Here is a 144,179-nt window from a genome sequence, read left to right on the forward strand (position 1 = left end):
GGAAGCTATGAGTTCTAGTCCCACCTTAGCTGTGGTGGGTTTTGAAATTTTTTGGAAACCTCTTCTGTAGTTGTGGCCTGCTTTCTGGGTCCACTGGTGGAACCTCTTCTAACCGGTTCGGTAGATTTGACGAACCGGTTCTACCAAACCGCTGCGAACCGGTAGGAACCCACCTCTGCACCTTAGCCATGAAAGTCAGCTGGGTGACTTTGGTCCAGTCACTTTCTCGCAGCCCAACTCACCTCACAGGATTGTTGTGAGGGAAATAGAAGGAGGAAGGTGTTTTGGAGATGTTCACCGCCTTGAATTATTTGTGAAAATAATAAAGGATGGATATAAACACATAAAATAAAATGACTTTGTTACTACAGGTATAGATTGGTGATGAAATAAGATGATTCTTTAGGGTTTCTTTATGCAATATTTTTTTTTATTCAGGAGGGTGCCAGATTTGTAATATATCCCCCATTGCAAAAATCTTTAAATGTCCCAGTAAGTTACCTTAAAATCAGTTGGGAAGATGCCACAAACCATAATTGAATGTGTTTGGTTTTGGCTGAGTGCAGGAGTTTTACAATACTTTAACTCCCTAAACTAGTAAATCAATACTCCCAGGAATAGAACAAAGGATTTCTTTGAAATTAGTGTTGGGCAAGAAATCAATATACTTCTTTTAATCATTAATTGCTATACATCAAGCAAACAATGAATAAATCTTAAAACTTCATAAAATAAGACCATTTTATTGGAAATAGGCAAACGTATATATGTATGTCAAATGTATATACATGTGTTAAAGAGAGTAAACTTTCTTACTTTTGTCTAAATTTTATAATTATTTTTGTTCCATATTTATTTTTGATTAATATTTGCTTTTCAGAACAGCAATTCTGGGATAATTCTTATTTGATAGATTGATTGATTCAATATGTGCTGTCAAGTCATTGTCAACTTTTAGCAATCACATAGATTTTCTCCATTATGACCTATCAGCCCTAACTTGGTCTTTTGGGTTTTCCAGAAGTATTAACACAAATAAAACGTTAGCAATGAAATTTGCAATAATCTTAAATTCATAATGAGACCATGATAGGAATTTTCAAAGAGATCTCAGAAGTTTGATCAATGATTCTTTTTTACTTGTATTAATGAGTATACAGCTATAGCAATAGCAGTTAGACTTATATACCACTTCATAGGGCTTTCAGCCCTCTCTAAGCAGTTTACAGAGTCAGCATATCGCCCCCACAGTCTGGGTCCTCATTTTACCCACCTCGGAAGGATGGAAGGCTGAGTCAACCTTGAGCCGGTGAGATTTGAACCACTGAACTGCAGATAACAGTCAGCTGAAGTGGCCTGCAGTACTGCACCCTAACCATGCGCCACCTCGGCTCTGAACAACTAAAATAATAGATAAGAATACAGAACTTCATTAACACATAAACCTCTTTAGTCTATGGATTTACAATCATGCACCAGAGACACATGGATATTTCTGAGAGAAACTGAACCTTGTTATTGATGGTCAATATCAATGGGTTTCCAATGTCTGATAATAGCTGGTCACATGTGAGATGTCAATTGTTTCCAACTACAGAAACGAAAGTTTTGCCATTATACTTACATTAGAAATCCCATTCCATGAAATATTTACAAGTAGTCCTTCTTTAACATCCACACATTTAGTGACCATGAAAAAGTTATGACATTGTTGAATGATAATTAGTTATGTGTTCTGAGCCCCTCCTCCGTCCAGTAACGAATGCCGAGACAAGCTTAACTGGAATGTACTTTAATAGCAAGACACCAAAATCTCGGTGGCTGAAAGCCAAGCAGAACAAACAGATAAGGACCTTGGCAGCAACTCAGACAAACTCAGGCAGCAATAAACACAGATAAGGCTTGGCAGCAATCCAGTCTGCCAAACTTACAGTACTGTCCTCCGACATTCAATCCTGCATTGACTTCTACAAAGAGGGCCGTGTGCACAAGTAGCTATTATAGTCTGGAGAGGAGCCTAATGACCACCAGCTGAGTACAATCACTTCCTGTAATTGCGTAATTGTTCGTGATGCCTAGTAGCTCTTTGAGGGCGTCCATCCAGGAACAACTCACTACTGGCCTCCGGCTCACTCTCCCTTGTCTCCTCACCACTGGTCCAAGGCTCAGATGCCTCCTGGTGGCCAACCAGCCTCTCTGTGCCCTGCTTGGAGTCGGAACCCTGTCCAGGGTCCTCCACATCCTCCAGAGCTGACTCATAGGGCCCCTCGCTGTCGGAGTCTGGTGGCAGTTCCAATGGCTCCTGCTGGGACACAACAGTTATGATAGGTCTTCGTAATTGCAATGCCCCCATGGTCATGGATCACAGTTTGGGCACTTGGCAACCAATTCATAATTACAATATTCCCAGTGTCCTGCAGTCACATGATCACTATCCGCAATCTTCAATGCTGGCTTCTGGCACATAAAGACAATGGGGAAACTGGGAGGAGGTTGCAAATGGTAATCATGTGACTGCAGGATTCTTCAGAGAATCCTACAGAGCCGAGGTGGCGCAGTGGTTAAATGCAGCACTGCAGGCTACTTCAGCTGACTGCAGTTCTGCAGTTCGGCTGTTCAAATCTCACCGGCTCAGGGTTGACTCAGCCTTCTATCCTTCCGAGGTGGGTAAAATGAGAACTCGGATTGTTGTTGGGGGCAATATGCTGACTCTGTAAACCGCTTAGAGAGGGCTGAAAGCCCTATGAAGCGGTATATAAGTCTAACTGCTATTGCTATTGCTATCGCAATCATATGGGTTTCACCAACTGATGGGAATTGGGACTACTGCAGCTGCCATTGTTAGTTGACATGGGCATGTGATGTTGTGCCATATGACTGATTTCTTAGTGATGGAGTTCTCGGTTGTAATTATCCTTAGTAAGTGAGGACTACCATTGTGTGGTAATCAAAGCAAACTATTAGTTTTTGGTGTAAAGACATGTTTTAAACAAATTAAAACTTAGCAAACCAACAGATCATTGAACAAATCAACACAAAGTTGTCCCTTGAGGTACAAATAAGCAGGCTAAAATTATGATACTTTGGCACCTTATGCAAAGACTCTCAGGAAAAGGGTCTACTACTAGGAACGGTGAAGGAAATAGAAAAGGATGAATAACAGCTAAGTGGATGGTCAATTACTATGATCATACATACACATCTAACCTGAAAGGTTAGGGGAAGATAGTCTTGGAAAAAATATATGTGGTTGTTATCTTTTCTTGTCCCCTCAGTCTCTCTTTCCTTGTGATTATGGAGATGTGAAATTATTTCATTCTCTTCATCCCTCTTTTTCTTTGCCACATCCTGACTACATTTGGTGTTAACCATGATGCCCTCCCCTCTTTCTCCACAAAACATAATTACGCTGTTACTTTAATTGTTTCACCATTACTATCCGTATTGTTAATTTTATTTGGCATCCATCCCACGGTTCTAGGCAACTCTTGAGTTCCATACAGCACACCATAATGTTGCATGTTGCTGTTGTCACCTCAGAACAGATTAGAATCCCTCCTAAACTCTCCACTGAGTTGTAGGAAGTTGTCAGAGACTGTTTTAAAACAAGGTCACATGACCTCCTAAGGGCTGGAGTAGGATTGGCCTAACCTAATTTCCAATGGCTGAAGGAGGGGGCAGTCTATACTCAACTTCAGAGTAGGCAACAACTGAAAATAAAACAGGATGGGCAAGGACTAAGGTATCATGGACAATGTATTTGACTGACACCAGAGAGATCCAGTTTCTACTCCATCTTCAGGGCGGGGGATTTTTGGTGGATGAGGGTGTGTTTGGGGACTGTCATATGTGTTGGGTGTTCTGTGAATTTCTTTGTATGGGTATACTAAGTATATACCAGTGGTGGGATTCAGCCGGTTCACACCTATTCGTGTATATACCAGGTTCACACCTATTCGTGTATATACTGTGTATATACCAGTGGTGGGATTCAGCCGGTTCGCACCTATTCGGGAGAACCGGTTGTTAACTTTCTAAGTAGTTCAGAGAACCAGTTGTTGGAAGAAATCTCCTTTTGTTTTGTTTTTTTCCACTTTACAGGGTTAATCCTGTAAGGAAGGCAGGAAGGAAACATTCTGGTGTTGTTTCTAGCCTAATCTTTATTGACCTGCTTACCGAAACTGCCTCTCTGGTTAACCCTTATTACATTGTCACAGCTAAGGTGAAGCTCCCATCAATGTTAGTGATGTTGAGTTGGCCATGCCCAAGAGTCACCTGACCACCGAGCCCCGCCTACCCAGCTGTTCATTAGGGCAGAGAACCGGTTGTTAAATTATTTGAACCCCACCACTGGTATATACGTACAATGAGAATAAAGTATTTCTCTTCCCTTTCTAAGTTTGGACTTCCAGTAGCTTCATGGACACATGCATGTCGTTTTCTTGGAGAAAATATGAAAGTGATTAGCCATTGCCTTCTTCTGGATTATTGTTACAACAGAATTTCCTTGCGGTATTAACAGGGCCAGGCCTCGCTTCTTTTTCGTCAGGTAGACCAGCTTTTAATCATTTAATAAAATGATTCAACGATTTAACAAATGCAGAAAGAAATTGTGAGTTTTATAAGTTTAGCCTATTGAAGAGGACTGATTTGGATGAAGAGGCTGTCTCTTTTCAAGAATTTTATTTGGAGATTTTTTTTTTAATAAGAGGGGTTTTTTCCCCTAAGAAAGGAGAAAGTAATGTTTAGATTGGCTCCCTAGCAGCATCCCAGAAAACTTCTCGTACAATTGAAACCTCGCACATAGAACAGGTATAATATAGAAGGTTTCAAGCAATTGAGCCATGAGGCACCCAGCAGAAAGCAATAAATGCTATTTTTATAGCATGCTAATGAGAATTCCGTGGGGCTAAATATTACTGCTTAATTGGCTTAATTTCATTTCATTTCATTTGCAGTCTCTTGTATGCTGAAGGTCAGTCATCTACTAAGTCTTCTAAAAAGTTCCCAAGCCCAGAGATCAGGCCAGAAGGCACAATTGCTATAGAAAAGAAAGTATGATATTATATCGACACTTATCAAGGCTTCTGGAAGAGAAATACAGCAACTTTCTCTTCCAGGGCAGCAATATCCTGCATGGAGGATATTGAATGAATGACTCATGTTCTGCTGAGCTGCCCATTGATCCATTCATGATACCCTGAATTATTATCCTTACATATCTGTTCTGACCCCCCCCCCCCCTCGTCCCACACCAACACACACTCTGAGCCAAAGATAAGTTACGGCATTTAATTTACAGACAGACAGGTCCTTGGCAGCAAACCGGCACAGATAAGGCTTGGCAGCAATCCAGCCTGCCAAGCTCACAATAATGTTCTCCGACATTAGTTCCTGCGTTGACTTCTGCAAGAGGAGTGTGTCCACAAGCAGTCCTTTTATAGTCTGGAGAGGAGGCTAATGACCACCAGCTGAGTGCAATTACCTCCTGTAACTGCTCAACTGTCCCTGACGGCTATTAGCTCTTTGGTGCTGGGCATCCAGGAACAACTCACTGCTGACCTCAGCTCACACTCCCTTGTCTCCTCCCCACTGGTCCAAGGCTCAGGCAGCTCCTGGTGGCCAACCAGCCTCTCTGAGCCCTGCTCGGAGTCGGAACCCTGTCCAGGGTCCTCCACATCCTCCAGAGCCGACTCCAGGCCCCTCACTGTCTTGTGGCAGCTCCAACGGCTCCTGCTGGGCCACAACACATATCACTATAACTGTTCTATTGAAAACAAGAGATTCACCTGCCATAGAACGGAAGGTATGAAGCACATGAAATCATGGCTCCTATTCTGTTCTGGAAGCTGTACTCCCTTCTCCATTATACAGTTGCCCACAAGTTACCAAAGGGAATACATTAAGAAGCTGTTGCCCCTTAGTAGCTCACATAGCAACCTAGTACACGGAGTTAACCTATAAATGGAAGCTTAATGTCATAGTACATGGAACTAACCCATGATGAGTTTCTACATTAATTCTCTTTTCTCTAATTCTCCTGCACCAGGTTTACGAAGTGTGAAATTTTATGCCACTTAGTATTTCTGTGTCATATGATTTTGCTTATGTTTAGGCTTTCTGACTTCCTTGCTACTCAGCCTTCTTCAACCTGTGGCCCTCTGTATATGTTGATTATCTATTCTAGCAAAAGATAAAGAATGTCCTGGCTTGGAAATGATAGATTAAGTCCAAGACATCTGGAAGGCCCTGGATGGGGGAAACTAGAGGCTGCATTACTGTCTCTTTTTCACGGTGTCTATTCTAGTGCTTAAAAGATTTATGATAGTTGAAAATGTATGATCATAGCAGTGTTTATTAAATATCTTGAAAATGTAATGGATTGGCTTTTAAGAAACCACAGTATTTTACTTCTGCGGAGAAGTGGAATGCCTACCACTGAATTTATGAGTCTGACTCCATGATAAAATGCCTCAATTGAAATAAATAAATTTCATTTATTGCTGGGGAAAGAATAACATCAGAATGCTGCGTTTGAAAGTTTATTCTCTCTTCATGGCCAAAGCTCAAAAGTTAAGAGGTGATAGATGCAAGTCATATGCTTAATTCTGCTGGATTCCCCCCCCCTTATAAAGCAGAATGTGTTGTAGTAAAAATAAAACAGTGTCTTGTCCAAAATAAATAGAAAACTGGCAATAGCTTGAATTTTTAATAAATGATTTTGACAGAAGAGTCAGCATCTCTCAAGCAGATATACAGCGTATTAGTTTCTGCAGAGAAATTATGTCTTCTGGACAATGTTATTTCAACCAGTTGTAGAATTTCGAGGTTGATGCTCAGTTGTCCCCTATAGAAAAACCATATTGACTTTTTCTTCAGTCCTTCTAAGCCAACCTTAGCAACTTTAAGATTTATAAACTTCAGCTCCCAGAATTTCCTAGCCAGCCATGATCAGAATTGACCCCAAAATTTCTGCTGCTAAGCAAGACAGTTGTTAAGTGAATCTTGCCCCATTTTATGACCTTTCATAAAACAAAGTTAAAGTTGTTAAGTTTATACTTGATGCAGGGGAAAGTCATTTCCTTATTTTCTGTAACCCTGAAGATATGTCTTGTTTAAGATCGTTGGAAGTAGAAAAATAACTGGGTTGAATTTATTTTTATAATAATGTATGTTGTGAATTTATGTGGATTTTTCTAGTCAATCGAGAAACACATCAAGAAGGCAAAATAATGCTTATAAAGAAGTCCTGATAATTCAGTAATCCATATTAAAGAGGTTTTTCATCCATTCAGGCTTGGTGTCCATTCTAATTCTCCTTGATTTTATATTGCAGCATTTATAGATCACATCTTAATGATCTAAATAAATGTCACACAATATTAAGGATCCAGACAAGTATGTTGCTTCAAACAAAACTGATCAATTAATACCTGTTTTTTCAAATGTTGAAGAGTAATCTACCTTAAAGCCTGCCTGTCTGCCTGCCTGCCTGCCTCCTTCCTTCCTTCCTTCCTTCCTTCCTTCCTTCCTTCCTTCCTTCCTTCCTTCCTTCCTTCCTTCCTATCTCCTGCCAAAAAGTTTGGGGTAATATTGAAAGTGAAAACAGCATGGGAGATGAATTATAATATTTGAATTTCATTTTGAACCTGGCATCTCTTATAATCCCTTACTGTTATAAACCTAAATCTACAAATATGAAAGAATATAAATCAAATGATTTATTAATGATGTTAAAATCTGATGATTTTTTTAGTCGTAGTAACTGTGCTGGCATGAAATGTGGTGAACTAATGAATTAAAGCACTGAAGCATTATTTATATTCAATAGAGGTAATGATGAAGGGGCATGCAGGGATATGTCAGGTTCATGTAAGCAGCAGCCATAAGGATTGCAGAACTGGAAATAGGGTATGAATCTTGCAATTAGGAATCAGACAGAGTGAATGTGGCACACTTCACAGCAATAACCGAAAAACTGGCAGCGCCATTCAATTATTCAAAATCTCAAAGAAACAGCACACGGTACTTGTTTCATGTAATGAAATAAAAATGTATTAGTACATTTGATGGGATAATTTTTTGGAAACATGCCTGAAATGTTCCTAGATTTGCTCTAAGATAGCTTTTAATGAACTGCAGGGATAAATGAATATATGAAGTATAAAATTACCGGCATACAATAACTTTGATGTCTCTATTGTTCTAATGACCCGTTATGTTTGAGATTATGGAAGTTAGAAGAAAGCAAATCAAAATAAGAACTGTGAAGGAGTAAACATTGTTCCATGTAATTATTTTTAAATGAACACAAGATGAAATAATTACAGATATGGGGAGGAGGGCGGCCCCTGTGTCTGTTACTATTGTTCAAGAGAAGCTATTTCAATTCCTGCCCCTTTGCTGATAATATACATTTGCAGAGATCATAATTTTGTACAGATATTAAATCCCCAAATCCCATGTTCTCCTTGTTGCATGATCTCCAACTCTTTACACAGTTGTTCTCCAAAAACTGGCAACAACACTAGGTAGGAGAGTAAGGTATTCTACTCAACGTCAATAATATAAGATGGGATATTGTAAAGCATCAAATCGATAGTCTGTCTATCCATCTATGTCTATCATTTATTTATTTATTGTTGTTTTTAGGATTTAGCCATGTCTAACTGTGGGCAATTCCTATAGTATCTTCCAGCCCCTCTGCCTCTTCCCTCTTCCTGGATTCAGTCAGACGTTTTTTAAAAGCCACAGCCTGTGCACATGTACCCACTCTTCCAGCAGCCTCTCTCCTTTTTCCCTCTTCTCCCACATCCTCCCCCCGCCATCCCAGCCAGTCACCAGTTCTTTCTTCTTCTGGTTCCTCTTCTGAAAACTTTTTGGTAGCATGGTGCAGATGGACGGGGGGAGTGAAAGAGTGAATGAGGGGAGGGAGCGTTCCGGTATGGGGCCTCCTGACCAATGGATACAGAAAGACACTCTAAATTTCACCATCCGGTACGGACGTACCGGTCCGTACCGGTCTGTACTGGTCCGTACCGGTTGAAACCCACCCCCGAGACACACACACACACACACACACACACACACACACACACACACACACAGAGACACACACACACACACACACCACATATGCACTACGTTGGTACAGCACAACAAGGATCATACATCCAAAATGGAGAAGGCCAAAATCCATCTTGAGGATATGGGATAAATTTGGAGATGATAGTGATGTCTAAACCAGGGGTCCTCAAACTTTTTAAACGGGGGGGCAATTCACGGTCCCTCAGATTGTTGGGGGCTGGACCGGCTGGGTGGGTGTGGCTAGGTGGTCATGTGACTGGGTGGGCATGGCTAGGTCATGTGTCTAGTTGGGTATGGCCAATTTAAAAGTCCATTAAACAATACACACAAATTAAACTTTAATTTGTTTTGCTCCTGAGGGTGTTTTATTTGCTTTTGTTGCATGTTGCTCTTTTGGTTGACTTTCCTTTTTCCTAGATTGTTTTTTCAGTTGTTTAAGAGTCTAGCAGTCCACAGCAGCAATTCTTCTCAGCCCCAAGGAGCTTACAATCAATAAGTCTCTCCCTCCCTCCCTCCCTCCCTCATTCACTCACTCTCTATCTATCTATCTCTATCCCTATCTCTCTATCTCTCTATCTCTAACTCTATCTCTATCTCTACATCTACATATCTATATCTATATATCTATATTTATATCATCTCTATCTCTATCTTTATCTCTCTCTATAGCTATCTTTCTCTCTCTCTCTCTCTATCTATCTATCTATCTATCTATCTATCTATCTATCTATCTATCTATCTATCTATCTATCTATCTATCATATATCTATCCCTCTCCATCTATCTATCTATCTATCTATCTATCTATCTATCTATCTATCTATCTATCTATCTATCTATCTATCTCTATCTCTCTATCTCTATCTCTATCTCTGTCTCTATATCATCACTATATCTATCTATCTATTTATCTGTCTTATCTTATCTTATCTATCTATCTATCTATCTATCTATCTATAATCTATCTATCTATCTATCTATCTATCTATCTATCTATCTATCTATCTATCTATCTATCTATCTATCATCTATCTATCTGTCTATATCTCGCTCCCTCCCTCCTTCTCTCCCTCTTTATCTTCTGGAGGTGGGGGAGGTGAAAATTTGGCCCATTTTCTGGCCTCCTGAGGCATCTGTGCACCCCATTCTTGACCTCCCCTGCCTCTAAGAAGCATTGTGCAGGCAAAGACCGCGCGAAAACGGGCCATCTTCACTCATGTTTTGGCCTCCTAGGGCTGAAGGGTGGGCGGGGCAATGTGGGCAGGGTAGCTTCGTGGTTCTGTGTGGCCTGGATTAATGGCTTCGGCAGGCTACATGTGGCCCCCGGGCCACAGTTTGCGGACCCATGGTCTGAAGTTTCAGCAAAGCTCAAGCTTCTCATCCCTTTATTTATCCCCAAATGTCCCATTTTCTGACTGCATTGCCCCGTGAGGCTCTGGGGCTGCCAAAATGATTCAGGCAGGGAGCAGCTCTTCCTAGCAGGCTGAGTTCTGCTGTTTAGCTCCAGGTCATAAAAGCTGATTCTTCCACAGCACGTTCTTTTCTTGTCCTCCTTCTTTTTCTCTATCTTGTTTCGCAAGAATCCATCTGCAATGATCATCTAGGCCAGTATATGTGTGTGTGTGTGTGTGTGTGTGTGTGTGTGTGTGTGAGAGAGAGAGAGAGAGAGAGAGAGAGAGAGAGAGAGAGAGAGAGAGAGAGAGAGAGAGAGAGAGAGAGAGAAGCTTATTAAACAGGCCTTGCCCTTAGGCTGCACTTTTTGCTACTCTGAACCAATGCTTGATACTTTGCTGAACTATTAAGGTAACTGATTCTAATGTCACTTCTCTACGTTGTCCCTAGTGGTGTTGGTTGAAGAAAGTCTGCATGGAAGGGCTGTCTCTAATTCTAAAGGTTGCTAAAAGTTGCCTCTCTAACTGAGGAATAGTTCCTATGTGTGTCCTGACTACTGCAAAATATTTTTCTTTTTTTTCTTTTTTTGAATGAAAACAAAGTTTTAAATTGTTAGTAACAGATAGTTATCTCTGTGTTTGGAGGAAAAATGGAAAGATTTATACAGTGCAGAGAACGGGATGAGTAAATCTATGCTTTCCACTTTCCCCTCCTGACCTTAGCCATCATTTAGCTATTGCAGGATTCCAACATTTCCAACAGAATAACTAGGGACAGGACCTGAAATGACCACAAAATGATGAGAGCAGCAGAATTCCTCAATTACAGAAGGATATTGTCTGCCAAGTCCTGAAACCTGGGGGTGGATGAGTCAGATGTTTACATAGAAATGGATTCAGAAATGCAAGCTAGCTGGATTTCAGCTAGCTGGGGTTAAGTTGACTTTTTGTTCAGCCTGGACGTGGTAAATGCTGTCTAAGAATTTACTGCTGCTGCAACTGTCATTGCCTCTGAGTAGGCATTGTCCCTTGTCTCCCAAAGGACATGACGGGATGTAAATTCTGTTAAATTTGGCTTAAACGGTTTGCTCGAAAATCAACAGCAGGGAGCACGATGGTATAGAAATTATAAAAGGAAAAATGATTTCCTTTTAGCAATGTACATTCTTGGCAGTTTTTTTGGCAGTCTTGTAATTTCTCTGTAGCTACTGCCATTTTCCCTATAATGAATTTAAATCCATGATCACCAAGAGGAACTAATATTCATGAAGAGCTGGCTAGTAACCGATGGATTAATTTGGTGGAGGACAAAGTCATCATGGATTAAGTATAGTGTTGTGTCCCATCAGTGGTGGGATTCAAATAATTTAACAACCGGTTCTCTGCCATAATGACCAGCTGGGTAGGTGGGGCTCGGTTCTCATGTGACTGGGTGGGTGTGGCCAATTCAACGGCACTCACATCGATGGACGCTTCGCCTTAGCTGTTACAATGTAATAAGGATTAACCGGAGAGGCAGTTTCTGTAAGCAGGGCAATAAAGATCAGGCTAGAAACAACACTAGGATTGTTTCCTTCCCGCCTTCCTTACAGGATTAGCCCTGTAAAGTGGAAAAAAAAACAAAAGGAGATTTCTTCCAACAACCAGTTCTCCCAAATAGGTGCGAACTGGCTGAATCCCACCACTGTGTCCCATGGTACCGAGTGCACCGGATGAGATGCGAGGAGGGGTCCGAGCAATGTTGAACATTTCTGTCCCACACAAATTTAAAAAGCAGGCCCCTTTTTTGGGGGCTACTGGAGAGCTCCGTAAAATCATTGGCCTCAAAAAAACATTCAAAACGTGTGATGTACGAATCCCACGTTTCTACGGTGCCATTAAAAGCCTCAAAGGTATTCATCGAAGCCATTCCTGTCAGACTGTAGTGACTTAGCAAATGTGTCTGAGGAATTAGGCTTAAGTTTTGACTTCTCATGGTCAATCTTTCCTTGGGTGGATTTGCAGTTATTTTAGTGACTGGAGCCTTTTATTAGTGATCTGTTTACAGCTCTTAAGCCTCAGTCTAACATCCCATCTTCGTCACCAGTGTTCTATCCTCAGAACAGGAGGCTAAAGAACTGAGGCGAGCCAGGGCTAATGGCTAACAGCTTTATTTCTAACAAGGTTCTCAAACGTAGCAGCTAACAATGTGCTTGCTCAGCTAATGGCAACAGCTAAGGCCCTGTTTGACAACTCCTTTTTTAATTTTTTTTAATTATTATTATTAACAAACATGTAAAATACACACAGACACAAAATTAGACGTACATCACGTTTATACAATATGGAACAGGAACTTCCTGTTCTTTATAATAGCAATCATCAATCGATACTGCTCACCTTATATTATTTCCCCTTCTATTGTATTTCATTTGGATTTCACCATTCTTAACCCTCTTATTTTACTCATAACTATTATTTTTTGACTTTTGTTATATTCCTCCATTGATTCTTTTTACTTTCCTCCATCCACCTATACCATTTATCCCATATCTGGTAGAATTCTGATTCTTCTTTTCCCTGGATTTCTTTAGTTAGTTTGTCCATTTCGGCACAGCCCATAACCTTTCTTATTATTTCATCTTCGCTTGGGATTAATTTGTTTTTCCATTTCTGGGCAAAGGCAACCCTTGCCGCCGTAATTATATGTAGTATTAAATACTGGATTTCTTTTTTTGTATTTCGCAGACATAATTCCTAATTAAAAAAAACTTCAGGTTTCCATTCTATTTTAACCCCTGTTATTGCCTCCAGCCAATTTTTGATTTTTTCCCCAAAATTTTTTAGCCTCCTCATAGGTCCACCATAAATGGTAATATGTTCCGTGTATTGATTCGCATTTCCAACATTTTGGGGAGGTATTTGTTAAGATTTTAGCTAACCTTGTTGGTGCCAAGTGCCATCTGTAAGACAACTCCTTTTATACCGACTGTCAAACAGGCGACCAATCAGGGACAAGCATAGCACCCTCTAGGAAAAGCGGACCAGTGGGAAAACTTCAGACACAACATATAGTACTACTGCCGAAGGAGTAATATAAATATTGAACCAATACCTGCAAGCCAGCAAGGCCTCTGAATTCAAATTACCTTCTCTAATACCTTGCTCAGACAGTTACAGAGGTTAGCTCACGAGTTAGTTAGTTAGAGGTTAGCTCAAAATAGTACTGGATCAATTTTGGATGGTAAAACAGGAAGTAACTAAGCACAGGTGCGGACTCTTGCAGAGCTTTGCTTCACTAATTATATATTCTCATTGTAAGCATAAAATGTAACATATGCCATCAGAATTAAGATGATTGACATATCAACGTAATTACTACTCAGCATTATTTCTCTATATTGTGTGGGTGTCCATTGTCCAGTTCAATTAAGTTGGCTCAAACCAGAGGTGGGTTCCTACCAGTTCGCACCTATTCGGTAGAACCGGTTCGTCAAATCTACCAAACCGGTTAGAAGAGATTCCACCAGTGGACCCGGAAAGTAGGCCACACCTACAGAAGAGGTTCCAATTTTTTTTGAAACCCATCACTGACACACACACACACACACACACACACACACACACACACACACACACACACACAGACTCACAGAGAAAGAGAAAGAAAGGAAGAAAGAAAAAAAGAAAAAAAGAAAAAAAGAAAGAGAGAGATGAAAGAAAAAAAGGAAAAAGGGACAGAGAGACAAAAGGAAAGAGAGAGAGAGAGAGAGAGAGAGAGAGAGAGAGAGAGAGAGAGAGAGAGAGAGAGAGAGAACACATGGCCAGCAAGCCACTCCCAGCAGGTCACATGGCTGGCAAGCCACTCCCACAAAGGAGGCCACACCCACAGAGTAGGTTCCAAAAAATTTTGAAACCCACCACTGGCTCAAACAGATTGTGTGGTCTCCACTCATCAGTTGTCACAGGGAATTTTCCCCTTAACTATCTGTTGGGCATCGTTGGGCATCAGAGTTTCTTGACATTTCACTGGCAACTGAGGCTGGCATCTTCGGAAGCAAAGTTGATCTCCCTACCACAATCACCCCAGCAGGGCATGTCAGAACCTGAAGTGCATAAATGCAAATAAAATATTAGTTTACAGGCTAGTATGTATGTATCTGCATAAGTATGAGTGCCTGTGGTGTATATGTATGTGTATATGCATTGACACACATACGCAAATACCTACAGAATATCTTATATTTTAAAGAGAAGATGGATTTTTTAAGAGAGGGGGGAGAGGGAGAGAGACAGAGAGAAAGAGAGAGAGATGCTAACAATTTGCCCAGAGGTTCAGTGTATGTTCTTAGATGGCAAAAAGGAGATTGAGATCACATCTAGTCCATGAGCCACAGGAACGTAAAACAGGCAAGAATACTTTAGTTTCAATTTAGAGAAGCAACATTAAGACAGTGTCTTAACCCTTTTTCCAGATGCATGTAACCTTCTTCTAATATGCTACTGGATTCATACTATGGAAAAATTAAGAAATCTGGATACTGTTTGCAATGTTTATGCCAATGTGACTTAACAGTAACTTCAGGGTCCATGTCCATGGCTATGTGGCATAGTTTTGGAAAATCACTATCGCTGGAAAAGAATTAAGTGTTCTTTCCCACACTGCATTGTTTATTTAATAAAAAAAAATGAAACCCCCTTCTCATGGCAGGACAGCTGAGCAGGAATAAGGGATATTACATAATAGAGCTTCAGAAGTGTGAAATATTGAGCAGCAGAAAACTTCCAGGGAATGATGCTAGGAGACAGTTGCTAGGCAGAACAGAATGGACTGAGACAGGGAATTAGAACAGAGGACAGAGAAAAGAAAAGGAAAAACTTGGGGGGTGGGATATGGGACTCTTGACAAGGTCTCTATAATCTTTTGTTGAGATTATAAATATGATTATAAATTTGTCATGGCACAAAATGAGAAGACTGGGATGCCTCCTACAGGGAAAACCATAAGAGCATATAGCTGTATGCAAGGATCAGTTTCTACCACTCAGAAACTGAATTTTTACTGTATAGCAGTAAAAATTAAGAACGATAAAGAGAAGATATATCTGTTAAACAATGGGAAATGGGAACTTTGTTCTTAGCATCTTAAAAAAGATAAAGCTGTCTTTCCTGGGACACATATATTCACCTTTCCTGTTATAAAGCTGTTATATAAAAATATAAAATGGACTGGATCTCTTAGCCCCTGTGATAAATGCCCAGTTATATGAATGTTCCCATCTGCTACGGATCTTTACAATAAAAAATGGATTAAAAAAACATAATGTCAGCGTTCCAAGTATCATGTAGAATTAAATCAGAGTCCAAGGCAAAACGATCCTTAAAGTTCCAATTTAATAAATCAGACATTTTACCATATCTGTGTAAATCCCAATTCTGGAAATTACATCAGAATCCCACCCAGTTAAAAGTTCATGATCTTGTCCCCACACCCACAATCCATCACATGGTCCAATCTTCTTCCACGCTGGCATCCACACCCAGCTGCTTCCGGTCAGGTGTGAAAGTGCGGAGACAAAAGATGACCTAGAAAAGAATGACAACAATACATTCCACAATCCTACTCCTGTCTATTCCCCCCTCCCATTGACTATACTAATGAAACAGCATAATGAAATAAGAGAAAGTGTGGCAGGCCAAAATTCTAAAAGGAATATAATTGCAGGCCTGACATATTATTCCTTCACTGCTTCTGTTTTAGCCTGCCTATCAAACAAGAATTGCCTCTGAATCAATTTACAACAGCTTAATGACTATTCAACGTTACACTGAAAAAAGTGACTTATGACTGGTTTTCATACTTAACCTCCATTGCAGCAACCCCTTGGTTGTGTGATCAAAAATAGGATGTTTGGCAAATGGTTCATATTTATGCCAATTACCATGTCCCAGAGTCATATGATCTCTTTTTTTGCAACCTTCTGAGAACTAAGTCAGTGGGAAAGCGAGTTTCCTGAACAACTGTGTTACTAACTTAATAACTGCAGTGATTCGCTTAACTGTGGTAAGAAAAGTTGTAAAAGTCATAAAATGGGACAAAACTCACTTAACGAATGTCTCATTTAGCAACAGAAATTTTAGGCTCAATTGTGTAAGTCTGTAAAGCAAGAAAGGCACTATGATTGCTACTTAACAATTCAGATATACTATCAGACCAAATAACTATATCTGCAGAGATAACCTTGCTTGCATATGAAAATTACTGAATGTCTTATTATGCATTAGATTTTTATTAATTATGCTGGATTTCTGATCAATGTCTGAATTAAAGTTTTGATGGATGGGTGGATCCTTCCTGTATCTTCCATTGTTTAATAGATTTTCTGACACATTTCGCAGTGTATGTGCTATGGAAAGCCAATGTTGTTATATTTAGCTGAATGTGGCTTTAATATTTATAATTCTACTTATGACTTGTATATGAATTATGTATTCTCTATTTGTTAGATTCATCAGTTTTGTCTGCACTTTCTGCTGGCTTTTATATGATATATTCTAAGCGAAGTATACATTCCTGTCTGTGTCCAAAACCCAAGCCACATATTTGGTGTAATATGTAATAAGACTCGGGAGATAGATGGGCTTTAATATAGATTTTCACATACCTTTTTTAAATGCTTGGCAAACTTTCTCATATATAAGTGTATATGTATATATATAAGCACCTTGGTAATCCCACAATTTTGGCCATGTATTTGAGAGCTGGGCTGATTTATTTCCAGCTCAGTTAAAGTATATTTGAAACCAGAATAAAGCTAGAGTTAGATTTCCTAAGGCGGACCAGGTCTGTTTCTCCATTTGCTATAATTTCTAGCATGTCCTTTCAGTCCTGGACTTCAGGTCTTCCAAGTGGAAGGGTGGCCTGGGGTCTTTTCAGCTCTCTCACTCACAGGAAACACTAGGATTTTATTTATGGTTTAGCAAGACAAATTAACACAATTTGAAGTAATTATGTGGATGGGATGGGAAGCTACAATTTATTTTAGATCCCTTTTGTATGGGGTTCAGGGTAAGGGATATTTGTTAACATTTATCAGTTTGGGTGGGGACACACACACACACACTCACACAGAGAGAGAAAGAGAAAGACAGGAAGAAGGAAATAAAGAAAAAAAGGAAGAAAAAGGAAGAAAAAGTGAGAGCGAGATGAAAGAAAAAAAGGAAAAAGGGACAGAGAGACAAAAGGAAGGAAAGAGAGAGAGAGAGAGAAAGAGAGAGAGAGAGAGAGAGAGAGAGAAAACACATGGCTGGCAAGCCACTCCCACCAGATCACATGGCCAGCAAGCCACTCCCACAAAGGAGGCCACACCCACAGAGTAGGTTCGAAAAATTTTTGAAAGCCACCACTGGTGGACTGATATTTCTTTAAATGCAATGCACAGCATATAAAGCAAAATTATGGCAGATAATCTTCAAAACTCAAACTTTGAGGAATTGTGAGTAGAAACTGAACATTTCAGGAAGAAATATATTCATATGTACTTATTAAAGAAAATCGGTCTACATGAATTTAGATCTACACACATATACAGTTGCCATTAGGTAAATGATAAATCCTTCCCTATTTGCTCCATGATAATTACTGGGCAACAAGTTTCAATTTGCTTCTACGTTCTGGATTATTCTGCCATGGGTTCTAGAAGTGGGACTGTGTTATGTAAATATCTGATGGGATTTGATGTTCACAAATAATAAATGAGGCAAGAAAACGAATGCAATAATACAACCATAGTATCAGAAATAAAATGGTAAAATATATATTTCCAAATGAATCTTTCAATATGATCAATGAAATAATGAGATAATACAGAAACGTTTTTTTTAATTAAATATCAGGTAATATACATTTTCAAATTCCCATTTTCATTGGCAGCACCAAAAAGAAAAAAAAGTTTTTTTTTTAAAAAAAAAATCTGAGAACAGCACCAATAAATCTGGACAAAGAAAAGCACCAATAATTCTGGACAGAGAAAAGTTGATTTTGCTTATGTTATTCTAAGTTGTCCATATTTGTATTTAAAAAAAGTCTGTCAATAGTATTCAGCTTGTATTAATTTCTGTAATGGAGTTGGAAATTAAAGACACATTTTATTCAATTCCACCAACCATTGGGTGTCTGAGATTGTGCAAATGGATTGCACATGTGCATATGAATATTACTTTACAGTCATGAGGACCAGAAACTTGCTTTGTTTAGTGAAAACTAAACAACTCAGTGCTACAACTAGTGTTCTATGTGTTCACATTTTATTTCAAATTGCAAGACACCTGTTTTCTAACATTGAGGTTCTGTGTAATTCTAAATTTGCAAATAATTTCTGGTGATGTTGAACAGCCATTATAACAAGAAAAGAAGAGGGGGAAAATGAATGGATGTATTATGCTATTTTGGTGCTGAAATGTAACATGACAGTACCTTGTGTTTAAATACAAACAACATACTTTTGGTATAATCAGCCATTTCTGTAACACTGATAGCAGAACACTCTTTTTATACTTAAGAGTAAAGCATAAAATAAGGACATTTAAATATGATTGCTCACTTAACAGTGATGAATGTAAAAGATCTTATTATCCAACACACACTGAAAAACTGAATCTTTAGGCTCTGCCTGTTTTTCTCTGCATCCTGCATATTCAAGAAAAGCCCGAGTTAATTTTTATTTATTAGCAGTGGTGCCCCAAGTACGTTTCAATTGCTGCAATCTGTTACAGTATTTGTTCTTATAGGATCTTTGTAAGCAGATGAATCATGCATTCTAGTTCTAGTATCTCCTTCACAAGGTTCCAACAAAGTGGCTGGTACAAGGCCAATAATATTGGGGACTTTTGTGAGAGCCCCACTAATATGCTCCTCTACAACAATGTACTTGGAATAGCACTTGCTAATTTCCACAGGACTCGTGTCAGAAAAAAAACTGCTGGGGGATGTTTCCCAAAGTATTTATTTAGCAGGAGAAACTGAGGTATAAAGAAAACTCAACCCCCAGTCTCCACCAATAGTTCTGTTATTGTTCATAGATGTTCTCTCATCGGCTCCTCAAAAAAAAAATTGGTTATATTTTCAAAGGATCAGCTTCCTTCCTATAATATTCAGACTCGGGAGGAAATAAACCATGCCCTGTTTTATGTTGAAAAGCCCCTTCATTTGATTTATTTTAAGAACAAGGTATCCACTCGGGTCACATCGGAATACTGTAAAGGATGTGGGATGTGGCCTCACAAGCATGTAGTTGTTGGCTATGTGGGTTTTTTAAAAAAAATCTGGAGTCGTATTGTTTGCCGAGAAGGATGCTTCAGAGATTCAGTCGCTCTTGAGATTCTCTGGTTCATTCAGCTCAGATGCCAGTTAAGAAGTGAAGCTCATTCTGCATTCAGAGCTAAGCCTTATATTTTAGAGCCGATGCTCACAAATTAGAATTGATACAAGACCTGCAGCATTGCTTCCCATAGAAACTATGACCACAAACGCCATGTTGGGGAACCAAGTGGCACCAGTTAAAATAATCCTTGCAGAAGATATCTAGAAATATGAACAGAAAAGACATAGCAAATGTAGTCAAATTCGTTGAATGAAGAGTTAGCTTTCTGAGTATATTGAATAAATGTAAATGTAGCATTTTTTTTAAAAAAAGATTTGATTTACTTGAAGCTTGGATGATAGGACATTTTAATTTACTGACCAATGTTTTTATTTAAATGCGTTATGAAAGAAAACAAGGTGTGTATATGCCTATATGTACTAATACAACATTACATAAGTATAATAAAAATGTTGCTAAAGAATTGTTGAAAAACACAAAACTGAACACTTAGACAACCATATAATATCACTCAGCTTCAATACCTGTGATTTAGTTGAAGGCGAGTCATATGTAACTCATGACATACTATGTCAGTATTTGTGTTTGTGTGTGTGTGTCTGTGAATATATATGTACTGTATGAGTATCTGCACGTATGCCCCAGTTCTCATGATATATGTCCATCTCTTGTGTTCATACACATGCATTTTTCTCTCTCTTTCTCCCTGAATAATGTTTGAGTTGCTGTTTACTTTGTTCTGTGCAAAAGTTCATCCATTTGACAAGTGAAGTAACTTTAGACTGATCTTCACAGTTTGAAATATGTTCTTCATGGAGAATATCTCAGGTACTTTTTTCCTGTTGAGGAGCTCATCTCAAAATGGTTCCACCACAAAACCGCGGTAGACTAAAGCGCGCTCGACGAAAGCGCGTACCTGACATCATCACAGCGCGACAAAAACATCACCCTGTGAGCGGTAAAGTTAAGATTAACGCAAAAACCTTACCCTAACCCCCCCAAACTTAACCCTAAACCTAACCCTAACCCTAACCCTTAACCTAACCCTAAACCTAACCCTAAACCTAACCCTTAACCTAACCCTAAACCTAACCCTAAACCTAACCCTAACGCTTAACGTAACCCTAACCCTAACCCTTAACCTAATCCTAACCCTAAACCTAACCCTTACCTTTACGTGAATCGGCTTTCTTTAAAAGTGCTTTTTAAAGCGCCCTTTTTTCTCCGCGGTCGTATTTGTCGCGCTGCTGATGACGTCAGGTATGCGCTTTAATCGGGTGCGCTTTAGTGGACCGCGGTTTTGTCGTGCCACGCTCAAAATAACCTCCATCTTTCTTCAAATAATAGAGGTTTTCTCATTCCTTTTGCTTTAAACTAAATAGTTCTGCAACTAATTACGTACATAACCTACTCTTTCCATTTTTCCCCTATCTGAGATTCTTTTGGGTTTTGGACTTTGAAATTTGAAGATTATGATTGTATTTGAAGTCTCTGAATGCTCTTTGCCAAGCAGTCCTGGTGGAATACTCACAATACCTTTAATATTGGTTCAACTAGATCTCTAGAACCGAATTTTAAGCAGCCCTCCTCAATCTGACCCTTTTCATATGTGTTGGGATTGCACATCTCATGATTCCCAAGTCGCATTCAAAAGATAACATATGAGGATATAAAGACAAAATTGAGGTCTAGAGGAGAAAAAGTTTGACTCTACCTTTTGCTTCTGGAAGAGGACAGAAATTTACATTACAGGCTTGTGATGCAATGGGTTTCTGATGCAAGAGGCATCCGGTAGCTGATCTCCCATTTGCTAGGCACTGAACAGACCTCACTTGCATGCCACCTCCACAGGTCACTGTGCACTGCAGGGTAAAACAAAGTTAATCACTATGACTAACTACAACTGGACAGAAAGTCTTATGCAGATCTTCATATGGAAGTGGAACAACCAGTACAGGATCATAAAGAGCTGAGGTGGTGCAGTGGTTAGGGTGCAGCACTGCAGGCCACTTCAGCTAACTGTTATCTGCAGTTCAACGGTTCTAATCTCACCGGCTCAAGGTTGACTCAGCCTTCCATCCTTCCGAGGTGGGTGAAATGAGGACCCGGATTGTTGTTGGGGGCGATATGCTGACTCTGTAAACCGCTTAGAGAGGGCTGAAAGCCCTATGAAGCGGTATATAAGTCTAACTGCTATTGCTATTGCTATAAATCTCTGCTGAGCTCACCAATACATTTTCAGCAAGAGGTTCTGGACAGTATTCAACTACTTATTCACAATTTCATAAGAAGCTCAATCTATTATCTCACCGGCTCAGGGTTGACTCAGCCTTCCATCCTTCCGAGGTGGGTAAAATGAGGACCCGGATTGTTGTTGGGGGCAATATGCTGACTCTGTAAACCGCTTAGAGAGGGCTGAAAGCCCTATGAAGCGGTATATAAGTCTAACTGCTATTGCTATTGCTATTGCTATTGCTATTATGTATGTTATCACATAGATAGGCAGATAAGTCCTGTGTACACAAGTACTGCTTCGAGTGCCGGCTGTCTTCAAAAGTACCTGCCTGGTTCAATTTTCAGATATTAATATTTACAAACCTATCAAGCTAACACTTAATAAAACAAATATAGAACAACTAATCACATGGGTTTAAAAGAATTAAATCTCTACAAATTAGCACATGTCTAAAGGAATCCTTCTGAGGAAAAATAAATATTCACTGAAGGAAATGCATCCATCTGCCTTAGAAAAAAAAAAGATTTTTGTTGTGTTAAAAGAAAAAAGAGATGCCTTTTCCGGAATTTCTAACTTATTTAATTATTGACAACTGTTGCCTTGGTGTTTTTGCATGGGAATATATGACTAAACCTGGGACTTCCCTAGATTAAATTGGTTTTTCTTGATATTACTTAGTTAAAATAAGTAATAAGTTATCATGCCCTTCCAAACAGATAAATCATGAAGCCTCAAAACGTACACTGCAGGAATCCCTCCCCCCATTGAACCTCCTTTCTCCTGTGAAATCTGAGTGGTTGGAATTGAGAGAAACATTTATCCAGTTTTCCTGTATCCATTCTCCACCTAGACAATAACCACAAGCACAGTGCTCTGCTGCACGCAGGTGCTTCCTCTTCTTCTCGTACTACCAAGCCAGCTATTCCATATCCCTCTTCTGCTGTATCACAGTATTATTTTACAACACATACACACACACACACAAACACAAAATGTGGGTCACAATGGGAAAATGGGAAGGACAAAATGCTTAAGCTTTTTGAGAAATTTTGTAAATGAAACAGGAGAATCGCACAATATATGTCTAGTCTAAAATTACCATTAAGGGAATAAAGGTAATAAGGAAAGTGAAAGAAGGAAGACAGAAGTGTTATTAAATTATTATTAGTCAAGACACAGATGTTGCCCTTCCCAAACAGATACAAGCTGCCTTAAGTACTGCCACACCAGAACTTTCAGGACTGCTTAATTGCATTGGTTTTCTTTAATTAATGGAAATGAAATGAAAATTGAGAATCTGCATGGTATTTAATATAATGTTAAGTTAACCTGCATGATCTTCTACATGGCAAGAGTGTTCGAAGACTCCAATTAGTCCAGAATGCAGCCGCGCGAGCGATTGTGGGTGCACCAAGGTACACCCACGTTACACCTATCCTCCGCGAGCTGCACTGGCTACCTATTAGTCTCTGAATCCACTTCAAGGTGCTGGTCGCTACCTATAAAGCCCTACATGGCATGGGACCTGGGTACCTGAGAGACTGCCTCCTGCCGATTACCTGCGCGAGGTGGCGCAGTGGTTAAATGCAGCACTGCAGGCTACTTCAGCTGACTGCAGTTCTGCAGTTCGGCTGTTCAAATCTCACCGGCTCAGGGTTGACTCAGCCTTCCATCCTTCCGAGGTGGGTAAAATGAGGACCCGGATTGTTGTTGGGGGCAATATGCTGACTCTGTAAACCGCTTAGAGAGGGCTGAAAGCCCTATGAAGCGGTATATAAGTCTAACTGCTATTGCTAACTGCTATTGCTACCTCTCTCAGACCAATTAGATCGCACAGGTTGGGTCTCCTCCGGATTCCATCTGCCAGCCAATGTTGGCTGGCGATTCCCCAGGGGAGAGCCTTCTCTGTTGCAGCTCCGGCCCTCTGGAACGAGCTCCCTGTTGAGATCCAGATCCCTACTACCCTCCCGGCCTTCCGCAAAGCCACCAAGTCCTGGCTGTTCCAGCAGGCTGGGGGGAGCTGAGAAGCATCTACCTCCATAGAAATTGTGAATGTTGGTTTTGTTTTTAATATGTTGTCTGTGTCTCGTTCCCCCCTTTCCCTTGTCTTTTGTGAGCCGCCCGGAGTCCTCTGGGAGTGGGCGGCATACAAGACAAATAAATAATAATAATAATAATAATAATAATAATAATAATAATAATAATAATAATAATAAAAATCAGATGGTCAAGATCTTGTGGGATTTCCGTATACAAACCGACAAAATACTGGCGCATAATACACCAGACATCACACTGGTTGAGAAAAATAAGGTCACAATCATAGACATCGCAATACCAGGTGATAGCAGGGTCGCCGAGAAGGAACATGAAAAGATCACAAGATACCAGGACTTAAAAATCGAAATTCAACGACTATGGCACAAACCAGCAGTGGTAATTCCAGTGGTAATTGGCACACTGGGTGCTATTCCAAAAGCACTGGAATTACATTTAAAACAGTTAAAAATTGACAAAATCACCATCAGTCAAATGCAAAAAGCCGCACTGCTTGGATCTGCACGCATATTACGAAAATACGTTACGACGTCCTAGGCCCCTGGGTGGGGCCCGACTAGTAACCAATGCCAAATCCGGCGAAACAACTGGCCGCTGTGATACAATTGTACAACAACAACAACAATAATAATAATAAATATTTTGTAATGCTTGCTTGTGTAAATTTACTCCTGGGCAATAAAAGGGTAGCATTTGCAACCTCAGACAGAGTTACAGTTTTACTGATCAGATTTGCTGATCCAATCTAGAGGAAGAGTGATTTTTAGATCAAGTAACCTATTATTTCACAGAGAAGGGGAATTGTTTAATTTTCACTTTGCTCATTCTACAGCAACAACTTTCAAGAAAACATGCAGTAAAAGCATGAAGTACAACAATTCCTAGGAGCCCTGAATAACAAGATAAAAGTCAGAAGCTTTGAGCCAAACTTGTCATTGTGTGAGGTGAAGCTGAATCTCATATCAGCCCAAAGTCAAGAGGTGGGGGATGATTCAGTTCTTTAGAGAGCCATCTGTTGAGTTGATAAACAGCCAACTAAATTTTATTTTTTGAAAAACAAGTCTAAGATTGGGAAGTAAAGGAAGGGAAAAAAGATAGAATCAAATGACCGACAGTTCTGATTTTTTTAATAATGAAAAAATGTTCAACAGGGGCTGCCTAATTAGAGTCCTTCAAATGAATAAATTGCTAAAAAGAATGCTAAATGTATCTCATCTCCTCACATCTCACAATGAATGGACAAAACTCTTGGAAGATTTAGGAACCATGTTTAAGTCTCATCATAGATAAAACTAACATCCCCACAATTCTGCTACATCCTTTCAGTGATCTTAAGCAAGATGACTTGAGGAAAAATAACATTTGCCCTCTACATCCAGTAGCCTTCCAATAGAAGAGTTCAGAGATTATTGGTATAGTCCCTGTCATGGTCTGAGAAACATGTCTCCTCTCTGTAATCCATCAATATTTGCCCTATTTGGATCGGGAGGCACTTCAAACGGTTACTCATGCCCTTGTCACCTCTAGGCTGGATTACTGCAATGCGCTACCCTTGGGGCTACCCTTGAAAAGTGTTCGGAGACTGCAGCTAGTCCAGAATGCAGCCGCGCAAGCGAAATTGGGTGTACCGAGATACACCCACGTTATACCTGTCCTCCGCGAGCTGCACTGGCTACCAATTGTCTCCAGACGCAATTCAAGGTGTTGGTCATTACCTTTAAAGCCCTACATGGCTTAGGGCCAGTGTACCTTCGGGACCGCCTACTGCCACATACCTCCCTACGGCTGGTGAGATCCCACAGATTGGGCCTCCTTCAGATGCCGTCAGCCAGACAATGTCGGCTGGCGGCTCCCCGGAGGAGAGCCTTCTCTGTGGCTGCTCCGACCCTTTGGAACGAGCTACCCCCAGAGATCTGGACCTCGCCCACTCTCATGGCCTTCAGAAAAGCTGTTAAAACCTGGCTATTCCGGCAGGCCCCAGGCTGATGACCTCATTGTTGAGGTCCAGCCCCGATCAGATCGAATGCATGTTGTGATTTTAAATCTGTTGTTTTTTATCTTTTATTATTTCTTTTGTTCTTTTTTGTAAGCCGCCCGGAGTCCTTTGGGATTGGGCGGCCTATAAATTTTATAAATAAATAAATAAATAAAATAAATATTGCCCACTAACAGTAAGTAAGGAAATGGCAAGATTCTTATATCTGGAAATCTAGCTTCCTTTGCAGAATGTCTCCCCAATTTGTTTGCTCAAAATGTTAGAAGCTTGAATAGTACTGGAGCAACTCCAACTCCAAATAGTATATAATTCTGGTCAGAGTGAACAGTGGTGCAAGCATAAAGGGAAATAATAAAAATCTTACAGATAATCCTCAGTTTATGACTGTTTGCTCAATGATGATTCAAAATTACATGGCCACAGAAAAAGTATTTTATGGTTTGTACTTGCACTTACAACCATTGTACCAACCATGTGGTAATATGATTGTAATTTGAGTGCTTGGCGATTAAATTGCATTTCCAAATGGTTGCACAATCCTGTGATCATGCGATGGCAATTTGCAACCTTGAAAAATATCCAATGGGAAGCTAGATTTGCTTTATGGCCACATGAGTGCTTAACGGCTGAGATGATTTGCTTTGTGACTGCCATAAAAATAAACATAAAATCAAGTTTGGTCATGCGATGACTACACTTATGATTGTACCGAATTTTGGTTCCAATTGTGCTTGTAAATCAAGAACTACTTGTACAGTATAGTATAACCAGAACAGAATTTAAAAGAATCTGGTTTTAATATTGCTGCATCTGTTGCCTTGATACTGGACACTCTTTATCCTCCAAAATTGCCTATTGCTCCTATAAAGGAGACCCTATACTTTGACACCCCCCAAAAAAAACCTAATTTCTGGTGGTCTCAGTTTGCCTTTATTCACATGTTGACCTGGATTCAATCCTAAATTAAATTGGTTTGTTTTTTCCCCAAAGGGCAAATGAATCTCAAACTGAATCTTGGAATCAGAACTTACTCCTAAAAGCAAAGCTAATAATCACAAAACAAATAGATCTTCTATGTATTGTTCTTAATTCTTTTTAAAAAGAATACTGGAATAAGACTCAATATTCTCTAATACTTGGCAGATATCTTACAAATATGACTAGGTCCTTTATTGCAAACAAGCTATTTAAACTATTGGGACTATCAAGCCCCATGAAACACTTGACCTACTGAGGGAAAGTCAAGGTTGCTGTCTTCCTCTTGTATCTGACAGTAGTTTAAATGTAATTTGAGCATCCCATAGTAGTTTGAGCATTTGAATAGCCTTCCTATGAATGAAATGATTTTTTTTGCTTGATGCTTGGCACTTTTGAAGCCCAATAGTTTAAATAGCTGCCAATTCTAGCTTGAAAGTAAATAAAATTTACCTTAATTTGTAAATGCTAAACATCATAATGTTAAAAAAAATGATTTGAATCATTAGCTATAGAAACTATTCAAAGAAAAAAATATTCACTAGTCCCATAAATGAGATCCATGCAAAATTACTAAAATTGGTTGAACTGCCAAGAGGAAATGTTTCACTTAAAGGCATAGGATTCTCCAGAAGCCTTAACAGCATTTTGCCTACACCAAATAGGAAAGGGCTACTGTTGCATCTTATTCTATTCCATTTAAAAACTCCCGGAAGAAATGGTGAATGAAAGTGATGACAGTTCTGGGGAAAAGAACTTGATTTTGATTTGCACTCCAGCATTGAATATCTGTAACTCAACTATTAGAATGAGCTCCCTCCAGTGGATAAGAGCCATCACCAAGCTGCGCCTCCCTCTCAGTGCTAGCCTGCCCCTCAGGCAGCCTGAAGCTAAATTGAAGGGATCCAAGAGGGAAGTTAGAAAACACAATGCAGTCCTCTGTTCTGACCCCCCTCGTTCCACACCAAAGCACACTCCGAGCCAGAGATAAATTACGGCATTTAATTAACAGACAAACAGGTCCTTGGCAGCAACCCAGAACAGACAAGCTTGGGCAGCAATCCAGCACAGATAAGCCGTGGCAGCAATCCAGCCTGCCAAGCTCACAATAATGTTCTCCAACATTAGTTCCTGTGTTGACTTCTGCAAAAGGAGCATGTGCAAAAGCAATCCTTTTATAGTATGGAGAGGAGCCTAATGACCACCAGCTGAGTGCAATTACCTCCTGTAATTGCGTAATTGTTCCTGACGCCTATTAGCTCTTTGATGGCATGCATCCAGGAACAACTCACTACTGGCTTCCGGCTCACTCTCCCTTGTCTCCTCCCCACTGGTCCAAGGCTTAGGTGCCTCCTGGTGGCCAACCAGCCTCTCTGCGCCCTGCTCGGAGTTGGAACCCTGTCCAGGGTCCTCCACATCCTCCAGAGACAACTCATAGGGCCCCTCGCTGTCGGAGTCTGGTGGCAGCTCCAACAGTGCCTGCTGGGCCACAACAATCCTCTATGCAAACATTGGGATTCACAGGCAGGTCACAACCCCAACTGGTTTGTGAGAGGACTGCTCCTTCCATCTGCCCACAGGGCCATTTCTGTTTCGGCTTTTGGAAATACCAAAATCATCCCAGGAAACTACCCCACTCCTACTTTTAGGTCCAACTAGCAACATTATCCTGCTGGAATACTTGTGGCTATTTCTACCAATAATGTTTTTGATTAGTTTTTCTCCTCCAGTTTGCATGGGTTCAGGCAATCCTCTAGCTAGGATTCTGCCTGGTTTGGCGAACCCCCAAATGCTACCCTATCTGCCTCCCCCCTCCCCCCACGCCCCATGCCCACCCAGCAACGGGGCAGTGTACCCATTGCTGGAACTTTTAAAGTCCATCTCTGATGGTATCTTTGCAATGTTATTATTATAAGTTAGACTCCAATGCTTTATGTTTTAAATGGCTGTGGCAAAAGAAAGCAAAGAGAGTACCACTAGTGATAGGTTCCTTGGTTTCAATCCCAAAACATTTGGAGCACCACTTGAACACCATCCATGTTGACAAAATCACCAATCAATTGCAAAAGGCAGCTTTACTCGCTTACCTGCAATGTTATCTTAAACAGGCTCAAACAATATCTGCCTATCCCAGGTCCTTGATAAAGAATCTCCAGGTAGATGAAAATGCCAGATCTAGTCTAAACATGTGGCAAACTGTGTGACAAACTATAATAATAATATACATAATTTGAAGAAGCAATAGTCTTCCTCAAATACCGGTATTGCAGCAGCACAAAATTGCCTACAGGATCCAAAATAAAGGCCCATATCTTCCCTCTTCAACTATTTTTCTGCAGTGAGTTTAGGATGAATGCTAAAATCCAAGTTCCCTTGCAAGCAAATAGCAAGTAGTTAATTCAATTAAACTGCCAGTGTTGATTTTATGTGGAATTCTGTTTATATGATTGATACTTTACTGTTTGTTATTATATGCCCCCTTTCTCAGTAACCCGTATTATACAGGTTGATTCGGCTAAAAACTAAAATTCTAATGAAAAATTTCCCCATCAGTTTTCCCACATGCAAAACTACAGTACAAGATTTGTTCAGTTGTTACTTTTTCTTGAAATGGGCTGAAAGGAGAAATTCTTGGTAGAAGGGATAAGAAGTCTGCAGCCAGGCAATAAAGAATAAGTCCAAAGTTTTAGCCTGATGGGATAGCCTCCTATAAATACCTTAGAAGAATTGTTTCCAGTGAAATTTCAAGTCAATCCTTCTTGGTCTTTTTACTACTCACTTTGGTAATGTATGGAGTCATCAGCATTCCACCTGGAGCGCTGAAGTAGGCTTGCCACATTAGTTGTATTTACAGTCTTAACATATATTAAATGTCTGTTATTATTGTTGTTGTTGTTATCATCATCATCATCATCATCATCATCATCATCATCATCATTATTATTGGGTAATCTTTGGTGAGATTCACAACCTTTGGTTAATAGCTCAACAGCTCGAGTCCTAACCAAGGACCTAGGAACTGTTAAGGTAACATTGGAGGATATAAGCTATTCCAAGTAGGGTATTTTTTTGTAGAATCAGAATGTTCAAGTCCGGTAAATTTAGAATTTCCAAATAGTGAGGTAGCCCTTTGGGTATTGCTCCAAGGGCTCCAATTACAATCGGGACAACACATGATTTCATTTTCCATAGTTGCTCAACTTCAATTTGCAAGTCCCGGTACTTTGTGATTATTTTTCCTGCCTATCTTCAATTTGTGCATCACCAGGTATTGCAATGTCAATGAACCAAACTTTTTTTCTTTTCAACTATTGTTATATCAGGTGTGTTGCAGGCCAAGTGCCTGTCAGTCTGAATTCTGAAATCCCACAAGATCTGGATGTTTGATGGTGTTACAGATATTGTTGCAGGATGGAAACTGTTCCAAGTAAAGCCGCAATTGACTGATGGTGAATTTGTCAATGCCAATGGTGCGCCACTTGTTTTGGGATTGCACCCAAAACAATCTAGGACATTGGATTAATATTGGTACTACCCTTGCTTGCCTTTGCCACAGTCATTCTATTTCTATTTGTTATCTTCTCCAATTCTTTCTCTTCTATTCTGCTGTCTCCAGGCACTGCCACATCCACTATGCCAATATTTTGTTTTTCTTATCTACTATTGTTAGGTCTGCAGTGTTATGTTGCAGATGCATTATTGTCATCTTTATTGTTGTTATTTATATATCTTGAGTGAATTTGGAAATTATACATTATTGCCAATGGTTTTTTTAGTACACTGCTACTTCATGAATTGCGTGACCCGACAAATGTGCGCTGTCAAAACCGCGGCGATAAAACCGCAACGTCGACAGCACGCCCACAAAGGTGCGCCGACAAAAGAGCACAGACAGAAGCATGATTAGGGTTAAGGTGAGGGTTAGGGTAAGGGTTAGATTTAGGGTTAGGGTTAGGGTAGGGTTCAGGGTTAGGGTTAGGGTTAGGTTTAGAGCGCGCTGTTGTCGGCGCACTTCTGCGCTCATTCATCGGCGTCATTTCAAACTCACGGTTTTATTGCCACGATTTCGTCAGTGCGCTTTTGTCTAGCGCGCATTTGTCGGTGAACCCATGAATTGTGGATGTCGTGGACTTTTGCTTACTTCTGCCCATGCTCCATTTCATTTGAACTAAATGATTATGAAGGAACTATAGGTTTATGAAGAATATACTTGTGGTACAGATATGAATCTAGGACATTGGATCCATTGAAAGGAAAAAAATGATAAATGAGACATGGCATGAAGCTTAAAATATTTCAGAGTTACCTATGTCCTTTACCTGAGACCAAGAGGAGGTAAACCAACTGCCTTGATTTATTGATAAATATGCAGAGTGCTTGTAACAAGGACGTAGGATGCAAACTTTTTGCATCTCTATGTTTGGTTTCTGAAGATAGGAACATTTTTTAGGGGCAAGTTCTCGATATTTTCCAGTAAGATATTTTTCAGCACAGTTCAGTGTTCTCCTCTGTATTCCGTTTCCACATGTCACAGAGCACTGAAAAGAGAATTTAATAACAACAATTAGTGGAAAGGAAGGTAGTCCCTTGTTTCATTCCATGTGAAGCATTTCATCTTTTCAAGTCAATATAAACTTGATTTCATTTTGACTTTGGTCAGACATATGAATTGAATTTGAATTTACTTTATTTGTATGCCGCCCTTTTCCCTGAAAGGGACTCAGGGCGGCTCACAATTCAAGGGAGGGGGAAACAAACAAAGTTACAAAATATAAAGACCATACACAGTTAAAAAACACAACAATCATACCATTCGAAGTGGGGCTGCAAGTTTTTAGCCCCAGGCCTGTCGGAACAGCCACGTTTTAAGGGCTATGCGGAAGGCCTGGAGGGTGGTGAGGGTACGAATCTCCACGGGGAGTTCGTTCCACAGGGTCGGAGCAGCCACAGAGAAGGCCCTCCTCCAGGTAGTCGCCAGTCGACACTGGGCGGCTGATGGAATTCGGAGGAGGCCTAGTCTGTGGGATCTTATTGGTCTAGTGGAGGTAATTGGCAGTAGGCGGTCTCTCAAGTACCCAGATCCAATACCATGAAGGGCTTTGTAGGTGACAACTAGCACCTTGAAGCGAATCCGGAGACCAACAGGCAGCCAGTGCAGCTCGCGGAGGATAGGTGTTACGTGGGTGAATCGATATGGGCAACCTCAGAGTGATTACAAACTCAATAGGTTATATTTCAATTCACTTAACAGGGATTATGTGTTCCAAACATCACATCCTCTTCGAATATACTCCATTCCAGCTGTTCATCCATTTTTTCCCCTATTCTACAGCCATTATATATGTGTCATAATATCTGGCACTTTTTGTTTCTCAGTAGAGGTAAAACCAAGTTCCAAACACAGAAGGATAATAGGCGTACAAAAAAGATTACAGAGCAAGTTTCTTAAAACTTTGGATTGTATCATTTCCAAAGTTCAACTCTTTTTAGAGACAGAGTTGTGCTCCATATAATAGGAGGCTCAGCACTTTGCTCTAAACAATTTGACACAGTGATGGGTTGCCAATTTTTTTTTTACTACCAGTTCAGGTGCCTCCCGCTGCCGCTACTACCGGTTTGCGGCCCGATCTAGGCCGAACTGGGAGCAACCCACCTCTGGTTTAGCAGCAGCTGGAAGCAAACTGCTGTTATAACATCTGGTGAAATTTATTGTTGTATTTGAAGACTTCTGGGTTTGTACTGAAATGGTATATGCTTAATATCTTCCTACAGTGGGCAAAGTAGATTCCTAAGTACAGCTAGTCCTCAGTTTAAAAACAAGATCCATTCCCGAGGTCTGTCCATAAGTCAGATTTGTATATAAGAGGGAACAGTATTATGCCACAAGACTATGTAAGTATTGTGTAATCAACTTGAACCATTATGTATTTAACAATTTTGCTACAATAGGCTTAATTGGGTCATTCTGAACCAGGACAATCTTAACCTGGGGACATGCTATGTTTAAATAACATAGGCCAGCAGTGCCCAAGCTTTATGGCTTGGTGGCCCGATGGGGGTGGGGGAGAGATGGGAACGGCCCACCACTCATGCAAGTCCACAATTGCATTTACAAAATGTTGCAATAACAAGCAAGCTTCACTGAAAGTTAGTGAAAAGATTCAAGCAGTGTTGACACCTAGTGAGATGGAAATAGGAGTGTTGCTTAGCATTAATGGGTAAAACTCTTCCTTGGACAGGGTTTTCCGGATGTAAAAATTAAAACAAATATGAGACACAAAATACATTCCTGTTCTAATAGAAGAGAATATGCATACTTCAGGACTGAACTGTTACCTATTTGGATAATGAAATTTCTGCACGGAACAAACCAAGTTCAAGAGTACCAAGGACTTCATAGTTATCTTCTCGTGAATGGAAGAGATTGTATATTCATATATTTTTTTTAAAAAAAAGTTTTCTCACCTCTGTCCATGCGGACACAAACCATTGAAGTTTCTTATTTTTATAGCATCGTTTCAGGAGACAGGTTTCTTGCATCTTTGGTTTCAGTTCTGCGGCACAAGCAACATCTGACAGAATTTGATCCCAGCGAGAGGAAGAGAAGCTTTTGCACAGAACGGTTCTTTTCCTCCATCCTTTGCCACAGGTTCGAGAGCACTGGAAGTGTAGAATGGACAACGAACGTGATAGCAAAGTGTTTCTCAAAAGTAAGAGAAAAGAATTTGAAGCAAACAAAATATGTAGCAGTTTAGGGTGTCTTAATGTACTTTGCTTTTTCCAGAAGAATATTCTTACATTCTCAGCATATGTAGAAAAGAACTGAAGAAGAATCAAATGCCCATTTAGTCCAGCATCATATGAAAGGAATGTGGGCAAGCATGGCATAGGGACGATGAACCTTTCTGCGTTATTTCTAAATTTATATTACGGCACATAAATGTAAATGATACTAATTCTTATTTCTTAGTCTGATTTCTTTTAAACTGAAAAATGCTTACTTTAAATAAAAAATATTAAAAACTTACTGGAATTAAATCCACCCTACTGATCATAGCAGAATGTAGGGGCAGTTTTATCTCGTGGCATGACAAAACTGCGCTCGACTAAAGCGCGCCCGATTAAACCGCGTCGCTGATGTCATCAACAGGGTGACAACAGCGAGCGCGGAGAAAGAAGGGCGCTTTAAATAGGGCTTTGAAAGCAAGCCGATTCAAGTTAAGGTAAGGGTTAGGTTTAGGGTTAGGTTTAGGGTTAGGTTTAGGGTTAGGTTTAGGGTTAGGTTAAGGGTTAGGTTTAGGTTTAGGGTTAGGTTAAGGGTTAGGGTTAGGTTTAGGGTTAGGTTAAGGGTTAGGATTAGGTTTAGGGTTAGGTTAAGGGTTAGGTTTAGGGTTAGGTTTAGGGTTAGGTTAAGGGTTAGGTTTAGGGTTAGGTTTAGGATTAGGTTTAGGGGGGTTAGGTTTAGGTTTAGGGGTTAATTTTAGGTTTAGCGTTTACAGCATGCTTCTGTCTCCGCGCTGTTGTCGCCTTGTGATGACGTCAGCTACGCGGTTTCGTCGAGCGCGCTTTAGTCGAACGCGGTTTTGTGGTGGAACCGTTTTATCTAAAGCAGTGGTAGTCAACCTGGTCCCTATCGCCCACTAGTGGGCGTTCCAGCTTTCATGGTGGGCGGTAGGGGTTTGCTGTAACTCTGCTTTATAAATTTCATAAACTTCCCTGCTTTATAAATCACTGTTACTGTGGAACCGGTGGGTGGTTAGAAAATTTTACTACTAACAGAGATACAAAAGTGGGCAGTAGGTATAAAAAGGTTGACTACCCCTGATCTAAAGTGTATTATATTTTAATTGGTGTTAAAAGTTTCAGGTGACTTAGATGTGTGTAATATCTAATGACAAACTACATTTCCAGTAATTAATTCTCATATAACTTTCCCTGAACTCTCTCTCTTATACTGGTGGTGATGGTGGTGGGGGGAAGACCCCTCTTTGCCCACTTCCAGTAGACTGATATTCAACTCTACGAAAGTATGACTGGTAAAAATGAGTTTCAGAAGGTCTGTTACACATTCTATCCAAGAAAACAAAGTTACCCTGAAATACATGTAGTTATTTATTCATCTGTTGGATGTAATTCTGAAGTATACAAGTGTGAATTTAATGTACCTCAGACCACGGCCCGGTGCTCCACGTAGGTGGACATCTTTGAGTGTTACACAGCTCCCTGGTGACTGGGGCGGGGATATGACAAAGGGAGTCTGATACCCTTTCTGGTTCGTATTGAATTCTCTGCATGCAGTGAACATCCCGAAACCTCTCTCCTCCTCCACAAGACAAGCTGCACCCACTCCAGTTCCCAACAGACCAGCTAGAAGAGGGTTAAAAAAACACAGTTTGCACTTGCAGATAGCAATAGCAGTTAGACTTATATACCGCTTCATAGGGCTTTCAGCCCCTCTCTAAGCGGTTTACAGAGTCAGCATATCGCCCCCACAGTCTGGGTCCTCATTTCACCCACCTCGGAAGGATGGAAGGCTGAGTCAACCTTGAGCTGGTGAGATTAGAACCGCTGAACTGCAGATAACAGTCAGCTGAAGTGGCCTGTAGTACTGCACCCTAACCACTGCGCCACCTCGGCTCTTAGATGTGACTAGCTTGTCTAACCCAGTAGAAGGAGAATTTGATTTATTTGTAAGGATCACACTAAACCACAGCTTTCCTCCAAACATTTAAGAGCTCGATTTATGACCAGAATTGAGCCTAAAATTTCTCTTGCTAAGCAAGGGACTTGTTAAGTGAGTTTTGAACCTTCCTTGCCACAGTGACTCACTGCAGTTGTTAAATTAGTAATACTGTTGTTAAATGGATCTGGCTTTCCCATTGATTTTGTTGGTCAGAAGGTTATATTCCATAAGTATATTCCATAAGTTCATGAAACCGGAAACCTCAGGTGTTATTTCAGATTGTGTTTAAATTTCCATTGTTTCAATACTCACTCACATCATATAATTTGGAGAGTGTGGGAAAAGAAGAATGAAAAAGAAGAAAAGAATACAGCGGATAGAGATTATTACTCTTTAATGATGGAAATATGTCACTTTTCTAAACACAAATCTGACATTCTGAAATGCCTGTTGCAAATTAATGTATGGCAACGATTCTACAAAGGGAAATCAATGTGATTTGGTTTAAATCATTCATTTTGCCCCTACTGATTTTTTAATTTAGATTTTTTCGGCAAGCAGGAAATTTTTTGACAATAATTATAGTATAATAGCAATCACAATATGTTCAGAAACTTTAGCACAATGAATGACAATGTGTACGCAATTAAGAGCAAGATCTGAGAGCCTCATTGAGCCAGTTTTATATATGAACTCACTGGATGATTATACGCAGTGCAGTGATTGAAAGCATGTCTCAGCAGATGGCAGCAAATGGCTAACTTGGCCTACTCTAAAAGCTAAGCAGGGTTGAACCTGGTAAGTATGTGAGTGGAAGACTACCAGAAAACGCAAAGTTTATAGCTTAAGCTGGGAGTTTGAAAATACAATTCCAGAAAAGACAATAGAAAAACCCTTCTGTATTGTTTTCAATAAAACCAGAAGAACGTGTCCATGGAGCACTCCAGAGCTGGGCTTGACTTGAAGGAGATTGTACCTCCTAGCTGAAAAAAAAAACCCAAGGTATTTCTCTTCCACACAGCCATAATATTTCTTAAAATATGAAATATTGTTGCTTTTCTATTAGTGATTTCAAATACAAGATGATAGAAACAAAATATAGATTGCATTGTTTGTGCCTCATCCTAATCTTGCTACAGGACAAATACAGATAGTCATTATGACCTCAATGGAACCCAACATTTTTTTTTCTAATGAAGACATTTGTTAAGTCAGTTTTGTCCCATTTTATGACCATTCTTGCCACAATTATTAAGTGGATCACTGCAGTTGTTAAATTAGTAAAATTGTTAAGTGAATCTGGCTTCCCCATTTAGTTTGCTCATCAAAATGTTGCAAAGGGTGATCACATGACCCCGGGACACTGCAATCATCATAAATATGAGTCAGCTGCCAAGCATCCAAATTTTGATCACATGACCATGGGGACGCTGCAACGGTTGTAAGTGTGGAAAATGGTCATAAGTCACTTTTTTTCAGTGCTGTTGTAACTTTGAATGGTCAGTGTTCTGACCCCCTTCTCCGTCCAGTAACGAATGCCGAGACAAGCTTAACTGGAATGTCACAGCACTTTATTAGCAAGAAACCAAAACCTCAGTGGCTGAAAGCCAAACATAACAAACAGATAAGAACCTTGGCAGCAACTCAGACTTCGACAGATAACAGCTTCTCCAGAGTTAGGAATGGCATTGACTCCTGCAAGAGGGGCGTGTGCACAAGCATTCCTTTTATAGACTTGAGAGGAGCCTAATTACCACCAGCTGAGTGCAATTATCTCCTGTAACTGCGCAACTGTTCCTTATGCTTATTAGCTCTCTGGTGCCGGGCATCCAGGAACAACTCCCTTGGCTCCTCCCCACTGCTGACGTCCAGATCACACTCCCTTGTCTCCTCCCCACTGGTTCAAGGCTCAGGCACCTCCTGGTGGCTAACCGGCCTCTCTGCACTCTGCTCGGAATCGGAACCCTGTCCAGGGTCCTTCACATCCTCCAAAGCCGACTCACAGGGCCCCTCGCTGTCGGAGTCTGGTGGCAGCTCCAACGGCTCCTGCTGGGCCACAACAGGTCACTAAATGAACTGTTGTAAGTGGAGGACTAACTTATAATTCAGTGTTGATATCATATATTGGTAAGTTAATTTATCAGGGCACAGATTTATTTCACTATCTATAATAGTCCAATCCATATTCTGCTTTTGCTGCTGTGTAAAAGAATGAATATGCAATTGCAGGAAAAAAAATAGAAGATACACTTCCGTCACATTTCCCCCAGTTCTTCTGTTTGAACAGATGTTTAACTTACTGACCTTAGGGGCAGGTTTCAGAATCCCCCAGAATGCTCTTTTCTCTTTTCCCAAGTTACTGCCCGATATCAAACCTTGGCATGGAAAAGACTAGGGTTGATGACAGGTGATTGGCAAAGAGCATGGAAAGACAGACTCCTGGAACAGTAACCCAAGCCCTCAATTAGTGATCTAAAACATTCCCATCAAAATTCTGGATTCTTCACAGTTCCTTTTTAATTTTAACAGCTTGTGTCATTTGTACCCTATAATGGGTAGCTGCTTGTGCACTTGATAAAGCATGTGAAGGCTCTATTAGTCCCTATCAACATGCTGTATTTTGTGGGCTACAGTAATAAATTAAACCCTAGGATTGGAACTGTTAGTATTTATGTATATCGGACAGAAGAAACAAGCAAGCCTTCATTGCTCCCTCCCGTTGTTCGACTCATCCGTCTTTGATTACACTTTAAATATGTTTTTAAAATGATTATTGATGGGACATTCAAATGAGAATGAGGACTGACAGGCACAGCTTTATATGACTGCTGTTCATTCTGGACCCCTGAACCTCCCCCCCCCACCGTCCCCCCAACTTATAATAGTGGCTAGAAAATGTTGGGAAATGTTGAGATACACAAGAGAAAGCCATCATACAATTTATGAGGACAACATCAGGAATTCTTATAATGCAAACTTTGTCACCAATTAAATTATCTAAGTAGAGAAAGTAGTGTGCTTCTCTTTCAAGGCCTATACTTGACTTAATGCCAGAATAAAAACTAAATGCTATGCCATGATTACTTACTAGAATTAGAATTTAATAAATTTATATGCCGCCCAATCCCGTAGGACTCCGGGCGGCTTACAAAAACAAGATAAAAGATAAGAGTTAAAAATAGAAAAGAGAAACAAATTTAAAAGCAACATACCATACATTCAGTCTAGGTGGGGCTTGGACCTCGTTCATGAGGTCAACAGCCCCAGGCCTGCTGGAATAGCCAGGTTTTAGTGGCTTTTCGGAAGGCTGAGAGAGTGGGGAAGGGTCCGGATCTCTACGGGTAGATCGTTCCACAGGGCCGGAGCAGCTACAGAGAAGGCCCTCCCCCGAGGGGCCAGCAACCGGCATTGTCCGGTCGACGGCACCTGGAGAAGGCCCAGCCTGTGAGATCTTATCGGCACTAATTATGCATTGACTCTTTCCCCCTTTTCTAGAGTAGTAAAAGAGTTTGCTAAAAAAATGTGATGGGGGTCTCTGAGGATTCACAGCTTTGAGGGCTCCAAGCAGTCTTGCAACCTTAGTTTTCCACTCAGGCTGTAAATCAAAGAGGTCATTGGACTCATGTTGCTATAGAAAACCTCACAGAGTACAGGCAGACCTCGAATTACGACAGTTTGCTTAGTGGCCATTCAAAGCTGCAATGGCAGTGAAAAAAATGACTTATTACTGTTTTTCATATTTACGACCGTTGCAGCATCAAAATTCAAACCCTTGACAATTAATTCATATTTATGACAGGTACAGTGTTCCAGGGTCATGTGATCATCTTTTGTCACCTGACAAGCAAAGCCAATGGGGAAGCCAGATTCATAGAGCCGAGGTGGCGCAGTGGTTAGGGTGCAGTACTGCAGGCCACTTCAGCTGACTGCAGTTCTGCAGTTCAGCGGTTCAAATCTCACCGGCTCAAGGTTGACTCAGCCTTCCATCCTTCCAAGGTGGGTAAAATGAGGACCCAGACTGTGGGGGCGATATGCTGACTCTGTAAACCGCTTAGAGAGGGCTGAAAGCCCTATGAAGCAGTATATAAGTCTAACTGCTATTGCTATTGCTATTTAACAACTGTGTTACTAACTTAACCCCTGAAGTGATTGACTTATTACTGTTTTTCATATTTACGACCGTTGCAGCATCAAAATTCAAATCCTTGACAATGAATTCATATTTATGACAGTTACAGTGTTCCAGGGTCATGTGATCATCTTTTGTCACCTGACAAGCAAAGCCAATGGGGAAGCCCGACTCATTTAACAAGTGGGTTACTAACTTAACCCCTGCAGTGATTCACTTAGCACAGTGTTTCTCAACCTTGGCGACTTTAAGTCCTGTGGACTTCAACTCCCAGAAGTCCCCAGCCAGCTATGCTGGCTGGGGGATTCTGGAAGTTGAAGTCCATAGGACTTAAAGTCACCAAGGTTGAGAAACACTGACTTAGCAAGAAAGATCATAAATGGGGCGAAGATCACTTAACAAATAACTTAGCAACATACATTTTGGGCTCACTGGTAAGTCAAGGCTACCCAAATCATAGTTCTAGGCTCTTTGTTTCATTTCATTAATCTCAACATCTTTATCCTTTTTAAAAACAAGATTTGGGAATGCTAGTAAATTCTTCAATAGCGGGAAATTCAAACACAATGCTATGTTTTAAATAAACTGTATATGAATGTACTAACATCCAATCAGAATGTTGGCACCAATCTTCAGAAGCATTATAATAATGCTTTATAATAATGCTCACTTACAAGTTGCTATTCAAGCTATGAGACATCTGTGTGCTGAACATAGAGGAAAAGGGGTACTGTATTTAAGTGATTTTTAGGACCCATATTAATAAAGAGTTTCCAATTATTAGACTTTATGGTGATTCAAAACCCATATGCATATTTACTAAAAATAAGAAAACGAATTGAAATTAATAGGATCTACATGATTTTATTTGTTTTTTAATGAAATCCTAAGATTAGCCTTGAAATAGATTGACGTGGTGGAAGAAACATGGAGCAGTCAGAAAAAATGCACCATGCTCTATCTGGGCCTGGAGAATGCAATGGAATACTTGGATATTCCTTCCTTCTATGAAATCTATGGAGTATCAGTAAGTTAAAACATTATGCTTATTTTGGCTTAGAGCCAAACAACCTGATAAATTAGACATTTTTAGAAAAATTCTCTCTCTCTCTCCCTCTCTCTCTCTCTCTCTCTCTCTCTCTCTGTTTGTGTGTGTGTGTGTGTGTGTGTGTGTGTGTGTGTGTGATAGGTGGGTTCCTACCAGTTCGCACCTATTCGGTAGAACTGGTTCGTCAAACCTACCGAACCGGTTAGAAGAGGTTCCACTAGTGGACCCGGAAAGCAGGCCACACCTACAGAAGAGGTTCCAAAACTTTTTGAAACCCGCCACTGACACACACACACACACACACGCACGCACGCACACACGCAGGGAGACAGACAGACAGACAGACAGACTGACTGACACAGAGAGAGAGAGAAAGAGAAAGAGAAAGAGAAAGAAAGGAAGAAATAAATAAAGAAAAAAAGAAAAAAGAAAGAAAAAGAGAGAGAGTTGAAAGAAAAAAAGAAAAAAGGGACAGAGAGACAAAAGGAAGGAGAGAGAGAGAGAGAGAGAGAGAGAGAGAGAGAGAGAGAGAACACATGGCCAGCAAGCCACTCCCACCAGGTCACATGGTTGGCAAGCCACTCCCAAAAAGGAGGCCACACCCACAGAGTAGCTTCCAAATTTTTTTGAAACCCACCACTGGTGTGTGTGTGTGTGTGTTGAAAAACACAGTAATACATATTCAGCTAGTATACAATGAGAAAAATATCCAAGAAAGTCATCAGCTTCAAGGAACTTATTAGAGAAAAGCTTCTCCACAGTTGTACAAAAGAAATGCAAAGTTACAATAAAGGATGCAGAAAAAGAACTCTGAAATGTATAGGTTAATACCATTTGAAGATCAGGATTTTTTTTTAAAAAAAAATTCCCAATTAACAAAATTGCAGAATGAAGAAACTGGCTGAATTGCTGGATGATAAAAGAATTAAAGGATTATGACATTGAAAAGAAGCTGAGAAAATTATTTTCATCTTTTTTCCTAAATCAGATATGTTGATCATTGGTGCCCCCACCAGTGACTAGATTTAATGGTCTAAATTCAGACAATAAACTAATGCTGAATCCTTGTTGTCTGAATGAGAGATTCTTATATCTAAATTTGGACTTCAACCTATTCCAGATGGAGACGCACTTTCCCAGAATACCTTCACTTAGTTTTGCCATCTGAGACCTTAGTAAGTAGCCTTGGTGGCTGGGAATGACTTCCATCGGTCTAGCTTAGTTTGCTAAAGAAGTGATATAGTTTGACTCCAATTATTTATGTTCTCACACCATTCTAATTAGAGAAGCTGATGCGTGTCACATACCGTCATTGCCTTAAATAACTCGAGTCCCACATTTCTGAAGGAGCTCAGCTCTTTCAGCCTTTCTCAGATTTAAAATGATCAGGGAAAGCTTTTCTCCAAAGATCAGAGATAGTGAGGACAGTAGCTTAGACTACTGGGTATTCCAAACAGCCTAGAAGGCACAATGACAAACCACCCCCATCAAGAAATCAGAACAGGCATGTTTTTTTTTTAATGCTCACCCAACAGTACCCACCAGGGGTGGTAGGTAGGCAAAGGAAGAAAAATTGTGGTTGTGACATTATGATTAAGGCCTGCCACTTTGATACAAGATGTGATGCCAGTTCAGTGAAGCTTTGATTGGAAACTTTGGTTGCCATCTTGCCCTACCCACCATGCTGGGATACAACTAGCACTGACATTTGGAGGGAGGGAGTTCAACTTTGTTGCTTAAGCGTTTGAAAAGTTTTAATTATTACAGTATTCATATTTGCCTTTTACTGCTGCATCCTAATATGGATTTATTAAGTTCATTTTCACACATTTTAAAATTAATTTAATTCCCTTCTGCTGTTGAGATGAAGAGCAATATTAAAATACTTTCTACCAAATTAGCAATATATTCTAATGCACACATTCAGAACAAGGTTTTTTTTTCATCCTTTTCTATTACAATCCTTCATGTAATAGAAATGGAGGAGTTCCTCACTGAAGCCAGGTCCAGCTAGGAGAGAGTGATGTTCTGGTTCCTCTTCCTGTGATGGTCTCTATGGTGATAACTGTCAGTAAGAAAGAAAGGAGTTCTCAGGAAGAATTAAGACGTGATGAAATCGTGCCTCAATCGGGGCAGGAGAAAGTGGAACTTTTTAAATGAACATAGTTAAAATTAGGCTACAAAATATACACTGGGCAACACAGAAGTGACCCAAGAAAGTTCTGGAATGAATGCATGTTTTTGGAGCTGTCAATCATGCAGCAGAAGCAACAACAGCAGCAGCACTAATGGATTTAATTGGAAGTCTATCTTCAGCTTGTAATATTATATGAGAAGAACATAACATAAATGTTTATGGTAGACATTTTTGGGGGCATGCTAAACAACTAAATAACTGGCTTAAGCCTAGCTAGTGTAAATCTTAATATTTATAAATTTAATGTGTTAGCTCAGTTAGTTTAAATGCTCAAAACTGGGATAACAGCCAACTTTGGAACTTGTGGCCATGAATTCTAAAATATCTTATGCACAACATACAACATGATGTCTGGAGGTTCCAGACGATATAGCAATGTCTCTTTTAACTTGACAGACGACATATAAATGAGGTAACCCACTATATCTGCATAAGGAACCATAAAATAACTGCTTGTGTATTTCTGGAATGTGTTGCAACTAAATAGCTGTTTTACTATGATGATTCAGACTGAATGAAATTAGAAAGGTCTTCACAACTAGTCTGAATGCCTAAAAATTTAAAAAAAAAATTAAAACATTAAACAGAAATGTTAACAGCTCTTGAAAGGGATTGTTTATTTGTTATATATATATATATATATATATATATATATATATATATATATATGTATGTATGTATGTATGTATGTATGTATGTATGTATGTATTACAAATAAATTTGTTTGTAATACACACACACACACATAAATTCCTACTCAGAGCTGTTATACACACACACACATACAATAAAATAACAATAACAAGCAAGAATAAAATAGCAAGTCTTCTTACGCAGAAGAAGAAGAAAAACACTGTTAAACTACCAGAGGAAACAGACTTATGATACATCACCCCAAAGGTTAACCAAGTTTTAAGAGTTTTCTTTCATCCCAGTATTGATGGAGCCAAATTGTATCCCTCAGAAAATGCCACAGCAAAACACTTAATTCTGACTATGCAGTTTATTTTATAGGAGTTCAAATTATAGCTTGTCATATTTCTTATAAAGGAAAAGTCCCCTTAAAGGGGTGTTGCTTTTTTGCAAGTAGCTTTAAAATAGCTTGCCTTTACTTTCTTTCTGGATTATTTTGGTTTCAATTTCCCAATCTTATCCACATTCTTAGAATTTCTTGATAAAAACCACCATTCAAGGTTCAACAATACTTTTTTATTTTATTTTTTTGTGATCAGTGAAAACTGGTTAGGTGTTGCTACATGATGTGACTTTAAAAACATGAATGGAATTGTAACGTACATCAGCGAAACATGGACACTGGGTTTCAGCCGGCATTACTGCTGGTTTGCTCATGTGCGCAGTGGATGTGCGCTGCACATGCATGCGCATTTCAACGGAAATTGTTCTGTGCGTGTGCAGAACTAAAAAAAAACATGGCGGTGGCAAGGGCAACTGGGGAACCAGCTTGAGGGCGTGCCCATGGAAAGATTCATGCTCGGTATCAAGGCAAGGAAGAAAGGCCTGAACATGGATTCTCTCTCTCTCTCTCTCTCTCTCTCTCTCTCTCTCTCTCCCTCCCTCCCTCCCTCTCTCTCTCTCTCTCTCTCAGTCATCACCACTACCTACCACTGCCACTATCATCCTTGGATTGCCCCTAACCCTAACCCTAAGAACGGGAGGCTGTTAAGCATCAAAACTGGTGCCAGTCCTCATTACAATTACAATTCTAAGTATTATTTCCTTATTTTACATAGTACCTTGGAGAGAAGAATATAACTTGGGAACAATAACTTTAGAGATTCTCAACAAAATGACAAAATTAACATGAGTTTTGACCTGGTACTCCACAGATGTTAGTTCATTGGCTTGAATTCTATTATATTTTTTTGTTTTAAACACATAAACACATCAACAAAAACAAACACGTGACTTAAAACAACATAGGAACAAGAAGTTTCATCATATATCATACAGCAGTTCCGTATCGGTTTCTTTACAGTTAGTGTTTTCCCTTCTATACATTTCTATCTTGTATTCATGGTCCCCTTATTCGTTATCCATTTTTATGTACTATTCTATATTTATTTATACTTAGCTATTTATAACAAAATATTGTTTATTCTTTTTCTTTGCCATTCTTATACCTTTGTTATTCCATTTAACCCAAACTGTTATAATATACAGTTTGGGTTGCTTTGTTTACCATCCCTTCCACCTGTTGTAACACCACTTTATTTTCCCTTTCTTTTCTCCCTCCCTCCCTTCTGTACTTCCTTCCTTCCTCCTCTCCTTCCCCTTCCTTCTTCCCTTACCTCTCCCCTACTCCTACTCTCTCTCTTCCCCTTCCTACCCTCTCTCCTTCTCTTTCTCTCCCTTCCACCCTCCTCTCCTTCTCTTTCTCTCCCTTCCACCCACCTCGCCTTACCTCTTTCTTCTTCCCTTGCCTCTCCTTCACTCTTCCTCTTCCCTTCCTACTATCTCTCCTTCTCCTTCTTTCCCTTCCACCCTCCTCTCCTTTCCCTTCCTTCTTCCCTCCCTTCTCTACTTACTTCCTCCTCTCCTTCTCCTTCCATCTTCCCTTACCTCTTCCCTACTCCTGCTCTCTCTCTTTCCCTTCCTACCCTCTCTCCTTCTCTTTCTCTCCCTCCCACCCTCCTCTCCTTACCTCTTTCTTCTTCCCTTGCCTCTTCTCCACTCTTCCTCTTCCCTTCCTATTATCTCTCCTTCTCTTTCTCTCCCTTCCACCCTCCTCTCCTTTCCCTTCCTCCTTCGCTCCCTTCTCTACTTCCTTCCTCCTCTCCTTCTCCTTCCTGTTTCCCTTACCTCTCCCCTACTCTTCCTCTTCCCCTTCCTACCCTCTTCCTCTCCCTTCCACCCTCCTCTCCTTCTCTCTTCCTTCCTTCCTCTTCCTCTCCTCCTCCTCTATGACATTTCTTGATCTATATTGAGTTAATGAGGGAGACAATTCCATTAAGGGGATGCAGGTAAAACAATCTACATCCAGACTAGTTCATTACCAAAGAAAAGGAGAGATGTAAACCATCCCCTCTGGCAAAAAAGAAAGAAAGAAAGAAAAAAGAATGATGTCAAATCTATCAGACTGAATGGGCAGGAGAATTAAGCACGAGAAATTAATCTTTGATTTTACTGAAACCACTATTTCATTTGATACATAGCAGGTACTGAAATTCTCTCATAAAATCTACATCGGCTTCTTTGAGATACACCTTATCAGAAATAGTATGTCCTTGAATGGTTGGGTACCTTCCTCCATCCTAGTGTACACAAGAGCCAGTTTATGATATGACTGGGGTCATTTATACTAGATGACTTACATTTAGTTCATTCAGATTTTAATGAAAGGTTTCATTGTTATTCATGGATGATTAGTGTTTTAATTATCAGTAATCTTTATTAAAATTTTGAGTTACAAAATCCATCAATGTCGGGAAAGAACAACCTACCCACCCCCACTAACTTCTAAATTATTTTTTTTACCATTATACTCTTATATGGGACTGCAAGAAGGGAGAGAGTGTTAATTGAAAACAAATGCATTAATCAGTAGAACCAATAAAATAAACATAAATTGCAATGCAAAGCCGTAAGGCACCATAGCGATAGAGGAGTTAAAGAGATACGTTAAGTAAAATTTCAGATAGGACAGAACCTAATTTGTTATCCATAGCAGAGGTGGGTTCCTACCAGTTCGCACCTATTCGGTAGAACCGGTTCGTCAAATCTACCGAACCGGTTAGAAAAGGTTCCACCAGTGGACCCAGAAAGCAGGCCACACCTACAGAAGAGGTTCCAAAATTTTTTGAAACCCACCACTGGCAAGGGTCTTGTAACTTGACAGCTTTAAGACTTGCATGCTTAAGTGCCAGAGTTCCTGAGCCAACGTGACTGGAGGAGGAATTCTGGGAGTTGAAGTCCACAAGTCTTAAAGCTGTCAGGTTTGAAGACCCCTAGTTTTTTTTCTAAAGGGTTAGGGGTGCAAGGATCTTGTAACTTGACAGCTTTAAGACTTGCATTCTTCAATGCCAGAGTTTCTGAATAGCTACTTGGACCAACCCAAGTACTAATTCATAATTTCATATCCGGTCACATGGGCAGCAAGCCACTCCCATCCGGTCACATGGGTGGCAAACCACTCCCACAAAGGAGGCCACACCCACAGAGTAGGTTCCAACAATTTTTGAAACCCACCACTGATCCATAGCATATTTAAGTGATAACAGTAAGGGCAAACAGGCCTTCGGGGGAAGGGGCAACCTAAGTTATCACTAACAGCATAGGTGACCTAAGTGAAAAGGTTCTATCCTACATACAGGCAATCAGCTGATTGAGAAGAAGATGAGGAACTCAAAGATGAACTTGGGGTCAGAGCCAAGGGATAAATTGTTAAGACTCAAGGAATAAACACCAGTCAGAACCGAATAATAGAAAATGAATCTACAGAACAAGCAGGAAGAAGATAGAAAGGACACACAGCACCACAGCAGAGTCAAGAACACTTTGTTCTTCAGAAAAGGTTCCAGCCTAAGCAGGAAGCCTTTCAGGGTCCAGGAAGGCAAATAGGAATACCACCCCATAGCACTTTACAGCACTCTCTGGGTAGCTTATTTTGCACATTGCCCCCAACACAATCTGGGTCCTCATCTAACCGATCTCAGAGGGACAGGAGACTGAGTCAAACCTGAGCTGGTCAGGATCAAACTCCAGGCTGTGGGCAGAGTTTGCCTGCAACACTGTGCCACTATGGCTCTTCATGGCCAGCTTTGGCATGAATGTTCAGTCCAAAGTTTTAGAAAATGTTTCGCAAATGGTAATATATTTAGCAATAGCAATAGCAATAGCAGTTCGACTTATATACCGCTTCATAGGGCTTTCAGCCCTCTCTAAGCGGTTTACAGAGTCAGCATATCGCCCCCACAGTCTGGGTCCTCATTTTACCCACCTCGGAAGGATGGAAGGCTGAGTCAACCTTGAGCCGGTGAGATTTGAACCGCCGAACTGCAGTTAGCAGTCAGCTGAAGTGGCCTGTAGTACTGCACTCTAACCACTGCGCCACCTCGGCTCTTCTATATTTCAGCCTAGATTTCCCAAAGCTTATCACACCAAGAACTACTTCACTTGTCAAAGCCTTATAATTAATGAACAATACTTGAACCATGCCTGGAAACAAACTGGAAGCCAGTGCGTATTATAAACACATTCCAAACAAGAGTTCATTTAACAGATACATGCAATGCCACGTACTTTTGAGGAAATGCACACTTTGTTGTGCATTTTATTACCTGGGAAGACAAGCTGGCATTTTGCAAGGGATGGCTCCAGTAGCTGGTCGGCTCTTAGGGTCACATAAGGAAGCATCAACTTGTACTTGAAAATCTTCGTAGCAGGTTTCTTTTGTCACAATTTGACCTGCATATAAGACAGCACAAACGGCAAGCACAAAATCATGAACAACTGCTTACATTTGAAACTCCATCTCTTGATTATCTAAAGCTGCTGTGTCCATCTTACACAATCCTACACAAACAACAAGGACACTTATATGACTACTTCCCATGGTTTTATTTCCCAGGTCAAAGAATTTTAGTGAATTTAAGAATTCACTAATTTCGGCGCAATACTGGAAGAAGGAAGACCTGCCTACAACTCAAGAATGGACATTGAAAGTCACAAACTTAGCCGAGATGGCTAAAATATCGGCATATCTTAAGGATCACTCAAATGAGAGATATAAACGAGACTGGAAAAAATGGATTGACTATATACAAAATAAATACGGGACCAAGAAATTCCAGTTAGCCTATGCTTAAGATCAGAAATGATTTAAATTGTTTAAAGTTAGCTCAGCAAGAAGAAGCTAAGATCAATGTAGAGATGTCATTAATTTCTTTATTTCTGTTTTCTCAATACATTTTAGACTGTGTTTGTTAAAAATCCATACCGTGTACGGGTTCTGGGAAGTTGGGGGGGGGGAAGGAGGAGGGGGGTTGGGGGGGAGGGTGGAGGGAGGGAGGGGTATACATTAGGCTAGACAAGAATTTGGTGGTAAACTAGAACTATTTTGACACACAAAAAATTGTACTCCGATGTCTTACTGATTGAGGAATGATGAAATGTTTGTTTTAAAAGAAAATAAAACTTTTGAACCTAAAAAAAAAAAAGAATTCACTAATTTCATACTATTTGACAAACAATTCTGGGGACTATGATATACCATTTGCTCCTAATTGCTGATCCACAGTTGTCTTTCTTTTCTGCAGATTTTTCTTGTTCCCATCTATGTTTTTTGACTAAAATGTAAACTCAGTTGTGTCTACACAAGCTAGCTTGTTGTTAGTTCTATATTAGCAGAAGAGGGATGCAGCTTCCTTTTTCAATCATTCAGGGATGTGTAATTCAGACCAATGTCTTTAGAGAAAGGAAACAAGGGGATTATTTAGAAAGTTATCCCAATTCAAATGTTTTGATTTTATTTCTGGATTGTTTTTTTTTTATTAACCCATTACTCCCTTTTTACATTTTATTTTCAGACAATGTGTGCAGTTTGTTACAGCTCTCACTTTACATTTCTCACCCTATTCTTATACATCATCAGTACATAGGTCTACATACAAGCACTAATTAAATTACAGCACAAAATAGATTTTGTGAGATTGAGATTTGTTTTATTTATATGCCGCCCTATTCCGGGAGGGACTCAGGGCAGCGAACAACTCAAAGGGGGAAAGGGAACACAGAGTACAATACAGTAGTTAAAATAGCCAAGAATCACACAACCACACAGGTCGAGGGGGGAAGGGAACTCATCAACCCCAGGCCTGCGGGCACAGCCAGGTTTTGACGGCTTTTCGGAAGGCCTGGAGAGAGGTGAGGGTCCGAATTTCCACGGGGAGTTTGTTCCAAAGGGCCGGAGCTGCTACAGAGAAGGCCCTCCCCCGAGTGGTAGCCAGACGGCATTGGCTGGTAGACGGAACCCGGAGGAGGCCGACCCTGTGTGATCTAATGGGTCTTTGGGAGCCATTGTGATCTGATAATGACTGATATCTTACCAATGATTCTGATAATTTTAAAGGAAACAATGAATTGGAAACTGATAATCTGAGCATATACCAATTCTCAAGTATATTGGAAAGTAATACAAAAGGATGAAAAGACAACAAACTCCAAAAAGGCAATAAAATGAAAAAAAAAAAGCTATCAAAATGTAGTATGCAGAATTCAAGTACAACAGTATAGATCTTATATTATGAGAAGAGTTTTGTTGACTACATTTGAATTAGATAAAAGTTTAGAGTATCTGATCTGAAAGTTTGCAAATAGGGATTATCTATCTGTCTAGGCCAAATTTTTCAGCTTGTACATTTAGCACAGTGCAGGCAAGTGCTGTGACTCCAATTTAGAGGTTTTTTTCTTTGCAAATCTGTGCACATTTTTTATGCCTTAGAATATGTGGAGAGGTTACATAGTGATCAACCCTCATAAAATTTGTAAAAGCACAATGCAGTTTGTTTGGTCTGACACACACTGCTATTCTGGAGGAATGTTTGACCCATTTCATTAACCTGTTTAAACTTACATTCCACTATATATAGTTTGACAAAGTTTATGTAAACAGCCTCAGGATGAGATAGATGGTGGGCTGGTGGGCAGAATTATTACCATTCCACTTCCCCATCTTACTCAGCTTATACAACTCAAACTTGTCTTTAGTCTTTCAAGGATTCCCACTGCAGGGAATGACCATATTATAGTTACAGAATCCACTGATGCTCTATGAAGAAGAAAGAAAGGATGGGATGGAGCAGCTCTCAACTTATGTCAACTTTGGCTGGAAGAAACTCAATTGTCTTTATTTGGTGCCTTCTTCACTGAGTTCAAGTGCTCTCTAAACATTAAGACTCATAATCCCCTGTTTTTTTATCCTCCAAACCTGTCTCAATAGTAAGAGGGCCTTTAGAAAATAGTTACTAGGGAGACTTTGTCTGAAGGGAACCACCTCAGACTACTAAGGTGGGTATGGCGATCCATGTGGCAGGCTTACACTTATTCTCTTCATCTTTTATCATCTACTTTTCTCCTATCATGGGGTTTCCCCCCATTCCTTCATTCCTTCTATGCACATTTCTTTTAGTGTAAGTTTATCAGAGGTGGGTTCCTACCAGTTCGCACCAGTTCGGTAGAACTGCTTCGTCAAATCTACCGAACCGGTTAGAAGAGGTTCCACCAGTGGACCCGGAAAGCAGGCCATACCTACAGAAGAGGCTCCAAAAATTTTTGAAACCCACCACTCTCACACACACACACCAGGGGTGGGTTTCAACCGGTTCGCGGTGGTCCCCGCGAACAGGTTGGTCGGCAAACCCGGAAGTGAGTAACTTCTGGGAACGGCGAAGGGCCCACCCGCCCGCCCGCGTTCCTTACCCGAGTTCTGCGCTTCCATGCATGCGCAGGATGCATACAGCACCTGCGCGATCCTCCAGGAGCAGCTGGAGCATCGCACAGACACTAGTACGCATGCGTGCGCTGCGCGCGTGCACGAGGACGCCTCCGGCCCCGTTCCAACCGAAACGGTTGGAACGGGGCGAGAAACCCACCCCTGACACACACACACACACACACACACACACACACACAGACTCACACACAGGGAGAAAGAGAAAGGAAGAAAGAAAGAAATAAAGAAAAAAGAAAGAAAAAGTTAGAGAGAGATGAAAGAAAAAAGGAAAAAGGGACAGAGACACAAAAGGAAGGAAAGAGAGAGAGAGAGAGAGAGAGAAAACACATGGCCGGCAAGCCACTCCCACCAGGTCACATGGCCGGCAAGCCACTCCCACAAAGGAGGCCACACCCATAGAGTAGGTTCGAAAATTTTTTGAAACCCACCACTGAAGTTTATCCTCTTCTTTACAGATTTCTTTGTGTATGTACTTTTTTAAATTTCATAACATTTTGCATGACTGATATAAATTCATATCAATCTACTAATGCAAAGTAGTGAGTGAGGCAATGGTGGCTGTTTATCACCTAGAGATGAAAGGAGACTATTCTACAACTTATTTTAGTTCTATTATTATCAGCCTCTTTCCCAATGTAGTCTCCCTATGCAGACTCTGCTATTTTTGATAGTTACATAATATATGGCTCGCCAGGCATCCAGACGAATTAGTCATCCATTTTATGGACCTGCCCATCACATGCTGTCTGTGTAATGACTCACAAGAAGCTCAGAAAATAGCTGACAGCAGGTCATCTTCCCAGCAAGGTGAGTGACTTTGAATTGCTCTGAGAAGCAAGCGTTTGGGAAGAAGGCAAGAGCAGCCCTTGAGTTTGTCAAATAAATCAGACTCCAAGCTCACAGTGTCTCTGCTCATTAGTCTTCTGGACTGAGAAGGCAAATAGCAGTATTTAAGACTCATATGAATAATTGCTGCTATTCAAAAAGTTTCCAATTAGTTTTTATTTATCCTCATAAAAGCTCTGTGAAACCTAATAGTAGCCTAATGCTTTATCAGCGTATCAGTACTAAGAACCGAGGTGGCTAACTACAACTGGACAGAAAGTCTTATGCAGATCTTCATATGGAAGTGGAACAACCAGTACAGGATCATAAAGAGCCGAGGTGGCGCAGTGGTTAGGGTGCAGTACTGCAGGCCACCTCAGCTGACTGCTATCTGCAGTTCGGCGGTTCAAATCTCACCGGCTCAAAGGTTGACTCAGCCTTCCATCCTTCCGAGGTGGGTGAAATGAGGACCCAGACTGTGGGGCCAATTTGCTGACTCTGTAAACCGCTTAGAGAGGGCTGAAAGCCCTATGAAGCGGTATATAAGTCTAACTGCTATTGCTATTGCTAGTACTTTATTGCTTCACAACTGATAGTTCCTCGTGAGTAATAACAACACTGAATATAGAGCCCGAGCATGTTAGGTTTATTGCAGATAGACATGCACTTTTTTTAGTTATGCTGCTAATTACTACATAATTACTACATAAAGTAACTATTCAAATGTTACTGAAGTTGACCAGAAACAGAATAATAAAGTTGGAAGGGGCCTTGGAAGTCTTCGAGTCCAGACAAATGGCTGTCCAATCTCTTCTTAAAATCCTCCAGGGATGAAACAACTACAACTTCTGGAGGCAAGCCTTTCCACTGATTAATTGTTCTCACTGTCAAGAAATTTCTTCTTAGTACTGGATCTCTCTTTAATAAACTTCCATCCATTAATTTTTGTCCCACTGTCAGGTGTTTTGGAGAATAGCTCTTCTTTGTGGTAGCCCCTTAGATATTAGAAGACTGGTCTCATGTCAGCCCAGTGCTTCTCTTTGCTAGAAACTAGACTTTCCAGCAATGATTCATCACATGTTTTAGTCTCTAGTCCAGTGGTGGGATTCAGCCAGTTCGCACCTATTGGGGAGAACCGGTTGGTAACTTTCTAAGCAGTTCAGAGAACCGATTGTTGGAAGAAATCTCCTTTTGTTTTTTTCCACTTTACAGGGCTAATCCTGTAAGGAAGGCAGGAAGGAAACATTCTGGTGTTGTTTCTAGCCTAATCTTTATTGACCTGCTTACAGAAACTGCCTCTCCGGTTAACCCTTATTACATTGTGACAGCTAAGGTGATGTGCCCATCAGCTTGAGTGTCCTTGAGTTGGCGAAGCCCACCCAGTCACATGACCACCGAGCCCCACCTATCCAGATAGTCATTAGGGCAGAGAACCGGCTGTTAAATTATTTGAATCCCTCCACTGCTCTAGTCCCGTAATCATTTTTATTGCTCTTCCGTGCACTAGAGCCTCAACTTAATTTTTGCATCACGGTGACCAAAACTGAATACTGTTGATGCAGTCTAGGGCCACATTGGTTTTTCTGGCAGCTACAGCAAAAGAATTTCAGCAAGGTTGAATCCTGCATATCTATTAAAGGTACACACATTTTTAATTCTTTGGCATTAAGATATAAAGAGAATCTTTTATAAAAATGGTTAAACAAGAAGCTCCTATGTCTGGAGAGTGGGAGTCGCTGACCCAATTTATATGATTTATAATTGTAATAAAACATTTGATTTATTGTCTTCTCAGCTGTCTGATTTTCAGCTGGAATGAATACATTATTTAAAATATGGCCACTATGTTGAAACCACAATTTTGCTTTAGCGTAGCTGCAACGAATCATCCTAATATTTAGAGTAAGTTTTGGAAGGTAGTAAGATGAATTTTGCAATTAAAAAAACCCTTACTTTTTATTCATTAATTAACTAATTATTTTATTTTATTTTATTTATTTACAAAATTTATAGACTTCCCATCTTACTTCAAGGTAACTCTCAGGATATTTGAAATCAGTCTGGAATGACACTGCCAGGTTAGTTACAAATTTCATATAAGATTACATTTAAGTGGCAATTTCCATAGTGGTTCCAATCATAACAGGAATGGAGAAAAAGGAAGGAAATAACATTATGAGAAATCATTGGAGTTTCTGCTTCTTACTTTCTTGTTCCATCTCTCTCAATTATTATTGTGCTTTCTCATTCACACTAATTCTCCAAACCATTTAAAGAAAAGGGAATTCTTTTATCTTGCTGATTTGAAGATTTATCCCCCCCCTTCAAAGTATGTACAAACATTCAGGGGAAGAAAGGACTCCTGAAATAATAAAATATGGATCATCATGTTAAAAATGTGATATAGGATGACACTATGTTTAGACAGCCGAGGTGGCGCAGTGGTTAGAGTGCAGCACTGCAGGCTACTTCAGCTGACTGTTAGCTGCAGTTCGGCTGTTCAAATCTCACCGGCTCAGGGTTGACTCATCCTTCCATCCTTCCGAGGTGGGTAAAATGAGGACCCAGATTGTTGGGGGCGATATGCTGACTCTGTAAACCGCTTAGAGAGGGCTGAAAGCCCTATGAAGCGGCATATAAGTCTAACTGCTATTGCTATTGCTAAATGAAGCTCCATCTCATAAGTTGTAACTCATTAGTGCATCTGGAGTCTAGGGTTGTTTCCATGACTAGTTTTAAATCTAGTGGAGTAATTATCAAGGCCACTGTGTGACCTGTAACTTTTCCTTGTTAAAATTAAATGCAATGCTTGTTTTGGTACTGCTTTCACATAATTGTCACATTCTCCACCCAATGTATCATTGAAGGTGAGAAAACAATATCAGATAATGCTTGGCCAGGAAAGCAGTATTAAGTTTAGCTCTCAGACAACAACACCTGACTATAACACCATACAATTATTGAGATGAATGAACAAACAATGATTAGCACTGAGTTATGCACATTGCTACACTTTTCAAAGGTCAGAATTGCACAAGTGGACCTACATTTTATTGAAATGAGTAGATCTCTGGAAGCTAAAATTGACAAAGAAAAAACAAACTGATAAAATACTTGGAACAATAAATACCCAGCTGCCAGTGTGTCCAGCTATGCTTCTTCATGAAGAAGCATGTGCACAGTTAATTTATCCCATTCCATTGTTTGTCCACTGCAACTTCCTCTTTGGCTTCGAGGGAGGGGAGGGAGTTTTTATCAGAACCCAAAACAAATTGGGCTCAGGGTGAAGGAAACCCTTCCTTGTTTGCTTTTTGCCATTCCTTTTTCTTTTTATACTTGCAGCAGAAATTTTCTGCAAGAACGCTGCCTACTAAGCATTTAATTCAAGCCTTAGCAATGTGTAATTTAGTAGTGGTTAACTAATAAATCCATCGAGGTGACATTAACACATACATATAAATACTGTTAAAGCCCTTCATGGTTTAGGACCTGGCTACCTGAGAGACCGCCTCCTGCCACTTACCTCCCAATGACCAACAAGATCGCACAGGTTGGGCCTCCTCCGGGTGCCGTCAGCCGGACAATGCCGGTTGGTGACTCCCCGGGGGAGGGCCTTCTCTGTTGCTGCGCCGGCCCTGTGGAACGATCTCCCTGCAGAGACCCGGACCCTTACTATTCTCCCAGCCTTCCGCAAAGCCGTCAAGACCTGGCTGTTCCGGCAGGCCTGGGGCTGTTGATAAGATATCCAGCCCTGTTTAGATGGAATGGGTGATATGAGTTTTAATTCTGTATTTTTATTTTTTATCTCTATTTTTAAAATCGTATGTTTCTTGTCTGTTGTCAGCCGCCCTGAGTCCCCTCAGGGAAAAGGGCGGCATATAAATCCCAATAAACCTATAAACCTAAACCTATGGGAGTGGGCGGCATACAAATCCTAATAAACTTGAAACTTGAAAGATTGAATAAGGGCAAATGATCACTTTAAAATCCTGCTACAGTTTGACAAGCGTAGCCCTCTTAGGTCAATAATAGCAATAGCAATAGCAATAGCAGTAGACTTATATACCGCTTCATAGGCCTTTCAGGCCTCTCTAAGCGGTTTACAGAGAGTCAGCATATTGCCCCCAACAATCTGGGTCCTCATTTTACCCACCTCGGAAGGATGGAAGGCTGAGTCAACCCTGAGCCGGTGAGATTTGAACCGCTGACCTGCTGATCTAGCAGTAGCCTGCAGTGCTGCATTTAACCACTGCACCACCTTGGCTTGGTCAAGGCCTGTAGCATCTGTATTGAAGGTGCTGAGACAAAGATCAGCTTCAGTTTTTAAGGATCACAGTCATTTTGACCTTTTACCTTTTACATGACATCTGCTCTTCATTCTCCAGGTGGCAGGTGTTTACACAGAACAAGCAGTAGCTGATTATCACCCCATAAATAGACAGCTGAGAAGCTGATGCTGTCCTCTAACAATGTAATGTTCATCTTATCAATCCTTGATAGCTCCCCAGACTAGTCTAGGTGACAGGATCTCAAATGGATAACATAAGCATGTATCTTCACGGGGATTTTCCCACCCTGTTTTCAGATTAGATCGAATTTTTACCTCCCTTCATCTCAGCCCACAAAGCAATGACAGGAATGGTAAACTAACACATCTGAAAGGCAATAGTTTGGGGGATATTACTCTGGAATAGAGGAAAGCAGCTAACTATTTCAGGGGTCATTTTGAGCCTCTGATTTTAGCATCTAGTCCTCAACCTGTCCAAGCTCATTATCTTTTGCATTATTATACCTTGAAGAAAACAGAGTCCTTTTATTACCTTCTTCAGTAACATAAAAGAATGCCAAAAAAGAAAATTACTGTCTTTTAATAAAAGTCTAGTTTCAACCTAACCAAAACTCAAAATTTTGATCCAGTTAAATAGATTTGTAGATAAATAGATACACCTTAGATACAGTGTTGATAAATACATACGCTGTAAATAGATACACATATGAAATATTTCAGATTATTGTCACTCAAGTCTCAGTCAAAGTTGAAGAAAGAATAACTACTTGTAAAAGTATTTTTTGAAAGGTGTTGTTTAATTTTGGACTTCCAGATAAGAAATAGCAGACTGAAGACCACTCCATGAAAGGGGGTCCTAACAATTGTAGCAGATGAAGAACTGGCTAGTAAAACTGGCTCTTTGAAATCTCTATGGATTTGAGATTGGCCACATGTCCTCCCGACAGCTCACAAGGAGACCATAAGATTAGTGGCCTCTGTGAATTTAGAGTTCGGTGGGATGAGCCATCTTGCTCAAACCAAGATCAGTGCCGTTGAAATGACACTACTTTGCATATTACCTCCTCTAATCACTTCTGGAAATTGCTTGTTGTTGGAAACACCTTATAGACTTTTTGCATGAAACAGAAAAAAATGAAATTACGATTGATTACAGAAGGAGTATAGTCATGATGTAACTTTAGATAAAGAGGCAAATTTATAATTGTACTTATTACTGCTGTAAAGAAGATCAGAAGCTGATTATATACAAAATAAATATGGGACTAAGAAATTCCAGATAGCTTATGATTAAGATCAGGAATGATATAAATTGTTTAAAGTTAGCCTAGCAAGGAGGAGCTAAGTTCAATGTAAAGATGTTATCAATTTTCTATTCTTTTTTCCAATATATTTTAGACTGTTTTTGTTAAAGGTTTATACCGTGTATGGGTTCTGGGAAGTCGGGGGAGGGAAGGTTTGGGGGGGTTGGGGGAGGGTGGGAGGGAGGGATGTGTATTAGGCTTGACGGGGGGTGTTAGATTTTAATGTAATATGATTGCACATGTATACTGTCTTCTCTTTTTTTAAAAAAAAAACTAGGATATGTTAAGTATATTGATATGGAAGCATAAATACTATCAACATAGATTGGAGTTTGCTCAGAAGCGGAAATACACCAATGAGAGGAAGAGTGGGAAACAGAAGAGAGAAGAAAGATGGGAAGGGAGGGATAGGAGAAAGGGTAAGGGGGGAAGATGAGGAGGATAAGGAGGAGTGTAGAGAGAGGAGAAGGAGAAAGGAAGGGGAAGTAGACTAGGAAAGGATGATGGAGGGAAGAAAGGAGGTAGGAGAGAGGTAGAAGAAAGAGGTGTATGGAGAGCAGAAGAGCTAATAATGGGTTTTTATCTTTCTGGGCGTTGATGACAAGAGGAACTGATGTAATTACTACTTAATACAATAGGATATTGGCTATGTAATAGTATACATGTGATTGTATGTTATGAAAATGGAAAATAAAAAAGTATATTTTAAAAAGAATGAAAAAAAGAAGATCAGAAGCTGCTTCTCCATATCTTGTTTTTTCTTTCTTTTCTATTTTTCTTCTATTTTAGTTTTTCAGTCTGCACAATATATATGGAAATTGCACATTAACTGCTTTTAGCTATTAGAAATCTTTGAATGGACATGTTTGACAGCACTGGGTGAGTTTCCTTCAATCCTCAGCGAAATAAAGTTTTAATTAAAACTTTTAGAACTGAAATTGGAATAATTCACAAAAGGGTGATTAAGACTTTCAAATGGAATGAGGGTCCAAATAAATTTGAAACAAAATTTTGGAGTTAATTCTAAAAAATATTCCCATGGAGTATTTTTGCTCTGATTTTTTTTTTTAAAAAAAGATTTAAAAATTAGGTAATAGAGGCAGAAGTTATTACAGAACATATTTCAGAATTGGCTTTTTTGCAGCACACCACTGGCACATACAGTATTTAAATAATTGTCCACTAGGACTCATAGATTCTTCCCAAAGTTATTGCTGTTGAGCCAGTTACCATGTATTCTACACCTGCACATTTGTTTTTTCTTGCCTATGTGTAAAATTACAACTAGTCAATTACACTTAAAAGAGAAGAACTCACAAATCTGAATTATAGTTACGGAAAAGGCCGAGGTGGCTCAGTGGTTAGGGTGCCGTACTGCAGGCCACTTCAGCTGACTGTTATCTGCAGTTCAGCGGTTCTAATCTCACCGGCTCAAGGTTGACTCAGCCTTCCATCCTTCCGAGATGGGTGAAATGAGGACCCAGACTGTGGGGGCGATATGCTGACTCTGTAAACCGCTTAGAGAGGGCTGAAAGCCCTATGAAGCGGTATATAAGTCTACAGGTAACTGCTATTGCTAAAAGAACAAAGTAAACTAACACATGACATATTGAAGGATATTTTTGAAAAAATGGTCTCAGAAATTAATTTTATAGGGTTGTGCTGTCTCAGAGGAAAGACTGTGTATAAAAGATGTTATGGAAGAAGAACAGGTTTTACTTAACAAGATTGAGACTAAATTACAAAGGTCAAGCCACGAGAATGACATGGAAAAAAATGCTGTATACTGTACTTGACATGCAAAAGAAACTGGCTGGTATTTTAATAATTAAAAGTGATGTAGAAATAATAAACCAAGAAAGTGGATTATTTTCTCAGATTGGATTTACAAAACAGACATTAAAATTTTGAAGAACCTCATGAGAAAGAACAAAGAAAAATGAAAAGAAACCAATTATTTGAATGGGCTAAAGATTGCAATTGTTAAAGAAAGGAATACATATATTGTTATCTCTGATAAATTTTAATGGATTTTCATTGACATCGGGACTGAAATGACAATGTGTTATGGATTTGTTTGTAGATCAGAGATGGGATATGGAAAGAAGAAACCAATTGTTATACTTTAAGATGTGGTAAGTTACTAAAATTATTTATATTTCTGTTGATGAAGATGAGAACTCACTTCTGTATTTCTCTTTCTTCCTTGTCTCTCTTCTTTTCTGCATTTCTACTTCCTTTTTGTTTTTCTATCTTCTTAGCTTGTATTCATTTTTTACTGTTATAACCTTTATTAAAATTATTATACAGACATTCATACACTCTTTTGTCAGAATTTCCAATTCAAAAGATAGTATTAGGGTGACATGTGAAAATATTTTAAATTTCTAAAAGTATGATGTATTGGTGTTATTTTTTTAATTTGTTAATAAAAATGATCAGCATAAGGTGTTTTCCCCCTTTGCCTCTAATATTTAAGACAAAACTTCAGAGGTAGTTTAAATAAATTGCTCATTAAGGAGATTATTATCCAAGTGAACTATACTTCAGAATCAACTGAATGTGCCTGGGAAGGTTTGATTTCTAAAAATGGAACAATGTGTAGTCTGCAATAAAACTATATTTTAAAACATTTTAGAGATACCTTACCTGCTCCACATGAGACTGAGCATTTAGGACGGATGATGGCCCACGTATAGTTATGTTTTAATACATGTGTTCTTTTGGTTTCCACTTTAGGAAGAGAATATTCCCATGCAATTCCTAGATTTTTACCTTGTGACAGAAGCTGACAAAAGGAAACAAAGGAAGCTATCAGTTCATGCTTAGCGTGTGCTAAATTATAAACACTTCCATAATTAGGAATTCCTGACCAGATAAATAAATACAACATTTGAAAATATCTGGAATGACTCAGGTTGAACTGAAGTAAATCTAGTGAATTATAATATTTGTGCAAGTACAAAATGCATAAATCTCTGGAATAGAAGTAAGGACCTGATTTTGTCTCTTTTAGCTCAAGGAAAATTGATTTTCTTAGCAAAGTAGGACAAGTGTGACTAGACCTGATCCATCAGCACAAACTAGTAAATATCCTCTCTACAAATTTTATACTTAGGTATTGTGGCCCAGCAGGTGCCGTTGGAGCTGCCACCGGACTTCGACAGCGAGGGGCCCTATGAGTCAGCTCTGGAGGATGTGGAGGACCCTGGACAGGGTTCCGACTCCGAGCAGGGCGCAGAGAGACCGGTTGGCCACCAGGAAGCGCCTGAGCCTTGGACCAGTGGGGAGGAGACAAGGGAGTGTGATCCGGATGTCAGCAGTGGGGAGGAGCCAAGGGAGTTGTTCCTGGATGCCCAGCAGAGAAGAGCTAATAGGCAGAAGGAACAGTTGCACAGTTACAGGAGATAATTGCACTCAGCTGGTGGTAATTAGGCTCCTCTCAAGACTATAAAAGGAATGATTGTGCACACGCCCTTTTGCAGGAGTCAACGTTTGCACTAAAGTGGGAGAACTTTTGTGGCCGTATTGTCTGTGCTGGATTGCTGGCAACATCTTGTCTGTGCTGAATTGCTGCCAAGGGCCTGTCTGTCTGTTAATAAAGTCCTTGAAGTATCTTTGTTCTCGGCGTGTTTTGGTGTAGGACGAGGGGGGGGGGTCAGAACACTTAGGTATGTGTATATAAAATTAAACTATTTGATCATCCTGTGGCTAATCAGAAATATTGTGGGTGATCCATAAATGCTATTTTCACTTCTCTTGGGAGGATGGAATAATTCAAATTCACAGCAGCATTCTGGGGAAGAGATACTGACTATGGTGTGGCCAGTGGATGAAAGTCTTAACAACTCAGGGTGAGAAAGTCCACCTTACTAGCCAATAACTGCTTGTTAGAGCTTGAGACCATAGAGTGATCCAAATGATATTGGGCAGAAATCTGGGCTCCACACCACCTGACCCTGACATTCTTATTTCTCTGGCAGCAAGTCTTGCCTTCGATCATTTCATGATATGGAGAATGACTTGAGCTGCTGCATTAGCACAATTGCTCCAATTGCTGGCCATTTGGGTATTCCCATTAAATTCCTTACAAAGCGATTAGACACATTAAAACAGATTTAAATATCCGAACACACACACACAAAGACACACACACACACACACTCATGGAACAGCCAGAGTTAAGATCTATCTATCTATCCATCCATCCATCCATCCATCCATCCATCCATCTATCTGTTCTGACCCCCCCTCGTCCCACACCAACACACACTCCGAGCCAAAGATAAGTCATGACATTTAATTAACAGACAGACAGGTCCTTGGCAGCAATCCAGCACAAATAAGCCGTGGCAGCAATCCAGCCTGCCAAGCTCACAATAATGCTCTCCAACATTCGTTCCTGTGTTGACTTCTGCAAAAGGGGCGTGTGCACAAGCATTCCTTTTATAGTCTGGAGAGGGGCCTAATGACCACCAACTGAGTGCAATTACCTCTTGTAATTGCGTAATTGTTCCTTACGCCTATTAGCTCTCCGGTGCTGGGCATCTAGGAACAACTCCTTTGGCTCCTCCCCACTGCTGACGTCGGGATCACACTCCCTTGTCTCTTCCCCACTGGTCCAAGGCTCAGGCGGCTCCTGGTGGCCAACTAGCCCCTCTGCGCCCTGCTCAGAGTCGGAACCCTGTCCAGGGTCCTCCACATCCTCCAAAGTCGACTCATAGGGCCCCTCGCTGTCGGAGTCTGGTGGCAGCTCTAACGGCTCCTGCTGGGCCACAACACTATCTATCTATCTATCTATCTATCTATCTATCTATCTATCTATCTATCTATCTATCTATCTATCTATCATCTCCTACTTTCTTTTTTACAAATAAAATCTTATGTCATTGGAATCTGTCTTGTCTGTTCACAATTTTAGATATGACTAATGAATTCTTTTCTTTCTATTACTGTTCATGGGAATGTGTTGAATATCTAATTGGCAATGCCTGAAGGAGCCCATTACCCATAAGGACAGCTTGCTCAACAAGTGCAAGTTTGACTAATTTTCCAGCTGTTTAGCACTGAAGAAGTGGACGGAACTGTGGTCCCTTCCTAATTTTAGAGTCATTGATTTAGGATATCTCTTCCAATAAGGTAAATTTATTTATAGTCTGCCATTCCAATAAAAGCTGTGGCCATTTGATTTTGGTATTTAAAGTAGTATGCAGAACAAAAATAAATAAATTGACAGCAACAACCTCCCAAATATTTGTCTTCTTTTGATGATGGCATGCTACGTGGGAATTAGATTCATGCGGACTGTTGAAGAAATGCATGTTCCAAGGTGACTTAGGACCATTGAAAAGGAATTGGCATAGGGTTTGCTATGGCATGAGGACAGCATGAGATGAAATTTGTGTACCTTGCATAGATAACTAAAGAAAGAAAACAAGAAAAAACAAAAAGAAGATCCAGATTTTTCCAGCTAAGTTTTAACTACAATCCTTAATTAACTTGTTGGGAAAGTTAGCAGCAACTATATTATAACATAAACACGTTTTAACAGAAGCAATACTGTTGTTTGCAGAGAGAGAGGGGGGGGGGGAGGGAGGGAGGGAGAGAGAGAGAGGGAGGGAGGGAGGGAGAGAGAGAGAGAGAGAGAGAGAGAATCTCTGAATTGTAGAGCAGTTGATGGCAGATACAGGAGGAATGAGAAGTATATCTATCCCCTTCCCCAAATCCTATTTTTTTTTAAGAAGGACCTAATCACTCTTGAGCATTCATGACACAGAATTTTAATCAACTATTTCATTAATTACTGCAATCACTGCATATCTTACAATATAGCTGCTACTATATTAACTTGTTAATCAAATGTATTCTGTCATTTTTGTGGGACACATTTTACTTTGCATTTTTCTACATAAGCTTCTGGAAAACAATTCAGAAATGTGTTTTGGAAAATAGCATCCCTGCTCTGGTTCAATATTTCAGCTTCAATGTTCTATGATTTCCTTGGGATAATCTAAGTTGTCCCAGACCTCTGGGAATTTTAGAGTAGGAACTAATTTCCTTCTGTAGGAAGTTAAAACCCACCTCTCTCCTAGAAAAATGAAACATCCTGGGAAACATTGAAAAGGCAGAATATTATATTTCCCTGGCTAAGACATGGAAAAACATGTTTAGGCAGGAAACAGACTCACTGTTAATAGCCCCCATCTTTGTCAATGGGCCATTAAAATGTCTAGTCTACATAACAAAGATCTCCCCCTTCAGCTCCAGGATGATGGGATTAAGGCATGATAGTATTAGCCCTTTACCCATCTCACCACAGGGCACCTGGGAAGAAGCAATGCTCAACCAAACTTGGGCTCAAAATGCAGCCTAGAGAATTGCCCCTGCATAGCTCCATGGGAATCTGACAACCATTCAGAATTCAAATCCAAGATCAAAGCCCAGAGAGGGCATAAAAGCAGGGATTCCAGCATCTCACTCTCTTTTTCTTCTTCACTCAACATCTGGAAGCATATGATCCTCCTTTTCTGTTCAGGAACTCAAGCCATGTGATCCTGTCCACCATTGAAACATCTTTCCAAGCAGCCTCCATGTTTCCAGTGTCTCTTTCCTCACTTGGAGCTGAACCCAGATGGATATTTTTTCCAACACTTCCTTCCTTCCTTCCTTCCTTCCTTCCTTCCTTCCTTCCTTCCTTCCTTCCTTCCTTCCTTCCTTCCTTCCTTCCTTCTTGAATGCTCCACTTTTAATTTGCCTCTTGTTTGTTTTGAGATTTTGTCCATAGATATCCTCAGTCTTTTCATAGCAAACACATACTGTAAATGAACTCTATATGACTACTTGAAATTAAAAATGAATTCCCATAATAGGGGACAATTTAGATTATTCCAAGATTATTATTCATTAATTGCACTCTAATAATATGTAAAGGTGTACAAAATGATCAGATTCCATTTCTATTCTTTGCGACTTCATTGTCTCCTCTCATTTAGTCTAGCAGCAGCAGGAAAGGAGGAAAGCAGTTAAGTTTTTCTCTAGATGTGTATAAAGTCTATGTGATACTTATAAAAGAACATTAGGAATTGCTGAAGCTTGTATTTTGATTACCCTGCAAATTCAGAGACAAAGCCATAATGTCAGTTATAAATATCCATGACTTGCTAGAGTATAGGTTAAACTGCAGTAGATCCTCATTTCAGGAAGGAGGAACAGAGCTATGAAGTCTAATAAAATTATGCTCCCTATTCAACATGTTATTTTCCAGCATTGTATTATGATAGTTCCAGGGTGAATCACCATGGAGAGGCTATAAACAGAGATGAGGTGTTGTTAACCTGCATTATCCATGTATTGGACTTCTCAGTTGACATGGTAAAATAATATGTGTCTTTTAGGAATTCTAATTACTTTTATACACTGAACAACATTCCATGACAATATCACTCACCTGTATTGTAATGCTCTCATTTGTAGGTCCAGAAGCACTTAATATCTCTGGGTGGTTATATGGTCTTTGATAGACAAACAGAGTGCCAGCAAATTTGTATTTCCCAGGCCAGTCAACAGTCCAATAACCATTGAGGTGGTACTTTTTACTGGAAGTGCGAACAGCAATATAGGAGTTGGATACATTCATCTCATACACATTAATGCTTCTTGCTCCAGCAGGGATTGTGACTAATGTGTAATACTCTAGATAAAGGAAGAAAAGAGACACTTCATAATGCCATAGCCAGATCCAGATGAAACTGTGGACTTTAAAAACAATAAGTTAATAAACATCTATTAACTTCAGTGTAGGTTTCTGCTAGGAATTTGGAGACTTACAATGAAGACACCATGATGTAATTATTATTTTTATATTAAATCCTGTATGTGGTAGAGAGTTTACTGAGAGATATACTCAGAATTACAGCTTGAAGCATGCAGTGGGCCAAAACTGTTGACCTTAGAAAAATGTTTTCCATTCCCTCCCTCTTATAAGTATAATCTTTATTGTCGTTGTACTGAAATACAATGAAATTGGTTATATCCCAAGGACTTAGGGCAGAGCAGAGATGGGTTCCTACCATTTTGCACCTATTCGGTAGAACCGGTTCATCAAATCTATTGAACCGGTTAGAAGAGGTTCCACCAGTGGACCCGGAAAGCAGGCCACACCTACAGAAGAGGTTCCAAAATTTTTTGAAACCCTCCTCTGGTCCTTGGATATGATTATTCTACACTATCATGCGCATATTTATAAAACTCAGTGCCTCTGTGAAAGGTAAGGATGACTACTGCGTTTGTGGTGCAGTCAGAACATTGCATGTGTTGAAGTTGTTTTAACGCAAACCAAAGATGCCTTTTAAAAAACAAGTTTACATCATATTCTTATGCATGCCAGTGCTGTGTGTGAGGTAATTTAAGGTGGTTCTGACAAGTGTCGTCGGCATCTTCATATCTGGTCACATGGGCGGCAAGCCACTCCCATCCGGTCACATGGGCGGCAAGCCACTCCCACAAAGGAGGCCACACCCACAGAGTAGGTTCGGACAATTTTTGAAACCCACCACTGGGGCACAGCTAGTTTAAATTTCTTCACAATGCTTTCTGCATTTCCCAGGCTTAAAGTAGTTTTATGTAACTGTTGCTACATAGCTTCCCCAGAGTCATCTCTTTAGCATTCTACAGGGAGCTATTTCTACTGTATGAATTCAGGCATCTTTAAGCAAAGGACAGCGATATTGATTCTTGTGAAAAATGGTTATAGACAGTCCTCCAGATAAATTCCTTTCCAAGGAAATGCAGAACCTACATCAGGATAAAGAACCTAATAAATTAAATCCTGAGAAGTCTATTTCTGAAATCTTGGCCAAATTTCTTCTCACCCCTGATCCTGCCATCGTAAAGTCAGGCTCTGAAATAAGGAAACAGACATGCATATCAAATCATATTTTTTTTTTCTGAATAAAACACTGGAAAGCAGAAACTAGAAGGAAGTGCCATATTTCTTGGGAAAAATAAGCCTCCTTGAAAATAGGCTGTTATCTCAAGTAGATAAGCACTAACAATGGGTTATAAGCAACACCAATTGTGTGGCAGTGGGATAAAAGCCTGTCCTTTGTTTATTCAACACTGAAACATAGAGTTGCAGTTGAGGCCAACCTGACCTAGATTTTTCTGTGTTTTGAAACTCTGCTGTTCTGAACAGGATAACATGCCATCGACTCCTGAAGTTTCAAATAGCAGTACTATGGAGTCATCATCTTGCTGGGCACATAAACTACAGATGAAACATTTGGGAAGAATTCCCATACTGTTTCTATACCTGAAGGATGCAGCCTTTTCTCAAAAGGATGCTGGGTCTTGGAGATACTTGAAAAATAATAGGAAGTCTTTCTACTATCTTTAAAAAGCCAAGGTGGCGCAGTGGTTAAATGCAGCACTGCGGGCTACTTCAGCTGACTGCAGTTCTGCAGTTCGGCTGTTCAAATCTCACCGGCTCAGGGTTGTCTCAGCCTTCCATCCTTCCGAGGTGGGTAAAATGAGGACCCGGATTGTTGTTGGAGGCAATATGCTGACTCTGTAAACCGCTTAGAGAGGGCTGAAAGCCCTATGAAGCTGCATATAAGTCTAACTGCTATTGCTATTGCTATTAAAGACTGAAACCAACAGATAAGCTCACAGCCTACTTTCACTTAAGAAGTAGATATAACACCAAGCAATGATGTTAGGCCTTGAGCACAATGTTACACTAACCATGTTTTTGCCTCTTATTCTGTAGAGAAGAGTGGTAAGAACATGATAAAGGACTTTTTAAGTACTCAGGCACTGAGGAGAGGGTTCTTTCAACAGGCTTTATTATAACTGAGAACACCTTAACAGAACGAGAACAATGCAACGCCCGCCTGACAGCTATTTATACTTGACAGCTGTCAGGTGGGGAACCAATCAGGAGAGCGTAATTCTCCCGCCGGCCGGCAGCCGCGCCAAAGCCAATCAGCTCTTCTTCCGGCTCTGGCTGCGGCTGTCGGCCGCGTCGGGAGGACGCAACAGGACTGATTTCCCGGAGCACTAAGCATTATATCATTTGAACATGAGTTATCTGGAGATAAAAGAAATTTGGACTCAAGATAAGAAATACAGTAGGGAGACTACAGAATGACATGGAGTCTACAACCTCATAGGGTAGCAGATTCATCTGATGCTTTTGAAAGCATTGTGGGATTTCTGCAAAAAGTATTGCCCCATTTGGCTTGTACAATTGGCTGCTACAAGGATATGATGAGTAACACGAGCTTACACTAAAGTAAACTGAAAACACTGAACCCCATCCACCTCCCCATTCAGAGGTGGGTTCCTACCAGTTCACACCTATTCGGTAGAACCGGTTCGTCAAATCTACCGAACCGGTTAGAAGAGGTTCCACCAGTGGACCCGGAAAGCAGGCCACACCTACAGAAGAGGTCCCAAAATTTTTTGAAACCCACCACTGTCCCCATTCCTCAGTAGGCTTATTAATGTCTTTATCCAGTTGGGTGATGGGTCTCTGCTGAGAACTTTTACAAGCCATTATCTTTAATCACAGGCACACATTAAATGTAGTTTTCTAACCTTCAGAGAAGAAAGGCCAAAAAAGTTTAGAAAGCAGCTTTATTGTCAGTTGTATGGAAGTAAATCATATGTGATGAGATGTCATAAAAATGCTCATTTAATTTGTTTTTATCATCCTTATTTATGTAGACATGCATGCCTTTTTGTGTAAATAAGCACAGAAGTATTTTTCCTCTAATAATTTCCTGTAGATAATTTTAATGGTGTATTATTGTGGGAAGTTATCATCCAGCCCTCTCCCAGAAAAATGAAATATCCTAGGAAATATTGAAAAGGCAGAATGTTTCTCTGGATGTGAAAAGAAGCATGTTTTAAAAGACATAATAGTTCCCTGTAGCTTCCTGCCCACCCCCACTTTGTCAATAGGCCCATTAAGACTAGCCAGGCTAGCCCACTTTACATAATAAAGACTTCAGCAGCAGCTACAGAAAGTCATGATAATATTGGCCTTTTACTCAACTCTCCACATGGCATCTGAGAACTCATACCTGGATTCAAAACACAGCCTAGAGAGTTGCCCCCTGCATGGCCCCATGGGAGTCTGACAACCAGTCAGCATACATTTCTTACACAGGAACAGGAAACAGAGAGGTGAGACTGAACAGGTTATAAAAAGCCTAGCAAGCCCCTCCCTCAGCCCTTCTCTTCTTCTCCACCAACATTGAAGCATGTGATCACCTTTTCTGTTCAGGGCCCAAGCCATGTGGTCCTGTCCACCAATAAACCATCTTTCCAAGCAGCCTCCATGTCTCCAGTGTCTTTTCCCCCACTTGGAGCCGAACTCAGAAGGACATTACTTTCAACATTATAATGGAAATATTTTTAAATTCTTACGATTTGTAGAGTGTTGTTTTGTGTACTGCCCTTTATAAATTCTGCAACTTGAATCATCTCCTTTGCATACTCCACAAGCATCTTCTACAGCATTGGAGCCTAAGACATGATCACAGCCAACCACCTGCAAAAGATGCATGCAAACTTATATAACATACAGTTGTTTAATCTAAAGGTTTACAAATAAGAATCAAAACATTTCATTTTGCTGGACATTTTGGTGCAGCCTTATAGAGAAAAGGCCTGCATCTTTTGTTTACATATTTTTTGCATTATGTGAATGTATTATTTGTTTATATTTTATTAATACAAAACTGTTATGGCCCAGCAGGAGCCGTTGGAGCTGCCACCAGACTCCGACAGCGAGGGGCCCTATGAGTCGGCTTTGGAGGATGTGGAGGACCCTGGACAGGGTTCCAAATCCGAGCAGGGAGCAGAGAGGCTGGTTGGCCACCAGGAAGCGCCTGAGCCTTGGACCAGTGGGGAGAAGACAAGGGAGTGTGATCCGGACGTCAGCAGTGAGTTGTTCCTGGATGCACGCCATCGAAGAGCTAATAGGCATCAGAAACAGTTGCGCAAGTACAGGAGGTAATTGCACTCAGCTGGTGGTCATTAGGCTCCTCTCCAGACTATAAAAAGACTGCTTGTGCATACGCCCTTTTGCAGAAGTCAACGCAGGAACAAATGTTGGAGAACATTATTGTGAGCTTGGCAGGCTGGATTGCTGCCACGGCTTATCTGTGCTGGATTGCTGACCAAGCTTGTCTGTGCCGGTTTGCTGCCAAGCACCTGTCTGTTAATTAAATGCCGTAACTTATCTTTGGCTCGGAGTGCGTTGGTGTGGGACGAGAGGGGTCAGAACACAAAACTATCTTCATTTATGATAAATCTAAAACATGGCTTCTCCTGCTTGTATATATTGTGATTCTTTTCAAAGTGTTTACCTGGCCCTTCTTGCCATTTTAGACTATCCAAACGTGAAAGAAAAATAACAAGTATAACACAGCACTGAGCATTTTATTTACCATTTAATAGAGAAGTAGCTAATACGTTTACCATTCCCTGTTCATCCCAAAGGACTTCACACTACATGAGTATTTCTCTTGAGTATTCTTAGTAATTCATAGCCAAATTGGAGAAAAATATTTGAAGAAAAGGGTTTGCAGAAATGCTATTGATAGAAGGAATGGAGGCTTCACACTTGCATTTTTTATTTGTATCCTATGTAAAAATTTGGAGCAGCATTTTGGACATTTAGGAAAAAGCTTAGCTCTTTCCTAAATGTTTACCTGGGGAGCCAAAACAGGGCACGTGGGGACTCCTGGAAAGGGGTGGGGGCAGGAAGCGGGGGGCAGCTGGCAATTTTACAACCAGTTCACTTGAACTGGCCCAAACCGGCTAAATACCACCACCGGACGTAACTAAATGGATAATGTTATGTATTTGCATGAGGGAAATAATACTGAGGCAATATATGCAAACCAATTCTTGCATTTATTAACATCAGCTAGAAACAAGAGAACAGAACAGCACCCGTTTGAAAGCTATTTATACGACAGCTGTCAAACAGGCAGCCAATCAGCGGTCAGACATTCTCCCGCCTGAACTCGGGTGTGTCTTGACCAATAGGAGACTGCCTGGCTCCAGCTGATGCCTCGCGGTCATAACTACGAGGACATAACACATAACATCATCATCAGTGTTATTTTTAGAACCAGAGAGAGACTTTGGGCCGGACATTTTGGGCTGAGATAAAATGATTGGCCAAAGATCTGCTTTAAGCCTAAAGGCAGGACTAAAACTTTCAGTTTCCCAGTTTCTACTCTGGTGCCTAAACCACTACACCAAAATGGCTCTGTAAATACTAATTAGAGATATGAAATGCGTATTATCAGTGAGGAAAAGTACCTGAGTTCATCATTACCTCACAAATACCATCAATACAAACATTGCGGCTATCCTCCGAACAGGGTGTCCCATCTTTTACTTTGTTTGATAAGGAAAAGAAGAAATCAAAGCCTTCCGCAATACAATATAGTTTGCACAAATATTGTTCTGAAATGGAAAGAGAAGAAGAAGACTTCTTTTAGCCTTCACTAGAGCTGGAAGTAAAACATGAATAAACCTAAAGTCACCTAAAGACCGCAAGGGATCCAACGGGGCAATTTTCACAAGTCTTTTCATTTATTAGAAATTGTAAACCCGGTAACTGAAATTGTATCTTTCTACTTTATTGATCATTTACAATTGTGATTTTTAAAAAATCAACATAACTCCAAACAGAAGAAGGGAAACGTATAAATCAAAGGCCCAATGGAATTAAAAGCTGAGCCTTTATTAACTTAAAAGATGAGAGATTTCACCTCATGCATATTCTCCAAATGAAATAAGTCGGCTAAAGAAGTGCTTACATTACTCTGAATTCATTCATCCTAAATGAATGAATAAGTGCTTTTATCCTGCTTTCAGTGCTATTTAAATGGAATATTTAAATAAATACATTCAAATAAGGGTACATTGAAGTGTTGATTTTAAAATGCATTTGTAATTTTAAAGCTATTGGGAAAAGGGCAAACCATTACAATGGCATTAACCAAGAAAATTATGCAAATTCATACCATGTTCTTTTGGGGGAAGAATTAAAACATAGGTTTCTTATATATACATTAATAAAGCTTGTGGTGTTGTGTTGCTTTCTTTTATTCTTTTTCTTTTCCTCATAGGTTATTCTATTCTTTTTCATTTTATTCTCTTTTATTAAATAAATAAAGCAGGAGGAAGGGAGAAGAGGGAGGAGAGGGAGGGAGGGAGGGAGGGAAAGGGAGAGAGAGAGAGAGAGAGAGAAAGAGAGAGAGAGAGAGGGAGGGAGAGAGAGAGAGAGAGAACACATGTTCAAATGCACCTATTTTTCCCTTATTGAGATTCGTAGAAGGCAACAACTTTAACATCCCTAGATTATCTTCCTTCTATGCTTTTCCTTGTGGTAGTGCATTCCAAGTCATCCCAAACACTCTCTAAATAGAATGTCTCGTATTAAAGGCTACCTTTATAGAAGACATTTCTTTTGATGTTTAACAATTACATTTGAAAAAGGGACCGTTTCACAATTTAAAACAGACATGTGTATAATCTGAAGGCCTGTGGCTGAATGCAGCTGCTCTGTTTTCTTGAGGTGAGGGGTGGGGCTGGTCCTACCACATGTGCAATTTCATTCTTCTGGCACTTTCAAACATATTTGAAATTCACCTTCTACTTGAGTGTACGGTTTCCACTTGTAGTGCCATCCTCTGAACTTCTTGCTGTTGAATTCGGCACACTGAGCAGCTCTGAAGCTAATGCTGTTTAGGGGACACTTCTGAATGTTGCAAAGCTTCAACATCCGAGAGGAACCTTCACAGAATTTCCCTCGATGCGAAGGTCTGCAACATTAATGGAAAAAACTACGTCAAATCACTTATTAATTAATAACATAAATTTAAATCACCCAACAAACCATAGAACATACATGAGAGATTCATACAGAAGCTTGTGACTGAAATGTTCTTATTCCATCAGCCTAATATGCATTTAATTATGATGAAAAAAAAACCAGTTTTACAAAGTAGTTGCTGTCCGCGTAAAAGCTGCAAGGTTCAGTATGAGACACAGGACTGTTCCCCATTTACCCACATTCTGCTCACTGCTTTCCATATGAGCATGCTTAATCTAGAAATAGGCCAAAATGATTTCCCCCTAATTTGTCACCCAATCCACAGGGTGCTGACAGTTGGGAAATTAACACCTTCAAGTGGTGCAATGACAGAATACTTGCTACGGTCATTTTTCCTTGCCAGAAAACCTCTGAGAAGGACTAGAATACAATTTAAAAAAAAAAAAGATTGAGAGGTGATGTTGATGTTACACTACATCGAAAATGTCTCTTTCCATCCTGAATTAATTCTTTTTCTATGAAATGGAGAGCCATACAATTCAAGGAAAAATGACATGCAAAATTGTATTCCTTGTGACAGTAACTCATCTATTTCCACTCCAGCTAGCTTTACTATGCTCGCTGCCCTTTCCCTGAAATATGTAATGCTATTTTGGAAACTTGAAAAGCCCAGAAACATTAATTTTGAAATTAAGACTATGTATAGTCTCCAGTTAAGTACGTATCATGATGTGGAGCAGAAGGTGCTAAATATTCTTCAACTATTGCTCCTTGGGCCAAGGAAAGCCAAATGAGAAGCTTAGTAAAGTGGATTGTGTATTATATCCTAAGTGTACCACTTTCAACTAAAGTGCAAGGATTTTCTCCTCCCTATTGTCAGTTGTGTCCTTAGCATTATCAATGTGGTGAAACTGGTCAAAAGATGTTGAGAAAGTATCCTTTCCATTCACTTATAACCAGTGGTGGGTTGCCAATTTTTTTACTACCAGTTCTGTGCTTGCTCCTGTGACACTCCTGCGTCTGCGCAGAAGAACCAGGGCAAGTGGGCGGAGCCTCCCACAGCCGCTTCTACCAGTTTGCCTGATCTGGGCCTAACCCGGAGCAACTCACCTCTGATTATTACAGTCAGACAGTCAAAACCCTGCCAACTTCAATACATACATACATACATACATACATACATACATACATACATTTCAGAACTGGCTAATCTGATCTGAGAAGGTGGAGAAAGGAGACTGAGGTGGCAGAGCATTTCTATGTGAGGAATGCTTAAATAAATAAAAGCAATATGGCTGGGTCATATTTTTTAATGATGCATAGCATAAAATGCTATGATGGATCAGAATCAGAGGTGGGTTGCGAAGTGGTGGCAGCAGGAGGCTCTGCCCATCCACCTGGATGCTTCTACACATGTAAATAAGTGTTGCACGTGCAGACGAGCAAGCCAGTAGTAAAAGAAATGGAAACCCACCACTGCTCAGAATCCTTCCCTTGCGAATGCAAACAGAAATGCAGCTTTTAAGCAACTGTTCATGGAACCTCCTCTGCCATTTAAAGACTGTTCATTTCTTCATCTCTTAGCATCTTAATTCTGAATGTGGATGAGTGCCTCTTTTTTCTACTTGCACCTCTGAATCTAATTCTCGTTCACAAGTAACAATGCATAGTGCAGAGCAATGGACAGTGCTGGGCACTTAACTAAGGACAGAAACGTATATTTAAAATTATAGGGAGATATAACAGGGATGCATTTGAGTGGATTTTCAAGACAAGAATTTAGAATCAAGCACTAACAATAAATTTGTAACCCTGTGCAGCCATGATTTGTATGCCTGCTTAGCCACCTTCTCAGATATTAGCTTCAAGTCCCTCAAATTCCCTTCTGCTTTTTATATTTGAACAAAATAGGATTACTTCATATTAAAGGTTCTGCCTTTACAAAACCTTCAAGTAAAACACACTCTTCCGCAGAAGAGGATCCATGGCCAGATGAATAAACTATTACTTCAACAAAGAAATAGAACCAGGGCATTTTTTTGGGAAGTCCAGCATTTTGTCGAAATTCTGAGCTACTTTTAAAACAGTTGTTCATACCATAAATAGTTACGATTAGCTTTAACAACTTAGATTGCATCTCAAAGTGCTTAGACCTGAAACAAGGAAACACTCAGTCACCTTGGATTAGAACAGTTTCGTTCTCGATGAGATATACCTCCTCCACAGGTTCTAGAACAGGATGACCAGCTGGACCACTCAGACCAATGTCCGTGGATTGGCTTTGGTCCTTCATCACCATATTTCACACATTGGCCACCTCGGCACCACTATAACGTACAACAAGTTTGTTTGTGTGAGAGTAAGCAATTACTAATAGATTACGAATTCAAATAATATAGGGCATGGCTGTACTTTGCATTATCTCGTTAACAAAATGGGAGCCTCCGACATTCAACAATCATGGAATAATACCACACCAGCTATAAGCAGACTAGTTACTACATTCAGGAGTAATTGTAGATTTTGGAAGTTTTTGAGATCGCCCAACTTAAATTGCATTAAGTAATTTTGGCTATGTAATACATCTATGTAAAGGAGCTACAACAAACTCAGCTTACTACCCAATTGATAATCATCAGACAGAAGCAACCATCCAACTTTATTTGAGTTCAGAAGCCAGGCAAAGTTGGGTCTGGTGAATTTTGTCAGCGGTAAAACCAGATTGGCAAATAACTTCCAGATGGTTACCAAGAATATTAATGAACACTGTTCCTGAAATCAGGAGTTAAGATTAATTTAAAGAAGAGTTTATTTTTAAGCTACAATCAGCATACAAATAGGGTAATTCCACATCTCTAATAAACATACAGATGGGATGCAATTATTTTCACACACCTTTCCTCCACTCCTTGGATTTCTACAATGAGGTGGACTTTTCAAAGAACAAGGGTCTTAAAAATAAAACTATCTTATTTGGAAAGCCTGCAATCTAATCTAGGCTGATTTTATAGCATTTCAATAGTTAATGTTATCTGTGTATAATTGTAAGCAAAACTCTCCAATATTAAATATCTAACATTAAAAACAACCATAGTTCATAGCAAAAACTAAACATTAAGCATATAATGACTTCATTTTGCTTGGATCCCAGCAATTACTATAGTACAAAATTTGACAATTTTTTTACACATTTTGAAGTACTGATAAATTTAGTAAGAACTAAATTAGTTTATGGAGATAATACAGTTAGAGGGGATATTAACTATGATCACCAAGAATATGTAGCAATTCAAAAGGAAATGTATTACTGATTCAATTTCAGTGACTGAATATATATATATAAAGAATTTGGCAGAGGATGTTAAATAAAACTCTCCACTTCCCCCTGAGGGTGAAGCATTAACATATGCAGTGTAAACACTCTTTATTTGAAGGCATACAACTGTTGTAAAACAATTTGAGGGTATTAAGAGGCGAGATGCATGACTAATTTTAATGAATAGAGTATCAGTTCTATTCCTTTGCCTATCACAATATAAGGCTCTCTACTTGACTTAAGTCCAAGTTTTGCCTAAATCCAGCAGTGATCTTAATAATAAATCTGCAACAAGCCAAATCAAATATAATTTTATTTTTCCATAAGCCTGTCTATCAAAGACAAATTTCTACACTGCTCCTTCTGTCTACAATTAGTGGGAATAAATAACAATGTACTTATTATTAGAGAAGTCAGGAACCAAATAAATTACATTTGGATGGTTTACAGAAGTCCAGCCATTGTTGTGAAACACCATAAGTCTCCTGGAAGTCCTAACGCACATTGTTTCAATGGCCTTTAATGCCCTTTCATATGCTTGATGCCATGATGGAGTAGTAGGAAGGGGAAACACAGAATTTTCCTTTCAAAAAATAATAGTTTCTCATAACTTCCATTGCAACTATATACAAAAATACTTGACATATGAAAAAGTCATCTGTCCATGCAATTATTAAAAAGACACCAGTTTCTAAACCTGTTTCTAATACAGATTATTCACTTCTTGCTATGAAGTAGTTTTCATACAGGTTTGCAAAGGGGGAAACGGCTTTATTCTTAGTCGGTTTGCTAAGCAGAACAAAGCCCTCAGTCAGTTAGAGGACATATTTTACATAATTGTTTTGTTAATTTTCAGGCATCATTTTACTTTTGGAAATTGCTTCTGGAATAACATTTCAAAATGGCTTCTCAACTAGGCATTTTTAGGGGGAGGCAGGAGCTGAAAGCTTTAGAGCAACTTGTGCCAGTCTCTTCCTAGTTGTCCACAAACAGGCCTGAAGGCCTGTGGAAGACAAAAGTAGAGTAGAATGAAAGTCCTACCACTTTTCTCCTCTTCATGCATTTGTGGCAGGACATGAAAAAGGCTTATTTATTTATTTTACTTTATTATTTATTAATTTTGTTACCCTGTTTCTCCAAAAATAAGATCTCCCCAGATACTAAGCCCAATCAAACTTTTGACTGCATGCCAGGGGTGGGTTTCTCGCCCCGTTCCAACCGGTTCGGTTGGAACGGGGCCGGCGGCATCCTCGTGCACACGTGCAGTGCACGCATGCGTACTAGTGTCTGGGCGATGCTCCCGCTGCTCCTGGAGGATCGCACAGGCGCTGTATGCGTCCTGCGCATGCGTGGAAGCGCAGAACTCGTCAAAAAACTGTCTGTATATGGAAAAGAGCATACCCTTAGGAATAGTGTATATAGTGTATATAAAATTGTGTATAGTTGCAAAAATATGTACATTTGGAACATAAAATATATACATTATGGAAACATTTCTATATAATAATAATTGCTGAATGTTCTGTTTCTTGACATATAACCCACATTGACAGTGACAAATTATATTGATATAACTGCCTCAATCAGATTTGGGCCAACCAATATGTTCCTATCTTCATCCATTGCTTGTAATAATAATTCCTAGGCACTGAAAGAATAAGAATCTTTTATTTCCAGATATACAGTGAATGTAGACTGAATGCATTCTGCCTTTTATCCTTCAAATGAATCAGTTTATATGTGAAATGCAAAAAAAAGGCTCTCCCTTAAAAGTTACAAAAGGAGAGAGTGAATATGGACGAGTACGCTTTTTGTGTTGTACATCTTGATAGTTTTAGAAGGTAAAGTATTAAATTAATGGTTTATTTGCTGAAAGTGAGTTTCATTTGACTGTTTGAAGCTGGCTGTCAAGCACTTAGGTCTGTAGCAGCTCCATATCTCAAGTTCTATCCCATAATCTTCACAGTACAAGTCTGAGATTTTTCCATGCATCAGACAAAGTGGATACCTTCAACACGCATCTTATACTATATGTTTAGGCAACAGGCAATGTATACATGTGAGATAATTGAACCACAGAAGGAACTGGTTGTAGACCAGAGGTGGGTTCCTACCAGTCCGCACCTATTCGGTAGAACCGGTTCGTCAAATCTACCGAACCGGTTAGAAGAGGTTCCACCTGTGAACCTGGAAAGCAGGCAACATCAACAGAAGAGATTCCAAAATTTTTTGAAACCCACCACTGGTCCTTGGATATGATTATTCTACACTATCATGCTCATATATATAAAACTCAGTGCCTCTGTGAAAGGTAAGGATGACTACTGCGTTTGTGGTGCAATCAGAACATTGCGTGTGTTGAAGTTGTTTTAACGCAAACCAAAGATGCCTTTTAAAAAACAAGTTTACATCATATTCTTATGCATGCCAGTGCTGTGTGTGAGATAATTCAAGGTGGTTCTGACAAGTGTCGTCGGCATCTTCATACCCGGTCACATGGGCGGCAAGCCACTCCCATCTGGTCACATGGGCAGCAAGCCACTCCCACAAAGGAGGCCACACCCACAGAGTAGGTTCGAACAATTTTTGAAACCCACCACTGTTGTAGACCGTGAGTCTATTTTATTCACCCCACTGGAAAAGACACTTTTCATTCACAAAAATAAGTCATTTAATATATTCTGCATTTATTTATTTATTTTTATTTAATCATTGTTGGGAATATTTCTGAACCTGAATAAAGATAATAAACCATGCAGAGAAGCAGGATTTTGCACGGGTATCAGATTGAATTTGAATATGACGCATACCTGAATAGGTGCTATTTGTTATGTTCAATCTTTGTTTTGTTGCATATTCAAAAGGATGCCTTCTGAAAAGACTATAGTTCTGAGAGGCAATTTCTGTACTTGGGTGTGCATTTAGGTGAATACAGCAGCCATATTAGACATATTAGATTCATGGCATTTCTCCCCCATTTGGACCAGGGGACTGTGTTTAGAATCTTATATTTCAAAGAGACTATCTACAGTCATCTTGTCAGATTTTATGTTATTGTTCTAGATCCCCTTGTATCCCCTTATATTTATGAGAATGATTTATGGCAAGTGACATGTTAAAAATAGTAAATGTGCACATAGTAAAGAAAGCAAAGAAATTGTGTGTGCTATCTGATTTATAAATGAAGTCATTTGTTTGAAATTGATTGTTCCTGTCTGTTATTCTTGGACAAACACACACACTCACACACAGCACTTCTCTTGGGACTGTCAGTCAGGATTACACCCCATTTAACCTAAAAGTACACACTGGCTTTGATGTGAAAGTTTAAACGGAGTCTGTCTGCATTCAACTTGACATGCGCCTTGTTTATGATATATCCTTGAAATCTTGTCTGGAGTCAAATGACTCAATAGTTTTGTTTGGAAAAAGAGCCTGATATGATATTTCTTCTTCTAAGAACTGAAGCTAAAAATAATCGTAATGAATATGATTGGCTGCTTTGAGATAGGCAACCTGTTACTCTTCGTGTGATAATGAACTACACTTGCACCACTGCTGCTCATTAACCATGCTGGTTGCAGATAATGGGTAATTTGTGTCCAGCAACATCTGAAGGGCAAAAAAAGCTCATATCCCACTATTTGTAATAATGTTTACACCTCACAATTTTTTTTTCATTTGTGTGTTGAGAGAGGCGTTTGCAGCTTGTTGCAGTTATACAGCATGATTCTGCCTGTGTTTGAGGCTCACTCAATATTATTTAATTCATATAAATAATAATTCTGCAATGATTTTGTAATGCCATGAGGGGAAAGAGTTTCTAATTTCTGTTCTCTGCTGTAATCTTGGTACAAATCAGCTTCCCAGTATTAGGATGAATGCTTCCACACGTGTAAACAGAAATGTCTTCTGGAATAAATTACAGGTGCAAGACTTCCCCAAGTCTCTGCCAATTCCCCTCACTTATCTGGATCAAATCTGGGTTGAACTACTTACATCTGAGATTTAATGCTAAATTACTGAGAACTACTGGGAGAATGCTGCTACATTTAACTAGGATTAGAAGAAGCCATTTGAGACACACAGAAGGAAGACAGACAAGCAAGAGGAAGAAAAAGCTGAGAGATAGTATTGCAAAGAGGTCCCTCTTGCTAAAGCAAGAGAAGGAAGATATGGAATTTGTGGGTACAAAATTAGATGCAGATAGGTAAATTGTAAATTTAATAAATTTATATGCCGCCCAATCCCGAAGGACTCCGGGCAGCTTACAAAATACAGGACTAAAAAGATAAAAAGTTAAAAAATAAGGAAAGAAAGAAACAGATTAAAAAGCAATGCACCATACACTCAATCTAGGTGGGGCTGGACCTCGTTCGTGAAGTCAACAGCCCCAGGCCTGCCAGAATAGCCAGGTTTTTGTGGCCTTTCGGAAGGCCGAGAGAGTGGGAAGGGTCCGGATCTCTGGGGATAGATCGTTCCACAGGGCCGGAGCAGCTACAGAGAAGGTTTGAGAAAGGTAGAGTGAATTAATGGCTAAATAACTTCAGAGAGATCTGTAATGGTGCCAAAAGAAGACAAAATGTGCCTGTAGAGAGAGGAAAAGGTATTTATGGGGAGAAGACCAACTACTAATCCTGAATGGATTAAAGGGAGGGAAAGAATTGTTAAATGGAAGAAAAAGACAAAGCTTCTCACTGATATTATTGTGACCTAGCCCTCTTGAATAAACAATATATATAAAAAAATCTTCAGTGATCTGAAGACATTTTTCTTAAACAAATGTGAGAATAGAGGAAAAACAAGGTAGAAGAAAGAGGAGAGCAGAAGCAGGACATAGCAAGGAAGTAAAGAAAACGAGTCCAACATAAAATAAAAAAAGTGTGACCAATTTCTGCTTTCACATATAGATCTTATACAGAGAGATTAAAGCTTTTTCACCAGCATTACATTTTCACTGCAGGACTGACCTATAAAACCCTATGAAGCTTCACCATCCCAGGTTCGCCTGGTGCACCAGTTGCGGCCCTATTTGGATCGGGAGGCACTTCACACGGTCACTCACACCCTCGTCACCTCAAGGCTTGACTACTGTAATGCGCTCTACATGGGGCTGCCCCTGAAAAGTGTTCGGAGACTACAACTAGTCCAGAATGCAGCCGCGCGAGCGATATTGAGTGTACCAAGGTACACCCACATTATACCTATCCTCCGCGAGCTGCACTGGCTCCCTATTGGTCTCCGAGCACAATTCAAGGTGCTGGTCATTACCTTTAAAGCCCTAATGGCCTAGGACCCGGATATCTGCGAGACCGTCTTCTGCCACATACTTCCCAATGACCGATAAGATCGCACAGGGTGGGCCTTCTCCGGGTGCCGTCAGCCAGACAATGTCGGCTGGCAACCACCCGGGGGAGGGCCTTCTCTGTAGCCGCTCCGACCCTATGGAATGAACTGCCCCCAGAGATCCGGACCCTACCCACTCTCATGGCCTTCCAAAAGGCTATTAAAACCTGGCTATTCCGGCAGGCCCCGGGCTGTTGACCTCAAGACTGAGTTCCAGCCCCGATTAGACTGGGTGTATGATGTGGTTTTTTTAAATCTATGTTTCTTTGTTTTAACTTTTCTATTTTTAAATGTATTTGTTGTAAGCCGCCCGGAGTCCTTCGGGATTGGGCGGCCTATAAATTCATTAAATCTAATCTAATCTAATCTGCCCATCCTTGCAATCAGCATGGAAATCCATTTACATTTCTGGGTGAACAGCTCATGGATCGAGCAGAATATCAGAGGTTTAAATAAAACCAAAAACTTGATTACTTGATTATTCCAGACTTCTTCTCATGCAGTTTCTCTTTCAAAAACTATTCTTTGTTCCCACAAGGTCTAGGATTAATCAGCGATATGACATTCATAGATGTGTCTTTCCTGGTACAGGTACATCACCAAAAATGTCAGGAAGCCAACTAGAGCTTATGGAGTTAAGAGGATATTTAAACTTTCTTCCTATGTGACTTCCAAGATCACATGAGGACACTCAGGACTATAACCTGATCCCAAGGGTGCAGTGATTCTAATAAAATGATTTCCCATACAACCTAGGGTTCACCGACAAATGGGCACCCAACAAAAGTGCACCGACAAAACCGTGGCAAGAAAACCGCGAGGACGAAATCGCGCCCACAGAAGCGTACCGACAAATGCAGGCCGACGAAAGCTCGCCATCAAGAAACAACGCAAAAACAACGCAAAAACAACGCAAAAACAACGCAAAAACAACGTAATAACAACGTAATAACAACGTAATAACAACGTAATAACAACGTAATAACAACGTAATAACCCTAACCCTAACCCTAACCCTAACTCTTACCTTAACCCTAATCGCGCTTTTGTGGGCACGGATTTGTTGGCGCTCTTTTGTGGGAGCGCTTTCGACCTCACGGTTTTCTCACAGCGGTTTTGTCGGCGCGCTTTTGTCGGGCACGCATTTGACGGGTCACACAACCTAGTCTATCCTTTGGGGATGACCAAAGTTTCTATCAGCTGTGGGGAAGCCTGACCAGCTTCTTAACTTTTTAATACTGGCATCACTGAGGAAAGAGGATGCAAGTCTGACTCTTCAGTATATTAAATAATCAAAAGAATACTTATTATGCCTAGGATAATATGAAAAAAACTCTCAGTAAGGAAAGGAGCAAACACATATCTAAATGCAAATGATTCAGATGTACTAAAAGTGATTAACAGATACTGAATGTCTGCATATCTAAGTACTCTTGGCAAAGATAAAGTATTCAATTCAATTCAGTTCAGTTCAGTTCAAATAGTGATGCAATACATTTTATTTTCCATTTCAACTCACTTTCTTCATACCCCCCACTTGTATGCCCATTTATGTAAATAACATCTATCAAATATTTTCCTACCATATCATAACCACAGATTGAACCTTCTGCAGCTGGCATAAATTTGGTTTCACATTTTCTGCCAACTCGATGGCACCACAATGCTTTACAGATATCCTGAATGGGAAAATAGCAACAAGGGAAGTACTGCATTAAGAATGATTTATTTCCAAATATATCCATAGTTAGAACAAAAAAATAGCTTATAGAAGGAGAGCAAAATGGTGCTCTTAGTAGCTACATATCATACAACATCTACATACAGAGTTGGGGTTTTTGCCTATCTTAGAACAAGACAAGAACTATATGGAGGGGCAGCAATGACAATGACAGAACTTCTGCATGTATAACATCCATGGAATTCCATGGAATGATGAGAAATGTTACTCAAATACAGGTGGTCCTTGAATTATAACAATTCATTTGGCAACCATTTGAAGTTACAACAGCACTGGAAAAAGTGACTGATGGCTGCTTTTCTCACTTATGACCATTGAAGCATCTCCATGATCACGTGGACCAGTGGTGGGTTCTGAATTCCGTTGCAATCGGTACAGTTGCAAAGGGGCCCGGTGTCCTCCACATGAATGCACGCAGCACGCGCATGCATCTTACCCTCTAGCGACACCTCTGCAAGCTTCCGCGATGCTCCAGCTGCTCGGTGGAACATTGCGCAGACACTGTATGCACTGTGTGCATGCGCGGAAGCGCTGAAGAGTTTAAAGATAGGTAAGGAAGGCGGGCGGCGGGCGGGGCCCTCTGGAGTACAGTATTGGAACGGTGGCCTGTACCAGGGCCTGTACCAGGGTGTACCGCCTGTAACCGACCACTGTCGTGGACAAAATGTAGATGCTTGGCAACTAACTCATATTTAAGGCAGTTATAATGTCCCAGGGCCATGTGATCTGACAAGCAAAGTCAATGGGGAAGCCAGATTCATTTAATAACCATGTTAGTAACTTAACAACTGCAGTGTTCACTTATTAATGATGGCAAGAAAGGTCATAAAATGGGGCAAAACTCATTTAACAATTGTCTTGCTTAGCTACATTAATTTGGGGCTCAATTGTGGTTGTAAAGTGAGAATTACCTGTAACTGAGTTTTCTATCCAAATACTGTATATGGGATCAATACAAATGTTTCAGATCAAACCAAGAGATTCTTTTCTGGATTTCTATCAGAGGTGGGTTCCTACCAGTTCGCACCTATTCGGTAGAACCGGTTCGTCAAATCTACCGAACCGGTTAGAAGAGGTCCCACCAGTGGACCTGGAAAGCAGGCCACACTTACAGAAGAGGTTCCAAAATTTTTTGAAACCCACCACTGGTCCTTGGATATGATTATTCTACACTATCATGCTCATATTTATAAAACTCAGTGCCTCTGTGAAAGGTAAGGATGACTACTGCGTTTGTGGTGCAATCAGAACATTGCGTGTGTTGAAGTTGTTTTAACGCAAAACAAAGGTGCCTTTTAAAAAACAAGTTTACATCATATTCTTATGCTGGCCAGTGCTGTGTGTGAGGTAATTTAAGGTGGTTCTGACAAGTGTCGTTGGTGTCTTCATATCCGGTCACATGGCCGGCAAGCCACTCCCATCCAGTCACATGGGCAGCAAGCCACTCCAACAAAAGAGGCCACACCCATAGAGTAGGTTCAAACAATTTTTGAAACCCACCACTGATTTCTATCCACAAAGCTATCACAGCCAAGCCCCCATCCAATCAGTTCAAACCCCCTCTGGCAGTTAAAAGGAAGAAACAGCTGAGATCTCACACTACTCCTGGAAACACCAAGCCTGAAGTAGCCTGAAGCAGCCTGAAGATGACGAATGAGACTTCGTCGAAACGTCGCCAAGACATCTCCAATTCTACGTGGGAGAAAGCCCGAACAACTAGAGACCTGTATGTATGTATGTATGTATGTATGTATGTATGTATGTATGTATGTATGTATGTCACAAGCCCTGGTATGCCCGAATTATGGGAGGAAGCTAACTGCTTCCATTATCTGTCTATCGGCTCATCACAAGAGTCCATCATGACAGAAACCCAATATTTTTACTGTTGCCTTTGTTACATTTGTTGTATTTGTGCTGATAAATAAATAAAGGGAGATATATATATATGAAGTTATTTAAATTAAGATCAGTTTATTAATTTTAATCTAGGTAGAATTTTAATGTAGGTGGAATTTTAATCTAGGTTCATGAGAATTAGGAGATTCACTATTTTCAAACTAATACATCTCACACTTTCCCGTGGGAATAAAATGAGGAAGAAGATTTAATAATACACATACTTTAATCTAGGGCCCCTAGATTAAATAATTTATTAAATTTAATCTAGATTAAAACTAGATTAAATGAAATATTTTAAAACCTTTTTAAAGTCCATCATGCATAGCTTAGCTTTTTCTCCAAACTGCCATTTGCACTGAATAGTTGCATCATAAAGCTCGCCTGGAAGCTTCTCTGGATACTTGTATTCCTGCACAGGCTTCGGTTGATCAGCAAGGCACAAGGATTGAGGAGAGCTAAAGAAATTCAAACAAGACATCTTTGGTTATATCGAATTCAGATTGAAAAATGACCTTTGTAATAGCTATTCATTTCTGAAAGAGGACAGTTTTAGATCACAGACCTCATAGAAATTCTGTATAACATGATATCAGCTTTCCAAGATAGACTAGTCCAGGAAACCAATGACATTTGGATCAGAACTAATTTTACTGTAAAGCTACAGTAAGAGAATCTTGCAAGTCTGAGTGTGCTTTCCCCTTTAATCTTTTATCTTGTGAAAACTACTCATGTTACCTTCTTGGTTCAAGCTCAAGACCCTTTTATCTAACCATTGCCTTTCTCTTGTCCTTAAAGGACATTTCTTCTGCTTTCTACATATGTCCATTAAATGGACGGAAGCAGGAATATGAGGCAGCCAAGCTTGGCATCATGAGGCACATGTATGGTTTTTCTGCTAAATGACTCAGATCAATGATGGAATTTTCCAAAGAGGAAAAAGAGAAGCTAGAACTTCGATTTAGACTTCTTAGTTGTTTTGCAATTATTATAAAACTCACACTCACAGCTGCCATTAACATGGTGCTAAAATATGTACAGTAAGACATGAGTCTTATGTACATGGGTCTTCTCCATCTGCAGGGACTAAAGTCCCGCGTTGGGTGGCTGAGGACGTTTACACTTGTATTTCAACTCATTTGGAGAGTTCCCAGGAAAGATTGGAGGCATGCAGTCTCCTCCTTCATATGTTCCTTGAATGCATTAAGCAAATTCCTGCAATATGTTCTTTTCTCCCAAAAAATAAACAGAGGAAATGAAATCTATCAACAGCTATTTTATGAACCATATAGATCATACTAGATTTATCACCATGTGTAATCTGAAACTCTGAGTCTGAAACTCACCAGATCTTACTGCATGTATATCGGTACCTACAGGTTTCTGTAATGAAACTTTCCCATTTTAAGGGACAAAAGCAGAGGTGGGTTCCTACCAGTTCGCACTGATTCGGTAGAACCGGTTCGTCAAATCTACCGAACCGGTTAGAAGAGGTTCCACCAGTGGACCCGGAAAGCAGGCCACACCTACAGAAGAGGTTCCAAAAATTTTTGAAACCCACCACTGGTCCTTAGATATGATTATTCTACACTATCATGCTCATATTTATAAAACTCAGTGCCTCTGTGAAAGGTAAGGATGACTACTGCGTTTGTGGTGCAATCAGAACATTGTGTGTGTTGAAGTTGTTTTAACGCAAACCAAAGATGCCTTTTAAAAAACAAGTTTACATCATATTCTTATACATGCCAGTGCTGTGTGTGAGGTAATTTAAGGTGGTTCTGACAAGTGTCGTCGGCATCTTCATATCCAGTCACATGGGCGTCAAGCCACTCCCATCCGGTCACATGGGCAGCAAGCCACTCCCACAAAGGAGGCCACACCCACAGAGTAGGTTCAAACAATTTTTGAAACCCACCACTGGACAAAAGCAACTTTCTCAGAGCTTATGTTTTTTCCTCACTGAAATCACTCACATGTACCTTAGAAATGTGTAGAGATATTGACGACTACAAGCTGACCAGGAGAAGACTCCATTGTGTCCTGCTAGTGTGGGTGACATAATATTACCTTCAGATTTTTTGCAAATATTTCCTTCTCCATCATGGACCATGCCAAAGCTGTAAGAGGCAAAATGTTAACTTTATACCTTTACAAACACTGTCTCATAATGCCAGCATTTAAATTCAGCAGAAGAGGAATCCCAGCTCCTGTTTTCAGTATTGTACACAATCTTAATCTGGTTATACTTCTGAAAGACAATGATTTTCCAACACATTTCAAGGGGCCCTTTAAACATTCTATGTAAATAATTTTATTCAGCATAAACATAGAGCGTAGACTACATAGCTTCACATATGCTTATCAATGTTTGTATTTTTTACAGGCTATAAATAATTTTAGGCAGAAAAGAATTTAGGTAGACAAGCAGACTGATAAAAGCAAATTGATTTATTTGCCCCTATATAACTATAACCTGCATTAAACTGGCCTGGCCTAATTTGTTTAATAATATGCCCTGGATCCTAAAAACTGATATCCAGTAGTGTATTCAGTGGGGATGACCACTGCTGGTGATTGTAAATTACATTAACAGGCCAGATTATGGCTTTAAACATTTTCTTTATATTAGCACAAATACAGTGGCACATGAATTGTAGATACAACTACAAATTATCATAGGTTTTTTTTCTTTGTTCTACAATAAATCTGTGGGTGTAAGAGATGGGTTTTTTACATATTGATAAAGTATAACAACTATATATTCATACATACATACATACATACATATATATATATATGTCTGTATGTCTGTATGTATATGTGTGTGTGTGTGTGTGTATGTATGTGTGTGTGTGTGTGTGTGTGTGTATGTATGTATGTGTATATATATATATATATATATATATATATATATATATATATATATATATATATATATATATATATATATATATATATATATATATATATATATGATAACGGATAAGAGCCTGTGGCCTAATGGCTAAGATCTCTGCCTAGTGTGCCTAGTATGCCATATAGCCCAGGTTCAAATCCCAGTAAGGGTATGGCTAGCTGATGAGAGCTAAATAGCTTGAAATAGATCTATACTAGTCTCCCTTTATTTATTTATCAGCACAAATAAACACACACACACACACACACACACACACACACACACATATATATATATATATATATATATATATATATATATATATACACATACATACATACATACATACATACATACATATAGTGGTGGGCTGCTACCAATTTGGCTCAGTTTGGCCGAACCAGTAGTGGTATGACAGCCTGCCATGCCACTGAACTGGTTCCCTTATCACCACTGCTGCCGCTGCCATCTAGATTATTAGTTCTGAACAATTTTTATTGAAATGTGCATGCGCACGTAGTGCACAAGTGAACTAGCAGTAAAGCTGGGCAGAACCCAGCTGATATATATATTTCAGTATAAAATTTTATGATATGTTACTGAGGTGTTTATAACAGATGTCACTGCAGTTCCAATATGTTTCCTTTTATACTTAAATATCAAACTGTGATTAAAATGTAAGCAGTAACCAGTGGTGGGATTCAGCCAGTTTGCACCTATTCAGGAGAACCGGTTGGTAACTTTCTAAGTAGTTCAGAGAACCGGTTGTTGGAAGAAATCTCCTTTTGTTTTTTTCCACTTTACAGAGCTAATCCAGTAAGGAAGGCAGGAAGGAAACATTCTAGTATTGTTTCTAGCCTAATCTTTATTGACCTGCTTACAGAAACTGCCTCTCCGGTTAACCCTTATTACATTGTAACAGCTAAGGCGAAGCGCCCATCGACCTGAGTGACCTTGAGTTGGCCACGCCCACCCAGTCACATGACCACCGAGCCCCACCTACCCAGATGGTCATTAGGACAGAGAACCGGTTGTTAAATTATTTGAATCCCACCACTGGCAGTAACCCTACTTAATGGAAATCACACAGCATGTTTGGATATCTAAAAGAATAATCTATTGGTCATTCTTTTGGCAGGAAAGATTTTAATTTTAAAATTCTTTTCCTCTTCCAAAAACAGGTTGGCAAACTTACTTATGTCCAGATTCATGGGCAATAGTAAAAGCCAGTCCAAGCCCAGTATCTTCATTAATAGTGCAGCTGCGGTATTTACTGCACATGCCACTTATTGGTGCAAATCCTGGAGTGTTTAAGTGAAAAAAGAAGATAAACAGCATGCGTTCCGGGGAAAAAAAATGGGATTAGACAATCAAAATAAGATAGGAAGAGATGTCTCCCTTTTTTAATTACAAAAAAGTAGTAGAAATTGATAGCATATAGCTGTTGTGCTTGAGTCAAATATTTATTTCCTGTAATCCCTAGAACAGTGTTTCTCAACCTTGGCAACTTGAAGATGTCCGGACTTCAACTCACAGAATTCCCCAGCCAGCATCCGCTGGCTGGAGAATTCTAGAAGTTGAAGTCCAGACATCTTCAAGTTGCCAAGGTTGAGAAACACTGCCCTAGAAGCTTCAGTGAGATGCATTACAAGTCCCATGAATGCATAAAGAAAGATGCTGGCATAAAATATTCTCATTCATTAATAAGATTGGTGAACTTTTCTACTCCTAGTTTCCTACTCCAAGTAGCATTACGAGGAGAACATGGACAAATCTCTATGTACTTGATATTATTAAGTCTCTGTCTGGATCTGCAATCACTGGATATTTTAAATAATGGGAATGTTGCTTTTCTCATCATCTAAGCAAGTATTCAGTACCTGCATTATACGCCCCTCAGAGAGGGTTCGCAATTTGGGAGTCCTCCTGGACCCGCAGCTGACTTTAGAACACCATTTGTCGGCTGTGACCAGGGGGGCCTTTGCCCAGGTTCGCCTGGTGTACCAATTGCGACCCTACTTGGACCAGGAGGCCCTTCGGATAGTCACTCACGCCCTCGTGACCTCAAGACTGGATTACTGTAATGCACTCTACATGGGGCTGCCCTTGAAGAGTGTTCGAAGATTTCAGCTTGTCCAGAATGCAGCCACGCGAGCGATTGTGGGTGCACCTCAGTACACCCACGTCACACCTATCCTCCGCGAGCTGCACTGGCTGCCCATTGGTCTCCGGACACGCTTCTAGGTGCTAGTCGTTACTTATAAAGCCCTACATGGTATCGGACCTGGGTACTTGAGAGACCGCCTCCTGCCAATTACCTCCCAAAGACCGATCAGATCCCAGAGACTAGATCCCCTCTGAATTCCATCTGCCGGCCAATGTCGGCTGGCAACTCCCCGGGGGGAGGGCCTTCTCTGTGGCTGCTCTGGCCCTCTGGAACGATCTCCCCGTCGAGATCCGGACCCTTACCACCCTTCCGGCTTTCCGCAAAGCTATTAAGACCTGGCTGTTCTGGCAGGCCTGGGGCTGTTGAATCTTCCAGCCCCATCCGAGGTACGAATGTTGCTGTATTTTTAAATTGTTTGTCTTTTTATTTTTTATTTTTTACCCCCCCTCCCCTTCACTCCCTGAGTCTCTCGGGAATAGGGCGGCATACAAACTAAATAAACCCTTAAACCCTTAAACCCTGCATTTGAAGATATCAGTCTTGCCAAAGGCTCCTTGGTGCATTTGTGGCCCAGTACATGCAAAAACTTACCTAAAGTATCACAAGGCTCATTTTTCCAGGAACAGATGTCAAAGCCAGTTAGTAAAATCGCATGGTCGTGGCGGCTACCATCCTTTCCCATCAGCCCAGACTGCCACTGACAAAAGCTACTCAGGGTATGGTCAGCATGGTGATTAATCACAAGGCCTGGCTGCAGACAAATCAAACAAAGGAACACCTCCGCTCAGTTTTTTTTTAAAAAAATTGGAAAGTAAAAATGAGCAGGGATGTTTTTAAAAAATGCAGTTTGTAACTGAATAAAAACAGACCAGCACTTTGGGGCAAAGATTTGAGAAACAACAGAACACCAATATTTTTCCTTCTACGAAAGCGGCTTAGACAAAATAAATGGATGTTTTGGTCTACTTTGCAAAATCAACTTGACATTTTGAGGAACTTCAAAGACCCATTGTTAATATAAACTCATTAGAAAGGGTTTGTATTGCCTAATGCAACTCACCAGCCAAGACCAGGTAATCCATCAGAACCTTCATACAGGAGTTCTCTCTAGGACTGGAAAACCAATATATTTATCAAGCCTTCAGACTTGCCTAGCAAAAATATTTGGCTTGGATGTACCTAGATTGGTAGGCCTGGTTGGTAGACACCTGGTTTGCATCCTGCCAAGTGATCAGTAAATAATGAGCATTGATTATGATTGCACAAACTCTCTTCAACTGATTCATTAACTCTCTTTTGTGGCATAGCCAGTGGGTCGAAATGGCACCTCGGAACACAAAATAATTTGTCGTTTTCTCTTTCTGAAATTGCAAGTTAGCAACAGTGTTTCCCACTAGAAATAGAGAAACAAAAGTATAGAGTGCTGTTTTTAAATCTCTGTTATTTCCTTCACCAAATGATGTAGTGCTAATAAGGAATGGAACGGGAAAAGGAAAGGAATCCTTGCAGATTTTACTCCACTGATTATTGCTGACTCTAGGGGGTTCCAATCATCTCCTTTTCAAGGCCGTTGAGCCAGTGCTGACCGAAGACGTTTCTGTGGTCATGGGGTCAAAATGACACGAAGTGCAGTTTCCTCTCCATCGAAGTGGTACCTATTTAGCTACTCGCTTTTGCATGCTTCCAAACTGGTAGGTGGGCAGGAGCTAGGCAAAGACGAGCGCTCACTCCATTGCACAACTCTTGGGTCTCAAACCTGGGTTGTCAACTTTCCAGCCAACAAGACCAGAGTATTAACCACTGGGCCTTTGTGTCACCCAGTGCAAATAAAGATTGTGAAAAGTATGATTACAAGAGATATGAAATTTATTATGTTTACAAGATTAGTGGCAAATCTTCATTCTCCCTAATTTTTAAAAAAACATTTCACCTTTTTCAGATATTTTCTAGAAACTTCCTCCAATTTTTTTTTTTTTTACTTTCCAATGTCATAATTTCCTCCTTGGAATTACCAGCCTCCAACAGATTCTAATTCTTCATTAGTTAATTGTACATGCATAGTGAGGTTTGTGATATGTACAATTTACCTGGATTGCAATGTATTATTTGCCTTGTCCTTGAAAATCTAAGTAATACATTTTTAATCAATAAGGAATTTCTATTAGTCACCTGTTCTGTTCCCCCTTCACAGCTCTTAACAAACGGCAGACAATTAAACTTAAAAGGAACTTTTCTTTATCAGTTCACAGTTCAAGCTGGCTTCGAGCCCAAAAATAACATAAATACAAGTCTTTGACCAGATAACGTAATGAAAACAAATCTTTCTTACGGCAACTCAATTTGAAGAAAACGAAAGCAAAACACTTCTTCCAAAGTCTCTATGAATCAGGGTTACAGACATACAGAGCACTTATCCAAGTGAATCTTACATAAACCACGACTGATGATCAAACAATGTTGTACAAACCAAGGCACGCACGAAGGAACGTATGTTGACTCCTGCAACTAGGGCGTGGCAGCATCCGTCCTTTTATCTCCAAACCTGCCTCTCACAAGCCCCAGCTGCATAATGAATCTTGTATCCCAAAAAGACTCACAGCAGACATCTGCTGAGTCACAACAGTCACCTATAATTTTTATAGTAGTGGAGAAGGGACCATATTCTGAAAAATGGAGTATCTCAGTATCCTGGATATGGCTGGGTGGCATAGAAATGTTGAGATTAGGACTGCTAGAAAGGTTGGTGCTAATTCTTCTATGCTTGTGTGATGGCTCACTATGGTAATTAACGCCATTCAAGTTTGACTCAAAAAACTCTGGAAGAAAAACATACTAGGTTTAATATTATCTCTTCTCTTTTATCTTTGCTGCTGTTCTGTGTATCTAAATACCTAAAATATTTGTGATCAGGAGAGAAGAGTGTTGAACACAGAGAGGATATATGAAGCCATTTTCATCTTCTTCTCTAATACTGAAGCAAGATGACTGGCAATTGGAGAAGAGGTGAAGTAAACTTGGTTTTATCTAGGAATTTTGTTCAAATATCTTGGTAAGCATTATTGCATAAATGGGGTTAATGTCTGCACTTATGAATAAGTTGTAATAAAGAAAAGACTTTATGAACAGTTAACTTTAAAGGCTAGAATTCCAATAAGATAGATTGACATGATTGATATTTTTGTAGCCATTCAAGCCTTTGAAATAAGTTTTTGTGGAACATGATGATATATGTCTATTTCAGTCGCTATCAGTTCCTAAAAGTTGGCCATAGCTACTGCTGGATCTTGTCCACAATATTTGCATAATGTAATTTATACAGCAAAATCAGTTGCTTCCCAAATGTGTCAACTACCAAAGCATCAAGTCCAAAATGTATGGTTTCTGAACATTAGACTTAAGCATGGACACTGAATAATAAATTAATCCAGAAAACACGCCTCACTTTAACAAAGAATGTCAGAAAAATCTTTAATGTCTTTACAGCGAGGGAGATAGAAAAATCTCTGAAGAGATTATCATATTATGTCTGTCTAATAGTATTACTTTCTCTTAGAATAACGCGTAGGGACAAAAATTAGGGGAAAACAATGGGAAAGATATGCCAAAGGCATTTTCTTATGTACGATTCCAAGTGATTAATTAATTCAAAGCTAAACTGTAAACTGTAAAATATAAGTTAGTTTTGAACTGTAACTTTCCCCCCACTTGCTAGCTAATTGTTTTATCTCCTTTTGCTCTGTTTATATGATCAATAACACACATATATGGTTATGGGTAGTGTCAAAAGCAAAAGAATAGCAAGCAAAGGATTTAGAGGCGTAGCACTTCCAAGCCAGAGATATAAAGGAAAATTATGTCACAGGTGTAAGATCAAAAGATTATTCTTCCTACTCTTTCAGGTTGGACATAGTCCAAGCATGAAAATCTAAACATTCAGTGTAATTAAGCTGTCACGTTAGGAGCCCTGATCGCTCAGCACATAAAATGAAGCATTACATTGCTAGTAGAGTTTTCTACTGCACAGGAGTTTGGAATCAATTCAAAAGCTTTAAAAAAAAAGGAAGGAAGGAGGGAAATAATTGATGGGAAAGTAGAAAATATACCATCAACATAGTTGTAACAACTGGAGAGATGATAATCTGGAGTTTTTATTTCATGGCTTAAGAAAGAAAGGATGATACCTCAAACTAACATGTTTAAGTGCCTTCAAGTATTTCATTGGATACTCCAGAAATGAACTCAGAATAAAAATATTCATTAAAGCCAATGGAAGAAGATAAAAAGATCTGGCTTTTCTTTTACTATAAAACACATCTCCTGAAGGGGCTATGCATACATGGGGCTATGATAGCAATAGCAATAGCAATAGCAGTTAGACTTATATACTGCTTCATAGGGCTTTCAGCCCTCTCTAAGTGGTTTACAGAGTCAGCATATCGCCCCCACAGTCTGGGTCCTCATTTTACCCACCTCGGAAGGATGGAAGGCTGAGTCAACCTTGAGCCAGTGAGATTAGAACCGCTGAACTGCAGATAACAGTCAGCTGAAGTGGCCTGTAGTACTACACCCTAATCACTGCGCCACCTCGGCTCTAATGATCCTTGAGTGGTAGACATAAACCTATTATTTCCTCATTAATATGCAGATTTTTCCTTCATGTACCTAGCTTCAGGGTTGCAATAAATTTGAAATTCTTTCATGCTTGTGATGCTACTCTGGTTCATCATGATTCATGACAACTATGGAACAATTCCGGTTCAAAACCAGTCCAGAAGTGGCAATCTCTCATAACCGAGAATGAAAGAGGTCCTTGAAATGAGGAGGAACTATGAGGGAATTGAGCTAGAAGTCTTGAATCATGCAGAGTTTCTGCCAGAGAAGCCTCTCAGTCTGAACCATTCAACCAATTCTAAATCATAACACGGTTCTATCAACTCCACGATATTCCAACCTAAATGTGCATTTTTTTGTCTTCTCAAAGAAACCGTCTTACCTGGTGAAATGCACGTGCCCTTTCTCCAAATTATCACTCCCTTTGGAACTTGACCCATGCCCTGGCATTCTCTGTTTCCCTCTAGCTATGCTGAATTTCAGCTGCAGCTTTGGTCACTTGATACCTTGCTTGCCTGTTATTGCTTGCACAAATTAACTCTTCTTTTTGCTATGGGCTGCCCTATTCACCTCTGGCCTCACTGGACTGAGATCTAGTTCTCTCTGAACTTTGGCTACATAGAATCTGACCTGGGTGAACCCTTGAGAGAATGGCTCTTCATACAAGACACAAAGCCATACTGAGGTTTGTTTGTTCTTGGCTTGACTGGATGTGCAAATATCACACATTGTAGTTTAGCCAGAGGTGTGAATCAGCCCCTAATTATTTGTTGACCTGTGGTTAAAAATATTCTGGCTAAACACTTCTGTGAAGCAGCCAACGTGTGATGCTGTTGCCTGGCCCAGATCCTTTGAACATCATTAAGCAATTTTGCTTATAATTCCAGACTTCTTTGAGAGAAGAGCCAAGCAGCTTAATTTGGTCTGTCATAATGGAACTCCTTTGCCCTGAAAGCACTTAAAAATAGTTTTTTAAGTGACAAGCCTGGTGTTCCAGGCTACAGTCCTCTTCCTTTGCAGTTGTCCATTGCTCAGAGGAATGATCCAGTGTAGCAGGGGTGGGTTCCTGCCAGTTCTAACCTCTTCTATAGAAGAGGTTCCACAAATCTACAGTGCCATTTAGAACCGGTTCCAGCTCCCTCCCCCCCGCCCATCCGCACATGATCAAGATGAAGATCGAGAGGAGCAATTCTGGGAGTTGAAGTCCATAAGTCTTAAAGCTGTCAAGTTTGAACACCCCTGGGTTTTTTTTCCTAAAGGGTTAGGGGTGCAAGAGTCTTGTAACTTGACAGCTTTAAGACTTGCGTGCTTCAAATGCCAGAGTTTCTGAGCCAACATTTTGGTTGCTAAGCAAGAGCATTGTTAAGTGAGTTTCATCACATTTTACAAGTTGGCCACTCCCACCCAGTCATATGGCTGGCAAGCCACTTCCACCAAGTCACATGGCTGGAAGTTACTCCCAATCAGTCACATGGCCAGCAAGCCACTCCCACAAAGCAGGCCGCACCTACAGAAGAGATTCTAAACAATTTTGAAACCCACCACTGCAGTGTAGCCAAGCAGTTAGAAGTTATGTCCATACCATACCTGAAACTCTGCCTCTGATCTGAGAAGATTACATTTAGCCTCATTTGGGACAGATGATGAGGCATTGAGCTTGCAGCTTCTCTGAGAACTAGGGCCAAGTTTCAATAACAAATATTCAGGATGTACATTTATAAAAAAAGAAGACAAGTTCTTATGTTGAGAATGAGTAGTTTGAAACATAGATATTAATTACACAACATAATTGGGGCATTAAATCAACAAGCTCAATCCTGAACATCCTGTTTCATATGTTTATTCTCTTTAAACTTACATTTGCATAAAGATAACTGCAACAGTGTACAAATACTACAATGATAAATGATAGTTTCTCTGAAGCTGCCTTACAGCATGCATTTCAAGAAATTGTGATTCGACACATCTGGCAGGCACCAAGCTAAGGAAAGATTGGTTTATTCGCATAATGCTACTAAGACACTTCTGCACTGAGATGTCAAGAACTGAATCCAGGAGCAAGATTAAAAATCAGGATTAATTATTCAACTTTAAAATATTGAATATACTCTACCTGTTCTTCTTCCAAAAGTATCAAGCCAACAACTGCAATGTTGATATTACCTCCAATTGTTCCATCTCGGAACAAAGCAGAAACCTGAAACATATTTTTAAGAAACCATGGAGCAATTAGACTTTGTTAAATGAGGGCCACCAGTAAACTAAGATGAAAATATAGGTAGTTCTCGACTTACAACCATTCATTTTCTGATCATTGAAAGTTACAATGGCACTGGAAAAAGTGGCTTACGACCCACCATTTTTCACACTTATGACCGTTACTATATTCCCATGGCCACATGATCAAAATCCGGATTGGCAACTGGTACATATTTATGACGGTAGCAGTGTCCTGGGGTCATGTGATCATCTTTTGCAAACTTTTGGCAAGCAAAGTCAATGGGGAAGCCAGATTCACTTAACAACCACATTACTAACTTAACAGCTGCAGTGATTCACTTAACAACCGTGGCAAGAAAGACCATAAAAGATTGTAAAATGGGGGGGAAACTCATTTAACAAATGTTTCATTTAAGAACATAAATTTTGGGCTCAATTATGGCCGTAAGTTGAGAACTACTTGGGCAAGGTTTGATTTTCATCCATAGTCTCCTATTTTTGTCTTTATTTAAATAGCACAGAAAAATAAAAAGAAAAGGTCATGCAAGGTGTGTATGTGTGTGATAGTATATATTGTCTGTTATTTGTTTCTTAAACATGTGTATTTGTACAGTTTTACCCAGCTGTTTCAGTGAAAAAGGTTCATATTTCATGGTAATTATTCATACATAATCTCTATGTTTCTAGGCATTCTACATGGGGCTGCCCATGAAGAGTGTTCGGAGACTACAGTTGGTCCAGAATACAGCCGCGCGAGCGACATCGGGTATACCTAGATACACCCATGTTACACCTATCCTTCGCGAGCTGCACTGGCTTCCTATCGGTCTCCGGACGCGCTTCAAGGTGCTGGTTATCACCTTTAAAGCCCTACATGGCTTGGGACCTGGATATCTGCGAGACCGCCTCCTGCCACACACCTTCCAACAGCCAATAAGATCTCACAGGCTGGGCCTCCTCCGGGTGCCGTCGACCGGACAATGCCAGCTGGCGACCCCTCGGGGGAGGGCCTTCTCTGTAGCTGCTCCGGCCCTGTGGAACGATCTACCCGCAGAGATCCGGACCCTTCCCACTCTCTCGGCCTTCCAAAAAGCCACTAAAACCTGGCTGTTCCGGCAGGTCTGGGGCTGTTGACCCCATGAATGAGGTCCAGCCCCATCTAGGTTTGAGGGTATGGTGTGTTGCTTTTAAATCTGTTTTCGTTTTTCCCGATATTCTACTTTTTATTTTACTGTTGTATTTGTAAGCCGCCCGGAGTCCTATGGGGTTGGGTGGCATATAAATTTATTAAATTACAATTACAATTTAAATTGCATTGAAAGATATTTGAGAATATGCCTGCATGTGCTTGTGTCCATCCACCTGCCCATACAGGCATACAGAGAAGCACATTTGCACTGAAGTCAGCAATGGGAAACAAGATGTGTCTTTCTAGCCGAATGATAGCTACAGATGAAAAACCTAAGTTCCTCCTTTTTTCTGATACCCATTTCTACCCATGAATGTTATGAAGGTCCTAGAGACATGACACCTTCTTTTGGTCAAGATGACCCTGCAGGTTCTGCTTCGAAGATTTCCAATGGTTTAGCAATAGCAATAGCAGTTAGACTTATATACCGCTTCATAGGGCTTTCAGCCCTCTCTAAGCGGTTTACAGAGTCAGCATATTGCCCCCAACAACAATCCGGGTCCTCATTTTACCCACCTTGGAAGGATGGAAAGCTGAGTCAACTCTGAGCCGGTGAGATTTGAACCGCCGAACTGCTGAACTAGCAGTCAGCTGAAGTGGCCTGCAGTGCTGCACCCTAACCACTGCGCCACCTCGGCTTGAAGTGGCTATGCTCATTTCTTGCTTTTGTTAAAGGGAAAAATAGGAGGGGAGCTGAGGTTTAAGAAGAGTCATTGCAAGAATCTACTGAGGAATGAATGAGGAACAGGTGAGGCATCAGTGTGGGGCAGGAGTGGGTTGCTGCCAATTTTACTATCTGTTTGCCACCCACACACGCACTATTCAATGTAACTTATTCTTCCCACATGCGCAGAACAATTTACAGCATGCAGACTCACTAAAAACCAAAATGGTGGCAGCCCAGTGGCAGTGAGGGAAACCGGTTCGGGGGCGTGGCAGGCCTGAATTCCTTTACCGGTTCGTCCGAAACAGAAGCAATCTCTGGTGTGGGGCTATGTATTCAAGCAAAGATGTGGTTTGTTAACATACTTGCTAAATGTCACTCATATCCAAGACGTGAATGTTGTTGCATCTCTGTTACGCTGGACTCTATTTAAGGAAGCATAGAAATCTCTTGTGGCCCAGCAGCTTTCAGCCACCGAGATTCTGGTCTTGCTATTAAAGGACATTCTAATTAAGCTTGTCTCGGCTTTCGTTACTGGACGGAGGAGGGGGTCAGAACAGAAATCTAATGTTTGCAGTAACCCAAGAAGAAGAAAGTTTTGTCGGGGAACAAGGGGAGATACATTCTCGTTGGAGGAGTCTCAGACAATTATAATATGGATTCTGTATACATGTTCAGTAATCAACTTAAACGAACATCCGTACCATATTAAGTACAGTTAGAACATAAGTAGTAATATTCTCATAGCCGTGGTTTTGCATCATCTTTTTGTCAACCACCACCAAAGTCTCAACATTGAACTCTTTGGGCTTATGGGCTTTCAAAAGCGACCGCTTGTTTCTCAGCAGAGGTTTATATTCATCTGGCAAGATGTAGGTGTCTCCACCTGGAGGCTGAGGCATATCTGCAACAACAAGAGAAAAGATGTTCAAATAACACTCGGTTATATAGGTTCATGTGAATGACAAAATCAAACCAAACAAACAAGCTGAAAATAAGCAAGAATAAAAGTCAAGGATATTATAATTTCCAGTGTCATAATATGGAGATCTATGTGTACTCCCAAGTTTGAGGCTTCCCTAACTTACAATTTTTAACATGATACTCCCTCCTATTATAGGTTCTCCTCAACATATGACCGTAATTCGGTCCTGAATTTTCATTGCTAAGAATTCTTAAGTCATACCAATTTTTTACAACCTTTTTATCCATGGTTGTTAAGAAAATTACTGCAGTTATTAAATGAATCATACAGTCATTAAGCAAATCCAGTCTCCCCTATTGACTTTGCTTGTTGGAAGCTGGCTGGGAAGGTTGCAACTGACAATCACGTGACCTGGGGATGCTACAACTGTTGTTGAGTACATGCTGTTTGTTGTGTATTTAATTCCGCCCCTTGGAAGCTCCATTTTGGCCTGCAATGTGCCAGGGGAAGCCCACGGAGGACCGAACGAGCTTCTGAGGGGTGGATCCGCCTCTCAGAAGCTCCATTTTGACCTGTAATGTGTAGGACGAAAGTTGCAGAGCCTCTGCAGTTGTTTGTAAGGGCGAACAATTGCTGTGGTGCTGCAACATTCGTAATTTTGGGACTTGTTTGTAAACACTAGGGGGTGCTTGTTGCATAACTTCAAACATTCATTAAGGGAGTGCTTGTAACCTGGGGATTATTGATTTAAATTGTGCATTAATTTTCCCTTGTTAAATCAATGAGCTTAAGAGTTCTTCATTTGTCTGGGTTGGTCCAAAGATGCTTAGATTGAGTATAATTTGATAGTCTGAATTTTTTTAGGTGATTTAAAATATGTCTTCTGCCCATTGGCTGGGGACTGATGGGATTTGGACCCAAAACATCTTTCATATCAGGTTATTTCCTCCTAAGATTAAAAAAGGGGAAATATGCAGATGTATTCAAAAGCCAACATACATTTCAGCACCCTAATAATAATGAAAAAAGCATTAAGTACAACGCATCATTGATTGATTGTTCCCAGTTAAGGAGTTAAAGCATTGGAAAAGAGAATTTTGAACAGTGAAACCTAACAGGATAATACATTTACACTACAAACCAGAGGTGGGTTCCTACCAGTTCGCACCTATTCGGTAGAACCGGTTCGTCAAATCTACCGAACCGGTTAGAAGAGGTTCCATCAGTGGACCCGGAAAGCACACCACACCTACAGAAGAGGTTCCAAATTTTTTTGAAACCCACCACTGCCCCCCCCCACACACAGAGAGACAGACAGACTGACAGAGGGAGAGAGAGAAAGAGAAAGAAAGGAAGAAATAAATAAAAAAAGAAAGAAAAAGAGCGAGAGAGAGATGAAAGAAAAAAAGAAAAAAGGGATAGAGAGACAAAAGGAAGAAGAGAGAGAGAGAGAGAGAGAGAGAGAGAGAACACATGGCCGGCAAGCCACTCCCACCAGGTCACATGGCTGGCAAGCCACTCCCACAAAGGAGGCCACACTCACAGAGTAGGTTCCAAATTTTTTTGAAACCCACCACTGCTACAAATACTGTGTTGTCAATTTGCTTGAACATTTGATATGAAATTACATTAAAGCAACCCCTCACACATTACATTATACAAAGCAGTAACTAATGTTCAATTGAACATCATTTCTTGATCACATCTTATGTGTGAAAACATTTATTTGCTGGAAAAAAGCAGAACCGAATGTCAAATTGGCAGTCTTAAAATACATTTAAGTAATAAACAGAGGAAGAGACATCTTTACATACATTTTTTACGCCTTCCACAAAAGTGCTGCTTTTGACGCCCCTCAGAATTGCGAGATGCTTGGCTATCTTGAAAGACATAATTGTGAGCCTCTTGCTGGCTCTCATCAGTCCCAATTACCTCATTATTATCCGTTACTAGTTTAGGTTCAGTCGATCTCTTATACAGTACATGGGAACGGTGACCACCAGGAACAGAAATGTTATGTTTAAGTGCAATATTTGGAGGTAGTGGTTTCAAAAAGTAATCCACTTCCTGCGTCCTGATCAAGCCTGACTAGAAAAAGAGAACAACAGTTAGGAACAAGGGCAATGGCTGCTAATGATCCTAGAGAAAGGTCCCTTCAATTCAGAGGTGGGTTCCTACCAGTTGACACCTATTCGGTAGAACCGGTTCATCAAATCTACTGAACCGTTTAGAAGAGGTTCCACCAGGGGACCCGGAAAGCAGGCCACACTTACAGAAGAGGTTCCAAAAATTTTTGAAACCCACCACTGGTCCTTGGATATGATTATTCTACACTATCATGCTCATATTTATAAAACTCAGTGCCTCTGTGAAAGGTAAGGATGACTACTGCGTTTGTGGTGCAATCAGAACATTGCGTGTGTTGAAGTTGTTTTAACGCAAACCAAAGATGCCTTTTAAAAAACAAGTTTACATCATATTCTTATATATGCCAGTGCTGTGTGTGAGGTAATTTAAGGTGGTTCTGACAAGTGTCGTCGGCATCTTCATATCCGGTCACATGGGCAGCAAGCCACTCCCATCCGGTCACATGGGTGGCAAGCCACTCCCATCCGTCACATGGCTGGCAAGCCACTCCCACAAAGGAGACCACACCCACAGAGTAGGTTTGAACAATTTTTGAAACCCACCACTGCTTCAATTCTTTTCCCATGCTCGGCTTTCAGCTGCCCCTTTTAAAATTTCCCTAAATCTCACGGTGATTATATGCAAGCCAATATTTTCAAAGCAGAAAGACTAGAGATGAATATCGCCTCCTCTCTAAGCTACTTTTTCTCCCTATCTTGTCACTTGTAACAAGGACCGAGTATCTTTATTCCAGTGCTAACCACAATTTATATCGACACAGGTTTCAGTAGCTCCGTACAAGGATTAGATTGAACAAGGTGCATAGTAATGTATGTTAGGTATCTGGAGCATCACTTAAGTCCAAACTTCAAGTTCAGTCATTGATCTTTGCACTTTGAAGATAAAGGTCTGATAGAAGTCTATCTGCATTCACCTGAATGCAGTTATAGGTTTCCATGGGACAGGAAGTCTTGCTTATGCCAAACAAGTGTAAGCTCTCATCGGGCCATTTCTTTGAATAAGTGAAGATCAGGGACAAAGCAGTCACCTACCATGAATAATTTGGTGCCTAATCTTATTGTAAGTAGGAGAGTGGAGGATGTAGTGAATAATATATTCCACTTGACTGGCACCACAGGGATAGAAACATTGTTCAACAGGACACTTACAAATCTCTCTCCAAGTCATGCTGAAGGCATGGCTTGCCTGTGAACATTGGTAAAGCCTTTTTCAGATACCGGGAGAGATTTCTATGATTTTTAAAGTGATATTAGCCTCTCTCTAATATGTTCTATCTGAAGAACTAACCCCTCCCACCCCCCAAGTGGATTTACAGTATATGTATCAAACGTTTGCCCATTGATTCTTAGCTGTGCAAAGTTTGGCAAGTTTGTTCTTGTAAGCTTTTAGCTTTTTGATCTTCAAATGTTTTATTTTCATTTTCATTTTCAATTCATACAGTCACTTATATACTGTGCATAACCGGGGCCATATAACATTGAACAATAACCACAGCCATCCTTGTCAAAAATACTCCCCAAAATACAAGCCCAATATACCACTTCAACCCTCCATACACCCTTTCTTTCACCCCCCTCCAACTTTCAAGCTTTTAGCTTCTTACAGTGTTCCAAAATGCAAGTTGCTGGGTGATGTTCTTTAGTAATGATGAAGTTGTTCTTTGATGAAGATGTTCTTTGGTGATGATGAAAGGTAACCCTACCCCCATCCTCAGGTAAGGCCCACGACTACTTCCCAGCAATTATATTCCAGATTGCAATGCAACTGAACACCAGATTGCAAAGGGACTGAAATGCAGCTTCAGAAATGGTAGAGGAGAAGGAGAAAACTTCCCCATAGTGTATACAGGAAAGACCACAATGATGGTTTTTTATAAATCTGTCTGTAGAAAAACTAAAGCAAAGGCAGTATAAGTGCCTGTTAAGTGTAATCATGACTGTTGGGCCCAGGATATCTGTGAGACCACCTACTGCCACCGGTAGCCTCCCACGTGTGTGTTAGGCCCAGGATACCTGCGAGACCACCTACTGCCACCGGTAGCCTCCCATCGTCCAGTGCGATCCCACAGAGTTGGCCTCCTCAGGGTGCCGTCGGCCAGACAGTGTTGGCTAGCGACCCCCAGGGGGAGAGCCTTCTCTGTGGGAGCACCTTCCCTCTGGAATGAGCTGCCCGTGGAGCTTCGTATAATCCCCAACCTCCGATCCTTCCGAAGCACCCTAAAAAGTTGGCTTTTCCAGCAAGCCAGCCTGGCCTGAACAAAACAAAATAAAGGATTGATTATTGTTAATTTTAATCGAATTTTTAAAAATGTTATTGTGAATCTTAATTGGGTTTGTTTTTTGGATACTCTATCTAATTTTTTTAAACTTTTGTAATATGTGTTTTTTTAATGTTGTACGCCGCTCTGAGTCCTTGGGAGAAGGGTGGCATATAAATCCAATAAACCAAAGCAAACCAAACTGTTTTTATAGTGCCCTGATTTCAGCAAATGTCACAAAAATCTGAGAACATTCCAGAGTAGTATTTCTTGGGTTTAACCTGCAATCAGAACAGTTTAAGGATAAAACTCATTGTGTAGAACTCACCAGTTACACACTGACTATAACATTTTCTCCAGAATTATAAATTTTCTCTGTCTTCATTCCATATCAATGCCTGTTGATAGTGAGGAAAAAGGAACACTATCGAACATCATTTTCAGGCATGTAGGTCATACTTACATTAACAAGCTCTGCAGAGCAACATAATTTTGGTGGCAGATCTATTCTCACTTTAATGTACAGGAGCAGGTAAGATTTACTGTAAAATGTTATTTAATCTTTTCCCCAAAATTGTAGTGGCAATAATTTCTCATATTATAAAGGCATCCACCTCTGTAATGTTGGGGTTATGCAGCTATTGAGATTTGATTGCCAAGAGGCCTTCCAGAATGAGTGGGGACCCAAATGTACCACCTGTCTATATTCTTAAAAGCAGCTGTGCACTGCCATATGGGAAAAGATACAATTACTTTAAAATATAGCAGATAAACACTCTTCTTGTGCCCCTGGTGCAAAGGATTGTTTAAGGAATTAAATATGAAGCAATGCACAGGGCTATTTAAACAGTGGGGAAAGTGTAGAAATTTAGTCATTAGGAAATTCCAAATGACACTTTTAAAATCCTATCAAAGGAAAATATGATAATGGAAGACTGAATCAGCTAATAGGTCTTTTGCACCACTGGCCACTAATACTTTATATTTCATAATAATAAGGTCAAGTGTTCTTTTGTCTTCTGGGTCAAACTTGTAGTAGTTTTTGGAGTTTTCAAGCTTCATTTATCAGGAAAGACTCCTACTTGTTATTGTGTTGCCATAACAACTTACAAAACACCATGGACCTCAATATGCTGCATTATTATATACACCTGATGATGATGTGGGAATCCTAAGTGACAGTTCCATATTCAGGGAGAATATGACTAGGGAGAAAAAGAGAATTGAACCTAAAATCCAGATTGACAAAATATGTTTCAAATGGAACCAAAGACCATTTGATTTCAGGATGTACTGGATTAGTTCTTGTGACAAGATATTAAGATAGCTCAGATATTTCTAGGCTTATATGTCATATACATAAATATTTGTCCAAAATTTGAGGAATTCACTTTTAACAAAAGTAATAATGAAAAGATGTGATTGGTGTACAAATAGACCTATTGTAAATTAACCTGAAAAATAAGATTACCTGGACCAGAGGTGGGTTCCTACCAGTTCGCACCTATTCGGTAGAACCGGTTCGTCAAATCTACCAAACTGGTTAGAAGAGGTTCCACCAGTGGATCCGGAAAGCAGGCCACACCTACAGAAGAGGTTCCAAATTTTTTTGAAACCCACCACTGGTCCTTGGATATGATTATTCTACACTATCATGCTCATATTTATAAAACTCAGTGCCTCTGTGAAAGGTAAGGATGACTACTGCATTTGTGGCACAATGAAAACATTGTGTGTGTTGAAGTTGTTTTAATGCAAACCAAAGATGCCTTTTAAAAAACAAGTTTACATAATATTCTTATGCATGCCAGTGCTGTGTGTGAGGTAATTTAAGGTGGTTCTGACAAGTGTCGTTGGCATCTTCATATCCGGTCACATGGGCGGCAAGCCACTCCCATCTGGTCACATGGGCAGCAAGCCACTCCCACAAAGGAGGCCACACCCACAGAGTAGGTTCGAACAATTTTTGAAACCCACCACTGCTGTGAGGTCATATGATGTCCCACTTAATGACCACACTGTTTAATGACGATTTTTTCCAAATATGGTTGTAAAAGATTTACTCCACTGCCTAAATTTTTGATATGCTACAAAATCCTTATTACTACTAAAATACTGCTTACTGCATTATGAGGATGTCTCATCACAGATTCCCAGGCAGATTTTTTTTTTCTATCCCAAATGAAGACACTCATTTACTGAGCTATGAAACATGTACAGCTAAACATGTATAAGTCAGTTCCTAGTGTTAGTTTTGTGATTAATACAACTTGAGATGCATAAGTAGTCAAACTGAGAATATAAATCCTGGGAGCACGAAATTATTTTGCTATTTTATAGTCACCAAAGAGGAAAAACTTGTTAAACAAATCTTCAAGAGTATGGAGGGGTGGCTGATTAATTGATTCCCCCTTTATTACGCATCATTTTTTTAATACTTTGAAAGTAGAAAAAGTCCCTAATCACCTTGAACATTTATGTTTCAATAAATAATAAGCTAAAAGTTAAGCATTTCTGAATATAAATTAGACTTTCTTTCCTGGGTGGAACCTATGGGTGGGATTTTGGTAAAAATAAATAGCATAATCCTGGCATTCTAACAAAGAGACATCATGTTATCTCATGACAAAATATATCTGTAATTAAGTGAAGTCATCTCCCTATAGAACATTAAATCCACTTCACAAGTTTTTAATATTAATATGCAGATGCTTACTGCAGTTCATAAATACACTGAAAAATGACATGTATTAATATCAAGGGTTAGGTTTTTTTTTTACATAATGTGGATAATTTCAGAATCACTTCTCATCTATGGTTTTTGCACTGCCCATTCCATAATGCCATTCCTTGGACATTCTAAAAGTAAGATGACTTAGCAAAGAAGAAAAGTTTAATGTTTTTTTTTTTAAAAAAAACTTTTAAACTTAAAATAGAAGTAACTTTCAGAGCAACAACTTCTTTCCTTGGCTGCCATGGGGTCAATTTGATATGATATTTTCCACCAGAATTACAGGAAACACATGCAGTGTGAGGAGACTGAAAGGGGACAACATTTTTGGTTTTAAAATGAATTCATAATTATCATAATATAATTATTATATTATAATAATTTTCCCCACTCACATATTTTTTCTGAAATTTCCCATCTCCGCAGAAGAATGAGAATATTATTTTTATGAAATGGAGAATTTCAATTAATTTCAATTAGGTTGAAAACACACTAACAGAAGCTTACTAAAAGCACAATGCTGGCCCATAGAGTGAAAAATTGCATGACCCATCAAAACCGCGCTCGACTAAGCCACGCCCGATTAAACCGCATCGCTGACGTCATCAACAGGGCGACAAAAGCCAGCACGGAGAAAGAAGGGCGCTTTAAATAGTGCTTTGAAAGCAAGCCAATTCAACTTAAGGTAAGGGTTAGGTTTAGGGTTAGCTTTAGGGTTAGCTTTAGGGTTAGGTTAAGGGTTAGGGTTAGGGTTAGATTAAGGGTTAGGGTTAGGGTTAGGGTTAGGTTAAGGGTTAGGATTAGGATTAGGATTAGGTTTAGGGTTAGGTTAAGGGTTAGGTTTAGGGTTAGGTTTAGGGTTAGGTTTAGGGTTAGGATTAGGCTTAGGGGGGTTAGGTTTAGGTTTAGGGGTTAATTTTAGGTTTAGGGTTTACAGCGTGCTTCTGTCTCCGCGCTGTTGTCGCCCTGTTGATGACATCAGCGACGCGGTTTAGTCAGGCGCGGTTTAGTCGAGCGCAGTTTTGTGGTGGAACCGAAAAATTGATGTGCATGAATACTTTAGCCAACATCTTCAATAACCATATATCAAAGTATCGAATAAAATATGAACACAATATTCAAAACATTGTATCATCCAATTAATTTTTCATTACTCGCTCATCAAATGTATCAGCTGTGTCCCCACTAGGATGCACTATTTACTGAGCCTGTGAAATTACATCATATTTGTTTGGTGCTCTAGTCATCGTCTACATGACAGGATGGTGGTCGTGATTGCATCTTCAGAAACATAATCCCCTTTTTATATTCATGTCATGTTAAAAAGTGCCAGGCAATATATGAAGGCCTTAAATTGCATAGTTATAACCACAGTTTTGGTTCTTGGATGTCTCTGGTCATCAAATAATGAAAATGCACACACCCAGAATACTGCATCCAATTTTGGTCATCACACTCTAAAAAAAGATGTTGACACTCTAGAAAAAAGTGCAGTGAAGCACAACCAAAATGATTAGGGGACTGGACTGAAGGCTAAAACAAGATGAATGGTTGCAGTAACTGGGCATGGCTAGTCTAGTGAAGAGAAGGACCAGGGGAGACATGATAGCAGTGTTCCAATATTTGAGGGGCTGCCAGAAAGAGGAAGGGGTCAAGCTATTTTCCAAAGCACTTGAAGGCCAGGAAGGGAATAATGGATGGAAACTGATCAAGGAGAGATTCAACCTGGAAATAAGGATAAGTTTTTCCAACAGTGAGAGCAATCAACTAATAGAAGAGCTTGCCTTCAGAAGTTGTAAGAGCTTTGTCACTGGAAGCTTTCAAGAGACTGGACTGCCATTTGTCAAAAATGGTGTAGGGTCTTCTTGGGCGGAGGGTTGGAGTAGATGACCTTCAAGGTCCCTTCCAACTCTGTTAATCTGTATCTAAGATACTCAATTTCCTGTGATGGAAATTGCCTTAAAGAAACTTCAAGAATTAGCTCCATTTAGGATCAATCTACTGGGATCAAGAATACAGCCATAATCTTCCACCAGAATGCATTGTTTTTCAATCAGTATTGTAGATAGAATATATCACATGCTATGAGTAAAAAAAAGCAGAATAAGGAGTTATGCATTCATGGTGTATAGGAGCCTCTTAACTAGTCAATATAGAACTTTGTCTAAGTAATTGCTATGAGTAACCAAATCTAAATGGTGGGCCATATTTGACCCAGGTTATGCTAGAGATATTCCCTTCTAACTCAACACATGGTACAGAGTGGGAACTGGAAAAATTAAAAATTAGATTGCTCGTAATCCAGCATTGGGAAAGCCCACTACAATGCCTCTTTTGACCTTACTTATTTTGGGACGGGATGTGGGGGATAGGAAACTGTAACAAAAAACCTCCTGATTTCTTCCCCAATTTTCACTAGCAGCCAATATAGCAGTACCCTTTCCATTCTTAAATGAGAATAAGAGCCGCTGAAATCAATATAACTTAACAAAGAGTAAGCATATGTAGATTTGTTTGCTTTCCTGAACTCTAATTCTACAGTCCCTCTGAGAATATTTATACTTGTGGTTGAGAGGATAGCTTTCCTGTGAATGAATGGTTGTAGATATGAAAATGGGGCTAAATTAATTTTATAAATGGAATGCTATATTTTACAAGCAATTAATCTTAACTGACAGTGATTAGTACAATTCATAGTAATTTAATATTTTGTACTGGCCCTGTCTTTTTTGGGAGCATGGATTCTGGCAAGTGTAAGGGTGTATATGCATAGCTCAATTGCAAGTATGTCACATGCACACTTTAATTGGAGGAATAAAATCTTCAGGACTGGTCTCAGTGGGAGTTAATAACCCTAAATCAGAAATTATGAAAGCTAGACTGTTTACAGAACATTTCTGTTTATTTATAAGTTTTCTGGGTGGTCAAATATCTTTTATGAGAAATTATCTGAAATTCGTGGTTCCCTAGTAAAGCTGGAATAGGAACTTAACTCACTTGTGATTTCCATAAAACAAATCAGATCAGATGGCTAGAAACACAAAAGGGCTCAGGATGGTAACAATAAGATGGAATAGCAATAGCAATAGCAGTTAGACTTATATACCGCTTCATAGGTTTTTCAGCCCTCTCTAAGCGGTTTACAGAGTCAGCATATTGCCCCCAACAACAATCCGGGTCCTCATTTTACCCACCTCGGAAGGATGGAAGGCTGAGTCAACCCTAAGCCGGTGAGATTTGAACAGCCGAACTGCAGAACTGCAGTCAGCTGAAGTAGCCTGCAGTGCTGCATTTAACCACTGCGCCACCTCGGCTCAATGACTGATAAAACTGAGTGTTTCTTTCAGACTCCAAGATCTTTGTTCTCCTTCCCACATAAGGTGAATGAATGAATGAATGAATGAATGAATGAATGAATGAATGAATGAATGAATGAATGAATGATGGTCTGATACACAAAGTATGCTCTGATCCAGTGACGTGGAGTCAGGAGAGGCAGGAGATCCACAGCCTCACCAATGTCAATCATGAAAAGGAAAAAAATGTATATGGGAAAAGGCGAGTGCTGAGATTAGGCTAGCTAGCTGCTGCCACACCGTGAATGACTGCCTGTTTAAAAAAGCCTCTAAAAAGCGCCCTCTACTATGAGGTAGGAGAACTGCATGCCTCATCTAGTCTGGCTTTTTAGGCGCTCGAGCAGAGTTTAGCGAGGGTTAAAAGCCTAAAAAATCCCAAGGTAGTTGAGGCACGCAGTTCTCCTGCCTCATAGTAGAGGGCGCATTTTTTAGAGGCTTCAACTCTATCATTCTGTTTAAAGCTGCAGCGTCGCGCTCACTCTTCCTCCTTTCCATTTCCGATGCCCCCCACCCCCACCCCACGCTCCCTCTTTTCCTTCAAATTGCCTTTTTTCCTTTTTTCTTTAATAAATGCAATGCTCAGGCATTCTCTCCTCTCCTGTGACATCCCACTGACTAAAGCACTTTCTTTCGCCCGCCTGAGCTCCCGGCAGCCCGCCTGAGCTCTACCGCGAGCTCAGGCGGGCTGCCGCGAGCTCAGGCGGGTGAAAGAAAGTGCTTTAGTCAGTGGGGTGTCAGGGGAGAGGACTGCCTCACCAGCCATAAACCTCACCGCACGTCACTGCTCTGATCTGAGTCATCACTGAGCAACAAATTCAATATGTTCCCTTCTTCTACTTCCTAGTATGGTATGATACCTAATCAAACCTTCCTGCCCCCAATGTATTGGCATGGTTATCATTCTTCACAGGAAGAGAGAGCTGTTGTGAGCTAGTTCTCACACTGTCAGTAAAAGCAAGGAATGAACAAATCTGATTATTGTCTAAACATAGATAAAATGGAAATGAGCCAACTTGCTTACAGGAGGGCATCAAACAGTCCACCTGCTAGGGTGGGCAAGGATATTAAAAAACCCTACCTATATGAAGGCTTGTAATATGACTTTTTAAAGCAGGGCTAATTTTCAATTTCAATTCTTGCTTTTAAAAAAAAACGTTTTGGGTGGGATGATGTGATAAACTTATCTAAGTGGATGCAGCCTTGTTTCCAACTCTAAAATGCAGAGTTTCACAGAGGATTCATTACTATGTTTGGTAAATGAAGATCTATTCAATATTACTCTATTCCATTTCACAATCCAAATCCTTCTTTGTCCAGTCAGATGCAGACACAAGACAGCAGAGTTCTCAATTTATCACAAATGATTATCTGCATGATTTGCTACTGAAATGCTCGCAAATATCTTACCTATATAGAACATTTTCTTTCCGATTTGACTTCCACATAACTTAAATTGTAGCAATTGTCACACTCTCTACTTACCAAGCCTCCACAGGTTGAAAGTGCTACAGTTGAGTTTTTGTGCGATCGCAAAACGCCTTGATAAAAACAAAAGTCTTCAGATGGGAATGTCTGTACTGTCTTGGTTCCCCCCTTGCCCAGAGTTTGTACTGTAAATCCAGGTGCCACAAGAAAATTGGAGGCCTTAAGATCAAGTTGGAAGTCATGGCCAAATCCTTGGAGATGGAGATGTAATGACTCAGTTGAGCTCTCTGAAGTTGATCGCTTCCTTCTCTCGTGGTGTGCAATTGCATGGGTTATATAATCTCCATTTTGGTCTACTTCATATGCCGTCACAATGTCATATTCTGTAATCAGTCAAGGCACAGAATCAGATTGCAAATGGCAGGCCCAAAATTCAGGTACAGTTCCAAGCATCTACAAATATAATTCAATTTGCAACTTAGCTCCTCAACTAAATTAAAACTGCAGATAACTATCATTGATATATCCACGAGAAGATAGTGATAATGAGATGTAAGGGCTAAAGATGAAAGAGTGACTTGCTTAAGGCTGTGAGGCCAACCAACTGACTGCTTCATGCAAGCTCTATCATTCAGCTGCAATCAGCAATGCAGATCTTCAAGAAAATTTTCATTTGGAATGTACCCTATATTGAAATATAGAGGACAAAAGTATTAACCCACAACAAATTAGTTTAAATAATGTTATATATTAGTTAATATATGCCATTAGTGTAAATATTTAAAGACAATAGGCTCTTGTGTTATATTATTTATATTGAAAAACATCCTTCCCAAAGTAGGAGATACTAAAAAATCATTCATATACTAACTTGGGTTTCAAAAGAACTGTGTGTGATATATTAAAAACTATTTTTCACTAGGTGCATTGCGGTATCTTCAGGTTCACTACTTATTCATTCCATTTCATAAAGAGATAATTCTAATTCAGAACTCCCAGAATTATATTCTGTTTTCCTAAAGAAGCTGTTTGAAGTTAACAGAGGTGTGCTATCTTGCTAATATTCAAGGTTCAAAATTCAAAGGCAAAAATATTTCATTAAACTTTTGTTGAGATTCACTTAGATGTGCAACCAGAGGTTATAACCTGGAAAATAGGCAATTGCCTGCAGGTGAGCCATTTTCAACAGAACGGGATGAACATTTCGGATGAAAAATTGGGGGGGAAAATCCTGCATAATGGATGAAACATTTTCTACCGTATGTTATACTGATTGTATATAGCATGTTATATGAAAGAACATGAAAAAAGTATGGTTTAACAAAAATCACAGAATCGCAGATGGTGGAAGGGTGGAAGAGAATGTAAGTCCAAACTTGTGCCCAGTTTAATCATGACTTAAAAATTGAAAGCAATTTATTGACTAGTCAAATGCCTCTTCATCCAAAGATCGAAATGAACAAAATGAGTACAAATAAGTTTCCCAGGTGATCTTTTACCAAATAGACAATGCTACTCCTGACAGGTTATTTTAGTATTTGAAGTAATTTCAGCTTCCATTTATTGAAATACAATTTGACCAATCAGTACAATGCTCTAACCCCACTCCCATCCGGTCACATGGGCAGCAAGCCACTCCCACAAAGGAGGCCACACCCACAGAGTAGGTTCGAACAATTTTTGAAACTCACCACTGGTACACATGTATGCTGTGGCTAATTCAATCATTTTTATGTCCTTTTTCAAAACAGTTCAGGAGGATGCACTTGGCTGTTATTAAGTGTCCCAAAGAAATGTGTGGATAAGATCCAGCCCATGAAGCAGTTTGCTTGTGCCGATGTTTCAGGGTGTACTGAGGCAGGAGAAGTAGGTATGAGTGCAGACAGGAGATCAAGAACATATCCATTCTCCCTGCGAAGAATAAATTAAGCAGTTCTTTTTTCTCCCTGCTACCTGTCACTCTTTGCCATCTTCTCCCATTATTGGACTAATCATTTCTCTGAGTTTTTTTCTTGTTTTTTACATTGAAAGAAACTTTTTTTAAAAAAAATATTTTTGATAATTGGGGCAAATCTAATTCATTCTGAGCCTTAGCTTTTCTGACTTCATCTTTGTAGATTTGAACTATATGCTGATATTCTGTCTTAATTACAGGTGTCTCTTTTTCCTTTTTATACCTGTCTTTTTTTTTTAGTTTATCAGAGAGTTTGTTATGTAACCATGATGGTTTCTTCTGAGATCATTTTTTTTCAGTGGTATTGTGCTAGACTGGGGTTTTATAATCTCATTTTTCAGAGTTTCCCAAGCCTCTTGAGTTGCTTTCCCCTTAAATATTTCCATTCATGGAATCCTGCCCAAGCTCTCACTAAGTTTGTGGAAATCTACTCTCTTAAAGCTTAAGATATGAGTTTGATTTTGTTCTATTGTGCCTGCATTTTGTTGAATTCCAATATCACATGGTCACTCTCTCCCAAAGTTCCCATAACTTCAACCCCTTCTATCATTTCATTTCTTTTACTGAGAATTAAGTCCAGTACAACCAATCCTCTAGTTCCATTCTTTACTTTTTCGTAGACAAAGTTCTCTAGTAGATTAATCAGGAATCAGTTTGATCTCCAACTACGTGTAAAGCTTTTCTCCCAGTTGATGTCAGAATTGTTAAAGTCCCCTATTGCTATTATAGGCTGCATCCTGCACACCTCAGCTAATTGATTAGCAAAAGGTTCTTCTATTTCCTCTGGTGGAGTGGTCTGTAGTATGACAGTGACACCTGTGGCAATGTCCTTCCCTTTTTCCTTTTATATTAACCCAAATTCACACTTAGCACCCTCTAGTGTTCATTTCTTCTCCATTTGTATATATTTTCCTTTAATACACCCTAGTAAATTATCACCCAAAGGACTGCACACTTTTTTCACTGCCTTTTCCTTTTATCAGGGACTTCATCCTATTTTCCAGAAACTCTTACAAAGCAGTGTCAAATTAATATTCTTTTCTCAGGCAAGAAATCAAGTAATCCTGCCTCTTTCCAGCATTTTTTGCTTTTCATGCCAAACACACAGGAAGAGTAAAGATGCAGAAGACATTATCCTTTTATCATCAGTTATGAAAGACGTTTTTATTAGCGTTTCTCAACCTCAGCAACTTTAAGATGAGTGAATTTATATTTCCAACCCAGGCTGGGTAATTCTGGGAGTTAAAGTCCCACCTATTAAAGTTGTTGCAAAACCCTGTTTTATATTTAACACAAATGCAGAACAGATAGGTAGCCAAGAAAAAGAGACATTTCCCTCTTGGAGACTTTTCACATTAGGGATCCTTAGCAGAACCCCAATTCTTGCTATGTTGATGTAACATACTAATGCCATGATTCATGGTTCTGATCTTCCCTCCTGTCCTATATTTTTTAAGACCGATGTCCTCAAGATGTATTGATGTACTGTCTGCCTAGAGAGATGTACTCTTCCCAGGTAGGGGGATTTATATGTACCATAATACTAGTAAGCACTGAGGTAGCTTAATAAAGAAGAATCAGATGTTTGGTGGTTCCCAAAACAGAAGGACAAGAGTGTCTGAGATTAAGCCAATTGGGTGCCTTGCCTTTGGTGAAGGCATTGGTAACTGTCTTGAAGGCAATGGATGGATGGATGGATGGATGGATGGATGGATGGATGGATGGATGGATGAATGAATGAATGAATGAAATGAAATGAAATGAATGAATTGAAATGAAGACCAAGTTTTCCGAAGAGAGGATCACTCATATTCATTGGCAATTAAATTATATATGGACAGAATCTAATATGAATCATGGGGCAATGTCTTCCACTGTCTCATAGAATTAATTTGAGTTTGTGGAGACTGAGAAGTGGATAGGGTCATCTGCAGCATGAATCAACATGTCTTTAGACCCACATCCTCCTGGCTCTTCAGGCATCTGGAAACGCATGCATGCTTGAACTCAAGAGATAATTGATGCTTTTTTTTTTGCAAGGTGGGGGGGAATGTGATGTCAACAACCTTAAAAAAAGTTTGTTCTCAAAGAAGCCGTATCTCAATATATGTGGTTTCCAAAAAAAAAATCCCTTTGGTGAATGTTGCTGAAAAAGTTGCAGTGCCTTAATTATAGAAGAATCCAAATGAAAATGATTCATTTAGGCTTCTGCCAGTTTTAGATGAGGACAGAAACAGTATTGATTACACTTGTGGATACCAGCTGGGCGACTTTGGACAATCACACTCTCTTAGACCAATCCACCTCACAGGATTGTTGTTGTGGGGAAAGCATTAGGAGGAAAGAATATTAGGTGTGTTTGTTGCCTTGACTTGTTGATAAACAATAACAAAGGCAGGATAAAAACCAAACCAAATCAATAAAGTATACCAGGATCTCAATGATGTGAGCATGACCCATTTTGTCCTATTAGATCTCTCAGTGGTTTCTGTAATCATTGACCATGATACCTTGCCTACTGGTGTTGGAAGATGCTAGCTTGTGATGGTTCCATTTGAAGGGGAAAGCAACTGAACTAGTGAGTGCTCTAATGTAGATACTACAGGCTTGGTATGCTTCCTACTACATTTTAATATCCACATGGAACTGTAGGGGAAGCTCTTCCACCAGCTCTGGTTGAGGAATTATTGATTTGCTGATAATCCTCATTCGTGCATCATCTCCTCTAGTAATTGTGACAGCTTAACTCTGTCTAGAATTACAAGGATCTGGATAGGGAGAAATAAGCTCAGAACGAATCTCAAAAGATGTTGTATCTATTGATCCAGAGGCACCCCAGTTCACAACAATTAGCTCTGGATGAGATCATCCTTGAAGCAGGGAGGGAGGGGCTGCTGTGGCTATTCACACCCTGTGTGAATAAGGTTCAAGAGGGGTAAGACACATGGGCCCCAAAGTAATCCTCTCTGCGGTTAGCCTCACACTCTTGAACTCCTTGCTCTGGAGACTGGCTTGCTTTATTGACCATCCACAAATTGGCAAACATAGTTCACAGATTGGGTGAACTTTTTTTTTAAAGCATTGTTTCATTGTCAGATGTAATGCATACTTATACTGTGTGTTGCCAGGACTTTAACTGAGTAGGTCACTATAAAAATACAGTCAGACAACATTATAGATATTCTGTGCCATCAACAGATAAATGCTTTAGGTATTTAGGCCAGTCAGGGAAGAAGGAGATTCCACTCTTCTCTGTCTAATCTAAAAATGACTTGCTAAAGGTGGACAGAATATCTCAACACTTTTTACACCAGAGAAGGAAGACACAGATCTTCTCTTGCATGTTCAGTAGAAGAAGGGCCAAGCATCACTCTCCCCTTTGGAAGTATGTTCACTCACTGGATTAATACTCCTTGGCACTTAAAAGTGGCTAGATGAGTAATCAAAACATCACTATTCACAGAGGTGGGTTCCTACCAGTTCGCACCTATTCGGCAGAACCGGTTCGTCAAATCTACCGAACCGGTTAGAAGAGGTTCCACCAGTGGACCCGGAAAGCAGGCCACACCTACAGAAGAGGTTCCAAAATTTTTTGAAACCCACCACTGGTCCTTGGATATGATTATTCTACACTATCATGCTCATATCTATAAAACTCAGTGCCTCTGTGAAAGGTAAGGATGACTACTGCGTTTGTGGTGCAATCAGAGGATTGCGTGTGTTGAAGTTGTTTTAACGCAAACCAAAGATGCCTTTAAAAAAACAAGTTTACATCATATTCTTATGCATGCCAGCGCTGTGTGTGAGGTAATTTAAGGTGGTTCTGACAAGTGTCGTCGGCATCTTCATATCCGGTCACATGGGCGGCAAGCCACTCCCATCCAGTCACATGGGTGGCAAGCCACTCCCACAAAGGAGGCCACACCCACAGAGTAGGTTCGAACAATTTTTGAAACCCACCACTGACTATTCATTACTATTAATATTAACTAAGTATTCAAAAATATTAATATGTGTTATTTACTATATTTATTGTTATTTACAGTTATTATTGGGATAATTTTATTGTTGGATTTTACTTGCTTGGTTATTTTATGATTTTAATAAAAGCTGGACTACCTGTTAACCTGGTTGTGAGAAAAAAGGTGGATATGTTTGTGTTCTTACACAGGACAGTTGCTCACTTATTCTGAAATATTTGCAAGGCAAACAGAGCGAGTCACTGATTGGCTCTGATCTTTATTAAGGTTCCTATTGCTATGTGATAAGACCTCACTGAGAGCAACAGTTATTCATTAGCTTAAATGTGTGTGGGTGTTATTTCCTCGTCCATTAAGTTATTATTGTTAGGTTTTAAGTTGCAGGGCAGCAATTCTAGACTGGAAGAAAGCCAGTAACAAATATATCAGTTTAATTTAAGAAAGTCATGTTCAATCCTTTGACACAGAGTAATGAAACACATCAAATATAGCCCACATTTCACAATTATTACCAGGCCAAATATCAGCAGATAAATTCAATAATTCAGTCTTACTAATAAAACACAGAACTTGGCACCTATAAAAAGCAGCAAGATTTCTTAATAGCCTACTTGTAAGCATGTTATTTGGAATTAGTCTCTCAAAATTCAATATCATTTACTCCCATGTGGGTTTACAACTGGATAAATTAGATTTAACAGGTTAATTGTTTATGATTTAAATGTTTAGCTTATTCTTATCTGAATCCCCACAGAATGATACAGTCAACATTATGCAAGTTTAATTGACAGCTAGTCCCATTATTTTGGTGGGGCTAAATTCCAAGAAAGTGTACTTCCCTCTGTGATTTCAGTGGAATATATTTCCAAACATGCTTAAGATTAAACAATGTAAACAACCACAGTTTTACAGTTCTCCTAGCTCTGAAACAGGAGCTTTTGGACTGCTCATAGGATCACATTAATGTACAAAATCTCAGTTACCTTCTCTGAAAGTTCATACAAAATAGTACAGCACATTAAATTTGCAGTCCTTAAAACCACACTACTGAACACTTTGGCATTCATTTCCAAGCAAACACGCACCGCTTTTATACTCTGGAGATGGATGCTATCAGTGAAAAGATGGTGCATTTGCAAAAGATTGAAAAAAAAGGAACTCAGAAGGTTGTTTTCAGGTATGGTTCACTTTACATACAGTAATGCTATTCTTTATTACATAACTTGAGCAGTTAGGAAATTATTAAAATTCAGGTGCCCTGACAAATATCCCAAGTTCTGCTTAACTTACCATTATTATCTGTGAAGTGCAGCAACTCTGAATGCAAAGAGGATAACGGGAGATGTTGGCTTCCTTCAGCTGTTTGACCCACACATCCCTATGAAATAATAATAATAGCAATAGCAATAGCAATAGCAATAGCAACAGCAACAGCAACAGCAATAGCAATAGCAATAATATTGAAGTTGAGTGACTGTGGAAAAAGAAATTGTGTGTTGTCCTGATTGTAATTGGAGCCCTTGGAGCAATACCTAAAGGGCTACTTCACTATTTGGAAATCTTAAATTTATCAGACTTGAACATTCTGATTCTACAAAAAACCACCCTACTTGGAACAGCTTATATCCTCCGACATTACCTTAACAGTTCCTAGGTCCTTGGTTAGGACTGGAGCTGTTGAGCTGCCAACCAGCCCCAAAGGCTGTGAATCTCACCAAAGATTAACCATGCAATAATAATAATGATAATGATACTAATGATACTAATAATATAATACCAATACTAACAATACTAACAATACTAACAATACTAACAATACTAACAATACTAACAATACTAACAATACTAACAATACTAACAATACTAACAATACTAACAATACCAATACCAGTAATACCAGTAATACTAATAATACTAATAATACTACCAATAATACCAATACTACTACTACTACTACTAATAATAATAATAATAATAATACTAACAATACTAATACTACTAATACTACTAATACTAATAATACTACTAATACTACTAATACTAATAATAATACTAATAATAATACTACTAATAACACTAATAACACTAATAACACTAATAACACTAATACTACTAATACTAATACTAATAATACTAATAATACTAATAATACTAATAATAATACTAATAACACTAATAACACTAATAACACTAATACTACTAATACTACTAATACTACTACTACTAATAATAATAATAATAATAATACTAATAATACTAATAATACTAATAATACTAATAATACTAATAATACTAATACTACTACTACTACTACTACTACTACTACTAATAATAATAATAATAATAATAATAATAATAATAATAATAGAATACAAGAAACCAAGCAAATTTGAAAGAGAGGCAGAGACCAACAAACTTTTCCCCACCCTCAATATTTTGCAAAGGCTCAGGGAATGCAGTCCCATTTTACGAACAAGCGAAAAAGAAACTTTTAACATTGTTTCAGAGAAAACCCCCCAGCCATTCCCGCTGACGTCATTAATGCGGCACCCGGTGAGGGAACCGAGTCGGGCCGGGTGAGAAAAATGCGGGAGGCAAAAGGCTTCAGCCCAGTTGCTCCCTGGGGCCAACGTACCTTCACCTGTATTTCCAAGAGAAGCCAAAACCACAGCCCGGCTAAGCGCTTGGAAGGCATCCTCCGGAGAAGGGATGGCTGGGAAGCTGCGGGGTGAATCGGACGGAGGGAGGCGGACTCCTGGCTGGCAAAGGGAAGCGGAGCCCTCTTCCAGGGTGGCAAAGACCTGCATCTGCCAGCGGGGAGCCGTGCAGAGAGGCAGCCCTAAAGCGACTTTAGGACGGGAATGAACGGATCTCCCTCCCGGCGGAGGTTCCGCGGCGAGGAGAACGCCCAGCGGCTCTTCAAAAGTGCCTGACCCAAAGCGCGGATGGTGGGGCGGACGGTGACGGCAGTGGGCGCGGGAGGGTTGGAGGCTCCTTGGCGCGCCAGGTGTATCTCTCTCCAGCCCGCCGCCCCATGCGAGCCTCTCTCTGCGAGGACCTCCTGCCTGCCGCCCGGGTGAGGGGAACCAGCCGGCTCCCGCTGAATGACAGCCACTTCGGCCCCGCCCCTCCCGCACCTGCCGCGGCCGCGCTCGGATGGAGAGGTGGGAAGTGGGCGGAGCTTTGCCGCTACGAGGCCCTACCTGAATTCGCCAGGAAGAAACTGAGCTCAATTATTATTGACAATAATTAAACTTCTGTGCTGTCAACGACGGGGTCTTTATCTTATCAACCATCAGGATGAGATTTTGAAAAGCTTCAAGAGACCCTCAGTTAAAACGAAGTGCAAGGACCTCCCTTCAAAAAAAGGGGGGGGGATTACTTCACTCTGATTTGCTTTCTTCTGCGCTAGTTTTATTAATATTTTTAAACAGGGTAATTTTTAAAGCGTGCATTTCCTCCCAGCACTCCATAGCAATAGCAATAGCAATAGCAGTTAGACTTATATACCGCTTCATAGGGCTTTCAGCCCTCTCTAAGCGGTTTACAGAGTCAGCATATCGCCCCCACAGTCTGGGTCCTCATTTCACCCACCTCGGAAGGATGGAAGGCTGAGTCGACCCTGAGCCGTGAGATTTGAACCGCTGAACTGCAGATAGCAATCAGCTGAAGTGGCCTGCAGTACTGCACTCTAACCACTGCGCCACCTCGAAAGCTCTTGCGGGGCCCACCGTCTGGCTAACTCGTCTTTGTCCTGCTGAGCCAAAAAGACAGGACAAAGGCGGACCGGAGAGAGGAGTTTCGGGATCCGGGGGCTCTCGCTACCCGCTCCAGCCTTTGCTTTCGAGGAGGACTGCTCGAAATCCCCGCAAGAGCTTTCGAGCAGGTGCAGAGGGCAAATGTCTTCTATCCTTTGGAAAGGACAAGTATATACACCTGGAAACCCCCATCCCCCAAAAGGTGGCAGATTCATAGATTTCAGCTCTGCCATCCCTGAATGTAAATGTGTAATGGAGTATGGAGTGCTGGGAGGAAATGCGCACTTTAAAAATGACCCTGTTTAAAAATATAAATAAAACTAGCGCAGTAGAAAGCAAATCAGGGTGAAGTAATTCCTTTTCTTCTTTTTTTTGAAGGCAGGTCCTTGCACTTCGTTTTAACTCTTGTCTTATCTCTTGAAGCTTTTCAAAATCTCATCCTGGTGGTTGATAAGGCACTGGAAGGTAGACTCCCTGCTACTTCAGCCATCTCTCTAGCTCTATCATATCATGTCTTTTCCACCACTTCTGCTGCCAGAATAGCATTCAGCAGCAACACTCACTTAAAAAAAAAGGATTTTGAAAAGTGGGACTGTTTCAGGGGTGGGTTCCTGCCAGTTCTAACCTCTTCTATAGAAGAGGTTCCACACATCTACAGTGCCGTTTAGAACTGGTTCCAGCTCCCTCTCCCCCCCCCGCCTGTCCTCACATGATCAAGATGAAGAGCGAGAGGAGGAATTCTGGGAGTTGAAGTCCACAAGTCTTAAAGCTGTCAAGTTTGAACACCCCTGGGTTTTTTTTCCCTAAAGGGTTAGGGGTGCAAGGGTCTTGTAACTTGACAGCTTTAAGACTTGCACACTTCAATGCCAGAGTTCCTGAGCCAATATGACTGGAGGACGAATTCTGGGAGTTGAAGTCCACAAGTCTTAAAGCTGTCAAGTTTGAACACCCTTGGGGTTTTTTTTTCTAAAGGGTTAGGGGTGCGAGGGTCTTGTAACTTGACAGCTTTAAGACTTGCGTGCTTGAAATCCCAGAGTTCCTGAGCCAACATTTTGGTTGCTAAGCAAGAGCGTTGTTAAGCGAGTTTCACCACATTTTACAAATTGGCCATGCCCACCCAGTCACATGGCTGGCAAGCCACTCCCACCCAGACACATGGCTGGCAAGCCACTCCCACAAAGCAGGCCACATCTACAGAAGAAGTTCTAAAAAGTTTTGAAACCCACCATGGACTGTTTGTATTATTCTTGTATTATTCTATAACCCGTATGCTGTTTCACAGAAGCATTTAACAAATGTGAAGAGATGATCCAAAGAAAGAATAAACCCCACAGACTGGGCCTGAAAAGGGTCTGTGCTGCAGTTGAAAATAGCCATAGAAGCTTCATATAGAATTAGGCAAGAGGCTCATCTGTGGGTTGGATATGAGGCAAGGACTACATCATGAACACATATCCTTAAAGAATGGTTAGCAACACACGTTTCTGCCAGAGTGAGGGCACATGTGGACAAGCCATTTTCAAGATTTGTTATGAGTCACCATTCTCTCTGGCCATTGGTGCTTATTCATTTGAAAAGACAGTTCTAAAAAGGGCCCCGAAGTTACAGGCATCAAAATTATTTCAACACACAATTATGTTGAAATAATCATCATTTCTTCAACAGAGAATGTAGAGATCCTTGTCTGCATGCAGCCTGTGGCTCTGCAACTAGAAGTTGTAGATCTGTGGACTAATGTAGCAAAATAACAGAAGATAATCTTTTTGTGAGTTTATCTTTCTTCCAACCAGACACTTGGAATTATTGACAACAATATTTCTGCCTTTGTCCCAGTTTATTCACGAAGAGGTGTCTATAAATGGCCATGCAGGATCTTCTGTAAGTCTGAAGTCTCCAGATTTGGATAGTACCTTTCCCATACACTAATGCTTGCAGTGCATTGGGACAAGAAGGAGAAATTATACAAGAAAGTGCATTAAACTAATTGGAAAGGAATGCTCCAATGCTTTGCAATGGGATTTGGGGGTCGGTCTGATTTAGTATGAGCTAGGTTTAAGAATTTATTATGATGGCAGCTGGAAATGGATTGTGTCTAGCTATTCCAATTGTCCTGTGCCACTTCAAAGCCTTTAGTGAGGCTTATTTCCAAATGCACATTAAAGAATCAGTGTAACACTCATGTGCAACATTTGTTGCAGTGAATGGCAGTATCTCTTTGGGCCTTTTTTTGACTCCTGTTTTATTTTTCTTTTAAAAAAAGTTTTTGAGAATTAAAAAAAAATCCTTGTTCATCCACCTATTACTTCTCTAGACAATAGTAAAAAAAAATGTTTAGATATAAGATAATCATTGATGCTAACTTGCTATGTACTATGAAATTCCCTATTTGCTAGCTGACTAAACCAAAAACATGAGAATAAAAATATTGGCATGCTGTAATGCATGACATAGTTTTCAGTACTGTGACAAATTACATGGTATTTGGCTGCTTGTAGGAGCGAGAGCTCACCCAGAAGAGGGAGCTGGGAACTGTACAGACCATATAGTTGAGTCAGCATTAGAATTGCTCTTCAGTAGTCTCTCTTCCCCAAACTCACACTAAAAGCATTTAAGATGGAGCATAACTCCTATTTATTATTACAGCTACAGAACAATTTATATTCTCTATGCCTTCAGTGGAGGGAAGAGGCAAACAAAATTAATCCAAATGGTCATATAATATCTACAGAGGTGGGTTCCTACCAGTTCGCACTTATTCGGTAGAACCGGTTCGTCAAATCTACCGAAGCGGTAGAAAAGGTTCCACCAGTGGACCCGGAAAGCAGGCCACACCTACAGAAGAGGTTCCAAATTTTTTTGAAACCCACCACTGATGGGTGTGTAATGTCCCGCAGTTATCTACGCATTAATAATGATCTAGTAATATTTCCTTATACGTTTTAGGGACCTTTCCTTACATAATTGATGTTTTCTTTCATACTTTTGGATTTCTAATTTCTGTTTCCATTAGTTGGCAATTGCTAAAACCAATCCCACATGAATAAGTATTCAAAGCCTTCTTGATTTTAATTGTCAATTTATTTATTCCTGCACATTGTAACATTTATTCATTTACATATCTCTGTTTTTCCACTATTGTGCAAACACAATTCCAGCAGCTGCTAACATGTGTAAAATTAAATATATATTATACTCCCTTTCAAATAGCCAACAAAATATTTCTGGTTTTAATTCCATATCTTGCTTTATGATTGCTTCTAACCACTAACTTCTGAATAGCCACTTGGACCGACCTAAGTACTAATTCATAATTTCATATCCGGTCACATGGACGGCAAGCCACTCCCATCCGGTCACATGGGTGGTAAGCCACTCCCACAAAGGAGGCCACACCCACAGAGTAGGTTCCAACAATTTTTAAAACCTACCACTGAACATCTAACTGATTGGGAGCCCCCAGAATTGGTTAGATGATGGGCAGTTATATAAATGTTTTAACTAAATAAATAAATAAACTCTAAGACTGGAAACCAAATAAAGACCAGGAAAACATTATCCTTCCCTGGGTTATATGACAACTCTTCTACTGAAATTTGCACCAAGGAGGATCTTTAATACTTTAAACTTAATTTAAGGTTGGAGAGTGTGGCAAATTTAATAAGACTATCTAATGATATCTTGTGATATTCATAAAGTAAATGTTCAGTGAAAATTAATATTTCAGACTGATAAAAGTGGTCTACCTGATGGATGAAAGAACCATGAGATTATGAGGAAGAATTAATATAATGAAAATGAATAAGGCTTCAAAATTGATACATTATTTTGAGAACTGTTCCAATGTTGGTTTCCCTTAAATATTTCAAGTAAATTGATAAACTATTGATGAGATGTTAGTTTCTTGATTTTAAAGTATATCATTGTACATGGCTATTAACTTCAATAACATAGTAGAATAAAAATGATATTAAATATATACCACTGTGGGACTAACTTAAGAATTACATTTGACATTATTGAAATGCTGGCAAGTGTTTGGTTCCAATGTTAATAAGAACTCTAGAGATCTTCCAATCTTTAAGGCAGTTTGACATACAGTATTTGAGCTTTATTGGAAAACAAATTAAAATTTGATATTAATTATTATGAGAAAATGGCACACGGGAATAATTTAAAAATATAAGTAAATAACTTACTTTACTTCTATTTTACTTCCATTTTGTTTGTTGAAAAACCAACAAAAATTAAACATGAAATGAAAATGAGATGGTTACTCTTAATTAATAAGTACTGGGAATGAAAATCTGTGAAAAATATTAAAAATAATATAACTCCCCCCAAATAGCTGAATAGGTATATATCAAATGAAATATTTGTTTGGCCCAGATGCTATTGCAGAATCTGAAACTCTGGTACCTTTGAATGTATTACAAAAAGTTTTTGTAGGAGCTAAATTTACAATTCAGTACTATCTATCTCTCTGTCTGGATAATATGCAAGGAATTTAGAACAGCAAATTGTTATAATCTATATAACAATGGCGATGTTCTAAAATTTTAAGGAACATTAAATACATTTTTGAGGATTTAAAAATTAGGTTAAACAAATAAACAAAAACTTGTTTGAGTATATTGCAGATATTTAAAAATGGCTGAATCTTTCCTACAGTATGCTCGAGTTGTAACAAATCTGAAGGGACGTTAATGTATATGCCTAATTTACTTCTATTGGCAATTCTTTTATGCAGAGGTGGGTTCCTACCAGTTCGCATCTATTCGGTAGAACCGGTTCGTCAAATCTACCGAACCAGTTAGAAGAGGTTCCACCAGTGGACCCGGAAAGCAGGCCACACCTACAGAAGAGGTTCCAAAATTTTTTGAAACCCACCACTGGTCCTTGGATATGATTATTCTACACTATCATGCTCCTATTTATAAAACTCAGTGCCTCTGTGAAAGGTAAGGATGACTACTGCATTTGTGGTGCAATCAGAACATTGCGTGTGTTGAAGTTGTTTTAACGCAAACCAAAGATGCCTTTTAAAAAACAAGTTTGCATCATATTCTTCTGCATGCCAGTGCTGTGTGTGAGGTAATTTAAGGTGGTTCTGACAAGTGTCGTCGGCATCTTCATATCCGGTCACATGGGTGGCAAGCCACTCCCACAAAGGAGGCCACACCCACAGAGTAGGTTCGAACAATTTTTGAAACCCACCACTGCTTTTATGGTTAGTTTTTATTACAGCAGTATTCTTGGGAGGAATGCAAAATTTAAAACATTAATGTAGTGTTAAATTCCTCAAATCTGAATGTCAATGAAACACTTTGGATATATCAATGGATCCCTTCAGGTTTAATCAGGTTCTTTACGTTAAACACTGTTATTGTGGGGATGAAGAAAATGTGCCTTTTCTATTACAGCGGCTGCTCTGTAGAACAACATCCTCTTCAAAGATATAGTTCTTGTCCTAATGATGTTCAGATAATTGTTGAGAACTTGGCTGTTCTCCCAGATTTTGAAAGATGGTTGACTTTGCTCTATTGTAGAGAATCCCTTCCTTCCTTCCCTCCCTCCATTTATCCATCTCTCACTCTCCAGTATTATCTGTTTTTTTTAATTGTTTCTTCCTTTTTTTGTGTCTGTTCCTCAATTTTATTCTCATTTAAAAGTTTTTACTGTTTGGCTTTTTCCTTTCCTTTTTCCTTTTTTAAATTGAATTTTGTATAGTTAAAATGAATTGCACTCTTTTTGTATTATTTGTTATTATTTGTATCATTGAAGAAATGTAGCAATAATTATAATTTAAAAAGCATTATGCAATTTTGAGGGGAATCAGAAAGAACACTTGGAATGTTGAGATCTTCTCTGACAGAATGGCTGACTTAAAATTTTTGGACCCCAAAAAATTTAGACCCCTTACATGAAAGGAAAGGGTTCTAGTTTTCTTTGCTGCCATCTAGTGGTTTATCTTAGAAAGCCAATTTTGTGTAGTCATTAAGGCATCAGGCTAAAAACCAGATGGCTATGAGTTTATTTATTTATTAATTAGACTTATATACCGCTTCATAGGGCTTTCAGCCCTCTCTAAGTGGTTTACAATTTTTTTAGCAAATTGAGTCAGCAACTTGCTCCCACAGTCTGGGTCCTCATTTCACCCACCTCGGAAGGATGGAAGGCTGAGTCAACCTTGAGCCGGTGAGATTTGAACCGCTGAACTGCAGATCACAGTCAGCTGAAGTGGCCTGCAGTACTGAACCCTAACCACTGCGCCACCTTGGCTCTAGTCCTGCCTTAAACACAAAGCCAGCAGAATGACCTTGGACCTGTCACTGTCTCTCAGTCCTAGGAAGAAGACTCAGTGTCTGATAATTGGACACAATTGAACACAAGGGGGAAAAAGTAATCTCTTAATATCATAAAGGTTCTTCATTACAAATGCATTCTGGATAAAAAAATTAATCCTACTGATTGGATTGCAAAACTGGGTGAGAATTTCTCTTTCTCAAGAACTGCTAAGGAATAAAACTGCATCTTATAAACCAGTAGCTTCATTTCTCTCATTGCATATTGCTGTTCTTAATCCTCTAACATTATTATATTAGTTACCTGGAAAATACCCAGAGATAGAGAAGACGTATAGCATTTGTTATTACATGCTGGTTAGAGAAGTGTGAGATTTCCAGATGCATAAATGGCTCAGAATGTGGGCTTGGGAAAATGTAAGTTGCTTGTGGCTAGAGGTGTCACAGGTAGTAATCTTTCATAAGACTATTTCCGCCACTGAGGTGGCGCAGTGGTTAAATGCAGCACTGCAGGCTACTTCAGCTGACTGCAGTTCTGCAGTTCGGCTGTTCAAATCTCATCGGCTCAGGGTTGACTCAGCCTTCCATCCTTCCGAGGTAGGTGAAAGGAGGACCCGGATTGTTGTTGGGGGCAATATGCTGACTCTGTAAACCGCTTAGAGAGGGCTGAAAGCCCTATGAAGCGGTATATAAGTCTAACTGCTATTGCTATTTTATAGTTAATAATCTTGACTATATTTTGAAATAAAGCTATTCTGATTTTTTAAAAAGGGTTTCACACTTCATGTAAGCACAGCAGCTCTCAGTTATTCAGTAAAGCATATTCATCTTTTTCTCACTTCAGTGCCTGAAGAGGGTTGTTTAGAAAAAAACAATTTGAAGAGGAACAGTCACCATTATTAAAAACCACACAGCTATGCACAAATGTGTAGAACCGATGTGCCAATTTCCGATCTCAGTTACCCATTTGCTCCACTGAACTCATCTTGCAGCTGCTTCATTTCTCAGATGTGGAAACACCCCCCTCCCCCCGCCACACACACACACACACACACAATTCCTTGTGAGTGGACAAACTTATTCTTAGATAAGAAACAAGCTACACCAATATCAGCCAACATCAGCAAAACACATCACTATCTCCCAGGATTTCTGCAAAGGCCAGGTGTAACAAACTGGTTGGGATATCCATGGGAACTTTAGAAGCTTATCATTATGTGAAACTGATCCCACCACTCCCAACTCTCTGTGTGGTCTTACACTTAAATCAGGGGCTGAAGACAGGGAGTTCCCCATTTATCTTTATGGAAACTCTGTACATTAGGTAATATCTGCAACTGATATATGATTCCTCAGACAGCTTGCTCGGTGGGGGGAATTGTTCAGTATTGGTAAACTGAATTCAAAAGAGAAAATTCCTTTTCTTTTATTTCCTATTCCCCACGGAAGGAAAAGCTACCACCATTTCTCCTAGAGTTAGTTTTATTGCTAGAAGGAGACTAGACTTGTACCCCCTGCCATGTTACAATGTAATGCAAGTCCCCCAACTTGATGTCGTCCAGATGTGTTATAACTCTACAAATTCCCTTTGACTATCCTGCTTTTATGGCATGTGGGCATGGCTGCTTTTGTCCTTCTCAGCAAGTCTAAAATAACATGTAAAGCCACAGTGTTCCAGTGTCGGAGGGAAACTTTATTGATGTGGAACTTTTGGCTTGACTGATGGTGTGATAGCACTTGTGTTATGCATTGTGTTATGGTAATTCCTGAGGTTACATTTGGAAACCCAGCAGTATGTCAGTGGGAGTATGCATAGCCACGAAAAGCTTTACTTGAGTAATGCTTCCCTACTCACATGGTTAGGTACATTATAGGCCAGCTTTATATAAAGATAGCTGTTGTGGCCCAGCAGGAGCCGTTGGAGCTGCCACCAGACTCCGACAGCGAGGGGCCCTATGAGTCGGCCCTGGAGGATGTGGAGGACCCTGGAAATGGTTCTGACTCCGAGCAGGGCACAGAGAGACTGCTTGGCCACCAGGTGGCACCTGAGCCTTGGATCAGTGGGGAGGAAGCAAGGGAGAGTGATCCAGAAACCAACAGTGAGTTGTTCCTGGATGCACGGCATCGAAGAGCTACTCTCAGGAGCAATTACGTAATTACAGGAGGTAATTACGCTCAGCTGATGGTCATTAGGCTCCTCTCCAGACTATAAAAAAACTGCTTGTGCCACGCCCTTCTTGCAGAAGTCAACGCTTTGACTAAAGAGAAACTAATTTGGCAGGCTGGATTGTTTGAATTGCTGCTAAGGTTTGTCGGACTTGCTGCCAAGGTCCTTATCTGTTTGTTTACTTGGCTTTCAGCCACCAAGATTCTGGTCTTGTTATTAAAGGACATTCCATTTAAGCTTGTCTCGGCTTTCGTTACTGGATGGAGGAGGGGGTCAGAACAGATAGCTATGCCTAAACTGAGTGAAATAAACAGGTTTCCAGCCAAGACAATTTTATGGCCATGTACTCTTATAAATTGATCACATGTTTAGAGAGGGTGCTATGTGTCTTTTCTTGCCCAATCTTGGGCAATCCAGCAGGCTTCAAGTAAGATTCCTGTGGATTCCCACTATGTACCAGCAATGCTGCAATGCATCTGATTTGTTCCCAGCATGGCTGCTTTTAATGTAGGTTTCCAACAAATTGTTTAACCCCCTATAAGCAACCTAGAGTAGCTGGTTTGTGAGCAGCCAATGAGAAGGAAGTTTAGATGTTTCTGCATTTTTCCATGAACAATATAGTAAATACTGAATCACTTTTGTGAGATAAGGAGCTATATGAATCATTTAAATACCAATAAATAAATTAGTGCTATATATTTGGTTTTCTCAATTGCAATGTATGGCTGTGAAAGTTAGACCATAAGAAAGGCTGAGCGCCAAAGAATTGAGGCCCTTGAACTATGGTGCTGGAGAAGACTCCTGCGAGTCCCTTGGACTGCAAGGCAATCAAACCGGTCAGTCTAGAGGAGATCAACCCTGACTGCTCTTTAGAAGACCAGATCCTGAAGATATAACTCAAGTACTTTGGCCACCAAATGAGAAGGAAGGACTCTATGGAGAAGGGGCTAATGATGGGAAAGATGGAGGGCAAAAGAAGAAGGGAACGACAGAGAAAGAGGTGGCTGGATGGAGTCACCGAAGCAGTAGGCGTGAGCTTCAATGGACTCCAAAGGATGGTAGAGGACAGGAAGGCCTGGAGGAACATTGTCCATGAGGTCGCGATGGATCGGACATGACTTCACAACTAACAACAGTAACAACAACAAATATATTTGGATCTCTAAACAAAGTACTTACATTCCTCCTCCCATTAAAAGAAATCTGATGAGTGTTTAGTTTTTGCTACTTTGACAAAGGTGACAAAGCAGTTAATAGCAATAGCAGTTAGACTTATATACCGCTTCATAGGGCTTTCAGCCCTCTCTAAGCGGTTTACAGAGTCAGCATATCGCCCCCACAGTCTGGGTCCTCATTTCACCCACCTCGGAAGGATGGAAGGCTGAGTCAACCTTGAGCCGGTGAGATTAGAACCCTTGAACTGCAGATAACAGTCAGCTGTAGTGGCCTTCAGTACTGCACCCTAACCACTGCGCCACCTCGGCTCTTCAGTTAAGAGCCATCTAATGAAGATGCATTGTTTGAAAGAAAACACCCAGCCCCATCTTGCCTCTGCTCAAGGTAGAACACGCTGAAAAACACCCTGTTTTGTACCCAATAACCATATCTAGTTGTTGACAATAACACAACAAAAAATCTTTCCCCATTGATAACAAGTCAATTTACAGGTTACATGTTAGGGTTCCTCTTTTTAAAAACTCTTTATCAATCAGCATAACGATTATTGCCTTATTTTTTTTATCTTAGCAACTTACATATGGACTGGAGGCATAAGGTACTATTATGATGATTCCTCAGGAGAATGAATATTTCTGACAATATTTACTGTACAGTCTTTCCCAGGCTTGTTTCTCTTGGAGAAATTAACTGTGGCTTAAGACAGCAAAACTGATTAGAGCTGTGGTTTGTAGGAGTAAGGTTTATGATCTTCTTCTGACTTATTTTCTCTATTAAAATTTCTATCAGATTATTTTTTCCCCTCTCACTTCAGTGTACCTTTTATTTTGTTTTATTAGCTTGCTTGAGGCAAAGACAAAAATTACAGGCAGTAATTTTTGGTAGGAAATGCCAGTGGAATGCTTGCTTATCTGATACTAAATTCCTGAACTCTACAGAGAATTCCAAGAAAAGGATCTAGGACATATCTACCCCCACAATAGAGGAAGGTTGTGTTCACACAAAGGGCTAATGAATTCACAGTTTTGGTTTGCAGAAACATAACCAAACCATATATATATAGTATGTTAAAGTACTACCAATGTATATGTACTACTAGGTATATACATTTATGTATGTATGTATGTATGTATGTATGTATGTATGTATGTATGTATAGATTCCCCTTGCATATATGTGCTAGTCATTCCCTATTCTAGGGGGCAGTGCTCATCTCCATTTCAAAGCCAAAGAGCCAGCATTGTCTGAAGATGTCCCCATGGTCATGTGGCCGGCATGACTAGATGCCGAAGGCGCATGGAACGCTGTTACCTTCCCACCAAAGATGGTCCCTATTTTTCTGCTTGCATTATTACATGCTTTCGAGCTGCTAGGTTGGCAAAAGCTGGGACAAGTAATGGGAGCTCACTCCGTTACGTGGCACTAGGGATTCGAATCGCTGAACTGCCAAACTTACGATTGACAAGCTCAGCATCTTAGCCACTGAGCCACCATGTCCCTTATGTATGTATATTCGTAGATTTTCACGTGTGTAGGTATGCTGGTCTTGTTGTATTCGGGTCTTTTCCTGTGTAAGATTGAGATTGTCTTGGCAACGTTTCAGCGAGGTCCCACTGGCCGTGTTCAGGCTGGTGTTTTCAGCTTCATGCTTGTGCGAGTAAAGCGTGGTCGAAGCTGCCGTCTTTCTATAAATCTTGTGGGGGTGTGTGGAGTGCTGGCTTTGTTGCTGTAAGTGAGTTGATTGGCTGTGTAGTTGCATCCTGACTGGTAGATGGAGTTCATGTTTGTAGATTGGTCGGCTGTTTCGTATCATCCTGCAACATCAACTCCATCTACCAACTCCAAACATCAACTCTATCTACCAATCAGGATGCAACTACACAGCCAATCAACACACTTACAGCAACAAAGCCAGCACTCCACACTCCCCCACCAAGATTTATAGAAAGACAGCAGCCCCAAGCACGCTTTACTTGCACAAGCACGAAGCCAAAAACACCAGCCTGAAGATGGCGAGTGGAACCTCGCTGAAACGTTGCCAAGACAATATCAATCTTACATGGGAAAAGACCCGAATACAACAAGACTAGCTGGGTTTTGGGCTTAAAGCGTGGTCAGAGCTGCCGTCTTTCTATAAATCTGTAATCTATAAATCTATAAATTATAGAAAGACGGCAGCTCCAACCACGCTTTAAGCCCAAAATCCAGCCTGAAGATGGCGAGTGAGACCTCACCGAAATGTTGCCAAGACAATTTAATTAATTAATTAAATTTAATTAATTAATTAATATAAATATATGCTAAATTTAATGCCTGTTATCCATTAGTTAGTGTGTGTGTGTGTATGTATACGCACACACACACACACACTAACTAATGGATAACAGGCATTAAATTTAGCATGTTAGTGATGTCTGTACATGTGCTGATCAAGCACATTGTGTGAGCATATTCTGAGTATATGTACACTCCAATCTATCCATCCTACAACCTATGCAGAGAAAAAAAATTGTTGGTAGTGAGCAGGCTGTATATCAAGGACATGATTGTCCACACCTCTTTTCACTGAACTTCTCCAAACAGTTTTAAGGAGCTTTCCTTTACAGTTTTTAGCTGCTTTTTGAAAAATAAAACAAATTTAAAATAACAGTAATTTATTCAAAATAAAACTTAATTTGTCCACTGTCATGGGAATAATTACATTCCCACTGCAACCATACTTTTCAGGGCCAAAGTACTAAGCCTAATATTTATGTCACATAAATTTGTGCCTATAAACTTGTAAAAAATTGGAAGTAATTTAATTCAAGTTCTAAGAGCAATGTTGCATGTTCCTTGCTGCATGTCAAATGTAAGCTTAAGGCTAGAGCTATGTTAGATATCAATGGAAACCGGCAAGGGGATTTTCCAATTGAAGTATTAAGTAAATTTATTTGTTTCATATTGATCGTTATTGCAGTTAATCCTGTGTGAATTAGATTCATGGGAAAAGCCACTGCTTCATTCTTGATCTATTGTAGATTTCGATCTAGACTTCTAGAAAAACAAGAACAGAATTTCTGATCACTGTAATTTTGACCTTTGAAAAAAGCCTTTATGTATTCATAAGTATTATATAACATTATCTCCATTCCTAACAGAAGAGGCATTTGGAATGGTGATACTTGTAAGAAAGATATAGCAACATTCCCTGACAAATCTGTTCTTGGAGAAGATGTGGGACTGAATCAGCACTGCATATTCTGCTAAGATGCCCATTATACTATTCACAGTACTTTGAACTAATATCACTATCAGTTCCTCCAACTGTACCATGAAAGTGAATACATCTACCACTAATCTTGTCTTTCAGCTCTCCAATGGTATACTTATTACTACTGTACCTGAACCCATTCACTTTGCTGCTGGTTATCTTCTCTTTCCTTCTACCTTTCTCAACATTAAAGCCTTCTTTAGGGAGCTGGATCTTCAAATAATGTATCTAAAGTAAGGTAATTTGAGCCTGGTCATTTATAGCCCAATGAGATCTCTGAGTTCATTTGTTTGATGATCCAACACTTTATTCTTTGTCCACAGTATTCAAAGAAAACTTCTGCAATGCTAAAATTTGAAATCATCTCCAAAATTCAATACTACTCAGGCACAATTGCTTCTAATGAAATTTGGGGTATAGTTAAGTTCTGATTATTCCATGTCAAAATACAGTTAGTTGCATTTTCTCTTAATAGTTTGTTGCTTGATGTTTTGCACAAAATGTTGTTCTATCGGACCGTTAATAAAATTGGATCCTTGATCCACATATCTTCGTAACTATCCTATGTAGCAGAAAAAGTAGTGCTGGATGATGGCTATATTTCAAAGACATTTATTGTTCACAACAACCTTTTTCTAATGAGTTCTCTTATCACTTTTTTTAAAAAAATTGTCTCTTGAAGTTTGCAGCTGAGTTTTTAAATAAACCAATGTAGCAGCAGCCAGTAGCTTTGACCACATATCAATTATAAGAACGGGACATGAGACCATGAGATACAGGTTTATTGATGCATCGAGTTCAGAGTGCTAACACACCAAGATCTGAACTGCCTGGGCTCCACCGGGTCATGAATGCTCAGAAGCTAGAAAGAATTTAGAGCCTGGGGGCTCATATACCCAGGTGATATTTTGGTTCATCTTCTCCCACCTGCCTCACCAAAACAGAATGAAAAGAATACTAAATGGTGGTTCCTCCTATTTTTCACTTGCCATATAAAATAATTTACTATAACAAACCCTGAGAAGGAAACTATGGAGTAGTGGAAATGGCAAAGATATTGGAATTTTCAAAAGGCAGGTCATTTTGAAACTATTTCCAAAAGATTAATTTTTTAAAAAAAGGTTGGAATTCCATCTATGTGGAAAGTTCTCCTTTCAGTTCAAATTCTGGTGACCAGTTGAATATGTTCTTGTAGTTATCTTGACTTGCCATTAATGCCTTTTTTTCAACTTCCCAATTTATCATTCTGATGAGTTCTGGTGGTCTCTTATATTGTCCTGTTCTGATGCTGCTATACGTATTGGACTATTGGCTTGGTCTACAGAGTTTAAAGCAAGCTAGCATGCTATCCTCTAAGGATTGGCCTTCTCTCTATTACTTCATTTGGAGCGTGTAAAATATTTGCCTATGTGGAGCAGTGATGCTAGATTTTGGCCATTGGGCATCAGTCCAGTCCCCCCAGGTTCATGGCCATACTTATAATAATAACAGTAGCAAAAGCCCTGTGTTGTACTCATTGGCATTCATAACAAGGCATTATCATTTCAAAGAAAAACACAGGTGTCATGACATTATCTTGCAAATGGCACAATTTCATAGTTACACCATAACAGTGGACACATGTACACAAGTTGCATCATTTCCCCATCTTGCACCAAACAAATATCCATGCTTATTCCTTCCCCTAGACACACTTTGAAGAAATAAAGGTGCTGTATAGCACTATCCTGCTACCATTTCTACTTTTTAGAAAGTTGTAAGAAAGAGGAAGAAATAAGCTTGTGCAGGATGGGAGGAAAGAGGGAAAAGCAGAATGAGCAGTAGGGGAGAGAAGGAGAAATAATAGTAAAGATTGACAGAGGGAAAAATGGAGGGGTGGAATATCCAGAAGGATATGTGAAGGGCAGGGCACCCTGGAATGGGTTCACCCCAAAAGAGGGGGCTGTGCTTTGGAAAGCATCATGGTTCCAGCAGTGTCTGGTGCGTTCTCGCTGGCCCTTGACAACCTGGAGGAATGGGTACATATTCTCTACACATATACCATTTATTCCTCTAAATTCCACGTAAAATCTCAGTGATTCATCTTTTTCTCCTGGAATAGACTGGTGGCTGAATACATTTCTGAATTCCAGAGTCTAGTAGGGAAACTGAGACACTGGCTGGAGTGGCTCCTGATCCATTACTTCTGAGGCAGCCTGAACCAAAAGTTATACCACACAGTTGCATCACACCTGCCTGCTTCGGGGAATACCTGAATGGATCCACAACTGGAACCAGATGTATTACAACTGGTAATCCAGAAACACACACACAGCTATCTGACATCTACATATCTCTGCCTGACCCTGTTCCTTTAGAAGAGAAAGTGAATGATCTATGTTTTTTCCCTCTTATAGCAATAGCAATAGCAGTTAGACTTATATACTGATTCATACGGCTTTCAGCCCTCTCTAAGCGGTTTACAGAGTCAGCATATTGCCCCCAACAACAATCCGGATCCTCATTTTACCCACCTCGGAAGGATGGAAGGCTGAGTCAACCCTGAGCCGGTGAGATTTGAACCGCCGAACTGCTGAACTAGCAGTCAGCTGAAGTAGCCTGCAGTGCTGCACTCTAACCACTGCGCCACCTCAGCTCCTCCTCAAGTTTCTTCACCTGGAAACTTGTAAAGGATTAAAGGATCCTTAGATGTTTCCTTTCCTTTCCTCTCCTCTCCTTCTCTCCTCCTCCTCTCCTCTCATCCCCTATCCTCCTTTCCCTTCCCCTCTTCTTCATTTTCATTATATCTATGGGGCTACTCTGATTTATATTTATATAAATAGAGGAGCCAAGGTGGCGCAGTGGTTAAATGCAGCACTGCAGGCTACTGCTAGATCAGCAGTTCAGCGGTTCAAATCTCACCGGCTCAGGGTTGACTCAGCCTTCCATCCTTCCGAGGTGGGTAAAATGAGGACCCAGATTGTTGGGGGCAATATGCTGACTCTCTGTAAACCGCTTAGAGAGGGCTGAAAGCCCTATGAAGCGGTATATAAGTCTACTGCTATTGCTATTATTGCTATTTATATATATATATATATATATATATATATATATATATATATATATATATATATATATATATATATATATATATATATATAATTTTAAATTGAATCAAGTAATGTACAGTTTTTCCATTGACAAGGATGATTATTAAAAACCACAGCATTTCCTTAGGGACTTGTTTCCCAGGCTTCAGTTTACAACATTTTCAGATCTACTGAACATACTATTTTAAACTTTCCCCCCTCAAAATAAAATAATGAATTTAAAAAGGAATCTATGCAACTATGCTGTGCCATACCAATTTTTCTGTCCTTTGTCTTCCTACTTGCTCAGAACCTCTTTTTAGCATATTTCCAATGCTTTTCAAGAAATAGAAGGAAATGATTTAAATAATGAATGTGTACATTCGTTTTTAAGGATTCAATCTCATAAAATTTAGAATATGATTAGGCTCAACTGATTTAAATTGAAGGGTTTGGCACATGGTTGAGATCATAGTTAAATCAGTTTGACTTCATAATTGTATCCTTTTTTACATTTAGGATATATAAATGTTTGAACTTGACAATAATAATATAATTATATCATGATAACATATATTTGCAGTATAAGTTTATTCTAATTACTTTCACATTTATAACCTCAATAAATGCTTTAAAGAGATAAATAAAAAGAGGAAACAAACTAATATATCATTTAGCAACAAAATATCCCTCTGTCTCTTTATATCCCCTCTCTCCCCCTCTCCCTCTCTCTTTCTCTCTACCTCTCCCTCTCTCTACCTATATCAGTGGTGGGTTTCAAAATATGTAGGTGTGGCCTATTTTGTGGACATGGCTTGGTGGTCATGTGACTGGGTGGGAGTGGCCAATTTGTAAAATGTGGTGAAACTCATTTAGCAATGCTCTTGCTTAGCAACCAAAATTTTGGGTCAATTGGGTCAAGGTCAATTGTGATCATAAGTTCTCTTTCTTTTTCTTCCTTCCTTCTTTCTTTCTTATCTCTCTCTCTCCCTCAGTCTTTCTTTCTTTCTTTCTTTCTTTTTTCTCTTCCTTTCTTCCCTTCTTTTTCTTCCTTCTTTCCATTCTTTCTTTCTTGTCTCTCCCCCCCACTTACTTTCTCTTTTTTCCTTCTTTCTCTTTCTTTTTCTTTCTCTTTCTCTTTCTTTCTTTCTTTCTTTCTTTCTTTCTTTCTTTCTTTCTTTCTCTTTCTCTCTTTGTATATCTCTCTTTTTCTCTCTCTCTACTTCTTCCTTCCTTTTATTTTCTCTTTCTCTTTCTTTCTCTCTCTCTCTCTCTCACCCTCCCTCTCTCACACACACATACCTTCCAGTTAGTGAAAATTTCTGTTTTACCAGCTGGAAAGCTGGCAAAGAAGCCTCGTTTTCCTTGATGGCTGCAGCTCTCAGAGGAAGGAGGCAGGGAAGCAAGCCCTGGACCTCATCTCTGCCTCCTTCCTCAAGAGCTAGCTTGGGGGATGGCCAGCCTCTCCCGTCACTGCACCCTTCACTTGCCTTTCACCTGGAGGTTCTGCCAGCAGGGTGCCTGCCATTTCACCTCCCAAGAGAAGCTCAGGAGAGATGTGCAAACAGACGCAACTCAAGGCTCCTGAGGAGGATGCTGGACACCGTGGGTGGTGGGGTGGCACCCATGGCTGCTCCTTCTGCTGCTTCTGGTAATGCAGGCTTCTTGGTGAGCATTAAGTTGCAGGCACAGTGGCACACCAATTCCAGCAGCTGAATTTTGCCTTGAAATTTGCTGTCCCGGCAACCCAAAGGGGACATTTTCCCAGCGGTATCTCAGGCGCTGCCACCCTTAGCCGTGAGGGAGTGAGGATGGCTGGGTGTAGTTTGGCACCTCCCAGCTCCCCTCAGATAATCAAGGGGCCTCACGCGCCTGCTCACTCGCATGGTCTGCGTGCTTCCAGCAGGAATGGGAAGCGCGGGAATCTTAATGTAGTGGGGCAGGAGATGCTGGAGTGGAAGGTTAAATAAACAAATTTGGCTCTGCTTCCTTGCATGGCAAGAGAGAAAGTTGCCTGAGACACCACTGGGAGGATGTCCCCTCCGGGTTGCTGGAACAGCAAGTTTCAAGGCAAAATGCAGCTGTGTCTCAGGCAACTTTCTCTCTTGCCACACAAGGAAGCTGCATTTTGCCTTGAAACTTGCTGTTCTGACAACCGGAAGGGGACATTTTCCCAGCAGCGTCTCAGGCAACTTTCTCTCTTGCTACACAAGGAAGCAAAGCCAACTTTATTTATTTGGTTGGTTGGTTCCCAGACTGTAGGACACAATCTCTCAGCGCTTTTTATGCCCGTGGTGACCCATTTTGTTGCTTGCGTCTCGCTCGAGATTCTAGCTGATTTTCTCCCAAGTAGCGGCCACAGCCATGAGCACTGGGAAATTGCCTGCTCCAGCCTCCCCTGCCCTACTACATTAAGATCCCCATGCTTGCAATTCCCGCTGAAAGCACACAGGCCATGCGGGTGAGCAGGCGTGCGAGGCCCCCGATGATCTGAGGGGAGCCAGGAGGCACCAAACTGTGCCCAGCTGTCCTCATTCCCTCCAGACTAAGGGTGGGAGTGCCTGAGATGCTGCTGGGAGAATGTCCCCTTCAGGTCGATGGGACAGCAAATTTCAAGGCAAAACGCAGCTGCTGGAATCGGTGCGCCTGCAACTTAATGCTCTCCAAGAAGCCTGCATTACCGGGAGCAGCAGAAGCAGTAGCAGCAGGTACCACCGCCAGCCCCAGTGTCCAGCGTCCTCCTCAGGAGCCTCGAGTTGCAGCTGTTTGCACGTTCTTCCTTCACATGTTTGGGCAATGGGGGGGGGGCTTTCTCACATGCCTTTGGAGAAAGAAAGAAGGCGTGTGAGAAAGCCCCCCCCCCATTGCCTCTCAGATGCAGGGCATGAGCCAGCCAATAGTGAGCGGCAAGCTGGAAAAGCATGTTGCGGATGGGTGGGAGGAGTGAGCAAGCGGTGACTGGATGGGCGAGTGAGGGGGGGTAGGCAGGAGGGAGCATTCCGGTACTGTGCCACCAGACGAACGGGTTCCAAAAGGTACGCTAAATTTCACGAACAGGTTCTAGCATACCGGTACGAACCGCTGAATCCACCCCTGTTCTATATATCTACTTTTAACATAACATGGCAGAGACATGGAATGAGTATTTCCTAAATGGTAGCACGTCAGCCCTAATGATAGCATATGGTGGAAGGGATGGCCTCGCTGTTTCCACATGATGGTGAACATTTGCAATTCCCTGCTCTACCCTGGAAATGAAAGGCAGTAGGTCCAATCAGTATGAATGCAATTGGGGGTCTAGATTTGGGAAACGTGATCGTCTAAATGATGAGGATGAATGTTTGAATAGGGCTAAAACAAACAATATTATACCCTAATTAGATAGGATTTGCAGACAAACACTTCCTCTCCTATTTCAGATGAGTGATCTAGAATATATTTCTCACATCACTGGATACCCTGGAACATATCAAATAAGTAGCAAAATGTGGGAACATTCTTTGGTTGACCTATGCCTTTGCTTTGAATTCCTGAAGCCACTGTCCTCTATTATAGTATAAGTCTCCAGCTATTCAAGAGGGACCTAAAACTAAGTCTTCGTCAGGTGCCTTCTACAATGGAATCTGCCAGCATTCCTCATGAAATAAACATTTTTGGTCACTTTCACCCTGGGAGTCTGTTTTAGGGATTTAGATAACATACAAAGATCAGAGAAAAAGTAAGCAATGGTTCATATTGTGTTTTCGTTAGAAAGACATATAGAAAGACTGTCTCCTGCTAGTAAACTGGAACTAAACTCTCAGATATTTGCATGCTGCCAAGGAATTGCCTCATGTAGTTTTCCTACAGAAAGACAAGGATGGAAATGATATCTCATGTATAAAACGTTTTTGGGTGTTAGAGAATTGACCAACTTATCTTAACCTGGTATTGGACCTGGGTACTTGAGAGACCGCCTGCTGCCAATCACCTCCAATAGACCGATTAGATCCCACAGATTAGGCCTCCTCCGAATTCCATCCGCCGGCCAATGCCGACTGGCGACTACCCGGAGGAGAGCCTTCTCTGTGGCTGCTCCGGCCCTCTGGAACGAACTCCCCGTGGAGATTCAAACCCTCACCACCCTCCAGGCCTTCCGCAAAGCTCTTAAAACCTGGCTGTTCCAATAGGCCTGGGGCTAAAGAGCTTCTGCCCCCCTCCTCGAATGGTATGGTTGTTGTGTGTTTTTAAATTGTGTACTGTTATGTTTGTCTTATCCCCTGTTTGTACCCCTCTCCCTGATTGAATTGTGAGCCGCCCTGAGTCCCCTTCGGGGAAAAGGGCGGCATATAAATGAAATAAATCCAATCCAAATTCAAACCTCAATTTTCTTAAAATATTTATTTGATTATCAAAGGAAAATCGTGAACCACATCTGTGACATTGAAATATATACTCGGTGCAAATCTTGCCAGTTTTAATTATTTAGGATTTCCCCCCCTCCTAGATCAGCCATTTTGTCTATGTCAATAGACAATGTTTGCTGTTACTATTCCGTAGTTCTAGAGCTAGTGTAAGGCAAGAGGATAGGATTATTTTTTTCCTGAAATAAAGTGGCTATCTTTGAATAATCACTATCAAGTTCTTTGAGATAATAAAATGTGTGACTGCACTGTTCTCCTTAGAGGAAAATGTATACTTAAATATTGTGTTAATGCCGTATGGCTAGTTTACCCTCTGGTTACCTAGTAGGCAGTAGGCAGAGTGCAGTGACGTGCGGTGAGGTTTATGGCTGGTGAGGCACAGACACAGTGGTGGATTTCAAATTTTTTTAGACTTGTGGACATGTGGAGTGATCATAAAACACCTAAAGTCAGACTAGATCAGTGTTTCTCAACCTTGGCAACTTGAAGATGTATGGACTTCAACTCCCAGAATTTCCCAGCCAGCATTCACTGGCTGGGGAATTCTGGGAATTGAAGTTCAGTCATCTTCAAGTTGCCAAGGTTGAGAAACACTGGACTAGATGAAGCACGTCGTTCTCCTGCCTCCTCCTGTAGAGGGCGCTTTTTAGAGGCTTTTTTAAACAGTTAAGCACTAAGCAGAGTTATCCATGGTGACTCTGGCAGCAACTAGCTCAGCCTGACCTCAGCTCTTGCCTTTTTCCTTTTACATTTTTTTTCTTTTCATGATGACAGAGGTGAGGCTCTGCCTCCCCTGACTGCACATCCCTGGCAGAGTGTTAGTTTGGACAGTTGGACACAAATATTATTTGTCTCATGTTTTTGATGTAGTTCCAAAATAGATGCCAGATTGTTAACTGTATGATCAACTATATGATAAAGAGGCAAGAAAAAAATAGACAGTTATCATCCATCTTTCTAGGGTAGCCTATGTAAGTTACAGACATTACTATTCTATTTATTCCTTTAGCTCTTGAAGTGTCCATGCGGTGTCCAAATATTGTAAAAGTCATTCGTTCCAACAAAGGGGGCATTCAATGAAATTAAACCTCTTTGGCTCCCCATGAAATGCTTCTCTACGTAAAGAACACACAGTGATATTCTGAACCATTCCATACTATTGCTGGTATTGTTGCTGTGCCAACCCAGGGAAGATATGAGCTGGATTTTGATCCCCATTTTGTGGTAGCTTGGGAATAAAATATCTGTAAATTGGTAGGAGTGCACTTCCAAAGAACTGAAGGATTCTTGGCTGACCTCCAGTTTTGACACTAAGACTACTGGATGGCTGACACTGAGAGATTTGCCAAGTGTACCAAAATCATGACTTTACATTAATACATGAAAATAAGTCTTTACAAGATGGAGCCTTTCAAAACACCGTGTGTAGCAGTCTGAAAAAGGCTATCCACTGAAGTCCAAAATACGTCACTATTAGGAACTGTACTGTTAGGCATCCTTAAAAACCAGCTCTAAAAACTGACAATATTGGTATCCCCCAAATCAACATTGTTTGCTATTTGAGGCAGTTTTACCAGGCTAGGTTTGCAAACAACAGTCCATTTCAGATATTTACCAAGAGTCAATTATCTCATTATCTCATTTGAGTGTGTGATAGAGAAAAAGAACACACTTTAAAACTCTTTGTTTTTTCTACGTTGTAGTGCAAAGGAAGAACAGCCCATGTAAAAGGGGGTGATACATACATGTTCTGACCCCCCCCTCCGTCCAGTAACGAATGCTGAGACAAGCTTAACTGGAATGTCCTTTAATAGCAAGACACTAAAACCTCAGTGCTAAAAGCCAAGCAGAACAAACAAATAAGGGACCTTGGCAGCAACTCAGACAAACTCAGACAGCAATAAACACAGATAAGGCTTGGCAGCAATCCAGCCTGCCAAGATCACAGTAATGTCCTCCGACATTCAATCCTGCGTTGACTTCTGCAAAGAGAGCCGTGTGCACAAGTAGCTTTTATAGTCTGGAGAGGAGCCTAATGACCACCAGCTGAGTACAATCACCTCCTCTAATTGCGTAATTGTTCCTCATGCCTAGTAGCTCTTCGATGGCATGCATCCAGGAACAACTCACTACTGGCCTCCGGCCCACTCTCCCTTGTCTCCTCCCCACTGGTCCAAGGCTCAGGTGCCTCCTGGTGGCCAACCAGCCTCTTTCCGCCTTGCTCGGAGTCGGAACCTTGTCCAGGGTCCCCCACCTCCTCCAGAGCCTACTCAGAGGGCCCCTCGCTGTCAGAGTCTGTTGGCAGCTCCAACGGC

The 144,179-nt window shown here is 40.1% G+C and overlaps 1 protein-coding gene across 1 annotated transcript; it reads right to left on the reverse strand.

The window, feature by feature from the left end:
* Positions 1 to 18,407: 18,407 nt before the first annotated feature.
* ADAMTS16 (ADAM metallopeptidase with thrombospondin type 1 motif 16) lies at positions 18,408 to 120,432 on the reverse strand. The gene is made up of 23 exons (XM_032220453.1): positions 120,373 to 120,432; positions 119,028 to 119,115; positions 111,861 to 112,186; positions 101,701 to 101,974; positions 99,666 to 99,865; positions 97,002 to 97,085; positions 90,869 to 91,028; positions 89,306 to 89,411; positions 87,194 to 87,331; positions 85,516 to 85,669; positions 83,155 to 83,250; positions 75,088 to 75,236; positions 72,726 to 72,898; positions 71,404 to 71,534; positions 69,480 to 69,603; positions 65,497 to 65,741; positions 60,699 to 60,837; positions 48,460 to 48,586; positions 35,271 to 35,472; positions 33,571 to 33,765; positions 31,425 to 31,643; positions 21,555 to 21,702; positions 18,408 to 20,040 (listed from the first exon to the last, which is right to left on the reverse strand). The coding sequence occupies exons 1-23, from the start codon at positions 120,430 to 120,432 to the stop codon at positions 19,925 to 19,927; spliced, it is 3,654 nt and encodes a 1,217-aa protein (XP_032076344.1). The 3' UTR covers positions 18,408 to 19,924.
* Between the last annotated feature and the right edge of the window lie 23,747 nt (positions 120,433 to 144,179).

This window comes from Thamnophis elegans, chromosome 6, assembly GCF_009769535.1.
Source record: "Thamnophis elegans isolate rThaEle1 chromosome 6, rThaEle1.pri, whole genome shotgun sequence".
NCBI classification, from domain to species: Eukaryota; Metazoa; Chordata; class Lepidosauria; order Squamata; family Colubridae; genus Thamnophis; species Thamnophis elegans.

What these genes read in the sequence shown, in the direction of transcription:
- ADAMTS16 (XM_032220453.1), bottom strand. Translation starts at nt 120,432, where the DNA reads ATGCCTTCCAAGCGCTTAGCCGGGCTGTGGTTTTGGCTTCTCTTGGAA. An exon ending in ATGAGAGCATTACAATACAG is followed by an intron (nt 60,838 to 65,496) that starts GTGAGTGATATT and finishes TCCTTTTGTCAG; the next exon opens with CTTCTGTCACAAGGTAAAAA. An exon ending in CTCAGTCTCATGTGGAGCAG is followed by an intron (nt 48,587 to 60,698) that starts GTAAGGTATCTC and finishes TCTTATATGCAG; the next exon opens with GTCAAATTGTGACAAAAGAA.